At 43.3% G+C, this 144,179-nt stretch overlaps 2 protein-coding genes, 1 long non-coding RNA gene and 1 pseudogene across 7 annotated transcripts; 2 read left to right on the top strand and 2 right to left on the bottom strand.

The window, feature by feature from the left end:
• Positions 1-55,788: 55,788 nt before the first annotated feature.
• On the bottom strand, positions 55,789-88,490 carry Fcrl5 (Fc receptor like 5). 4 transcript variants are annotated; one of them, XM_071618294.1, is made up of 17 exons: positions 88,362-88,490; positions 86,044-86,064; positions 84,445-84,690; positions 82,245-82,499; positions 81,727-82,011; positions 78,565-78,843; positions 74,521-74,796; positions 71,137-71,415; positions 68,057-68,335; positions 65,519-65,797; positions 62,080-62,358; positions 61,512-61,628; positions 60,791-60,818; positions 59,770-59,852; positions 59,503-59,571; positions 57,833-57,864; positions 55,789-57,755 (listed from the first exon to the last, which is right to left on the bottom strand). In XM_071618294.1, exons 1-17 carry the CDS (start codon positions 88,438-88,440, stop codon positions 57,666-57,668), a joined length of 2,976 nt encoding a protein of 991 aa, XP_071474395.1. In that variant the 5' UTR covers positions 88,441-88,490; the 3' UTR covers positions 55,789-57,665. The 4 variants fall into 4 exon arrangements, with proteins under 4 accessions (XP_071474395.1, XP_071474396.1, XP_071474398.1 ...); XM_071618295.1 differs by having other exon boundaries at positions 59,503-59,561; XM_071618297.1 differs by lacking the exon at positions 74,521-74,796.
• Positions 88,491-89,003: 513 nt separating this feature from the next.
• Positions 89,004-90,025, top strand: LOC114079109 (hydroxyacyl-coenzyme A dehydrogenase, mitochondrial pseudogene; annotated as a pseudogene).
• Positions 90,026-104,947: 14,922 nt separating this feature from the next.
• Fcrl4 (Fc receptor like 4) lies at positions 104,948-129,606 on the bottom strand. Its single transcript, XM_027920213.2, has 12 exons — positions 129,410-129,606; positions 127,755-127,775; positions 121,341-121,592; positions 120,079-120,333; positions 119,492-119,776; positions 117,994-118,281; positions 113,439-113,552; positions 112,015-112,042; positions 111,034-111,116; positions 110,737-110,793; positions 107,089-107,120; positions 104,948-107,000 (listed from the first exon to the last, which is right to left on the bottom strand). Exons 1-12 carry the CDS (start codon positions 129,438-129,440, stop codon positions 106,884-106,886), a joined length of 1,563 nt encoding a protein of 520 aa, XP_027776014.2. The 5' UTR covers positions 129,441-129,606; the 3' UTR covers positions 104,948-106,883.
• Positions 106,937-111,697, top strand: LOC139707292 (uncharacterized). 2 transcript variants are annotated; one of them, XR_011708943.1, is made up of 3 exons: positions 106,937-107,037; positions 108,842-108,927; positions 109,005-109,615. It is a non-coding gene; the product is annotated as an uncharacterized lncRNA (long non-coding RNA). The 2 variants fall into 2 exon arrangements; XR_011708944.1 differs by lacking the exon at positions 106,937-107,037 and adding an exon at positions 110,756-111,697 and having other exon boundaries at positions 108,670-108,927; positions 109,005-109,276.
• Positions 129,607-144,179: the final 14,573 nt, after the last annotated feature.

Raw genomic sequence — 144,179 nt, 5'->3', positions numbered from 1 at the left:
TCTGAGAGAGTTTTGGGGAACTACCTATCCCTCCGAATCTCCTATTGTCGGGGTAGGAGGTCAAACCATCATCATGCACAGAACTCCTCCCCTCACTTGCTCCTTATCTGAGTTCTCCTTTTCACACCATTTTTTGGTTATGCCTCAGTGCCTGGTTCCCTTGCTGGGAAGGGATATATTATCCATCTTGAAGGCCACCATAACCTAAACATATTGTCCTACCCTACTCATATCTTCATTATGGCTTTACTCCCGGATGAAGAAGAGACTTTACCCCTTTTTGTGTTGTGTGGAGACCCCAAAGAACACATTTTTTGCCCTCCCCTGTAAAATAGTAGATCCAAATGTGTGGGACACTGAAACCCCATCCTCTGCAAATTTCTCCCCTGTGGAAGTGCATCTTAAAGACTCTAACCACTTCCCAAACCAGGCCCAATACCCACTGCCGATGGACAGTCTTAAGGGCCTAAAACCAATCATTCAGAGCTTATTGAGAAAGGGGTTCCTCCGTCCCACACACTCTCCATTCAATACCCCAATTTTAGCAGTAAAAGAGCCTCATGGAACATGCCATTTGGTGCAGGACTTAAGGTTAATAAATTCTTCAAACAGGCCCATACGTCTCCTGGTTCCAAACCCTTATACTATCCTTTCCTCCATTTCTGCAAACTCCACCTGTTTTTCAGTTATTGATCTTAAAGATGCCTTCTTTTCAATTCCACTATCCGTCTCATCCCAAGACATATTTGCCTTCACATGAACTGATCCGGAAACTAGACATTCCTGACAATTAACCTGGACTTTTCTACCCCAGGGGTTTTGAGACAGCCCACATATTTTTGGACAAGTCCTCTTTAGCCCGCGGCCAGCACAGGCTTCATAAATGAAGGTTAGCTACGTGAGAAATCCAAACGGAGTTTGAATTAAAGATACAGACTCTAATTACCTTTAAACCAGCTCCAGGACATCTTCTCCTACCTACAGCCTCAAGCTACCTATTAGAGTAGCAAGGTTTTCTGAAGAGGCCAGCGAGAGAGAGAGAACATGCCAGGGAGTGGCCTTTATTGGGGAACAAAAAATTCTGGGGAAAATCCCATCCAATGAAGATTAAGGAGGGCAGTGTCCCAAGGTCAGGGGTGACAATTGGGTCTTTGGGGTAGTGGCCAGACTTGCCTCCACACAGACAAGCCCTCGGACCTGAGAAGGGTGGGGAAAGCTCTGGACAAAAAGTTGTGTCTAAGCGCCTCTCGCTCAGCCACGGAGGTAACTCAAATCACGTACGAGGATGGCCTCCCACAGTCCTTGGTGGAGATCTCAAGGATTTTTTTCCTCTATGCCCAGACTCAACCCTCCTACAATATATTGAAGACCTCCTCTCTGTAATCCCTCATCAGAAACCTCTAAGTCTGACACAGCCACCCTCCTGAACTTTCTTGATCACTAAAGATATAGGGTTTCTCTGGAAAAAGTGCAGCTGTCTCTCTCTGAGGTTGTTTACTTAGGGTTCCACATTTCCCAAGGAAGGAAAGATATCACAACCAATAGAAAAGGCCTTATTGAAAGCCTTCCAATACCAAAAACTAAAGAGGAAATTATCTCATTCCTGGGTCTGACAGGCTTTTTTAGGGCATGGGTTCCAAATTACTCATTACTTGGAAGACCATTATATGACCTAGCAAAAGGAAACAAGCATGAGCCCTTGTTACTTTCAGCTGCACCACACTTCAGAACCCTCCAGAAGGCCCCTCTTACAAGCACCAGCTCTCCACCTGCCAGATGTGAACAGGCCTAATCACATCTGGCAGGTGGAGAGCTGGTATCCAAGAAAACAAAGGGCAAGGCTTGGGGGTGCTCGGACAAAGGTATGGGCCCACCTTCCCTCCAATGGCATACCTCTCAACACAGTTAGATCCAACTGTCTGGGGATGGGCTCCTTTTCTCCACACCATAGTGGCCTCCTATGTTTTATTAAAAGAATCACAAAAGCTTACCTTTGGAGCTCAAATCACTGTCACCTCTCTTCATCACCTCAAGGACTTGTTGTTAATGTACAAAGGATTCAATCCCTCCCTCCCTGTCGAATTCTCTCTCTCTTGGTCTCTTTCCTCTAGGACTCCTCTGTGTCCTTCCAAACCTGTGTCCCTCTCAACCCAGCAACTCTGTTACCCACTCAGGCTCAAGGTCTAACACAGTCCCCAATAAATAAATGCAGGGAAATTCTAAAAAACTTCCTCCCATGCCCAACTAATATCACTGAGGGACCTCTAGACAAATCTGATTATGCCTGGTTCACTGATAGCAGCTCCTTTATGCATGAGGGGATAAGAAAAGCTGGATATGCCATAGTATCCCTATCACAAGTAAGAGAAGCCAATCCCCTGCCTGCAAATACCACCAACCAACAGGCTGGGCTGGTAGCTGAAATGCGGAGCCTGTGAATTGGCAGTGGAGAAATATTTTACCCTTTACACTGACTCCAAATATGTGTTCCACATTCTTTTATCTCATGCAGCAATTTGGAAGGAGAGAGGTCTCCTGAACTCACAGGGCACCTCTATAACCAACTCCACATACATCACCCAGCTACAAGCCTCCCAGCTCCCCCCAAAACTTGGAGTTGTTCATTGCAGATTACACCAAAATGACTGCTCTCCCATCACACAGGGGAATTTGAAAGGAGACCAGGCATCCAGGTCAGCTGCCCTTTCAGACCCCACCGCATCTTTCATCACCATGTGCTCTCCAACATTACCCAATAACAGAGACCCACCAAAACATGCCCTCTTTACTTACCTCCACTCCATTTTCCACACCAGTCCACAGACTCTCAAAGCCTTTCTCCACTCTGTCTTTACTCTGACTCCCCAGGATACAGAAGTGATACAGCACAGCCTCATGCCAGATATGCAAGAGTGAATCCCAATACATTTTTAAAACCTGGAACCTTCCCTTCTCATTAGGCTAGGGGCCATATTCCTGGGGCAGATTGACAAATCAAATTCACCAACATGCCCAGAGTAAAAAACTTCAAATACATACTAGTTTTAATAGACACATTCTCGGGTTGGGTAGAGGCCTCTCCACCTCAAATAAGTGGGCTACCATGGTGGCCAACATCCTCCTGACAGAAGTAATCCCTTAGTTTGGGATGCCCACTTTGATCCAATCTGACAACGGGCCTGAGACATTCCAAGTAACCCAGAACATGGCAAAGACATTGTCCATCCCATGGCACTTTCAGTGTCCTTATCACTCCCAAGCCACAGGTAAGGTTGAGCAAGCCAACCACACAATGAAAGACATCATAACAAAGCTGTCTTTAGAAACTCATTTAGATTGGCTTAGACTCCTCCCTCTTTCGCGACTGTACCTGAGGGCTTTACCAAAAAAGCCATCCCTTGCCTCCCCCTTCAAGATAATGTATGGTCATCCTCTTCTCCCCCCTGGGAACCTCATCAGAGCCTTGGCCCCTCCCTGACCAATATGCTCTTCCCCTCCTCTTCCTTATGTGCTCTGAACTATGGAAGCAACAAGATTTGTTGCTTCTGGATCCAGAGAACTCAGCTGCCTCCTTTTCCCTCAAACCAGGTGAATGGGTCTACTTTTCTTTCCCAGGGGAAAGATCACCTCTAACCTCAAAATGAGAAATGCCAGTACAGGTAGTTCTGTGTACACCCAATGCTGCAAAACTCCAATAGGAAAGAAAGATTCATATTTCTAGGTTAAAACTGGCGGCACACCCTCCAGAAGACAATCCCACCACAGCTCCCAACCTTGCAGGACCCCCACAATCACCCAGATTTACCTTTGAGATATCCCCAGACACCCTCTGAAGCTCTATTTTTCACAGTCATGCACAACCCTCCCTCCCATTCCAGAGAAGAACACACATTAAGAATGGGCCTCCTGATAGGATCTAGGAACCCACAGCAACACAGTACACCCACACCCTTTTTGGACCTATGTCTACTGGCTTTATACCTGCTAACTCTCTTTCAAAGCATAGTGCAGGGAAAGCCAAACCCTGTACCACCCTGTCCCACGAACAGTAGCCAAACTCCTCCTAGGAATTCTTCAACAAATTTCTTCAATGAAAATTCTTTCTTCAATGAAAGAATTAAATTCTTCAACAAAACCCCTCCAAAGCAATGTTACCATGGTGATCCCCTGGCCTGTGAGCACAATAACAATAAATACTGAATGACCACTGGTAAAAAGCCCTGCTCCCCCCACACTATGCCCAAGTGGCTAAACACTCAACAGGAAGAATTTCTGGAAGAGGTCGATTGATAAACCCAATTGGCTGCCTGATTTGGTTGAGGCAAAACCAGTAAAAGATCCTCTTCTCTCTCTTAAACTTGCCAATACCTCTCTCAATCTGTTAAAGGCTACTAATAATACAAACTATGTACAGGGATGTTGGTTGTGATTCAAGGCTAGAACTGAATCCCGAAAACTAATAGCAAACCCAATAAATAGTTCTTGGGCTATGCTCAAGGAGAACTCTTCAATTCAAGACACCACAGCCAAACTCTCAGGGGTCCCTCTCTGCTGGCTGCTCCATTATGTTTTCAGTCATTGGAGAATGTACCAGTAGGAAAGTTATCTGAGAAGCAATGTCAACAAACAATCTATCAAAAAGTAAAAGGCCCACTGCTCTCCAGTCTCCAAGAGATAACTTTTATGTGGGACAACTGTATACCAGTGTCTGCCTCCTGACTGGACAGGCACATGTACTCTTGTCCTCTTGTTTCCCTATGTAGACATAGTTCCAGGAGATACAGAAATACAAATCCCCCTCATGACACACATAAGACCCAAATGGGTGATCCAATTTATACCTCTCCTTGCTACTTTAGGAATTAGAGCAGGCTTGGCAACGTGTACAGCGGGTTTGACTACCTTCCTCACATACTATGATCAATTGTCCAAATCGTTCATAGATGACCTCCAACAGGTGGCTGAGTCCATACTTACCCTCCAAAATCAATTAGATTCCCTGGCGACAGTAGTCCTACAAAACTGCAGAGGCTTAGATCTACTCACAGTGGAAAAAGAAGGCCTCTGCCTGTTCTTACAGGAAGAATGTTGTTTTTATGTTAATGAGTCAGGGATAGTGAAAGATAAGATTAAACAACTATAGGAACAACTAGAAAAAAGAAAGCTGCAATTGGAACAACAATCCTTTTGGGACCTCTTCACAAACCCCCTCATCCCTGGATTCTCCCGATGCTGGGACCTCTAGTTGGGGTCTTTTTTATTCTGCGCCTTCCTTCCTTGTATTTTAAAATTCCTTCAAGGACGAATTAACAAAATCTCTAACCAAACACTCCAACAGTTCCTCCTCAGGGATTACCAGCTACTTGCCAATGAGCTGGACGAAACTCACTCACATCCGCTCATCCTGAGAAGCCTCCACCAAGTGCTGAAAGATGAAGATACCAAATGACAACTCCACCAAAGGGCCATCTCTACCACCATTCCAAAGAAATAAGCCCTTGGTTTTTAGCTTTATATGTTCTAACCTGCTTTCTCCTGGGCATAGGCCTTTTTTCTACCAGCCCTACAGACTGGACGACATGCCAGAAATTAATGCTGTCCCTTTTGTTCCTTTTCATAGCTGCAGGTTTGTGGCTTGTGCTGTACCTCTGACCCTCCTCCTAGCAAAGATGATACCTGTTACCCTCTGATGCATGTAGTTCTTACAAGCCCTACAGGAGGACAGCCACCCCAATTAATGGCTCATTATACCCAACAATTTGTGGTTCCAGGGCACATTCATGGACTTCTCCCCGAGGAAATCCATGCCTTCAGCACATGAATGGGGCCTCATGGCCCTCCTTCTCCAACCAACTGACCTCCCTCCCTCTAAATGACACCCCTATTCAGCAGGAAGTAGCCAGAATTAGTAGGAGCCCCCAAACCAAAACAAAAAAGGGAGAAATGTTGATAAAGATGGTGCCCAGAGTGCTTCTCTTCCGGGGGTTCAGGTCCAGGATGCACTGAATGGCACAAACTAGGACCTAAGTGGCATGAACCATCACCTCCAATCCCTGAAATGGCACAAACTGTGACCTTCAACCCCTAGGAGGAGAGTCATACCCTGTCTTGCCCAGAGACAGACTCTCAGCCAATAAGGAAGTAACAGCCCACTCCCCCCTTCTCCCCCTCACCCTGCATTGAGCCCATAAGTATCAACACCTGCTCTTCTCTCTCTCTCTCTCTCTCTCTCCCCCCCCCCCCGCCCTTCTCTTCTATGACTGGCCACTGCAGTCGCAGTAATAAAATCTCGGACAGGTAAACAGTTGTTTGACTTGTGGAATTTACATAGCTTTTCCGCTGCTCCTTACACTCTATACTTTTACTTCTCTTCCTTCACAAATTTGACTTCATCAATGACACACTTTACATTGTTTTATGTTATACAATTACAAAAATTAACAATAGGGAGGACAGTAGCTTTCTGGTCCATCCAAAGAGTATATAAGCACAAAACCCACAACTCAGTGACTTGCTTGTCGTCATGTAAGCTAGCCAATCAAAGAAATTAAAACATTAATAAGTGGGACCTGTGAGCTCTAGGCAGGACTGGAATTTTCCAGTCAGCAAGCAAACGATAAACAGAAGCTAAAATAGTGTTAGATTTACAGTTCAGTTGACCACAATCCTGGGTTCAAGCAGGTGCTAGACAGTTGATCCTAAACCTGGGCTGGGGTCAGCAGGGCAAGAATTTACTGCAAACTTACATAGACCCACAGGGCATTCAAATGCAGGATATAGCTCCCCACAACCACCACTGCATCCTGAGTAGGGTACAATTTGTGGGGTACAAGGTACAGAGAGACAATTTTTTAAAATAAGAAAACAGTTTCATTTTAATTTCTAAGAAACAGCTCTCATAACAGTGTTTTATAGAAAGCAACAAAATGGAGTCTTAGGCCTGTCTGTGACAGTTTTTGCTTTATAATTGTCTTATCTCACTTATCAAAATCTTATGTCTATAATCTATATTTTTTACTACTCTATAACCTATAGCTTACACTCTTATTGGTTGTATTCATCAATTCACACCACAACAGTACTTAGCTTTAGCAATGAGACTTATACTTTCCTATGTTCTCATGTTGTTTGTGTCATTTTGTTTCAACTTAAGTGCCTTCCTTTATTGTCCCTTAGGGCACATACCCTGGAGGTAAGCTCCTCAGTGTTTGTGGATGCCCTTAGCGCTCCTTCATTACAGCATACACAGATGCAGCTGAGAGGGTTGGAACTGAATTGGGCTGCTTCAGAATTTGACCCTGAGTGGCTTGGCAGGCCTACCTACAGGGGACAGACAGGCATATTGCTAAACATGTTCCCATCGCGAGTGGCCAGTGCCTTGCCAGGGTAATTTTTTCTGTTCAGGAAGGGATCAGCCACCTGAGAAAATTAAAGTCTGAGATAATTAGTGGAGAAATAAAAGATAAAGTCAGAAAAAATAGTTTTAAATGTAGATCCCCTGATAGGTCCAGCCCACACAGGAACTGGAGCTGAACAGATAGAAAATGGCTCCCATGGTTTATTTAAGGAGGTACTTCAAAAGCAGGGATAAGGTTTAAGTGGGAAGTCTTTCTTCATGGTGTCTTGTAGTCAGTGGGTTGATTGGCATCTTGGCAGGTCACACGTATCTCAGAGGGGCTGTGTGGCTACAGCAGGCCACCCCATCTCTGGTGCTGTGTGGAACCTGGCAGAGCTGAGTAGGACTCACATGCATCTGGGTGATCTGACCAGTGGGATTGCCACTGGAAGTTCCTAATACCAGAGTTTCCTAGTCAATGGGCTTCCATGATGATTTGGTCCACAGATAGTCCTTGATGGCTCTCCGCATGCTCCTGTCGGAGCAGGAGCACTCTCTTAACACAGCTGGGAGGGAATGCCCTGTGTTTCAGGGCCACATCTATTCCCACGGTGGGATTAGCTTTGGCTGAGGCTAATGCTATGTTATAGGACTACCTCAGGTTCACTGTCATGAGAGCCTCTTGGCAGATGGGTCTGGTGCCAAGGCCAAGGCCAACCAGGGCTGAGTCCAGGTCTACCTCCAACTCTGTAGGTGAGCTTGTGCCTGGTGTGAACCTTTCCTTTCAACATAGCCCTTCTTGTTCTTGGGCTACATTGGGGTGTCACAACCTCTGACCTGGATATCAGAGCTTTCACAAATGCACTGTGAAAAAAAAAACAAACAAAAAAAAAAAAAACAAATGCACTGTGAGTGCCAAATTGTCACTCTAAATGTATATGAAGTGGGCACCCCTTGTCCCAAATAGTTGTTCTAAAAAATGTACATAATCAAGAAGTCAATGAACTCCACATGGTATAAACTACAAGAAATTTAAACCAAATCAAACTGTCATAAGAGAAAATCAAAAAGAGAATCTTCAAAACAGAAAGAGGTGACACAGTAGTATATACGGGGATCCCCTAATAACATTAAAATTAGACTTCACTGGTGTCAGAAGTTTTCTGGAATGATAAATTCAAAGTATTGATAAAATAAATACTTTACAACAAATCATTTCCTATTGCTGCAGTCCGGCTGCAGCAAAATAACTGGGGGGTGACGAGCAACTTGTGTAGATTGATACAGCAGGAGTGGGAGCCGTTTATTGTAGGACAACAGAGGTATTTATACATTCCACACAGCTTATCTTAATTAACATAAACTAGATACAGCAGTCAACCAATAAGAAATCTCCACACTTAATGGCTTGCGGACGTTACTTCACAAACCACTCCCTCTCGCAAAATGCCAGGTGCCATCTTGACTTGTTTACAGACTCTAACATTTCCCCCTTTTGTTTAATTTAAATAATGACCATAGTGGTTTTTACACAAACACCATAAATAATCTGCTACAAGCAGAAGGGGAGGATACAAAATGCCACAATACCAAGCCAATTGATGGCTCCATGCAAGAAGCCCTTGGAAAAATTATACCAGCAATGACACTGTTAGCAAAGATACCAAGTTACAATTTGTTGTAGATTACAGTTTGTTGTCTCAGTCCAGGTAAAGCAGTGTCTCAATAGATTAACTCACAGTCCAGGTAAATCACAGTCCAGGTCCAAAGTCTTGTCCGTTTCTCAGCCGAAGTCTCGTCCGGTTTTCAGCAACACTGGAAATTCTTCCACCTTCATCTTCACCGGCACTGGGACGAAGGCAGGAACTCTGGATGACTAAAGAAAATCCTGTAGCATTCCACTAAGGAAACAACCTTCTGAACAATTTAGTACATTATCTCAAGGTTTTTTTTACATTTGAAATAAGCCTTAATAGTGCTCATTACTCATTAGCTTCTAGGTGTGGGAGAACCATTGTAGTTACTGGCCTTGGGAAGGATCAAACTTCAGGGACGCGGGTAACGTCTTCTGCCAGCTGTAGTGTCCCGGGCAGCCCCAGATGGCCCTGGGGAGTGTCCCGGACTCAAACTGCCACTGGGCACAGGGAGCAAGAGCCTGTGAGACCGTGCCTCCAGGTCAGGTTTGGATTTGGGCTCCCAGCAGTGGCGTTCCTTTCCCGGGCGGGACCGGGGAAGAGCCAGCTGCAGCCACTTGGAAAACCCTTGCTGCACCATGACCTGCTTGCGCAAGTGGCAGCCGCCTCACCGGTTCATGCACCCTCCGGTAATGAAAAGTATTCAGTAATAGCCTTTTGCTGCAACATTTTTCCTGATAATCCTTCTTCTTCTGAACTTTCTTCTTTCTGACCTGAGTTCCTGGGCTTCCATCAACACATGCCCTAACTATTCTTGGTTCCACTCGGGTGCCTTCTTCCCTTAGTAATTTACTTAGCACCCCTTTTGTATTTTCATCACAAAGACAATACAATAAATATTTCAAGACAAAACAAGACACAAACATACTGTATCAATCTTCTCCATTTTCTCGAAATGGCCATTTTTCCTCTCGCCCTATCTGCCTAGGGACGAGCATATTTGCTCCCAGCCTATCTATGGAAGGGCAGCTTTTTCTCATCAACTTACCCCCGAGGGTCCTGGGGCTCCCTGTACGGGCCACCAAATGCCGCAGTCTGGCTGGGCACAAATCACGAGCCACTGAAGCAGGAACAAACTTTATTTTTGAACTGCAAGAAAACACTTCACAATGCTCCGGGGGAATTCTCCCAAACTCCAAGCGGCTTGTCCAGGAACCCGCAGCCGCAAGTATCTCTCCCAGAAATCCCTCCTCCTGCACTTCTCCAACCAATGGGAACTCTCGGGGAATCCCCGGGAATTCCCTTGAGAACTCCAAAGTAGCGAGAACTCAAAAGTAGTGGCTGAGGCGGATAGTAATGCCTCGCCTGTCAACCAATACTCTTGGCAAAATGCCAGGGGCTGTACAGACTCAGCTGTGGCTCTCAGCATCCTATCTTGCAAAAGTATCCTTTGAATAATGAATGAGAGACAGGTATAGTGATGAGTGCCTGTAATTTTCAGCTACTCTAGAGGCTGAGAGAGGAGAACTGCAAATCTGAGATTAACCCAGGCAACTCAGGGGCACCTTGTCTCAAAGCCAAAAAACAGGCTGGGGATTTAGCTTAGTGGTAGAAGAGATCCCCTGATGTCCATTTATGGAACTGGAAGAGAGAGGGAGGGAGGGAGGGAGGGAGGGAGGGAGAGAGAGAGAGAGAGAGAGAGAGAGAGAGAGAAGAAAAGGGAGAAATTAACAGATGTCAGGTAAACAAAAAATGAGAATTTGTCTGTAAGTCCCTTGACTATAACAAATGCTAAAGAAGTCAGTCGTGCGGACTGAAATGAAAGGTATTAGATAATCAATAATAACCATATAATTTGTATTTCTCTAATTGCTAGTGATGATGAACATTTTTTCATATATTTGTTGAGTGATTGTATATCATCTTCTGAGAAGTGTATCTTCAGGTCCTTGGCCCATTTATTGATTGTATTATCTGTTTTATTGTGTGTGTTACAATTTTTGAGTTCTTTATATATCCTAGAGATTAGTGCTCTATCAGATGTGCATGTGGTAAAAATTTGCTCCCAGTCCATAGACTCTCTGTTCACCTCACTGATTGTTTCTTTTGCTGAGAAGAAGCTTTTTAGTTTGTATCCATCCCATTTATTGATTTTTGATTTTATTTCTTACACTATAGGAGTCTTATTAAGGAAGTAGGGGCTTAATCTGACATGATGAAGATTTGGGCCTACTTTTTCTTCTATTAGGCAGAGAGTCTCTGGTTAATTTTGAGTTGAGTTTTGTGCATGGTGAGAGATAGGGGCTTAATTTCATTTTCCAGTTTTCTCAGCACCATTTGTTGAAGAGGCTATCCTTTCTTCAATATGTTTTTGGTGCCTTTGTCTAATATGAGATAACTGTATTTATGTGGGTTTGTCTCTGTGTTCCCTATTCTGAACCATTGGTCTACAAGTCTGTTTTGGTGCCAATACTATGCTGTTTTTGTTACTATTGCTCTGTAGTATAGATTAACATCTGGTATAGTGATGCCACCTGCTTCACTCTTCTTGCTAAGGATTGCTTTAGCTATTCTGGGTTTCTTATTTTTCCAGATGAATTTCATGACCACTTTTTATATTTCTATGAGGAGTGTCATTGGGATTTAAATGGAATTACATTAAATATGTATAGTTCTTTTGGTAGTATGGTCACTTTGACAATATTAATTCTGCCTATCCAAGAACAAGGGAGATCTTTACATCTTCTAAGGTCTTCTTTAATTTCTTTTTTTGGCATTCTGTACTTTTCATTGTAGAGGTTTTCACCTCTTTCATTAAGTTGATTCTCAACTATTTTATACTTTTGAGGCTATTGTAAATGGAGTAGTTTTCCTAGTTTTTCTTTCAGAGGATTCATCATTGATGTATAGGAATGCCTTTGATTTATGGGTGTTGATTTTATATCCTGCTATTTTGCTGAATTCATTTATTAGTTCTAGAAGTTTTCTGGTGGAATTTTTTGGATCTTCTAGGTATAGAAGCATATCATTGGAAAATAGTTATGATTTGAGTGCTTCTTTTCCTATCTGTATCCCTTTAATTTCTTTTGTCTGTCTAATTGCTCTGGCTAGAGTTTCAAGAACTATGTTAAATTGGGCTGGGGTTGTGGCTCAGTGGTAGAGCACTCATCTAGCACATGTGAAGCCCTGGGTTTGATCTTCAGCACTACGTAAATAAAATAAAATAAAATAAAGGTATTATGTCCAACCACATCTAAAAAATAAATATTAAAAAAAGAACTATGTTAAATAGAAGTGGTGAAATAGGGCATCCCTGTCTTGTTCCAGTTTTTAGAGGGAATGTTTTCAATTTTTCTCCGTTTTGAATGATATTGGCCTGGGACTTAGCATAGATAGCTCTTATGATGTTGAGATATGTTCCTGTTATTCCTAATTTTTCTAGTGTTTTGAACATGAAGAGGTGCTGTATTTTGTCTATTGCTTTTTCTACATATATTCAAATAATCATATGACTTTGATATTTAAGTTTATTGATGTGATGAATTACATTTATTGATTTCCATAAGTTGAACCAACCTTGCATCCCTGGGATGAACCCCACTTTAACATGGTGCACTATTTTTTAAATAGTATTGTATTGTATTTGATTTTCCAGAATTTTACTGAGAATTTTTGCATCTATGTTCACTAGAGATATTGATCTGAAGTTTTCTTTCTTTGATGTCTCTTGCCTGGTTTTGGAATCAGGCCTCATAGAATGAGTTTGGAAGTGCTCCTTCTTTTTTTACTTCATGAAATAATTTGAGGAGTATTGGTATTAGTTCTTCTTTGAAGGTCTTGTAGAACCCAGCTGTGTATCCATCTGGTCCTGGGCTCTTCTTGGTTGGTAGGCTTCTGATGGTGTCTTCTATTTAATTGCTTGAAATTGATCTGTTTAACTTGTGTACATCATCCTGATTCAGTTTTGGAAAATCATATGACTCTAGAAATTTGTCAATGGCTTTGATATTATATATTTTATTGGATTAAAAATTTTCAAAATAATTCCTAATTATCTTCTGTATTTCTGTAGTGTCATCATGATATTTCATTTTTCATCATGGATGTTAATTTGTTAGTCTATGTATTTTGATTGGTGAATTTAAGCCATTAACATTCAGGGTTATTATTGAGACATGGTTTTTATTCCTGGTCTTATTTGTTTATTTTTTGGTATTAAACTTGACTTGGTTTCTTCTTTGATTGGTATTTCCTTTAGTGTAATACCTCCCTTTGCTGATTGTGTTTTTCATTTCTTGAACAATATTTCATTGTTGTGTTTCATTTCTTCCTCATGAAATATTTTGCTGAGGATGTTCTATAGTGTAGGCTTTTTAGTTGTAAATTCTTTTAACTTTTATTTATCATGAAAGGTTTTTATTTCATCATCAAATCTAAAGCTTAATTTTGATGGATATAAGATTCTTGGTTGGCATCCATTTTCTTCAGAGCTTGGTATATGTTTTTCCAGGATCTTCTAGCTTTCAGGGTCTGGGTTGAAAAAACTGGAGAGACCCTAATTGGTTCCCCCTACATGTAATCTAATTCCTTTCTCACATGGCTTTTAAAATTCTCTCCTTATTCTGTATGTTAGGCATTTTCATTATAATGTGCTTTGGTGTGAATCTGTTGTGATTTTGTACATTTGGCATCATGTAAGACTCTTGTATTTGATTTTCCAACTCATTCTTCATCTTTGGAAAATTTTCTAATATTATTTTATTAAATAGATTGTTTATTCCTTTGGTTTATAACTCTATGCCTTCCTCTATGCCAATAATTCTTAAATTTGGCCTTTTTATATTATCCCATAATTCTTGAATGTTCTGCTCATGGTTTCTTACCATCTTCACTGTGTGGTCAACATTCTTTTCAAGATTATATATTTCGTCTTCGTTGTCTGAAGTCCTGTCTTCCAAGTGATCTCATCTGTTGGTGATGCTTTCTATTGAGCTTTTAATATTGTTTCTTTCACTTCAAGAATTTCTGTTTTTTTTTTTCAGACCCTTTATCTCCTTATTAAAGTCATCTTTTGCTTCCTGTATTTGCTTATGTAGCCCTTTATCAAAATGATCTTTTGCTGCCAGTATTTGGTCTCTTCTATTATCCTATAATTCACAGAAGATTTTAATTATGTACATCCTGAACTCTTTCTCTATCATTTCTTCTGCTGTGCTGGCCATGGATTCTAATAATGTAGTATTGGTTTGTTGGGGGCATTTTCTTCCCTTGTTTTTTTCATGTTGTTTGTGTTTCTTCCCTTCTAGCTCTGTGGATCTAAGGCTTTACAGTTTTTACCCTATAGGCTTAGAGTGTCTTTGCAGGTTTCCAATACCTCTCCTTTAATGGGGAGAACAATGTGAACAGATCCCAATACAAACAATATACAACCTTAACCCAAATAGCTGCTCATAAGATGTTTATAATTTTGTCACAGTATGCAAATAATGGTGAGTTCAATTATTATCTACAATATGAACAGTAGGTTTGTGAAAGGGTGTACAGTTTCTGATTGTGGAAAGAGAACTGGGGTGAGGAGTAGGATGAGATGTTGAGGGGGTAGGAGGTAGGGATATAGAGTTATTAGATCTTGGAAAGCATGAAAGAAGAATTTAAAGAAGTTGGTTAGTAGCAGGAAAAGAGAGAGAAAGTGATTTTTGGAAGTAAGTGGGAAAACAGTAGAATGTAACAAACAAACAGAAATCAATATTAGGAGAAATAAAACTGTAATAATAGGAGATAAAAGAATACACAACACCACTGTAATATACTATTCAGACATCCCAGTCCTCACTAGCCTAATTCATGAAAAAGTAGTTGGTTTCACTAAGGTTGGGGATGTGAGAGCAGGAAAAGAGAAAGAGAGGGAAAAAAAAATTTCAAAGGAAGATATGAGGATGGTTTTTGTTGGAGATCAGTATCTTTCCTGCTTCCCTTCTCATCTGACAGGTGGGGCTCTCTATTGTTTGCTGGTATCTCCACCCTCGGGATGGCGAACGTTATTAGGGTGTGAGGGTTGGTCTTAGGGGTGTATCTCCTGGTGGTAGGTATAGCACCTGCTGGTCCCCAATGGGAGACTGCACCCCAAGGATCTCCTTTGGGGCCTGTCCCTGTGATGTGGGTGCCTGGTCTTATCTCCTTATATCTCCTGTAGGCCTCACAACTCCTGGTCTCTAATTTAGTCTCTAAACTGTATCACACTCACCCCCTCCCTTTCTCTCCGGAGGTCTTGTGGGCTGTGCGCTGGGTGCTGCACACCTCTCATGGAGAGCTGTTTTATATTGGGCTGTTCAGGACCCGTCTTTGTGATCTGGTTTTGTGAGCCATGGACTGGGCATAGCCACAGGCAATGTGCCAGGTTAGCAGCTGCCAGGGAGGGGGCAGTTGGGGACTTTCAGTACCTTGGTATGGTATTGCTTCTAAGCCTGAGCTGGTGTTCCAAGTTGGGAGTTGCCCCCAAGTAAATATGATGATGAAAGTATCCCAAGATGGAGGTGGCTGCTTTCAGTGATGAGGTGTCCAGTCAGGTGGGGTTGGGCGGTGGCATTGATTGGCGGGTTCAGATATGCAGCTCTCTGGCCTCCAGTATTTTGGCTGGCGGCTATCTCCAGAGCCAGTGCAGTGTACCCAGGTGCAGGCTACCCTGTGTAGGAGACTGTGGCAGTGGTTGCAGTGCCCCAAGATGGAGGCAATTGGAGGAGCCCCATGTTGGTAGATAGGGGTCCACACAGGAGTGGTGGGCAGAGATCCTGCATGTGAGCTGAGCCTGGGTGTCCTGCATAAAAGCAGTGGCTGGGATTCCTGTGCGGGTGGGCGGCCAGGAGTCTTGTGCAGGTGCTAATGTTGATGGTCCTACTCAGTCACCCAGAGGACCTGTGTGGACCAATGGCTGGAAGTCCTGAGCTGACGCAGAGGCCTGGAGACTTGTGTAGCACAGCAGCCATGATTCCTGCACTGGAGCAGCTGTCGGGGGTCCTCTGATCACTGGCAGAGAAACAGTATTCCCACTACTTGAATCCCAGGTCCCAGAGCGACATGGAACGTAGCCTCCCTCTAGCCTGCCATCTTGGACCCTCTCAATTTCCTTCTTTAGTGTTCTGTAGTTTTCAGTGTAGAGATCTTTCACCTCTTTTGTTAAATTGAGTCCCAAGTGGGTTTTTTTTTTTTTTTTTTTTTTTTTTTTTTTTTTTTTTTTTTTTGAGGCTCTTGTGATGGGCTGGTTTTCCTAATTTCTCTTTCAATTGATTTGTCATTGGAGTGTGGGAACACCACTGATTTATTAATGTTACTTTTGTATCCTGCTACTTGTTGAATTCATTGATGAGGTCTAGAAGTTTTCTGGTAGAGTTTTTTTTTTGTTGTTGTTGTTTTTGTTTGTTTGTTTTTGTTTTTGTTTTGGTGGGGAAGCTTCTAAATAAAGAATCATGTCTTGGAAAACAGAGATGGTTTTACCTTTTCTTTTCCTATTTGTATCCCTTTAATTTCTTTCTTTTGCCCAATTGCTCTGGCCAGAGATTTGAGGATTTTGTTGAATAGAAATGGTAAAAGTGGGTATAACTGTCTTGTTCCTGTTTTTTGAAGAAATGCTTTCAAGTTTTCTCCCTTAGAATGATGTGGCCTTGGGTTTGATGAATATAGCTTTTACAATGTTGAAATGTGATCCTTTTATTCTTATTTCTTCTAGTGTTTTAATTATGAATGGATGCTGTATTTTGTCAATGCTTTTTCTGCATCTATTGAGATAATCATGTGATTCATGTCTTTAAGTCTATTTATGTGGTGAATTACATTTATTGTTTTCTGCCTATTGAACCAAACTTGCATTTCTGGGATGAAACCCACTTAGTCCTGGTGCATTATCTTTTGTATGTGAATTGCCAGTATTTTATTTAGAATTTTTGCATCTGTGTTCATCGGGGATGTTGGTTTGAAATTTTCTTTCCTTGATGTGTCTTTGTTTGGCTTTGGTATTGGGGTGATATTGACTTCATAGAATAAGTTTGAAAAGAGTTCCCTCCTTTTCTGTTTCATGGAATAATTTGAGGAAGATTGATATTAGTTCTTCTTTAAAGGTCTGGAAGACCTTGGCTGAGAACTCATTTATTCCTGGGCTTCTCTTTGTTGGTATGCTTTTAATGGCTTCTTCAATCACATTACTTAAAATTGATCTGTTTAAATTTTCTATGTCCTCCTGGTTCAATCTGGATAGGTCATATGACTCTAGGAATTTATCGATGTCTTCAAGATTTTCTAGCTTATTGGAGTATAGATTTTCCAAATAGTTTCTGATTATCCTCTGTACTTCAGTAGTATCTATGGTAATATTTCCATTTTCATCATGGATTTTAATAATTTGAATTTCTCTTTCTCTTGGTTAGCTTGGCTAAGAGTTTATTTTTTTTTCAAAAAAAAAACAATTTTTGATTCATTGACTTTTTTGAATTGTTTTTTAAAATCTCAATTTCTTCGATTTCAGGTGTGATTTTAATTATTTTCTGTCTACTGCTGAAAATTTTAAAAAAATTATTAGTGTTTTTTAAAAATTATTTATTTATTTTTATATAATGCTAGGATTGATCCCAGGGCCTTGTATGTGCTAGGTGAGCGCTCTACCACTGAGCCACAACTCCAGCTCCTCTACTGTCGGAGTCCAGCTCCAACAGGGGGGTCTCAGGAGACGAACGGATGGTGAGGAGTCGGCGAAAGAGAGTGGAGAAACAACACAGACACCAAAATGAAGGTGCTGAATCCCCATCTTTACTTGTGAAGTCAATCATATATACTTTTCATTTTGGCAGGCTCATAGTATTTTGTGGTTACAAAACAGGAATCATTATTCAAAGAAACAAAGTATTACGTAGCTACAATTAGAATAGAAGAATGTATCTTGGCTTATGCATAAGCAAGCATTTTCCTTTCAGTTCACGTTTTGCTTTGAGCTCTTTCTGCTTAGTTAACTTTTAATAATAGTTAGAAATGTCCCAGACTATTGGCCTATACCTTGACTATTCTTTCTTGACTTACTGACTGGAACTGGTGCCACGGTTACGACAAGCGGTTAACTTGAAAAAAGAGGCTACTAATTTTAATCAAACAAGAGTAAGAGCACAAACCATTGTGCACAGGAACAAGAACAAGTTGCCCAGTACTAAGCACTAATCTGTCTTCTTAACATTAATTCTTCTTCTCTAGATTTTAATTTAATATCTCAAAAACTTCCTTGACAGGAATACAGGGAGTTTTTCATTAAACATTAACAATTTACGCTCCACAGCTGAATCATTGCATTTAGAGCAAACAGATATATTCTTTAGAAGTAATTGCATTAATTGGGAAAGTCATGTTTTTTCCTTCATACTTAATGGTCATATGAGAAGTCGTAACTATACTTATTAAAGGAATACAAAAACAAACCAGCCTATTCCCAGAAATATACTGTGCTCCTCCAGAGGATGGACGCCTTGCACCATCCACCTCAGTAGGGCCTTGCCATTGCCTGAGTCAAGGGAGGGGCGCAGCACTCTACCACTGATTTTGATGTTGATTTGTTCTTCTTTTTCTAGGATCTTGAGAGGTAATGTTAGATTATTTATATGGTATCTTTCTGTTCTTTTAATGTATGAGCTCAATGCTATGAACTTTCCTCTTAGGACTGCCTTCATAATGTCCCAGAGATTTTGATGTTATATCATCATTCTCATTTACCTCTAAGTATTTTTTAATTTCATCTGCTATCAATTCATCATTCAGTAGTGAATTATTTACAGTCATTTCTATTTTTTGTCTTATCACTTATTTCTAATATCATTCCATTATGATCTGATAAAATGCAGGATACTATTGCCATTGTTTTTGTATTTGCTAAGAGTTTCCTTGTGTTCTACAATATGGTCTATTTTAGAAAATGTTCCATGTGCAGCTGAGAAGTAAATGTATTCCATCACTGATGGAAGATAGAGTCTATATGTGTTAAGTCTAAATTATTAATTGCATATTTTAATTCTGTGGCTTCTTTATTTAGTTTTTGTTTGGATGATCTGTCTAGTGATGGAAGGAGCATGTTGAGGTCATCCATGATTATTGGGTTGTGGTCTATTTGACTCTTCATGTGGACAAGGGTTGGTTTGATGCAGGTAGATGCTCTGTTGTTTGGGGCATAGGTATTTCCCAAGGGCCTCTCCAGTCAAAGTATCCATCAAAGATGAGAGCAGTGTCATGCTGAGGAGGAGGCCACTCCCTCCTGCTTAGGGACTGGCTGAAGAGCTGCCCTGTCTTGGCATGACTGTCACTAGAGGTCACCATCTCCATCAGGCAGGGACTGCTTCTCCACCCCCAGACTTCAGAGCCTGCAGTGGACCTTGCCACCCATTGTCAAAGCCATCCAACCCTCAAGAACAACTACAAGGAGGAAAAGTTTATTTTGGTCTCATGGTTCTAGAGATCTATTCTGTAACTGGCCACTCTGGATCTGAGAGGAGAGGAACAGCACAGCAGCGGGTGTGGTGGAGGATGGTGGCTTAGTTCATGGCAACTAGGAAAGGAGTGGGGAAGGGAGAGGAAGGGAGTCAGGGAGGGGGGAGGGAGAGAGAAAGTGCAGCAGGGACAAAATAGAGTTCAGGCCACACCCCTGCTGTCCTCCTGCCACTTCCCACTGGCCTATCGTGATCACCCAGCAGTTCATTAAAATCATTAATCCAACAAATGGATTAATCCACTGATGAGGTTACAATTCTCATCATGTAATCACTGCATAAAAGCTTCACTTCCAAACCTTGCTGCAGGGCACCAAGCCTTCACAATATGACCTTTTGTGGGAGACATTAATGCTCCCTCTCAAACATCTGTAATAACTTCTTTTCATAATTATCAACTTTTTCCTATTTCTGGGAACAAAAGACACATATTTTAGTGGTTTTCATTTTAACCACTATCACATCTAATGATGTTGATGACAATTTTCTGATCCCTTTGTGCCCTTCAGGTCCACTCATGTCCCCAAACTGAGGCCAAAGAATCAGGCCCATGGTCTTGGGCCTCACTCTCAATTCCTACCCTTGAGAAAAGAAATAAAGTAGTATTGGATCATATCCTAAAATTTAAAAAAAAAATAGTGAACTCACATTGATATAAATTAATGACTAAATAGATGAATGAGAAGTAAAAGAAAAGGTTTCCATGCATTAGAATCAAAAAATATGTATGTAGAGGTTCCATTCTTAAGTGTGTGCTGCCTGCAAGGTCCTTCCAAAGAGTACTGTGTGGGAAGAGGGAAGAAGGACGAGTATACAGTGGAGCCATTTGACAAGCACCGCCTCAATTAGGTAATAGAGATTGGGATTATTATGGACGTTGGAGAAGACCACAGAAGTAAAGTACCACCACGTTGCATCAAAGATACAAACTATCTCAGGACTTATTACTGTTGAATGCTGACCTTGATCATTACCTTGGGTTTTGCCTTTGAGTACTTTTTACTCCTGCTTTGAATGCCTACCACTACTGCTAAGAGAACTTTCTCATTTTCAGATGGTTTTTGAATTGCTGTTTAGGTGTACGAATGTTTGGTAGGAAGGGGTTCCTAGATTTTATCAGATCTCAGAAGGGGTCATGGTTCAAAATGGAGGTGTCATAACCCTAACAAGTCCACCAAGGAGGATTTTGTTCAATCCCAGCTCAGTCAATACTCAGCGAATATGGACTGATCCCTCACGGGAGTGTGTGATTCAGAATGTGGCACCCCAGCTATGGCATCTTAACATACTGATTACATTAAACACCTTTGAGGACCAGAAGATGCTGGAAGAGGCTTCTCTTTATCTACTTACAGACCATGCCACCGTGTCAGTCAGCTTTTCATTGCTGTGACCAAAATACCTGACAAGAACAACTTAGAGGAGAAAAACTTACCTGGGGCTCACAGTTGCAGGGATTTGAGTCCACGGTCATCTGAATCTGCAGCTCTGGCTCTGAGATGACGCAGAACATCGTGGTGGAAAGGTGTGGTGCAGGACAGCTGTCAGCTCATGGCAGCAGGACAGCAGGGAGGAAAAGAAAGAATCCCCAAGGACAGCATCACCCCCCAGTGAACTGCTTCCTCCAGCCATGCCACCCAGTAGTCCATTCATATCATCAATCCATGAAATGGATTAGTGAAATGGATTAATCCACTGATGAGGTCGTAGCTCTCATAATCCAATCTTTCCACCTCTGAACATTGGTACGTTACCTAACACATAAGCTCTTTGGGGGGACACTTTTAAATCAAACCATTATACCCACCAAAGGGGAACGGTGGGTGTTATGATCTTCAGCCTTCTTATTTGAATATTAACCAAGGAATGTCATTGAATTTATATCATAGAGGAAGAGATTGAAAAATGACAGCATTTCCAGATCCCAGAGAAATTGGTCCGAGATCTTTTATGTTCTTCAGGGCCCATTCATCTCCCCTAAAATTCCTTTACTTACCTTTTAGTCACCTATATCCCCCATTTCTCTCTGTACTGTGAGGAAGGGTAGCTAGGTTTCTGAATCTCGTGTGTTATTAGGGTGGAAGGTGAGTACCTTCCCTTAATGTGATGCTCTATGGAGATAAATAAATTTGTTTGTTTTTTATATTGTTTATCTATTGCCAATTTATTTCAGCAGACTCAAATATCAGGGGGTGGGGAACAAGAAACTCCCATTATCCCAGGAGTAACAAGTGAGGGAAATATGAGTTGACTGCACAGGAAGGTTACCTCCCAGCGGGGTGATAATGAGTACAGAACTCACATCAGGTGACTGGTTAAACCTAACTGTGAGATCAGGAAGGGCTCAAGGGAAGAGCCTGAGAAAACCTCACAGGCAAGTGAGCACTTGACTCACACCTTAAGCTGGGTCAGGATTCCAAAAGGCCACTCACTGCGGTAGGCAGCTATTTGTTGCTGTTACAAAATACCTGAGAGGGGCTATCTTTATAAAGTCTTGTTTAGCTCTCAGTTTGGGGAAGTTCAAGGGTGGGGCACTGGCACTGGCTCAATTCTGGTGAGACCCCTCTCAGCTGAGCACCTCGTGTCAGAGGAAATGATGGGAACACTTGTGGGAGCGAGTGATCACATGGTCACATCTCACAGGAAGCCAGAGAGAGCCACTCAGGTCAGGCATGGGACTGTATAGCACCTCTCTCTGAGGAGATCTCACTCTAGGAGGCCAGTGTTCCCTTCTGAGGGCAGCACCCCAATATCCTAAGGACCTCCCACAGTGGATACCACCTCAACACCACCTTAAGACCAAGTCTCCAATACATGGACCCTGGGGACAAACCACTATTAATTGTAAGAAATAACTGAAGACACCCTAGAGGACAGGGACTATGGGAAACAAAGAGGTAAGGAGACAATTTCTTTCTGCAAACATCTGCTTGAATTTCAGTCACATGTGTTACATGATTTTTGCCACCAGGGTTTTCTGCCAGAGAGTACATGAGCACACAGCAGCCTTTTTCTTGATGCCACTAATTTTCTAAAAGGTAAAATGATAAATGTTGGATTAGGTTTTAAATGGACACTATGTGTTGGACATTCCTGTTAGGCGCTGAGTCCTATATTATTTTATTTTATTTAGTCCTCATAGAGCTTGATGAAGTCTCTGCCATTGGCTCATGAACAGTCAGCGGTACAATGAGGTTGTGTGACTTGCCTGAGGTCACAGGGCAGGGGGAGGAACCCAGGCTTCCAATCCCAGCAGTCAGGTGCTTAGCTGTGAGTGTCAAAGGTGAGAGCCAGGCAGGAAGTGCCCTCCAGGGTCTAATCTCCTGCCCTGCAGCAGCTCAGGCTGTCTCCACACTGCCCCAGGGTGACCACCCTACTTTTCAGAACAGGAAACCAGCTCAGGAGGCTGAGTACGTGATGGGAAAGGAGACACAGACATAGCTGGGGGGAATGGGCTTGCTGTTGACTTGGGCCACTTCTCAGTCCTTTAAAGCCGGCTCCACGAAGTCGGGGACTGAAAATCCTCTCCAGGGACAGATGTTGTCTCCCGTCCCAGGAAAATGCCTGTCTCCCATCTCACCTCCCCTAGGCAATCCACCTCTGCTTCTTAGAATCTGTCTGGAGGGCAGCAGGGGAGGAGGCTCTCCCTCTCTCCTCTGAGAAACTACAGCTTCAGTTTCAGAACATGGACACTCAGTCCTCCAGTGTCCCCATGTAACCGAAAGCTCAGTCCCTGTCCCCAATGCCAATCAATGCCAATTTAATAATGAGGACACAGTTTTGAGAAAAAGGCAAAAGAAGGTTTATTGCTTTGCTAGCAAAGGAGAAACACAGGGGACTCCTGTCCCAAAGTCTGCGACTCTCTAAATCAGAAGGAACAGAAGGATTTTAAAGGAACTTCAAGGGTTACATTCCAGGTGTGCTCTGGTAGGGGGACCCCAGGGTGCTCTGATGGCTGTTAGGATTCACTTTTTAATTTGGGAGATATTCACTTCCCAGATCCTCAGCAGGCATCTCCTTCCTGTAGTGGGTGTGTTCAAGGGCATTAAACTAGGGGAAGAAAGGTAGCACTGTCTCCCCAATCTTGTTAGGGAGGGGAGAAGGGAGAAGAGAAAAAAAAAAAAAAACCCATTAAAAAAAAAAAAAGCCTTAGAGCAATGAGGAAGGTGAAGGCACATCCAGAAGGTGAAGGTACCACTGTTCCACCCAACTTCTCAGGGGGTCCAAATTTCAGACCCAAATGATTTTCTTTTTAATCAAGAACTTAGATCTCCTACACCGGTTCCCAGCCTAGGCTTCTCCTCTGGGCTCATGTTGCCCTGGGGCTTGGCTCGCAATCACAGTGGGTACATCTGACCTGCCGCCCCAGTTATCCACCTGCCATCCTTTCCCAGGTTCTCTGGCTTTACCCACTCTCATCTTCCGCTGTGGGCACACCGCCAGCCAAAGAAAGAGAATCCTGCGCTCCTGGGGTGCCACCCGCTGGCCGCTCCTGCCCACTATCGCCACCTCTGGCTGAAGACCAAACTGCCGGTAGGGATTTCCTGACTGTCCTCCATCAGGGCCACCAACTCCAAACTGTCATGAGCCCAGACTGCTTGCCGACGCCTGTGGAGCACAGTGACAGAAGCAGAAATCCCATCGGTGCCGGGTGTGAGCGCTACTCTACAGGAGGCAATTGCCTTCGGAGAGCAGCCCCCATGAAACCTAAATAAGGCAGGAGGGAGTCCTGGAGGAGGAGGCAGGGGGGCTGCAGAGGGCAGGAGCAGAACCACCAGGAGGTGAGGGGGCTGCAGGGAAGGGAAGGGAAGGGAGTAGCTGGGAGCCCTGAGGCCAGGTCTCTGCCCCTGATGGAGACTGTACCAGAGGGGGCTGGAGGAGGCTGAGCCTCCCCTGACCCTGAGTGTCCTGAGGACGTGGAAGGCTGGCCAGGACAATGACCTTGAAATTGATAAAGAGAAAAAAGGGCAAATATGAGCTCGATCTTGCTTTAAAAAAATGCCAGCCGCATACCTATCTGATGGGGAGTATAAAGAGGAAGTCACTGAGCTCGTGGCCTGCCTGGCACGTCACAGGTCCATCTTCACACAACCCCAGGGAGTCACACAAGGCTGGGTTCTCAGCACAAGGGATAGAAGCAAGCAGGGATGTTGAGAGAACAACCAGCTCCCTCCACAGCCCCGACCAGGTTTGCTTCAGCATCCTCAGGGTTGATGGGACCTGAGGGGGACCACGGGCCTCACCACCAGGTGCTGAGGGGACAGGGCTTGGCAGCAAGGCCTGATGGAAGCAGCAGTGTCCACTCAGGGCAGACCCAGCTAGGAGGGGAGTGCACAAGAGGGAGGAGAGCCCAGGCCACAGGGCACCGAGCTACAGCCAAGCAGCCCGGGGTGAAGGCCAGCGGGGGCAGGATGGGACGGAAGCCCATGTCACAGGCCAGGTCAGCACGATGAAGACAGAAGAGCCAGGACGAACCCCTTCCCCCTCCCCTCAAGGACTCAGGGTCCAGGCCAGGCTGCAGGGTCTGTGGCCTGTCCAGGGAACGAAACCCTGAGGCCAAGGCTTCCCATGGGCCCTTCAGGTGGTGGGGACCAAACACACTTATGCAGGGTGTGGGGACGATTCAGCCCCCGAAAACCTGTGGGGGGAAGATGTGGACTGAGACGAGTGTCCTCTAGAGAAGAAGCTCCCGAGAGGGGACCAGCCCTGGGCAGGCAGGGGACTCCTGCAGCAGCGCTCACTGCAGATGGAAGGCCCAGGCTCTGGTTAATGTTTTGAAGAGATTCCGGGCTGCAGTCCATGCGCAGAGCTCCGTCTGCTTAGAACATCTGCTCCTCTGTCTTCCAGCCGCTGCTCACAGAGGCCCCACCTCTGCCCAGCCTGAGCCTTACAGAGGAGGCGCCCCACCAGCCCAGCCTGACCCCCCAGCACCTGACCCCTGCCCCATCACACTAAGACCAAGACATGAGTCCAGGCTCAGGACTGGACAGGGGCCATGGGCCAGGGCCGTGGAGTCTCTCTCAAACCCAAGGTCACAGACTCACCCAAAACTCAGTGAACAGTCTCCCCCATCTCCCAGGCCTCCCGGGGAGCCAGGAGCAGAACTGGGCATAGATGGCACTGGAGCTCAGTCTGGTCCCCAGCACAGTCCAACTGGTACTGGAGTCCTTCTTCCTCCTGGGAGAGTTTGCTCCCCTGGGACCATCACCTCTATCCTCGGGGCCAGAAGACTTACAGATGCCCCAAGGCCCCAGGTGCCTGGTGCTGGGCATTTGCCTCTCCCAGAGGCCTCATAAACTGCTGGCACCCAACCTGGACACTTGAGGCCAATGATCTGCCTGTTTCCTCATCGTCCAGCCTTGTCCTACAAGAAGGAGAAAGACCTGGGCAGAGGGTCCCTTCTCTGTCCACAGCCCACGCTGTGAGTGTTCAGTGAACCATGCCAGCCCAGCCCTGCCTGTCCAGGGGGTGATGAGGGCCTGATCACAGTCCTCTTCTCTTCCTGTCAATCTCTCCTGCTAAGCTTCCCTACTGAAGCCTGTTCCTGAGCCCTTAAGAATTTTTAGGACCATTCTTGTGACTTTGGACACAATGTGACTGTTACAAGAAGACCCACTTGCAAAATGGCACAAGACACTGCAACTGAGGACTGGGGACACAAAGGTGACTTTTGAAAGGATGAGCATAGAAGAGAAGGGGGTTAAGTCACCCAGGCTGTTTCTCCAGGCCCCGCCCTGTCCACCTCTGCCCTTGTCCCAGGCCCTCCCCAACACCTCCTGTCTCCGAACATCTCACCTGGCTCCACTTTCCAAATTTCATTCTCTCACCTCAACTTCTTCGAAAAAATGCCCAGAAAAACCTGAGTGTCCCTTTTTCTCTGAAATGCTGACTGAAGACGGCTGGGTATTTTAATGCAGGTCACAGACACCCCCTGAATGCTCTTCACAGCGAGGACCTCTTGAAGGCTGGGGAGGTGGGTGGCTGGCGGAGGGGGCTCAGCCTGGGACAGCTTTTCAGTGTTCCTGAAAGAAAACCTCAGGCCCCTCCCAGGAGCAGGGCCAGCTGTGTGGACAGGAGAGGATGAAATGCCCACACTCTGTCCTCAGGGCCCAGGGCACCCATGCTGCTGGCAGGAAGCGCAGGGAGCAGGGAGGGAAGCTGGTGGGTGCTGGGACAGGAGTGGGGAGAATCCTGCTCCAGGAACGGAGCTGGGTCCACCCACAGAGGGAGGGCAAAGACAAGACCTGAGCTAGTGCCCACCTCGGCTGCGCCCAGTGCTGGCAGGGCTTATACTCAGTGTCTAGTGCAATCCTGTGACTCAGCCACTCTGCCCCACCTGCCTCAGCCACAGAGATGCACCTGCACTCGGCACCCCTAGAACAGGCTGCTGTAATGTTGAATGAAAGAAGCCAGAGACAGGGACACCAATCTGGGACCAAGGATGCCACTCAGGGGGAGAGCATTAGCCCAGCAAGCTCAAGGCCCTGGGTCCAATCCCCAGCCCCACAAAAAATAATAACACACACCAATCTGTGATCACACTTGTGTGAGTCCCAGACTCTGACAAACCCACACCTTCATGCTTGTGGATGCCACGCTGAGAGGTCAAACTGTGGGAAAAACGAGGAAGTGGTTATCTCAGTGGGGAGGGGGAGGCGCTTGTTTGCTGGGGACACAGATTCTCAGAGTGATGGTGCTGTTCCATCTTGTGTCATGTGGTACTTTGGTTGATTTTGCTTTATAATAATTCCTTTGGCCTGTACATTTACTTTAAAGTACTTTTCTGTTGTGTCATTTTCACAATTAAAAATGCTTTAAAAATACTGTTGAGGACTTTTATTTATTTATGTTTCAAGATGTGGTTTCTTTAAATTGCCCGGGTTGGCCTTGAACTTGCGATCCTCTGCCTCAGCCTCTCTTGTAGTTGGGATTACAGGTGCATACCACCACAACCAGCTGTGTTGATAACTTTTGAGCGTAAGTGTTTCTAAGATTTTTGTTTTCTTCCTCAGGACTTATCACAGATGTGGGTAACTAGGCACACAGTATGAATATTTTTACAGTTCTTGAGACACACTATACACGACATTGTATCTCACCATTTAGTTTGCATTTCAGTGACTGCTAGTAAGTTAGAACATTTTCCCAGGTGTTTGTTATTTTCTGTTTTCTACCATTCGATAGCCAGTCATGTCAGTAAGGTGCCTCCTCAGCATTTTGAAGGAGCAGAAAGATCCATGCAAAGGAAGATGTTAAAGGTATCCAGGAAGGCTGGATGTGGTGGCACACACCTGTAATCCCAGAGACCAGGGAGGCTGAGGCAGGAGGATTGCAAATTCAAGGTCAGCCCTAGCAATTCATCGAAGCCCTAAGCAACTCAGTGAGACCTTGTCTGTAAATAAAATATAAAAAGGGCTGGGATGTGTCTCAGTGGTTAAGTATCCCTGGGTTCAGTCCCCCATACCAATAAAACAAAACAAAACAAAAAAAGAATACAAAACCCAACAAACCCAAGGAGGGCCAGGGGTAAGAGAAGCAGGCAGCCAGGCCCGGCTTCTGGAACCTGGGATCTGACCAGCTGGCATCCCTTCCCCCTCTGCAGCCACAGGGCTGGGCCACTCTTTTCTGCTGGGCTCCCTTCATCCTGGGTCAGCTGGAGCAGCAGGAGGGGCAGGCTGGAGAGGCAGAGTGAGCTGACTTCACCCCTGCTGCGGGGAGCTGGTCCAGGAGGCTGCAGACACAGGGTGGGGATGGAGAGCACAGCACTCAGGCCAGCTGGGGAGGGGGCTGTCAGCTAGAGCAGGAAGGAGGTTTGGGAAGGGGGGCGAGGCGTGCAGAGGGAAGGAAGCTGAGCAGACGGGAATTGCAGGGGATGGATGAAACCCTGGGCAGGTCTGAAACTATCCTGGAGGGACTGCAAGAGACCAGAAGGCCCTTGAACAGCCAGGAGTTGAGCCTTATCTTCAAAGTCAACGTTTCCCAAATCTGTGCTGATTCAGAACACTAATTTAGCAGGACCTCCGTGGAGCTTTTGGGTAAAAAGGGAAAAGGGACATGGGACCTCATGGTCATGTGTTGTGAAACACCAGAGCAGAATTCAAGCTGGTGTCCTGCTGCATGAGGGACTCTGAGTAGCTCAGAAGGAATCTGGTCTGAAGCGTTTCCCAGATGTATCTGACCTTTCCCCTGTCCTCTTCTTCTTTTTGGCACCAGGGACTGAACCCAGGGGTGCTTAACCCCCGAGCCACATCCTCAGCCCTTTTAATGTTTTATTTTGAGACAGGGTCTCACTAAGTTGCTTAGGGCCTCCCTAAATTGGTGAGGGTGGCTTTGAACTTGCTGTCTCCCTGCTTCCGTCTCCAGAGCCCCGTCCTCCTTTTTTAAGATGTATCTCTCAGAACTGATGATCCATGGATTTTGCTGGAAGTTTCTCATGTAGGTAAACTGGACTGCAGTTTGTTGACATGGTGGGTGACAGGAGCTGAGCTATGTATTCCCTGCTCTGCCCTGAGAGCCCTTGCCTTTTCAACTCTCTTCCCCTGTGATGGATGATTAATAATGTGGTCTCATTGAAAGTGAGTCCCAAGGGCTCAGCCACATCTCCATGGGAAATATGAGCTCCTAGGGTGAAGCTCCCTGCCCCCAACCCAGACCCTGGCCAGTGGTACACACACACACACACACACACACACACACACACACACACAAAGTTAATGAACTTCTGACCGGGTGCCAGCCAGAGCCAGGATTCAGGGATGGACTGTTTTTTAAATTGAGGTCTAATTTACATGGAGGACAACTCAACATTTTGAAGTATACAAGGATTTTCTTGCACTTTTTAGAGAATTTTTAAAATTTTTCTACAGCTCTTGAAAAACCAGCCTCTACCTCAGAGCAAAGCCTGTCCAAGGAAGGGACATGGCCTTTGTCCTTGGAAAAACCCACAGAGCACTCCTAGGCACATTCCCACCCTGCTAAGTTGTTTATCTACAAATAACAGGAGAGATCTGCTATGCCAGGTGTCCCTGACTCAGTCAGGCTAGGAGGGGATCCATAGCAGCCACCAATCAGCATGAGACAGGGAAATACCTGGGATGCCAATGGTTTATGGTGGTTGATAACAAGTTGGGAAACCATGTAGTTCAGCATGAACACCCCTCTTGGCTCAAACCAATCAGTTCAAAGGAATACCCCTTTTGTACTGACCAATCACCCCTACCCAACTTGTTCCCGCCAGTGAATGTGCTAATCATGTTTTAGAGTTGTTATTTGATTTTCCTGCGTTGTGTGATGATTTGCTATGATGTATGTGACGTCCGTGCCCTCTCCAAAGAATGTATAAAACTGCAGCAAACCCTGGGCTCGGCGCCTCTCAGCATCACCAGTTGCTGTGTGTGTGCGCGGAGGACCGAGCTAGCTCGCACTAAACACCTCTTTGCTGCTTACATCGATCTTGGGTCTCTGGTGGTCTTTGGGGGTCCTGAATTCGAGCATAACACTCTGTATCAGAATCATGTTGTTTTGTTACTTCTTATGTTGGAATGGGGACAATCAATTCTGTCATTTATATTTATTTATTTATTTGTGGTGCTGGGGATCGAACCCAGGGCCTTGTGCATGTGAGGCAAGCGCTCTACCAAGTGAGCTATATTCCCGATATTATGAGTAAAACCACATTTTCCCTTTTTTGTTTGCATCTTCTGCTTAGCTACTCAGTTGCTGAGACAAGTTTAGAGACTGGACTGTGGGTAGCTACATTCTGGCAGAGTAGTCATTTGGTTTTCCTCTGAATTGTTGGAAACCTTTACGCCTCAGGCCCATGCCCTGTTTTTTCGCTCTGATCATGTTCCCCAGTGACAGCAGTGCCCCTTTTGACTTCGGGGGTGTGTGTGCATTTTTAGTTCTGCAAGGCCCAATGCATCCTGGGAACCATTATCACTGCTATTGTTATTTCTAGGAGCAAAGACTGGAGAAAACCACAGACTGGAAAATACCACTCACTTCAAACCTCCTGGGAGGAATTCCTGGGTGAGGATGAAGAGCTCTGCAGAGGTTACAAAGACCTGTTTTACTGGAACAAAAGGCAGAGCAGGGTATCCTGACTGTTGGGAGCCTGTGATTCGAGTTCACTTGGGATTAAGCAATTCTTGGCTCTTGAGACACACAACGCCGCCAACTGCTCTTGCAGAACATTGAAGGGAATATTGGGATTATGGCTGGATACTTAAAAAAAAAACAACTCAACCACATCCTCATGCTTCTTGTCACGTACAGCAGCACCACAGGAAAGGCCTGGTGGTAGCATGGGTGAGTTGACAGGACTCCTACACTTTAATTTTCAGAGGCAAAGGATGGGTGGAGCCCTGGAGTGGACATCCAAATTTCTAGTTGTATTCCCAGCATGTGTTGCGCCTTTGCTTAAGTCCCCTTCTGGTCCTACCTCCTGAGGTCCAGAGCTGAGCTGAGCTGAGCTGGGAGGGGAACCTGAATATTTGGCCTCATAGATAAGATCAAGTCTCAGCAGCTCGTGGGTCTGGGGTAAGTCTTTTCTGATGCAAGAGCTGGTGAAGGCAGCTATGTTGGGGCCTCAGGAGAGGAGGACCTCCAGGGCAGGGTTGAAGTAGCTGCACATCTTGGTGCAGTTTGTACCTGGGGGCAGGGGCAGGAAGAATGGAGCAGATCTGGTAGCCCTGGATCTGACTGGCTTTCACTGGCTGAAGAGCACAAGAGACCTATAATGTAGTTCCTGTAATGAATGACTTGTACTTGTATATGACTCATTAGGGAAATATTTCAAAGGCAATCAACATTATAATAAGCATTATAATAAATTAATAATGCAAGTGGTTTTGAAAAATGTGATAAGAGTGAATTGATGGGGTTGAATTCTTCAGTTTATTGGCTCATCAAAAGGATGGGGAGATGGTTGAAAAGTTATTGCTAAAACAGGAATTTTAAGATATGACTCAAAGGACGGTCTGTTGTATATCTAGTAAATAGATTTAAGTCCTAAACCAGTGGACCAAAAAATCTGAATGCACATTAGTCCTGCTAAATTCTAAGTCACTAATTTAGCCCCAGAATAACTGTTCACATTAATGTTTATAACAACTTTTAATGCTTTGTCTTTACTTTATGCCTTTTGATTTTATTGTTTTGAGATAAGCATAAGGCATATAGATTTTTGTGTTTGTATATCTTTGACTAATGTGATCATAAAGCAACTTAAATCATAGTTGAAATTCAAAGTGTGCGTGATCTAAAAGGGAACTCATAGCTCTTAGGCAAATACCATCTGCTACGCATAGTGTCAGCACCACCTAGTGGCGAGATGCAGAACTGCAATACCACTGCATGGTGAATTTCCATGAAAAACACGACCTTAGTAAAATTACAATTATCTTATATTAGACAAAGGAGCCAAAAACATGCATTGGAGAAAAGATAGCCTCTTCAACAAATGGTTCTGGGAAAACTGGAAATACATATGCAACAAAATGAAATTAAACCCCTATCTCTCGCCATGCATAAAACTCAACTCAAAATGGATCAAGGAATAAGACCCCAACTTCCTTAATAAGACTCACAAGAATTCAAATCAAGAATCAATAAAACTAAAAAGTTTCTTCTCCGCAAAAGAAACAATCTGTAAGGTGAATAGAGAGCCTACATCTTGGGAGTAAATTTTTACCCTTCACACATCAGATAGAACACTAATCTCTAGGGATTATAAAGAACTCAAAAAGCTAAGCACCAAAAAAACAAATACCCCAATCAATAAATGGGCCAGGGACCTGAACAGACACTTCTCAGAAGTTGATATGCAATCAATCAACAAATATATGAAAAAATGTTCATTATTGCTAGCAAATAGATAAATGCAAATCAAAACCACTCTAAGATTTCATCTCACTCCAGTCAGAATGGCAGCTATTATGAAGACAAACAACAATAAGTGTTGGTGAGGATGTGGGACTGCAAATTGGTGCAACCAATATGGAAAGCTGTATGGAGATTTCTTGGAAAACTGGGAATGGAACCACCATTTGACCTAGCTATCCCTCTTCTCGGTCTATACCCAAAGGACTTAAAAACAGCATACTACGGGGACATAGCCACATCAATGTTTATATTTATAGCAGCACAATTTACAATAGCTAAACTGTGAAACCAACCTAGATGCCCTTCAATAGATGAATGGATAAAAAAAAGTGGCATATATACACACTGGAATATTACTCAGCAATAAAAGAGAGTAAAAATCATAGCATTTGCAGGTAAATGGATGGAGTTAGAGAAGATAATGCTAAGTGAAGTTAGCCAATCCCCCCAAAACAAATGTCAAATGTTTTCTCTGATATAAGGAAGCTGATTCATAATGGTATAGAGAGGGGGAGCATGGGAGGAATAGAAGAACTCTAGATAGAGCAGAGGTGTGGGAGGGAAGGGAGGGGGTATGGGATTAGAAATGAGGGTGGAATGTGATGATCATTATTATCCAAAGTACATGTATAAAGACATGAATTGGTGTGAATATACATTTTATACAACCAGAGATAAGAAAAATTGTGCTCTATTTGTGTAATAAGAATTGTAATGCACTCTGCCATCATATATAAATTAGACATCTTTATCCAAAGTGCATGTATGAAGACATGAATTGGGTGTCAAAATACTTTAAATACAAACAGAGATATGAAAATTGTGGTGTATATGTGTAATAAGAATCGTAATGCATTCTGCTGTCATTTATTTTTTTAAATCAATAAAATATTACAAGAAAAAAAATAATTAAAAAATGGATTTGAACAGATGGGAAGACATTTCTTCTTGACAGGGCAATTCTAATACCAGAAAGACGTCATTCTCCCCACCCGCCCTCAAAATTTTTCCCAGGTCCTGGGGATTGGACCCAGGGCATTGTGCATGCTAAGCAAGTGCTCTTCACTGAGCTATATTCCCAGCCCCTCAAAACAGGATCTTAGATAAGTGTCTGTCTTCTGGTGAGGTCCTGAAATGAGGGGCCACCAAGTCCACATTCTCCATATTGACCTGTTCCACCCTGTGGCTCTTCAACTATTCTGTGGAGGAGGTAGTATTTATGTGCTGGGAACAGGATGTGGAAAAAAACTGACCACTTTTAGCTGGAGAGTTTTCAAGAAGTCATTTCTACCAATTAGAGTATGCCAACAATGTCCTTAAAGTGGCCAGAATATCCATCTTTGGTTTTGCTTTGGTTTTTTGGTTTCTCAAACATTTCTTGACCCCAGGCCCTGTGGGCAATGAACTCCCTTCCATCAAAAGTGTTTAAATAGCAGCTAATGCCCAGGGTCACAGATGCTATGGAAAGGCCTTCCGGGTGTAGAGGGAGGATGGACTAACAGACCTCCTGGTCTCACGATAGCCTGGTGACTCCATGAGCTCAGAATTCAGTACGAGTTCTGGGGTTCCATGCAGGCAGAAGGAAGAGGAGGCTTCCCCAGAGCCAGTGGCCAGTCTTCTCCACAGCAGGACATTGGACGCAGACTCATCAATTTCATCCTCTTCTTGAAAGTGTCCATTCAGTGGAGCTGGAGACTATCATGCTAAGTGAAATAAGCCAATCCCCCCAAACCCCAGGCCGAATGTTCTCTCTGGTATGCAGATGCTGACTCACAATAAGCAGGGAGGAGGGAAGAACAGAAGTCCACTGGATTAGACAAAGGGGGATGAAGGGAAGGGAGAGGGGATGGGGACAGGAGAGACAGTAGAATGAATGGGACATCCCTTTCCTATGTTCACATATGAACACATGACCAGTGCAACCACACTTCATGTTCAACCACAGAATGGGAAGTTATACTCCATGTATGTACAAAATGTGAAAATATACTCTACTGTCATGTATAGCTAAAAAGAACAACGAAAATACTTTTTAAAAAGCGTCTTCACCGTCTCTATGTCACTGTGCTCTTATTTGGATCAGCCGATTACAACATTGCTGCTGATTCATGGTGATCCCGAGATAGGAAGGAACTGGAGTCAAAGGAAATATTAGAAACAAAACAAAGAAACTGTCCTGTTTCATACAGATCTGGAAAACAGAGGAGAACAGGAGAATTCTCATTAAATGAAGGAGGTGGTCTTATAAATGAAGAATACAAGGGCCTCAAGCTTCCAGGATTTATAGAATTGGGAAGAGATCAGGGGAAAAGGTTTATATATAGCTCTTCTCAGCAATCTTCCAGGCCTTTCCTTAGAGTCAGATCTCTGGCTGCAAGTTCTCCAAGTTCCGGGTCTTGAACCTGTGCTGTGTGTGGGAGGCACTGCCCACCCTGGACTGTGCTGGGGGACCTGACCACTCTCTCCACATTTGGTGTCTTGCCTACAAACAACCAGTTGGAGACTCTACGTGACTCTATATAGACTATATGTGACTGTAGACTATATATGAGTCTCCATACGTGAACTGCTTGGGCTCCACAGGAGTTTCCTCAGAATCAAGGGACATTGGGACCTTCTCCATGGAGCCTGCAGACTTCCTCAGGGATTTTGACCTTTGGGTTCATTGGGGAGACCCTATATATAGGCAGGTCTGATGTTCTAGATGGATCGATGGGACTCTGTGCAGCCCGGGAACAGCACAGGCTGTGCTGCCTCTGGTGACTACGACCTGGAGAAGTTGTGAGAATAGAGTTTTAACACATGGCCTCTGCAGACAGCCACCCTGTTCAGTCTCCTGGGTTGCACTGGGTGAATTTGGACAAGTTACTGAAGTTCCCAGAGACTTAGTCTCTCCTTTCTTTCTTTCTTGAATTGAACCCAAGGCCGCACATGTGCTAGGTGACTGCTTTACTACTGAGTGACCTCCCAAGCCCAGCTGGACTACTTCAGAATAAAAGGAGGGGGGCAAGAAGAGAGAAGAGGGTAGGGAAAGGAGGGGGGACTGGGGACTGAAATGGAGTAAGTTAAATTTCGTGTATGCGTGATAATGTCAAAAATGAACCCAACTATTATGTGCAGCTGTCATGCACCAATTAAAGCAACAAAACAAAACAAAACAAGCCGGGAATATCAATATACTGATTTATGTACTCCTATTTATGGGTAGATAGGACAAGGCAGTGAGGTGCCCGGCTCAGGGCTGGCACATGGAGGAGCCTCACAGGTGTGAGCTACAGCAGCACCCGTGGATAAGAGATCTGGGCCAGAGCACCCCATCTGGTTGTACCAGGATTTCCTGAAAGGAGTTTATGGTAGAAAGTGCTCAATGTTTTGAATTATGAAGACTGCTTGGATTTACAGAATTTGGGAAACCAACAAAGGCCAATCATGTGGCAGCTGCCTCACTCCTCTTCCTTCCTGGTTGCAAGGAGACAACGACAAAAGGTAAATGTAGAGGTGTTTGCTGTCTCCTGATGCTTCAGACAGCTCTCTCTGTGTGGCCCGTGACTTGGGTAGGAAAAATGTGCCGTGGCCAGACATCATGGCAGAGGAGGGAGTGTCGTGAATACTGTGATGACCTTTTCAGACGAGGAAAGACTCTCAGGTGAGAACCTTGTTTTTTGCGCTGTGGTCAAAGACATAAAGGCTGTTGGCTTACAGTGTGAGGACATTCTCAGGAAACACCTGACTTAATGAAAGTGTGGTTCTGGGGCCAGGAGGAAGCCGGCCCCATGGGTTTCCTATTTGTGAGTTTGTGGGTTTTCAAAGATGTTCAGGTAGCTTTCAGCAAATATCCAGGGTATCGTGGATGGTTCTTGGCCTCTGGAATGAGTGAGGCCTTCTCTGCTTAGATTTTGAGGTGGCCGCATCATGGAGAGACAGGGGACAGGATGGGGGCCCATCCTGAAGAGTCTTTTGGAAACCAGTCCTTCAGTGAACAGGGCTTGTGGTTTATCTAGTGGCGAATGACTTCCAGGGATGACCGGTGAGACAGCTTTTTTTTTTTCACATGTATAGTTTCGATTGACCTCTCCTGTAACAAGATCTTGACTTAGGTGTGGACGTGATGGGTTGGTGGTAAAGAAACGGCTGTAAGGGAACCTTACGTGGTGTGACCACTTCCCTTCTCGGCCCGTCCAGTCAGCATGGCTGACAGAACAAGTGCGTTAATAAAGGGAAGGTCTCCCCTACTCTTCCCACTGCTTCCTTATCTGGGAGAAACTGAACACACGTCTTCTCTGAAGGGCACCCCCCCTCTCCCACAGGCCCTTCTCCCACCAGGTTGAACATCTCTCAGCTGCTGGTGGTGGGGGGAGTTCTAGATTTCCATGTGCTCACAGATCTCAGCCCCAAACCAGGGAGATAGCGAAGCTGAGAAATGCTGACCACTGGGCCTCCCCTCCTGTCTCGCCCTACCCAGCCGTTTGCTTTCTGGAAACTTCTAGGCTTTAAGACGGACACTTGTTCAATCTTCTTATACTTCTTTTCCTTTGAACACTGACATGCTTATACAGTGTGGGTGTGTTGGTCACAGCCCCGCTTGGTACAGCTAGCGCTTGGCAGGGTGCAAGCGGATGATCTCCTAGACATTGACACTGATGCTGAAGTCCTCACCCCCCGGCATCGTTCTGTGGTTTTACCAAGGGATCTTTTGCAGTCACTTGTGGCTGGCCAGGCTGGAGCGATGGCCTCCTTGTTGGGGAGGAAGGGTGTAAATTCTCTATAGAGAAGTCGCAAGCCTGTTAGTGGCTCTGTGGATGTCCTCAGTCTTGAGGTCTATTTGTCAGGCTGAGGGCCTTTCTCCCATTTGTCTTGAGTTTGTGGCATGTGTGTGTTTAGAAAGAACTCATCTCTTAGATTGAAGAAATTTTCCCCCCCAGTACTGTGGCGTAGGAGGATTGCAGGTTCAAGGCCAGCCTGGGCAACTTAGTAAAAAATTTTTTCTTTCTTTCCTTCCTTCTTTTGCTCACCTGCCCACCTCTCTCTATCTCCCCCCACTCCCCGCCGCCGCTCTTTTTCTTTTTTAAACAAAACAAGGGATAGGACACAGGTGTTACTCCAGAAAGTATATTGAAAAAACCTTTTACAGCCAAACTGGGAGTTCAAGAGGCTTCTTATATTTAGGTCCTCAATAATCAAAAAGTTGACATTTTCTTCTATAAAATAGTTATTATCTCCACAATGACAGAGTAGGTGCCCCCCACAAGGGACCTTGGAGAATTTGTGATGTGCATTTTTACCCAGCTGTACCGAGGGTTGCAGCATCACGTCCACCTGACAGTATTATCATTTTTGAAGTTTTGGGTTTTAATTCTCGGTTTGTCTTTTTTTCCAAAATAGCTTCTGATGAGAGCAGGCAGAGGGGGTTGGGGTGGGGAGGGGGCCTGGGGCAACTGAAACCTCTGAGAAGGGTCATCATCTGCTGGGGGTCAGTACCAGGCCCAGTTTTGAGATGATTGATTGTGTGTCTCTCAAGCTTTCTTTCATTCCTTTAGCAACTTCTTGACATGGAGAGTCCTCTCTGACGTGTACCATCTGTCATTTTAGAGGATGCTGGATGACGAGGCCTGCTTCCAGGGCCCTCTTGGCCCCACCTTGCTCACTGCCTCCCTGCTGCCCTAAGTCCTGTATCACTTGAGTCCAGCACGGGTTGTACCTCTGTCCCTGTCTTGGTGGCCTCTGCCACTCATACCCCACTACACAGGGCTACTAACTCGCAAGAGCCTTGGATGGGGGCTCATCCTGAGGACTCTTTTCTGCTAGGCAGGGCTAGTGACCTCATGAATCTGCTCCCAGTCCCCCTGCAGATCCTTTTATTGGCATTTGGGATTGAACACACGGAGGCTTTACCCCTGAGCTACTTTACTAGACTTTTTTAAAAAAAATTTTTAATTGTAAGACAGGGTCGTGTCTGGCCTTGCACTTGCCTCACCTCCTGGGTCACTGGGATCACAGGTCTGAGCCACTGGGCCACGCTTGCTGCGGATCCTGAGGTCCCTCCACCGTCCCACAGGGAGGAGTCCCACCCTCCCTCACTCCTTCTCTTCCCTCCCGCAGGGCCCAGCCTGCAGTTTTCTTTCTCTTTACAGCTCTCACTGTCCATGTTAACTGAGTTTTCTTTCCCCTTGATCCTGATTTCAGACTCAGTTTCCTTATGCCTACCTATTCCCGGCCCCTTTTCAGGATTTTACATGGTCTTTGCTTTGCAGATACAGACTAGGGATACCAAAATAGGTAGGTTACCCACTTGTGAGAATTCAAGGTGTAACCTGAGGTTCGATAGCTGCTAAGTTCATTTTTTGCATGTGCGAAAAGGTGTCATGGGCTGCTAGGCCAGGGTTAGCTGCCCATGTGAAGAAGCCTGTGGGGGCAGGGTGAGAGGTCTTGGCCAGGTCATAGGGGTGCCCGTCCACTCACAGTGGGCGCTGGGAAAGGGCAGGGTTTGCTTTCAATGTGGAAGACAGCAATTGTCAAAACAAGATCGCTGTCTTCAGTTTGGGTCTGAATAAAAATCAATAAATCGTTCACAAGCTTTTTATTGGAAAAGTGAAATCATTCCTTTGACACAACAATGATATTTTCAGCATGAAAGATAAGTCCTTGAATGCTATCCATGTTTTAAAAAGTTTGCTGTGAAATCACTTGCATCAGTATACATGATTTTTAAAATTACCATTAACTTTGCTCTATTCTCTTATGACTTAAGTAACTTGTCTAAACAATGTTTCAGTCCTTCATACAAATGGAGCATAAATGGTTGGATGTGTATTATTTGGAAAAAAAAATATCATGTTTCATTGGGTTAGGGGAGTTCTAACATGTTTTGTTACAACTTTAAGAAGAGTAAGTGTAGAAAAAGCAAGAATAGAAAATGATGTAAATAATGACAAAAAGCTTTTGCTTTGAAACTTTTTCTGTAAATCTCATTACAAGAACTTTACTGGTTGGAAGTCAGCTTCAGTTTTTCAAGAGAAAAGGAATTTTTTCCTGCTCTCATATTTTTTTTTCTAAAGAAGGGTGCTGCTGATTTTTCTTCCAAAGGGAACCTGAGAGATAAGATTCTCTCCTTGCTGTGCCACAGCTGGATATCTGCAGGGAGGTGTCCCAGCTGGAGGACAAGGGACCTGACCTCACTAGACTCTGGGTGTCCCCTGCCACTGCCTTCAAACGAGGGGAGCTGGGTGCCTTCTGTCTCTTCCTTGCACCCTGTAGCTGGAGGTGAGGAGGCCCGCGGAGGGGACATTCTGTTGACCATTGCTGGTTGAGGCTAGTAGCAGTGCCTTCAGCCAGAGGCAGAAATGGACACCAGCATGCTGATTAGTTCCTTCCCCATTTCCCAACGTCTGGGTGTGACAACAGGAAGCACCAGTTTGGACCAAGGAAAGTCCTGGGGAAGTGGTTCCTGGGCTGATGGGCAGCAGCATCCATGAAAGGACAGTGGTTTAGTGGGGATCCCTGGGAGGGAGCCCAGCAAACTTTCCTGTCACTTTACCCCCTCAGGTTTCCTTCTGTGAGGCTGGTTATGCAGAATTCTCTCATCCTGCTCTGGCACGGTCACCATCAAAGCCTGTTCCCTCAGGCCCACTTCTGGGAACCACCTGATCCTCGCCAGGTGACCACTGTCACCAGAGAGGGGGTGTGAATCAAATCTCAGGCAGAAGTTCTGGAACTTTGGACTTCTTCCTTCCTCTCGCTCATTGATCCTGAGTCAGATGGGCTCTTGGCTTTTGTGGCAGGTGAGGGGTCAGGCTTCCTGAGCTGCTGTTGGGACACTCAGACGCCCTGTGCATGGTGGAGTTAGTACCCACCCATGGGCGTGACCAGCGGAAACACTGGCCCAATGGAAAAAGAGACACAGTAGGTTTTTAGAGCTGTTATTGTCACCAGAGGGAGTCCAAGGAGGTCCTAAGAGAGGGGGCCTTCATCTTGGAACCGTACAGGCTCTTGACATTTGCTGCAGAAAGATTTGCGCATGCACCAGTAAGCAAGGCACAGGTAAAAATTTATTTAAATTTTTTTTTAACAGTAAAGAAATTCTCACTCAAAGGGAGTGTGAGTGCACCTCACCTCTCAGAGAAGAGAGAACAAGAGACATGTCCAGGTATTCGTCAGCTCTTTATTGCTGTGACCAAAATACCTGACCAGAACAACCGAGCATAGGAAAAGGTTATTTGGGACTTATGGTTCTGTCCGTGGTCAGTGACTCCATTGCTCTGGCCTGAGGTGAGGCAGAACATCATGGCCGAGGCCATAGGGGAGGAACTCTGCTCAACTATGCAGCCAGGAAGAGGAGAGAGAGACAAGATATAATCCCCAAAGCCACACCCCAGTGACCTGCTTCCTCCAGCCATGCCCCACCTGCCTACAGTAATCCATTTTAATTATTAGTCCATCAAAGTGAGGTTGCCACTCTCAGAATCCAGTCATTTCACCACTGAACATTTCTGCACTGGAGATCATACTTTCCAAACATGAACTTTTCCAGAGATATTTCTAGATCTGAGCCATATACCAGATATATATATATATATATATATATTATAAACATCACACACCACACACACACACACACACACACACACACACACATGCTATCTTGTATATATATGTTACAGACATGATTTTTAAGAATGGGGTGTGGGATTCTAACAGGTGAGCCGTTGTTGATAGATTTTGCTGATTTGGAAAATGTTTAAACATTTTTACAAACTCTCTCAGAGATCAAGTCTCATGGTGACCAAGTCCCATGGTGGCCACCCCATGCTTGGAGCTCAGAATATTCCTCTTTGGTCAAGCTTAGTCTAGCCATTCATTGATCACTCATGGACACATAGTGAAGGATCCTTAGGTGGGTGACATTCTAATTAATAATATTTCTCATCTCTTACAAGCATACATTGAATTTTCTGTTTAGCTTTTACAAATGGAGTAAGCTTTGTCATGTTTTGAGAGGTCTCCATTTACTAAGGATCTCTCCCCATGGACCCACTTTAGTTTACCGACTCACTATCACAAAGTACCCAACAGCCAGGTGCGGTGATGCACACTGTAATCCCAGCACCTCAGGAGGCAGAGGCAGGAGGGTGGCAAGTTCAAAGCCAACCACAGCAACTTAGCAAGGCCCTAAGTGACTCAGCGAGACCCTAAGTAACAAAACAGGGCTGGGGATGTGGCTCAATGGTTAAGTGCTGCTGAGTTCAATCTCTGGTTTAAAAAAAATAAAAATAAAAATAAAGAGGGAGGAGAGTGAAGAAGGATGGGGAGAGGACATTTTGGGCAGGGGGACTTTAAGTGAGAAAGAAAAGCTGGAGATGCTAGGAAAGGAAATACGAGAGGAAGATAGGCCAGAAGCCAGGTTGGCAAATGCAGTATTCATAATCATTATCAGTGGGTTATCTGCCCAAAAGGTGCCGGTTATCTCATTACATGAGCTTTAAGGTTCTTGTTTCACCTCAAAATATTTTGGGTAAGAGGTGGTATTTTCATTTGAGCCTCCTTAGAGTTATAACCATTTCCTTTGCATTATTTCTCAAAACATGACTTCATTTAATCAGTTGACCTTAGCATGAGCCACAGACAATAAACTAGAAGATTAAAAAAATATCCAACACCAGAGATGTTACTTGGTATGGATGCAGGCTGTTTCTACCTTTTGGGATTAGAACTCTTACCTGCCATGCATGGGTATGTGTGGGTGTGGTGTGCACGTGTGTGGGTGAGAGGTGTGTAGAAGTTGAGGATGGACAGAAAGATCTCTGGGGCTCTGAGGCTGTAGCCAGGGCAAGAGATGAAAGCAAAGAATCAGGAGATCTAATTGCCCCGTTAGGACCCTGTCCCCCCTTGGCATGGCTGAACTCCCAGTACCCAAGCAATGTCCCTCTTCATGGGAGAAGGTAGGAGTTGCCCAGGACAGCGTGATGGTTTTTATAGCAATCTCTCTTGCCCTGGCTGACTAGAAAAATATGACCCATCTTTGGCTGAGCCTTTGTGACCTGTGTGGTCCTTCAGTTGTTGAAGAAAAGTCCACTGACATCATCACCTCTGTTTTGGGAAGATCTGGTGTACAAGAACAGGCCACCAGAGGAGGATGGTGCTGACAGACCAAAGGAAATGGGGAAAATCCAGGATTGCAAAAAAGGGCAATTAGGGGCTTACTGACAGAGCATGTCTTGGGCATGTGGAGAAACAGGTATCAGTGCCCAGTACAAAAGGCTCAACTGACTATCTTATAATTTTTTAAAAAAACTGGTGTATAATAATTATACAGAATAGCAGGTTTCATTGTGGCATATTTATTTGCACATGTATATAACAGTTTGATCAGTTTTGGTCCCCAGTATCCTTCATTTCCCTCCCTTCCTCCTCCCCCTACTACCTTTCCTCTACCCTATTAATTTACCATCTGTTTTCAGAAGATCCTTTTTTACCCTCTTTTTTTTCCTCTCCCTACCTTCCACGTACGAGAGAAAGCCCAGGACCCCTGACTTTCTGAATCTTGTTTTACTTAACACGATGCTCTCCAGTCCCATTCATTTTCCTGCAAATGACATAATTTTGTTCTTTCCTGTGGCAGAGTAAAACTCTGTTGTGTTTATATACCACATTTTAAATACATTTATCTGTGGATGGATACCTTGGCTGGTTCTCTAACTTCGCTATGGTGATTGTGCTGCTATGAACATGGATATGCATGTTACTCTGCAGCATGATGACTTTAATTCTTTTGTATAAATATAAAGGAGTAGCATAGATGGCCCCATATATGGCGATTCTATTCCTAGTCTTTTGAGGAACACCCACACTGATCTCCACAGTGGATGTGCTAATTCACATTTCTACAACAGCATATAAGAGTTCCTTTTCTTCCGCAGCTTCTCGACCGTTATTAGTGTTTGCATTCTCAACAGCTGCTATTCTAACTGGGGTGAGATGAAATCTCAGTGTAGTTTTGATTTGCATTTCTCTGATTGCTAAGGATGTGGACCATTTTTTCATGTATTTATTGGCCATTTGTATGTCTCCTTATGAGAAGTGTCTTCTTACTTCATTTGAAAGGGTTATTCTTCTTATTATTTTTCGTTATTAAGTTGTTTCAAATTCTGTGTATATTCTGGCTATTAGTCACCTGTTGGAAGAGTAGCTGGCAAAGATTTCCTTCCATTCTGTAGATTCTCTCTTCGCATTCTAGTTTCCTTTGCTGTGCCGAAGAAGTTGTCCCACTTATTAGTTTTTGGTATTATTTTCTGAGCTTTGGGGAAGCTTTGAGTCCTACTGAGGAAATGGTTGCCTGCTTGACTGTTGTGACTTTATGTGTCTTAGAGGGTTTAAACGTGTGCCAGTGTCCCCTGGTGGGCACGATGGTGGACTCAGATCAACCTGGATCCCTTCAGTCCCCAGTGCCCTTTGTCATTTTAACAAAGCATGTACTGTAACTATAACTCCTACCATAGTGATACATGTATGTACTGGTGACATAGAGTGACAGCAGTAGCAGTGACTGTGGTTAAATGAGTTCCTTTCTTGTGTTGGCATTGGTCTAAGCATTTTATTCACTCACCATCTAGAAAATACTTTATGAGAACTGACTGTGTTACTCCAAGAGGGGACGGTGCAGAGAAGGAGACAGACTCAGCCCCACCTGGCGTGGGTCAACAGCAGATAAACAAGAAACAAATCTTCATGGGGTGAGGCATGCAGTGTCAGTTCCATGAGGAAACTAAAGGCACAATAAAGGGACAGTGAGTGGAGTGCTGGCCAGTGTGTGACTGTGGGGCTGTGAGGGAACATGGCCCCCTCCCTCCCTTCTCTCTCTCTCTCTCTCTCAGCCACCTCTTTCGGAAATGGCTTCTGAGCAGAAAATTGAGTATAGCCCAGAAATCAGTTTGCAAAGCTCCAGGGAAGGAATGTTGCAGCCGAGGTCACAGCAAGGGCATAGGCCCCCTGCCAGTAATAAACTTGGCTGAGAGGCAGCTCTCTCCCTATTTACAAATTTGCATTCTTTTTAGTACGGGGTCAGCGAACTCTGACAAATACACACATTCATATAACCAGCTGCCTATTCAAGATAGGACATCCCATCACCCCCAAGCATTCTTCTGTGTTCCTTGGTTGTGAATCTCTTTTCCCACCATAGTCTCTGGTGGCCTCTGATATATGGCTGTTCCTGCAGTTTTGTCTTGTAAAAAAAATCATAAAAATGGAACCACGCAAAGGGAAGGTACTAGAGAATGAGATTGATAAATTATGTTATGTACATGTAAAAATGAAACTTACTATCATGTATAATCATAATGGACCAATAAAATCCCAGAATCATGCAGTTTGTAGTATTTTGAGAATGAACTCTTTCACGTAGCATAATGCACTTGAAATTCATTCATGTTGTGTGTTTCCGAATAGGACTGTTGAATAGGATTCCATTTATAGAATTTGTCCATTTTGTTCATTCATTTCCCAGTGAAGGGATATTTGGGTTGTTCCCAGTTTGGGGTGACTAAAAACAAAAAACTGCTAAAACCATACAGATATAGGTTTTTATATAAATCCAGGTTTTCGTTTCACTTGGGTAAATAACTTGGGTGGTGTTGCTGGCTGGTATAGTAAGTGTGTGCTTAACTTTATAGGAAACTGCCAACCTAGGAAAGCTACTCTTATCATTTCACCTTCCAGGTGAGGGTACTGAGCTCTCTTGAGCTAAGCAGCTTGCCCGAGGTCACAAAGCTGCTAAATGTAGATCATTTTAAATTTTCTTTTTCCTGTAGTAATGGGAATTTGAACCTAGGGCTGCCTTACCACTGAGTAAGGCTGCTTCAGCCTCCGGGGTTGCTGGGATGACAGACGGGCGCCACCACCAGGGCGAGCAGGCACAGATCTAAAGAACTTGGGCTTCCTGAGTCTCGCTTCATGCAATGGCTTTTCTAGGACCCTCGGTTTCCGGTTGTTCCCTGCCCTTACCGACTCCATCAGGCAGTTTCTCTCCTGGTGATGCCATCTGGTGTTGCCCAGGCAGTTTTGCCACGGGTGCCAGCTGAATGTGCTTCTGCCTCCTGTACTTTCCGCTGTTTACCCCGAGCTGACCCAGGTGTGTGCAGAAAGCCAGCTCCTGCTGCCAGCAAGCCACCCAGGAGCCCCTCTTCCCGGGTTGTCAAGGCTCCAATGAGACAGCTCTGCTCTCACGCTTGGCCTCAGGACGATGAGACAGTGACACCTCGTGGCCATTACTTAGAACTTCAGCTTTAACTTGAAGGTTTTTTGTTTTTAGTTTTTGTATTCAAAATTGAACCCCAGGGCGCTTAACCACTAAGCCACATCCGCAGCCCTTTATTTTGAGACAGGATCTCACTGAATTGTTTAGATCTTGCTAAATGGCTGAGGCTGGCTTTGAACCTGCGATCCTCCTGCCTCAGGCACCGCTCTGGGCTTGGGTTTTTCGAAATGCTGTAGTTGTGTGGATTCACCTACATACTAAATCCTGTAGGCACATGTGTGTATAAAGGATACACGCTCGTGTCTAAAAATTCAAACAGCTGATAAATACATACACTAGGAGTAAAGTTTCTCCTCCATATCTCTCCCTAAAATTCCACTTTTTATCATCCAGCCGTTAGCACAGTTATAACATGATAATGTAGGTAAACTTTCAATTTATTCACTTTTGATGGTATTATTAACTACATGTGGGAAAGATAAATGACTTAGAACTTTTCTACCTTCCTGGTTTTAATCTGTAATATTACTAGGTTTTCCTAGTGGTTAGACTTATGTTTAAAAGTAATGTACTTCTGGGGGTTAAAATGGAGCAAATTCTGTTCTATGTTTTTATAAATAGCTCAAAATGCCTGCTATAATTACATGTAACTATAATGCACTATTACTAATAAAAATTTAAAAGTAATGTACTTAAATCTCCTTCTTGATTATCATTGTTAGACAAGATCTATTGATTCTCCACTACACAAAACGAGGAAATTATTATACGTAGACTTCTTTCCACTTTCTGCCTCTGGGTTTCTGTCAGTCATATTATCACTTTCATATTGAGCATGTTTATGGTAATTAAGTGTTTTGTGCTTGGGGTTGATTTGAAAAACTGAAAACCCTTAAATGGTATTTAAGACATTATGATTAAGTAAACACGATTCACTGAAGAACCAAGTACTGTGATTAGGCCCACAGAAAAGGAAATAAGATGCTGTGTAATTAAACCTTGGGCACTCGAAGGAGAATGTTCTATGAATGAAGGTCTCTTTTCTCCACTCCATCAATTATTCACAATTACCCCACACTTTAGTTTGCATCCAATCTGAACCACCTCTTTCTTACACTGTCTTGTTTCCCCCAGGGTCTGTAATTAATATTTTTCTTCTTATTAAAGTCTCTATTAAAATTCATATATCTTCATCTGCTCACTTAGAATTGATCAGCAATGGCTTAGGATCTTTACTTTGAGTGCCTGTTTGTATAGTTCCTGTAGTGGCAGTGGTTCACCTGAACACAACCTTTAGAGTCCCCTGACTTTCTGGGGACAACTTGCTGTCTAGGGCTGCTGTGTGGCTATCACCTTGGAAGGTTTTTCACTCACATTTTTAGGGATCTTGTGTATTTTCCTCTTAAGAATGTTATTTTATTTTGCTAAAGTTTAGATTTGCTAGAATGCATGCTCTGTCTGTATAACAGTGTGGCTAAGAGCCGGCCTCCTGGAGCTGGGGCTGTAGCTCAGTGGTAGAGCGCTTGCCTAGCACAGGTGAGGCACTAGGCTTGATCCTCAGCACCACATTATACATAAATAAATAAATAAAGCTATAAAAAATATTTTTAAAAAAGAAGGCTGACCTCTTGAGTTTGAAACCTAGCTTCACCCTTGATCTTTGACAAAAGTGTGAACTTAGCACTATGCCATCTGAAACATGGGCATAATGTCACTCCCTCAGGGATAATTTCAGGGATCTATTGAGATAATGCATACAGTATTGTAGGACAGAGACCAGTAAATGATCAAATAATATTGTGGTGGCTTTTGAGAGGAGTAAATTGGAGTGCTCCTTTGACCATGTTGAATTGGCAACCAACACGTTTCTGAAGTAGTCACAAAGGCTACCTCGGCCACTGTACCCACCAGGCCTCCCTTGATGATCTCATGCTGTCTTTATGCCAGTGACTGACAGACGCATCCCCAGGCCTTTCTCCTGGACCCAGACTTAGGTGATGGACTGTCTGCTTGACAGCTCCACCTGCATGTCCCCTGTGCCTCTCCAGTGGAACTTGTTGAAAATGAACTCTGATCCTCTCTCCCAGATTTGTTCCACTCAGGCTGTTTAGCATGTTAGGACAGAATTTCCATCCTTCTAGGGGCCCAGGTTAAATATTTTGGAGTCATGTTGATTCTTTTCTTTCTCATGTACTTGTCATCTCATCCACCAGGAAATTCCAGTTAAAATATGACCTATATCCCGCCATTGCTGACCACCATCACCATTTTCATCTCATCTCAACCATCATCATCTCTTGCTTGGATCTCATGGTGGTTTCCTGGCTGGTCTGTCTGCTTCCACTCTGTTGCTCTCTGCTGTCTGTCCTCAAATGCATCGGGTATGATCCTGTCTTATGGCTTGTGCCCTCTTCCCTGGGCATCCTCCCTCCGAGGCCACTGGCGTCTGCAATTATAAATAAGGTAGTCAGGGAAGTGCTCACGGGGAAGTCGGCCAAGGCAAAGGTGTGAAGGGCTCAGCTGTATACATTGAGCACACAACCAGAGAACAGGCCAGCAGTGACCGTGAGGACAGAGGAGGTTCTCCCACACTCCATTGCTCCCCTGGTCCAGTTGTTTGAAGAGGAATTTGATGAATAAGTCCAGGGAGCAGGATCTTCTTAATGCAGATAGACTTCAGGGTGCAAAGAGGGTAACAGGAAGTGTAAAGACTTCCCCCTCCAGCATGCACTAAAGCTGTGCCAGGGGTGTTCTTCAACTCTCACTTCCTGGGATTCCAGGCTTTTGGGGTGCTCCGGGGCTGAGGATTCCAGCACAGACTGAGTGATGTCTCAAGGTCTCCTCTGATCGTGAGCCATGAGAATTAAATAGCTGGCCTCTGCCTGACCATTCCGCCTCTCAAAGCCTGAGTCTCAGTCCTGGGATCCCTGACCCTGCAGGTGGGATGCAGCTGGGCTTCTCTCAGCACCTCCCCCCACCCAGTCCTTTATCCTGTTTTTGGTCAGGCGAGGTGACAGTTCCTTCACAGAGAGAGGGCACCCTGGGCACATGGAAAGAGGGAGAGGCACCTGCTCTCAGCCTTGTTCTCTCATTTCTCCCAACTCTCCCCCTCACTCGTCAATAGCCACAAAACCGACCATGCACAGAACTTTCTATGGGGTTCGCACTGTGGTCCAGAGACGTGGATGTGGTATTCAGGCTGTGGAGAAGGTGTGAATGAGAGCAGCAGGGAGACTCGGGAGGGGGGCTGGGGGTGGAGGAGACAGCCCTGAGAAGCCCAGGAGCCTGAGGTCTCTCGCTTGATCTCTTTTCATCCCTGCCCTTAACCTCTTGAACTGCCTGGTGCCGGGTAACCGAGAGCTGCAGGACACGCCAGGGACCCCACCCAAGGAACTGGCATTTATCTGAATGCTCTCAGGAGCAAACAACACGTTCTTTTGTCAACAAAACACCCAGAAGAGTGCTCTAGGGAAGTCACCCATCTTGTCTTTATTTCCCTGGACGGTGGTCAAATAACACCCAAATCACAAAAGGTAATCTCTGAAATGCCGTGTATTCCCACACTTCCCGCCTCATTATCCCATTCCCTTCATGTTAAAAAGGATACCAGATTATTTCCTCTCATTTTCTTCCGAAGCATATTTTTTTGGGGGGGGGCAATTAAGCAGCTGCTTCACTATAATGATGGGGGAGGGACAAATAAAGTCAAACGGAAGCCGAAGTGAACTTTGTGATAAGCACCAGCACCTCCCCACCTGCTTCTGTGAACATCTGCAGGTGTTTACACAAACCTCCTCTCCTTGCATATGGAGTTCAGTCAGCAGCTGTTCTTATTTTCCTTGTATTACAGGTGAGGTAATCAGAGATCAGAGAGGGTAAAGATCGAGTGGTACCAAAGCCAGACTCCAAGTTCCTGACTCCAAGTCTCAAGTTTTTCTACTTCTTCACAAATGCTTCTGCCCCAGTGGGACCCAGAAAACCCATCCAGGAACATTTGGTGAAGTAACTAAGAGCAGGTGCTGGACACTGGTGCTGGACAGTCATAGGTCCAACTTACTCAAATGTGGCCTTGGGTTAAACTAATTTCCTCAAGCCTTGGTTTCCTCATCTGTAAAATAAGGACTGTAATGAATTATTGCATTGGCTTGTTGTGGAAAACATTATCTATGATTTATGCAGAAAACTTAGCATGATGTCTGATGTTTATTAATTTTTAAAAAATACTTAGTACTATTTTTAAGAGTTAGGTCTCTATTGTATATGCTGCAGTGATCCGAAGGTATCAGAGGAGGCCAGACTGTAAGGTTGGCTAGCTAGAGTAAAGTTAAATTAGAAACATTGTGTCACAAAGCAGGCCTAATTTTGTTAGTGGTTTTTAACCACGAAAGTGAGGGAAACGGAGCTCCTTACCTTTTGAATGAGCCCCCTCCCCAATAACTGCCCTCTTCCTATCAGAGTCCTGACCTAAATGAGAAACAAGCAAGAAAGACGGCAGAGTCAACAGAACACCGTCGTGATCAGGATGGTGCATTTCATGTGTCAGCTTGATTGGGCCATGGGGCATCTACCACGGAGTCAAACATTCTGGGTGTTTCTGTGAAGACAAATCCAGATGAAATTAACATAGGGATCAATAGAGTAAATCAAGTGATTGCCCTCTGTGATGTGAGTGGGCCCCATGCAATCTGTTGAAGGTCTCAGTAGAACAAAGGACTGACCTCCTTCAAGTAAGGGGACTCCTTCTGCCCGAGTGCAGTGCAGGTCTTCCTGCCTTCAGACGCAAACTGAAAAACGGCTCCTCTTGGTTCTTCAGCTTGCTGGCATTCGAAGGGGGATCACACAACGGGCTGCCTGGGTCTCTAGTTTTCTGACTGTGGATCTTGGGGCCTGTCAATCAAAAGACCTAATCAAAAGGCCTAATTACTTCTGATAAATAGACTTTCTCTGTGGTTGTGTTTCTCTAGAGAACCCTGATGAAGGTGGTGGTTAACAAAGCTGAACTCTAAGAGCCAAATGGGCCCGCGAAGTGCCTACTCTCCAGGAATAAACTTGAGATAGCCCGCTTCAGGGAAGGTGCCACCTGGGTGAAAGTTCCATCTGAGAGAAGGTTCTCTAGGGAGCTGGGGAACAGTAAGACGATTTTAAAGGAAAACTTCTACATTCCCCACCTTTTGGTTCTTTTGACCACTGGTACATACTACCCAGTGAGCCTGTGGCCTACCAGGGCTGTGGTGGGCAGGAAGACTCTGTACTGCTTCTCTGTCATGGAGAGCCTCCTGAGACCACTGCCAGGCAGGGGACAGTTTGTCCCTTGAGAACTCTGAAATGGGTTAAAACAGAGAACCAACTCATGACAGGCCACCCAGGTCACCCCATACTCATGGCCAGAGTTTTCCCTTTGCTGTGTTATCCATTCCCAAATATTTCACCAATATTTCCTAACAGTCTGTCAGAGATTCTGCAACGAGATCCAACCATTGAGTACTCCAATCATAACTCGACAATACCAAGGTACTCTGAAATAAACCTCATTCCATCATGCAATTCCCCAGGGAAGAATTGCATTTCCAAGATTAAATTCCCAAGGACATTAAAGTAAAATATTTCAAATAAAATAAACACACAAAAAAACTCCAGTTATTGTCCTCAGTGTCTTGTTTGGTTCTGTCTTGGCCTGGAAGCCCCTAACTGCCCAGGCCAGGGGTGGGGTGTTCTTTCCACACTCTCAGTGGACAGGGAGGGTGAAGTTCTACCAGCACCTCTGAGACCCCTAATTCAAAGCCTAGTGTCTGATGTTCTCCATTCTTAGACATCTAATATTTTATTTTAGAAAATTTGAAATCTCTCCAAAATTGAAAGAATAGCTACCAGTATGCCCTCTCAGTATTTACCAATTAGTGACATTTTTATAGGGTAACATTTGCTTTTTCTTACTTTCTCTCACCCCCCTATGCACACGCATGTTCATGCACAACACACACACACACACACACAGACACACACACTTTAAAAATTTTTATGTATACCACATTTTTTATCCATTCATCTATTTAGGGATACCTAGGTAATTATGGCATTTTCCAGAAAATGGTTGGAGTTGGAGAATATCATATAAAGCGAAACAAGCCAATCCCACAAAACCAAAGTCTGAATGTTTTCTCTAATATGTGGATGCTAATTCACAATAAGGTGGAGGCACTAGGGAAGAATAGCATTACGTTAAATTAGGTAGAGGGAAGTGATGGGAGGGGAGGGAGGGGATGTGGAGATAGGAAAGACAGTAGAATGAAACAGACATTATTATTGTATGGATATATGTGACTGCATGACCAATATGATTCTGTAACATGTACACTCAGAAAAATGAGAAATTATATCCCGTCTATGTATGATATATCAAAGTGCATAAATGTATTCATGTGTAACTAATTAAAACAAATTTTAAAAATTAAAAAAAAAACATTTTTATGGGACCACTTGAAAGTATTTAAAATATTATCAAAAGTTTTTTTAAAGTAATATGGGATTATTGACTCAATAGTACCAATATTACATAGTCCATATTTAATTTTCCTTAATTGTCGCAAAAAATTTCTTCAGTGGCTTTTTCCCCCTTGGATGCAGATCCAGTGAAGCTTTGTATTTTGTTGCCAGGTCTCTTTAGGCTCCCCGAGTCTCAGTGCCTTTTTGTTTCCATCTTTCATGACATTGACAGTTTTGAGATATCTTCGAGGGGCAGGTCTTGGATTAGTTTCCTCTCAAACAATGATCCCAAGAAAATTACATCATCAGAGTCTCATACATGGCATTGCCAGAGACTTGAATCAGGAAGGGTGAATGGAAAAGATCTTTTTTAATGTTAGTCTGATTAGAAGGACATTGATCTGGAGTCTGTGCCCCATAACTTTAACCCGAGTGGTAGAAATCTTCCAACAAGTTTGTTTTGCACCTGTACACTTATCATTTTGGAGACAGGGAGTAGAAGTCCACAGAGGAGGTACCTTTCTTTCCTAATGAGGGATTTTTAAATTTCCTCTCTGGAGCCTGGTGCAAAAGTCTTCTCAGCACTGTATTGGGTGTGAGCTACTTGGTGACAAGGCCTTCAGAAGAGATGGTGAGCAGATAAGTTTTTAGTCTTGAACTGCCCTTGCTCTGTCCTCTCTGGGTTTTCATTTAGACCTAAGAACCCTGCCCTTTTGGAAAAAATTTCTCCTGCTCCACCTTTATGGCAAACTACATTTCTGCAATCAAGACAATCGTCTCTGCTTGGTGCTCTACAAGGCGCAGGCCTGTGATATGATGTGGCTTCCTTTGGAAAGGCTCAGCTTAGCTTGGGTTGGCAGACCTGGCCTTGCTGATCCAGGCCAGGCCCTTGCACCAGAAAGCTTGAACACCATGTGGCACACATGGAACTCATCTGTATTACATTGAAAGCAGGAAATACTGCTCTGAATTCCACCAGGTCAAAGACTTTAATGACAAAATTTTTTTAAATAGTTGAACCTTTGCAACAGCCTTGACTGTTTAGGGAAGCAACATCTGTTTAAGAAGTGGGCGTCTTTTCAAGACTCTTGGCTCTGCCAAGGCGTTTTCCATCTGCTCCCACTTTCTGTGGCTGCATATCTGGTTGTGACTGCTGGGCTCCATGTGACTGCCACCTGGCTGTAACTCTGTGGCTCGAAGCTGCTGTTTTAGCTCCTGATCCCTAGAAAATAGCATGAAGCAGAAGTTCATGTGTTAACCACATGATGGATGAGCCTAATCCCAGGGAGCAGGAATGAGAGAATGGGAGAGGCTAGGAAGTAAGGAAAACACACCTAAAGGTGTGTCTTCCCAACTTGGTCACAGCTATGCCACAAGTTGATTGCCTGGTCTCAAGATGTTTCCATATCAAGCTTTTCCATCTTTGAGCAGTGCATTTGGTGGTGGTAAAGGAGAGAAATCCATCCACTGGCTCTACTATCCCATTGTCAAGATCAACCTCCAGCAGGTGGCCCAGAGTGGAGGTGGGGGCACATGGTATACATGAGGGAAGTGCCATTGGGTCATGCTCCCACATGCCAAGAGAAACTGGGATTCCTTGCCTGGCAGATGCAGCAGCCTGAATACACAGTAGCAGAACTAGTGCGACCTGTGGCTACAGTGACTCCAGCCTGAGCAGTCCAGCACCCCGGCCCAGCATTGCTTAATGGTCAGTGTGTGCATTCTCAGCACCAAAGCCCTAGGACAAAGTCTTAGTGACCTGCCAAAAAACAGTGCAGCCAGAGCCTTAGAGGCCTTCAGTAGCCAAAATCAAATTCAGCTCCAGATGACAGTTCCAAATAAATTATTGCAAATAATCATGGTAAAAACCCCACGTGGTCTACGCCAGGTAAATACCACTGATGCATAAAGCATCCGCCATGGCTGTAGCAGAAACGTCTATCCTTCCTGTGCATTTGCTCTTCTGAAGTCTCCCCTGTTTCTTAAGATTTGAAGCCTTGCAGGCACCTATCTGTAGAGGTGGGTCCTTTCAACATTTTTTTTTTGGATGGGGAGGGTGTCCAGGGATCTGACCCAGGGCCTCACTTATGCTAGGCAAGCACTCTACCACTGAGATATATCTGCAGCCAAAAGTGGTCCTTTGGAACTTAGGACAGAGGAGAACACAAACTCCTGTGCGATGCCCTTGGCCATGACACAGGGGGAGACAGACTGGCCGGTCCATACATGCCCACACTCTCTTTCCAGACTCTTCAGGGAGCTAAGTAGCTGTTCCTTATCGGGGGAGTAAGGCAGAGAGGGACCAGGGGTATGGTATAATGGGATCCCTCCCCACAGCAGGGTGGGGACATCAGGAGTGGTGAGAAATGCTTCTCCCTCATACACCTAAACTCCAGGGCACTCGTGTCAAGATCTCCTAAAAGCTCAGTGGGCAGGGCTCAGGGGCACGCTAGGAGGGGCCTGTGGATTCCTGAGCTGAGTGGTGAAGGACCCTCTTCATTTCTCTAAGCAGTTATCCACGAGTCTTGTCTTCCCTGGCTGGGTCAGGAGGGCAGGTGCCCAGCACCCTCACTGGGTCACCATCTCCTTAATGAACCCTACACATCACTGATAAGGATGCCTGAGGATCTGGAAGTGCCGAGGGTGGGTGTGCCATTTGTTTGTCCCGTGGGATGTATCTAGAAGCTCCTCTTCAGAACATGGTGGGTAACTGTCAACTGCAGACCTCAGCCTTGGGGCTACGGGAGTTACTCTGAGAAAACAGGCAAAGTCCCATTCTATACATTTATCCACTAAGAGCTGAGCATCTGACTGACCAAGTCCTGTACTGTGGGTTGCCGTGATGTGAGAATCAGGGAGGGTTTCTCTCTCTCTGTGTCTCTCTGTCTCTGTCTCTGTGCCCATCCGTCTGTCTGTCTCTCTCTCCTGTAAGGATGATAAGAAACATAGATGCAAAAGTTATAGAGACCCAGAGGGAAAAAGTGAAGCTTCCCTGAGAGGGGAATTAGGTCTTGGAGGACAAGTGACTTCCACAGATAAGACAAAGAGGGAACAGTTACTGGAATAGATTTGGAAAGGTATGGCCACTTGAAATCAGGTGTGTGTGTGTGTGTGGCAGGAGCGTGGGGTGCCTGTTCCTGTGGTGGTGGGGAAGGACTGGAGATGAAGCTGGAAGTTTGGGTTGGAATTAAACTGCAAAGAGCCTTGTGCCCACAGGAAAGAGTGAGCTGTCTGGAAAACAAGGGAATCCCAGCAGAGGGATCAACAGGCTGGATCCTATTGGGAATGAATGGGGGTGGAAGAGTCTGGAGTAGGGACACCAGTCTTAGGTGACTGCAATAGTCCTCGTGGTTGTTGACAAGAGCCTGTACCAAGGCAGGGGCAGAGGGAACACGATTTATGAGACATGTAAGATAAACAGCAGAATGGATTGGACTAGGTGACCAATTCAGTGTAGAGAGCTAGAGACAGCTGTGTGTCTCCTGGCTGGGGTGACTGGGACAGAGGTGTGGCTTCAGCTAAAAAAAGGGAGATGAAAGGGGAAAAGGAAGGGAGGGGGAGGGAAGGAGTAAGGAGAGAGAGAAAAAAATTCTGTGGTTCATCTGATTAGTTTTTTTTTCTTGAGTTTCAGATGCCTGCAGGCAATGCTGGTTTTGTTAAAAACAGTTAAAAAGTCCACTCCAGACTGACAGGTTGGTCTGACAGAAATTATTTTATTGGTATCCCCAAGCATTCTGAGATCTGAGGACATGAATTGCATTCCCCTGGAATAAGAGTCAGTCAGTAAAGATATGGATAAATTTGTGGAGATGATGTGCATTCATTGGGAGACTTCCCAACATTCAATTTGACAATGATTTACTGAAAGCCATCTGTATGCCAGGCACCATGCTGGGCTCTGTGTGTACATCAGCTGGAGTCAGGCTTTGCTTTTATGGCCTCTCGCAGTTGTTGGAGAACCAGAAATGCCCCCCAGCCCCATGTTTCTGCAACAGAAGAGAGATGTGGAGGAAAGAATGTGGTCTTGGGGGTTGGGAGCCCTGGGTTTACTTTAGTTTGGGCTTTGCTACTACCTGGCTATGTGATCATCATCATCTGGTTTCCTCCCAATTCTCTAGTTCTCAATTTCTTGCTGCAAAATTAGGGTTGTCCTAACCAACTTTCAGTTCTCTCCCCACATTGACAATGGTAATTGCAAATCTGTCAAAGGGCCACAGGTGCCCAAAGGAGAGATGGTGGGGTGGACACTGGTGGGACTTAGGGAAAGGGCAGAATTACAGTAGATGGAGGTGATAGGAAAGGCCTTTCAGGAGAAGGAATTGCAGAAGGGCTGAGCTAGGAAATGGAGAAGAGCACCTCCCAACTAGGGGCAGGGTCTGGAGGGCATGTTGATGCATAGGGTGTTCATTCACTCTTCATGGGAAAGTGTGGGGAAACAAAGATGGCGGCAGCCACCTTCCCCCACCCAGGGTGGCTGATAAAACCCAATATGCTGCAGGGAATTTCTGTATGCCACAGCAGCTGGTGGTGCTCTGGCTGAAGGACAGCTTCAGGAACAGTGTGATCTGTGTGCAAGCCCCCCGAGGAGTTACATGGAGGGCAGCCAGGCCTCCTGTACCTCAGCTCTCAGTACGGTTTCTGGACCTGTGGCATCAGCGTCACCTGGAAGTTTGTTACAGAGAATCCCAGGCTCCACCCAGCCTCACGGAGCCAGGATCTGCAATTTCGTAAGATACTCAGGTATTCCGGAGGCACATTAAAGTCTGAGAAATCCTCTTTCTTGATAAGCCAAATTCCTCACCCCTCCTGCTTCTCTTTTATTTCTTGCTCAGAGGAAACAGAAGTACCTCCTGAATTTTTCTCAGGAGCATGCTAAGTTGGATCAGATGCCAGTTTGATTACCCATAGTTTCTTCTTCATTCATTCAGTCAAATGGTAATTTGCATATATTCCAATATGCATTCTAGCCGTGTCCTTGGGCATCCTGGAAGGCTGGGGAAGACCTGGGAACCGGAGTGCAAATTCCACTCACTTGGATGAACAGATGTTGGCACAGGCGCAGGAGAGAAGTTAGTCTCAAGTCAGGTGACCTTGGAGATTCAGACAGGTGGAAAAGCATAAAGTGCAGTCCCACTACAAGGATATCCATATGGTGTCCATCATCCTTGGGGCGTGTGCTTCCCATCTGGCAGGCTACTGCAGTCGTCCCAGGAGGCTGATAGCAATTGAGAAGTGTACCCACGCGGGCAGGACCTCCCTGCTGGAATTGAGGACTGTCAGGACCCACCCGAGCTGACACTCACTAAGGAAGCCTGGAGATGTAATGGGCCCCGAGTTGGGAACAACCTATCACTAGATTAAAACAGGAGCCACTAGGGCAACGCTGCAACCTAGGAAATAAGTGGGAGTCCAGCAGGGTTCTGGGCTCGGTGCAGACAGAGAGCATTTGACACAAAAGCTGCTGGATGTGGCCTGGGGTGGCTTCAATCTTCCCATTTCAATGCTCCTTCTTCCCCACGGAGAACACTGGGATTCAGAGGCTGAGACAGCAGTTGGGGAGATGCGTGGACTCATCTGTGAGGAGCTGGGGAGGCCAGCTGGTGGGGCCCGGAGGCTGGGGTGCATGCCTTCTTCACCTTGGCGTAGATGACAGAGGAGTCCTAGGAGGAAGGAACACTTAGGAGGGGGCCAGAGCTGTTGGGCCCCCGGGTGAGGCAACACAGGTCAGGAGACTCACCGTCTGATGGCTGAGGCTGTGTGCAGAGGCCGCTGTGGAAAGAAGGGGAGTGCTCAGCTGTGGAGGCCCACTCAGAGCTGTCCCTGTGCCCAGTGCTATAAGGCCAGTCCTTTCCGCCCTAGGACCTCTCCTGTCCAGCAACTGCCCATTCTGTCCTCAGCCTTGGAGCGCTGACCAGCCCCCTCCTCAGCACCACCTCACACTTTGTTCCCCACTCTGAGCTTCCAGAAGCTCTCAAAAGAAGGGCTTCACCTTTGACCTTGGTAGTCCCTTGATCTTAGAGTCATGTCACATATTATGGAGCATTGTCTGAAGCAGAGAAGAGAGATTCCGAGTCCTGTCTACCCAGGGATGGAGCCCTGGGTCTGCCTTGCCACCCCGGTGGTCTGGGGCTAGTCACTCAACCTCTCCTGCCTCAGTTGTCAAGTCTATATGATGGGAATCAGCATGTCATCTGCCTCTGGGCTTATTGTAGAGATGTATGCATCTATATGACACAGGCACATACTGTGCACCTGGTTTTAGATGGATAATTTCTATCATCTATCATGTGTTGAGCAGTTTCTGTGTGCCAGGTACACTTCTGAGTGCTATAAAGAAAATAAACTCGGGGCTGGGGTTGTGGCTCAGTGGTAGAGTGCTCTCCTAGCACGCGTCAGTCACTGGGGTCGATCCTCAGCACCACATAAAAAGGAATTAAAGATACTGTATCCACCTACAACTAAAAATAAATAAATAAATATTGAAAAAAAAAAAAGAAAACAAACTCTCTATCATATGCAAGTATACTACAGTTATGTCTTTCTATATCTATATATGCTACAGGTACAGTTCTAAGGGATATCTAAGATTTTTATACATATGATAAATATATATTTATAGATATTTATTTGTATCCTAGTTCTAAGGAAATATACAGCTGAGATCTTAGATATAAATATATATCTTAGATCATATATATGTATATCTCTCTAAGATCTCTTTCTATATATACACAATTTTTATTTACACCCCTAGATAGCCCTGTTCTAAGGGATTTATCTGTCTACTGACCAATCTATCAATCATCAATCTATATCTTAAATATATGTTAGATCATTTGTATATACACACACACATATATATATATCTTAGATGTATCTTAGATCTGCCATGATGGGATTGGCGTCCTTAGAAAATGAGACACAAGAAAGATGATCTCTCTATCATGAGAGGATATAGCAAGAAAGCTCTTGTTTGCAAACCAGGAAGAGGAAGAGGGGAACCTGACCATGTTGGGAACTGTGAGCAATAAATGCTTATTTTGTAAGCCAACCAGTCTATAGTATTCTGTATAGAAGCCCAAAATACGACAGCAGAGAATAATAGTCCTGCTCCATTTTATAAACAAACAGCTTTACAGAGGGGTTCAATGACTACCCAAGGTGATGGTTCTGTACTGAGTTAGATTGTACTGAGGCCATCAGTTGAGGACAGAGAAAGCAGTACCATATGATGGGCTTGGGTTAACCCCAAACAGTGTAGGCACAAGTTAAGAAGCCCCAGTGAACTAGGCTGGGGGGCAGCTGGCTCTGTGTCTGGCTGGCCCAGACCTTCTGAGGAGGAGGAGATGGAGCAGTAGGCTGTCAAGGTTGAAGGTTGGCCAGAACAAGTGCTTCCTCTGCTCTTACCTGAATTTCTGCTTTCCTTCTGGAGGCACGACACTTCAGAGTAAACCACGTCTTCTCCTCTAGAATTTACTTAGAGAGAAGTTGACGTGTCAGAGGAGAGGAAGGAGCTTGCCTCTTATCTGAGCCCTGTCCTCCTCCCCAGCCTGTTTATTGTCCAAAAGGACGAAACCTTCTGGGTCTGTGGGTTGTGGCTCCTCACCTCCGGTACCAGCTCTTTCCCACACCGACCCTGTGGCCCAGCCCAAACGGCGTGTCCCTGGTCCTCACCATTCATGTACACTGGCTGCAGCTCTATCCATCCTGGCACATTGTGGTAGGTGGGGTCCTGGGGGTTGGAGTCTGAAGAATGCCTGTGAGACACAGAAACACTGGTGTTTCCCAGGGGCCTGACACAGTGGCTATGGTGATCCCTCTCAGTGAGTTTTTACCACATAATGAGCAGTCAAGCCTGGAATCATATTCATGACTACGAATCATGAGGAATTCATAATATATGTTTTCCCAGACTTTATGGCCACCAGGTATGTAACAAGCACTGTACTTAGAGCAATATTAAGTTAGTTCTATTTTATCTCCATTCTACAGATAAAAAAAATAATGGAGGTTTTGCAAGGTGAAGTGATTGACCATGACCATGTGACCAGAAAGGGGAAAAACCAAAATTCAAACTAGGCTCCAGAACCTCTACTTTCACAGAGATCAGAATCAGAAAAGGTCTTAGGAACTCTGGATGGTTCGGATACTGCTACCACTGCTACCAAGGGCTTGCCCGGGGATAGTGTTGAGCCACAGTGTGGCTACTGAAGTCAGCCTTAAGGATCCAAGACAGTGGCCCTTCTTCAGCTGGCAGAGTGACTTCACTGGGTGACCAAGTTATGTGGCTCTATCTTTTTGGCTGTCATCACAACAGGTCTTGATTATGTTGGTCAAGTCCAGAGCTTTCCAGGTTAATTAAGCTAAGTCATCTCAAGACATGGATGGACTCAGGGGTCATAGTGGTCACTCAAACAAGCCAAGAGCTAGGTGTGATTGTATAAGGATGTGAGCTGAGAAATAAAAAGTAATGGATACTTGATGTGAAAAGAAGACCTATACAGTTAAAGTGGTGGATGGGAAGGTCCTGGGAATTGCCTTGAGGTATCCCAACAGAAGTGGCGACGTGAAGCGGGTACCACCCATCTCAGCATCATACAGCAGAAACTGGGCTCTTGGTGATAATTAGGTTCAATTCCATTGTACACCCCATGGGAATTTCATTAACTACATGGAAACACAGCCCAGGTCTTACCTGGAGGGGTCAGAGGCAGTCCGTCCCCCTGTGAAAGAAAGCACAGAGGTATTTGATTTAGGAAAAGAAGACCTTCTTAGGGGGCCAGCCGCAGGAGACTTACATAGAAATCACCAGGCATTGCTGTCAATAAAGTCTGAATCCTTCCCAAGGGAGGTGATATATGGGACCCAAGCTACTAAACAACTGACCCTGGCCTCCAAAGGAGTATGGTTTTAATGTGAAATAGGAGTCTACATAAACTGTAGGCCTTTAACTTGGAGTTTTTAAAGAGTGATCTTTAAAAATGACAGGCAGTTTAATAACTGCAAGGCAGGAAAATAGACTTTATCATCTACAAACATACTGTGCATTTAAAAAAAAATCAACAAGTTACCAACTCCTATTTGGCTTCTGTTTTTCACTTCTGTTTCTCAGAGTTGATGTCCTCCTCTTCCCATCCCTTAGGGGTCTTTGTAGATACCCAGGGAGGCATGTTGCAATTTGGGGGGTTGGATAAGCTGCATGTCACCCAGGCTTGCTCCACTAACACGGCTCTTTCAGCAGTTTCAGTTTTGGTAAAGAGGGCGTTGGGGGACCCAATGGGAAAGGTGAAGAGGGATTGTGGGGTGGAAGGAGAGGAGCTTTTGAAAGCCTGGGGTATGGTCACACAGTCGGCATGAGGTTGAAGGAAGACAGAGGAGGGATGGGCTCAAGCAGAGGTGAGCCAGGAGCTTCTTACCTGCTTTCCTCGAAAGCCAATGGTAGAAGAGCAGTGCGCCAGCAGCAAGGACCACCATCCCCAGCAACCCCCCAGTGACTCCTGGGGCCACAGGACCACTTCGGCTCTCCGTTAGCCCTGACAGGGAGACCCCATGCGTGAGCCCAAGACAGAGGCTTGTGGCCTTCAGCTGCTCTGACCCCTGAAGCTGGTGCCTGGCCTGGGAGACAGGACGAGCCTAGAGGCCCAGAATCCCTGAGGCCAAGCGGGTGTTGGTGTGGCACAGGACATGGCTCCTGGCTTTGTGAGGCAGTGCGTTGCCATGATTGAGACAAGGCTGAGGGTTAGGATGGACAGTGGCCAGTGAGAGAAGAGCCAGCAGATAAACCCTGAATTTGATGATACTCTTTGTCCCTGCCCCCACCACAAGTGCCATCACTGGAGAAACATTTGGAAATATATCAGTTTATAGAGCTACCAGCTTAGTGTACCTGGGAAGCACCCTCTTGGTAAAGCCCATGAGAATGACCGGAGGGTCCTTGGAGGAAATTTTTGGCTCACACCTGTGCCCTGGGCATAAGAAACTTACCTGGGATGAAAAGTGCCACCGCCTCACTGCGCTGGGCACCCTGGCCATTGTCGGCCTCGCAGGAGTAGTTTCCAGAATGTTCTGCAGTCAGGGAGAGGTTGAAGGATGCTCCTCCCCCAGAGGGCGCCGAGCTATTCCCCAGGGTGACGTCCTCATGATAAAACTGGTACAGGATCGGGGGAGAGCCCCTCAGGGCCTCGCAGTGAAACTCCACCACGTCCCCCACCTCAGCCTGGGCCCTGGGAGCCCTGAGGGTGAGCACAGGGCGGGACACTGGAACTGAGACAAAACAAAATGTCCATGGCAGTTTCTGCTTCTAACATATTTGTAAGAAAAAGAAAAGTATTACAAACAAACGGAAAAAGTTAGAGCTCAGTCTCTGAAAATGGATTAAAACAAGCCATAGTTAATGACTTTGATCCATAAATACCTTTTCATGTACAGTAATATTCAATAGAAAAATGTAGAAAGTGATGGAAACTTCAAATAGTCAGTAAATATAAAAAGACTTTTATCTTCATTATGAATACATTACATGTATGCAAGTAAAAACAACCTGAATACAATTCCTTTTCCTTCTCACCCGATTGGCACAGCCCAAATGGATGGATAATACCTACAAGGTAAACAGGCACCTTGCTACTGACTAGGTGAAAAAGCAAATTTAAGACACTTTTTTGACAATTTGGAAATATCTACCAAATTTAAAACACTTTGAAAGCTTGACCCAGCAAAACTACTTCTAGGACCATCTCCTTTAGGGATACTGACATAATGTAGGTCAAAATTGTTTGTATAAGGATTTCTATAATAGCTAAATATCAGAAATAACCTGGTAGACCAAGTAATGCAATAATGAAAGACCTAGCTAAGATGCATAGGTGTATTTTTAAGTGAAAAATGGAAGTTGGGTAACTATATATGTAATATGATCCTACTTGGGTAAACATATTCTGTGCCTCAATGTTCATAGAATATTTATGGAAAATACTCATGAAACAGTTAACAGGTAGTTATATCTAGGAGAAGAGAAGTTGGAAAGAGACCTTTGTGTTCACTTATACATTGCTGTTGGAACTACAAATTGGTACCACCACTCCGGAAAAAGTATGAAGATTCCTTAGGAAACTTGGGATGGAACCACTATTTGACCCAGTTATCCCACTCTTCGGTTTATATAAAGGACTTAAAGTCAGCATGCAATCTGTATTTGGGGTAAAATTGGGAGTTCATAACCAACTTGAATCTAATGCATGAAATATGATATGTGAAGAGCTTTGTAATGTTTTGAACAACCAATAAAAAAATAAATAAAAAATAAAAATAAAGTCAGCATACTATAGTGATGCTGCCACATCAATGTTTACAGCAGCTCAATTCACAATAGCCAGGCTATGGAACCAACCTAGGTTCCCTATAACAGATGAATGGATTAAAAAAACAAGTGGTATATATACACAATCAAATATTACTCAGTCATAAAGAAGAATGAAACTATGGCATATGGTAAATAGATGGAACTGGAGAATATTATGCTAAGTGAAATAAGCTGGTTCCCCCCCCCAAAAAAAAGACAGAATGTTTTCTCTGATATATGGATGCTAAGTCACAACAAGGAAGGGGAAGATTAGAAGTTCCTTGGACAGACAAAGGGGAATGAAGGGAAGGGAGGCGAGATGGGAATAGAAAAGACAGTAGGATGAATCAGACCTATCTGATTAAGTTATACTAATTCTATGTATGTATAATATGCCAAAATACACTCTACTGCCATGTATATCTAGAAAGAACAAATACATTTTAAAAAGAAAGAAAGAAAGAAGTAGGCCTTTACAACGTTGGTCCTTTTGTAATACTGGATTTTTTAACATTCAGATAAAATTTCATGATATGGATCTTGAAACTAGGACACACGTCATAGAGAAGAGAAACTGCCTCCCAGTCTGCTCTTCTGGGTGGTTGCTGTTCTCCATGACTTGGGTCCTAGCTCTGGAACTCAGACACAATTTATCCAGGATGTTCAGGAAACTCTTTAGCTAGGTTGATAATAGCAGCAGAATAACAGGTGTTTGTGCCAGGGAATCATAGGAACAAGGGAAGAAGGATGATCAACAGTCCCAGTTCAGAGGACTGAGGCAGGTGCTACTGGGACAGGAGAGAACATAGAGCAGAGAACAAATGAACTGGCTGAATGGGAGAAACCACACCTCAAATCAGCTCACCTCCCGGTGACTTAGAGATCACTGCACTGGCTACCTCGAGTAGAGACTGGATCCTGAGCTAGCAGTCCCAAATTATCCTGTTTATTTAACTTTGTCTCTAATCCTCAAGATACCTAGCAATTCAGCCAAGAAAGACCAAGAGTGTAAACCTATGTTTGGCTTTACCTGACTCAGGGGGTGCTCGTATACCATAGCATAGTCTCCCGTTCCTGGGACGTATCCCGGAGGTAGGGACAACCCTCTTCTCCTTTTGCATGAATCCTTCTAGGAAACTTTGTGTCTGTATGTTCTATATTCCCTGCCCAGGAAATTATGGGAAATTACGGCACAATTTCCATCTAGGACAGGGAAATTATGACACGATTTCCATCTAGCCGGATTTCCCACTTTACGGGTGAGGAAACTGAGGTCAGTATAGGAAAGATGCTTGGTAAAGGTCATATAGGAAGTTAATCTTTAAAGCCAAGTCTAGAACATTCATCTTAACAGCCCTAAGCAGACTCTTTCTTTACCCTAGGTCTCCCTAAACAAGGTTTTAAAGGTCATCGCCAAACAGATTAAAAGCTCAAAAGAAGCAGTTTTCCTTTGGTTATCACACTTAATGGTAAGGGGTGAAAGGACAGCTTAGAGAAGACAAATTTAATTGATGGGGGCTATTTTTAATCCCATGTCATCCTGCTGTCCCCTCCTCTGCCCCTGTCACCTGTGCTCTTCCTTTAAGGACCCAAAGGCTGAGAGGCTGTGCTAATGTTAGCATAGGATTTTAATATGGAATATGAATAAAATTTCTATTCCTGGGAATGAAGTGAACTCAAGAGTAGAAACTTCTTGGAAGTCATGGAGAGAAGGACCCAGGCAGGGAAGGGTCTAATATTTGGGAGAAGCAGAGAAACCTATCCTCAGAATTCTTGGGCATTTCCTTTGTATCATAATATCAGGTCAGGATGGGGTCTGTGTTGTAAAAAATGTCTTCTCAGTATTTTCAGAGAGAGCTTTAATCACACTGAAGGAGAAATGTGCTGTTGGGAAGGTCGGGCTTCCTGAAACTCTACCTCAGGAGGGACCTCAGATGTTCAAACAGGGGCTCTGCAGACAGGAAGAGGCTGGGAAGGCAACCAGACAGGAGCCCGAGGAGCGCTGCACCTTCATTTGGTGCTGTTGGAAGGGAAGGCACAGGCAGGTCTCGCTTGTGCTGCTGGTGGGCACAGCAGGCTCACCTGTGACGATGACAGTCACCAATTCGCTGTGCTGGATCTCCAGGTCATTCTCAGCCTCACAGGAGTAGTTTCCAGAATGTTTCTCCATCAGGGAGAGGTTGAAGGAGGCTCCTCCCCCAGAGGGGGACATTGTGCTCCCCAGGGTGACATCCTCATGATAAAACTTGTACAGGATCGGAGGAGAGCCGCTCAGGGACTCGCAGTGAAGCTCCATCACATCCCCCACCACAAGACGGATGCTGGGATCCCTGAGGGTGAGGACAGGGCGGGACACTGGAACTGAGAGAGGAAAAACAGCCATTAGCCTCTCTGATTGAATATATTCTTCCACACTAAAGACATTTCAAACAGGAGAGTGATTTTCTTGTTTTTTAATGACCTTGATACACGAAAGAGAGCTCACCCTTTACACATTCTGAGAACCTTCTTCAGACCTCAGGAAACACTGACATGTGTTATTACACACATGTGGTTTGGAGCACTGAGATGTACAAACCCAAGAATATTTGAGGGATCTGAAAACAGATGAAATTGAAACATGTGCATCTGATAAGGATGAAGTGGGGAAGGAGAAACGAGTCCAACAGAAAAATGAAGGAGAGGAGAGAGCTGTGGCATATATAACCAGGGATGGAATTGAGTCTGGGCTACATTAGAAACAGGACTCACAAGAGGATGGGCATTGCAGTGTATTTGCTCATTTTTATATTTAATTAATCAATCACAAATTACTGAATACAAGGTATCCATAAGTTCCAACAATGGCTGTATCTAATGGATATTCAATGGTGAGAAAGACATAGACCCTGCTCTCAGAGCTTCCAATGCAAGGGAAATGGTAGGCAGAAACTGAACAAAACAGAAATTTAGAGTCAAAGCATTGATAATTGAGACCAAAGATCAGGTGCTAAGAAAGGTTGAATACTGGGACTGGATCTAGCACAGATGAGTCAGGGGAAGCTTCTAATGGCATTAGAAATTAACCATGGGAAGAGGGAGGGAAGAGGACATGAGGCAGGTAGACAGTATGTGCAAAGGTTCTGGGTTGGGAAGAAGGTGGGCATAGGTGGGGGCAGCACTGAGGGAAGGCTGGAGAGCCATGCAGGGCTTCCCACGCCATGCTGAGGATTTTGATCCTTCTTCACTAAGCAATGGTATGAGAATTTTGACCTGGTTAGGCAAAATTGACTGTAGTGGAGGCAGAAGTGAAATTGAGAGGTAATGTCATTGAAGTAGTTGAAATGATAAGGCTCTGACTAGGGTGGTGGCAATAGAGATAGAGAGGATTCAAGGAACACCCCTCAGTTTCTGCCTTGTGGATTTGGGTGAAGCAAGTGTGATGAGCAGTGGATGCAGCAGGATCAAGCAATGGTGTTTCTAGCTGTGAGAGAAATGGAGCAAGTCAAATGCCCACGGAAGGAGCCTATGAGGAGAGATGCTGAGAGTTGTGAGTGAGAAAGGGATAATTGGTTTCATGAAGGTTCTGAGGATGCATGAGAGGATGGAATGTAGAGATCAAATGGAAATGTTCACTGACACCGGGAGAAGAATCCCCTGCTCCATACCTGGGGGAAAGAGGGCATAGTTATTGTGTGGAGAGATACACAAATACTCAATTTGATGGTAGGAGTCAGAGGTATTCTTGGCACATGGATTAGGGAGGGAGTCGGAGAGTGATTGAACTGGGAGTTCTGTTAAGGTCTGAGGACAGTAGTGACAGAAGGAGTTGCTGGAAGGGCAGGAGGTCATGGTGAGTAGTAAGTGCTTAAAATGGTCTTTTAGGGTTGGAGGCCTGTGTATATGTGGGGTGGATGATGGATGTGGAGGTAGGACAGGCCATGGTGTTGGTCAAGGACATAGACATGTGGTCATTAGAGTCATGGAATGATGGTGGCATGAATATGGTTAAGGGATCTAAATACATGGAGGTCTTTAGTGATCTTTGTGATACAGCCTGGTAGCTGAGTCTTTTCTCAAATTTAGCGATGGAGGAGCAATGGGTGGAGGTGGATCAAGTGAGATGTGCCCAGGTGGTCAGCTCCAGACAAGTGGGACTTGTGATATTACTGAATGGATTGGGGCATGTAAAACAGGAAAAGTAGGAAAATTGGGAAATTTCCTAGCAAGGGTCTTGGATGGGAGCCAGGTTACTCTGGAAGAACACAAGGAGAAGCTAGGGAGAAATTTGTGAGTTTTCATAACAAATGGCTTCAGAGCACTGCTAGTATGAAAAAGTACAGCTAGAGTAAGAAAAGTACAGCTGGAGAAAGGAAAGTACAGCGCAGAAAGGAAAGTACAGCTAGAGAAAAGAAAGTACAGCTAGAGAAAGGAAAGTACAGCTGGAGAGAGGAAGGTGCACGCTCCTCCACCTGTAGAATCCAGGCACACCTGCTCTCCATGTGGCTGTGAGGCAGCAGGCCTGCCATGACAGCCCCCAGGGGGTGCTTCTGTGGAAACTGAGCTCCAGTCTTGCCTACTGGGGCTGGTGGGGCAATGGTCTGTCCCTTCTGCTGCTGTTACTGGGAAAGGCCAACTTACTTTTGACAGTGAGTGTCATTGTGTCACTGCGTTGTGTCTGAGCACTATTGCTGGCTTCACAGAAGTAGTTTCCAGAATGTTCTGCAGTCACAGCAAGACTGAAGGATGCTCCTCCTCTAGAATGGGCCTTTATGCTCCCCAGGGTGACATCCTCATGATAAAACGTGTATGTGATTGGGAGGGAGCCGCTCAGGGACTCGCAGTGAAGCTCCATCACATCCCCCACCACAGGCTGGACCCTGGGATCCCTGAGGGTGAGGACAGGGCGGGACACTGGAACTGAGAGAGGAAAAACATCCATTAGCTCTTTCTTATTGAATATATTGTTACACACTAAAGACATTTGAAACAGGAATTTTTAATGACCTTGTGACACAAATGAGAGCTCATCCTTTACACATTCTGAAAACCGTCTTCAGATCTCAGGCAACACTGACATGTGTGTAGTTCTTACCTGTGGTTTGGAGCACTGAGATGTACAAACCTAAGCATATTTGGGGGATCTGAAAACAGATGAGATTGAAATCTGTGCATCTGATAAGTCAAAGGATGAAGGGGAGAGGAGAAACGAGTTCGACAGAAAATGAAGGAGAGGAGAGAGCTGTGGCATATATAACCAGGGATGGAATTGAGTCTGGGCTACATTAGAAACAGGACTCACAAGAGGATGGGCATTGCAGTGTATTTGCTCATTTTTATATTTAATTAATCACAAATTACTGAATACAAGGTATCCATAAGTTCTAACAATGGCTGTATCTAATGGATATTCAATGGTGAGAAAGACATAGACCCTGCTCTCAGAGCTTCCAAATGGTAGGCAGAAACTGAACAAAACAGAAATTTAGAGTCAAAGCATTGATAATTGAGACCAAAGATCAGGTGCTAAGAAAGGTTGAATACTGGGACTGGATCTAGCACAGATGAGTCAGGGGAAGCTTCTCATGGCATTAGAAATTAACCATGGGAAGAGGGAGGAAAGAGGACATGAGGCAGGTAGACAGTATGTGCAAAGGTTCTGGGTTGGGAAGAAGGTGGGCATAGGTGGAGTAGCACTGAGGGAAGGCTGGAGAGCCATGCAGGGCTTCCCATGCCATGCTGAGGATTTTGATCCTTCTTCACTAAGCAATGGTATGAGAATTCTGACCTTGTTATGCAAAATGGACTGTAGTGGGGGCAGAAGTGAAATTGAGGGGTAGTTAAAAGTTATTGAAGGAGTTGGAATGACGAAGGCTCTGACTAGGGTGGTGGCAATAGAGATAGAGAGGATTCAAGGAACACCCCTCAGTTTCTGCCTTGTGGATTTGGGTGAAGCAAGTGTGATGAGCAGTGGATGGAGCAGGATCAAGCAATGGTGTTTCTAGCTGTGAGAGAAATGGAGCAAGTCAAATGCCCACGGAAGGAGCCTATGAGGAGAGATGCTGAGAGTTGTGAGTGAGAAAGGGATAATTGGTTTCATGAAGGTTCTGAGGATGCATGAGAGGATGGAATGTAGAGATCAAATGGAAATGTTCACTGACACCGGGAGAAGAATCCCCTGCTCCATACCTGGGGGAAAGGGGGCATAGTTATTGTGTGGAGAGATAGACAAATACTGAACTTGATGGTAGGAATCGGGGGGGGGGGTTCTTCATAGATGGATTAGGGAGGGAGAAGGAGAGTGATTGAACTGGGAGTTCTGTTGAGGTCTGAGGACAGTAGTGACAGAAGAAGTTGCTGGAAGGGCTGGAGGTCATGGTGAGTAGTAAGTGCTTAAAATGGTCTTTTAGGGTTGGAGGCCTGTGTATATGTTGGGTGGATGATGGACGTGGGAAAAGGACAGGCCATGGTGTTGGTCATGGACATAGACATGTGGTCATTAGAGTCATGGAATGATGGTGGGATGTAAATGGCCAAGGGACCTAAATACATGGAGGTCTTTGGTGATCTTTGTGATACAACAGGTAGTTGTGTCTTTTCTCAAATTTAGCAATGGTGGAGCAATGCGTGGAGGTGGATCAGTGAGATGTGACCAGATGCTCAGCTCATGACAGTGGGACTTGGTGATATTGCTGAATGGAAAAGGGCATGTAAAAAAGCAAGAGTAGGAAAGTTGGAAAATTTCCTAGCAGGGGTCTTGGATGGGAGCCGAAGTTTTTCTGGCAGAAAACAGGAGAAGCTAGGGAGAAATATGTGAGGTTTTATAACAATGGCTGCAGAGCATTGCTAGTAAGAAAAGTACAGCTAGAGAAAGGAAGGTACAGCTGGAGAAAAGAAAGTATAGCTAGAGAAAGGAAAGTACAGCTAGAGAAAGGAAAGTACAGCTGGAGAAAGGAGAGTACAGCTAGAGAAAGGAAAGTACAGCTGGAGAAAGGAAATTACAGCTAGACAAAGGAAAGAACAGCTAGAGAAAGGAAATTACAGCTAGAGAAAGGAAAGTACAGCTGGAGAAAGGAAAGTACAGCTAGAGAAAGGAAATTACAGCTAGAGAAAGGAAAGTACAGCTGGAGAAAGGAAGGTACATCTAGAGAAAGGAAAGTACAGCTGGAGAAAGGAAGGTACACCTAGAGAAAGGAAAGTACAGTGAGAGAAAGGAAAGTACAGCTGGAGAAAGGAAAGTACAACTAGAGAAAGGAAAGTACACCTAGAGAAAGGAAAGTACACCTAGAGAAAGGAAAAAAATGCTAGAGAAAGAATAGTACAGCTGGAAAAAGGAAAGTGCAGCAGTTGAAACAAAGTACAACTGGAGAAAGGAAAGCACAATTAGAGAAAGGAAAGTACAGCTAGAGAAAGGAACAAACAGCTAGAGAAAGGAAGGTACAGCTAGAGAAAGGATAGTACAGGTAGAGAAAGGAAAGTACAGCTGGAGAAGGGGAAGTACAGCTAGACAAAGGAAGGTACAGCTGAGAAAGGAAGGTGCACGCTCCTCCACCTGTAGAATCCAGGCACACCTGCTCTCCATGTGGCTGTGAGGCAGCAGGCCTGCCATGACAGCCCCCAGGGGGTGCTTCTGTGGAAACTGAGCTCCAGTCTCTCCTACTGGGGCTGGTGGGGCAATGGTCTGTCCCTTCTGCTGCTGTTACTGGGAAAGGCCAACTTACTTTTGACAGTGAGTGTTATTGTGTCACTGCGTTGTGTCTGAGCACTATTGCTGGCTTCACAGAAGTAGTTTCCAGAATGTTCTGCAGTCACAGAGACACTGAGGTATGCTCCTCCTCTAGAGTGGGCCTTTCTGCTCCCCAGGGTGACATCCTCATGATAAAACGTGTATGTGATTGGGAGGGAGCCGCTCAGGGACTCGCAGTGAAGCTCCATCACATCCCCCACCACAGGCTGGACGCTGGGATCCTTGAGGGTGAGGACAGGGCGGGACAATGAAACTGGGGGAGGAAAAACAGCCATTAGCCTTTCTGATTGAATATATTCTTCCACACTAAAGACATTTCAAACAGGAAAGTTATTTTCTTGTTTTCTAATGACCTTGTGACACAAATGAGAGCTCATCCTTTACACATTCTCAGAACCTTATTCAGACCTCAGGAAACACTGACATGTGTGTAGTTCTTACCTGTGGTTTGGAGAACTGAGATGTACAAACCCAAGCATATTTGAGGAATCTAAAGGGATGAAATTGAAACCTGTGCATCTGATAAGTCAAATGATGAAAGGGAGATGGAGAAACCAGCTCAACAGAAAATGAAGAAGAGGAGAGAGCTGTTGCATATATAACCAGGGATGGAATTGAGTCTGGGCTACATTAGAAACAGGACTCACAAGAGGATGGGCATTGCAGTGTATTTGTTCATTTTTATATTTAATTATTCACAAATTACTGAATACAAGGTATCCATAAGTTCTAACAATGGCTGTATCTAATGGATATTCAATGGTGAGAAAGACATAGACCCTGCTCTCAGAGCTTCCAATGCAAGGGAAATGGTAGGCAGAAACTGAACAAAACAGAAATTTAGAGTCAAAGCATTGATAATTGAAACCAAAGATCAGGTGCTAAGAAAGGTTGAATACTGGGACTGGATCTAGCACAGATGAGTCAGGGGAAGTGTCTCATGGCTTTTGAAATTAACCATGGGAAGAGGGAGGAAAGAGGACATGAGGCAGGTAGACAGTATGTGCAAAGGTTCTGGGTTGGGAAGAATGTGGGCATAGGTGGGGGTAGCACTGAGGGAAGGCTGGAGAGCCAGGCAGGGCTTCCCACGCCATGCTGAGGATTTTGATCCTTCTTCACTAAGCAATGGTATGAGAATTTTGACCTTGTTATGCAAAAAGGACAGTAGTGGGGGCAGATGTGAAATTGAGGAGTAGTTAAATGTCATTGAAGTAGTTGAAATGATGAAGGCTCTGACTAGGATGGTGGCAATAGAGATAGAGAGGATTCAAGGAACACCCCTGAGTTTCTGCCTTGTGGATTTGGATGAAGGAGGCATCATGAGCAGTGGATGGAGCAGGATCAAGCAATGGTGTTTCTAGCTGTGAGAGAAATGGAGCAAGTCAAATGCCCATGGAAGGAGCCTATGAGGAGAGATGCAGAGAGTCATGAGTGAGAAAGGGATAGTTGGTTTCATGAAGGTTCTGAGGATGCATGAGAGGATGGAATGTAGAGATCAAATGGAAATGTTCACTGACACCGGGAGAAGAATCCCCTGCTCCATACCTGGGGGAAAGGGGGCATAGTTACTGACTGGGTGGAGAGATAGACAAATACTGAACTTGATCGTAGGAATCAAGGGGGGGGCGTTCTTGGCAGGTGGATTAGGGAGGGATTAGGAGAGTGATTGAACTGGGAGTTCTGTTGAGGTCTGAGGACAGTAGTGACAGAAGAAGTTGCTGGAAGGGCTGGAGGTCATGGTGAGTAGTAAGTGCTTAAAATGGTCTTTTAGGGTTGGAGGCCTGTGTATATGTGGAGTGGATGATGGATGTGGGAAAAGGACAGGCCATGGTGTTGGTCATGGACATAGACATGTGGTCATTAGAGTCATAAAATGATGGTGGGATGAAAATGGTTAAGGGATCTAAATACATGGAGGTCTTTGGTGATCTCTGTGGTACAGCCTGGTAGCTGAGTCTTTTCTCAAATTATCCATGGTGAAGCAATGGGTGGAGGTGGATCAGTGAGATGCGACCAGATGCTCAGCTCATGACAGTGGGACTTGGTGATATTGCTGAATGGAAAGGGACATGTAAAAAAGCAAGAGTAGGAAAGTTGGAAAATTTCCTTGCAGGGGTCCTGGATGGGACCCAGGTTGCTCTGACAGAGGTGCAGGAGAAGCTAGGGAGAAATTTGTGCGTTTTCATAACAATGGCTTCAGAGCACTCCTAGTAATAAAAAGTACAGCTAGAGTAATAAAAGTGTAGCTGGAGAAAGGAAAGAACCGCTGGAGAAAGGAAAGTACAGCTGGAGAAAGGAAAGTACAGATAGAGAAAGGAGAGTACAGCTATAGAAAAGAAAGTACAGCTGGAGAAAGGAAATACAGCTGGAGAAAGTAAAGTACAGCTATAGAAAAGAAAGTACAGCTGGAGAAAGTAAAGTACAGCTATAGAAAAGAAAGTACAGCTGGAGAAAGGCAATACAGGTGGAGAAAGGAAAGTACAGCTGGAGAAAGGAAAGTACAGCTGGAGAAAGTAAAGTACAGATAGAGAAAGGAAAATAAAGCTGGAGAAAGAAAAGTATATCTATAGAAAAGAAAGTACAGCTGGAGAAAGGAAGGTACAGCTGGAGAAAGAAAAGTACAGCTATAGAAAAGAAAGTACAGCTAGAGAAAGAAAAAAGGAAAGTACAGCTAGAGCAAGGAAAGTACAGCTAGAGAAAGGAGAGTACAGCTGGAGAAAGGATATTACAGCTGGAGAAAGAAAAGTACAGCTGGAGAAAGGAAAGTACAGCTAGAGAAAGGAGAGTAAAGATAGTGAAAGGAAAGTACAGCTAGAGAAAGTAAAGTACAGCTGGAGAAAGGAAAGTACAGCTAGAGAAAGTAAAGTACACCTGGAGAAAGAAAAGTACAGCTAGAGAAAGAAAAGTACAGCTGGAGAAAGGGAAGAACACCTATAGCAAGTATAGTACAGTTTCAGAAATAATTCTCCAACTAGAAAAAGGAAAGAACAGCTCGAGTAAGGAAAGTACAGCTAGAGAAAGGGAAGTACAGGTGGAGAATGGAAAGTACAGGTGGAAAAAGGAAAGTATAGCTAGAGATAGAAAGGTACAGCTGGAGAAATCAAAGAACAGCTGGAGAAAGGAAAGTCCAGCTGGGAAAGGAAGGTGCAGCTGGGAAAGGAAGGTACAGCTGAGAAAGGAAGGTGCACGCTCCTCCACCTGTAGAATCCAGGCACACCTGCTCTCCATGTGGCTGTGCAGGCAGCAGGCCTGCCATGACAGCCCCCAGGGGGTGCTTCTGAGCTCCAGTCTCGCCTACATGGTCTGGTGGGCTACGGTCTGCTCCTTCTGCTGCTGTTAGTGGGAAAGGTCAACTTACTGACAGTGAGTGTCATTGTGTCACTGTGTTGGGTCTGAGCACTATTGCTGGCTTTACAGAAGTAGTTTCCAGAATGTTCTGCAGTCACAGAGAGTCTGAAAGACACTCCTCCTCTAGAGTAGGCCACTCTTCTCCCCAGGGTGATATCGTCATGGTAAAATGTGTATGTGATTGGGAGTAAGCCGCTCAGGGCCTCGCAGTGAAGCTCCATCACGTCCCCCACCACAGGCTGTGACATGGGAGCTCTGCGTGTAAGGACAGGGCGGGACAATGCAACTGAGGAGAGAAAACATGTTAGCTGACATTAGTGTCTTCTTAAAAAAATTTCAAACAGTTCTCCACTAAAATAATGTTAAATTTACAGAATTATATAAAATAAATAAGAAACATTCTATCATTTATCTTATTTTTATTTTTCAGAGATTTCCTCAGTTGCGTATGTGTTAATAACTTTCTAAGCCGTTTCTATGTACAAACACACTTACTCACAACAACACATAAATACAGTGAAAACCACAGGCAGGGGATCACAATACACACTCTTCCGCAACCTGCTTTCTGCCTTAGCAACCTACCCTGAGCCTCTTTCTGTGGTATTTACGAACGATCTGCACCATTCACTTAAAAGAACCAAGTTTATATATATTGTGTGTATATATATATATATATATATATATATTAGAATTTTTTTAAAGGTGGACACAATATCTTTACTTATTTTATTTATTGATTTTTTATGTGGTGCTGAGAATCAAACCTAATACCTCACAAGTGCAAGGCAAGTACTCTACCGCTGAGCTATAACCCCAGCCTCAAAGTATATTTCTTTATATACAATAAAGTGCAACTCTTATGTATGTAAAATTCTGTACAGATATTACCTACTTTACAAACCTCGGAATATTCCATTGTGTTGATTTACTATAATATACTTAAGCAATTCTTTCTGAATGAATGTTTAGGTCATAATTTTAAAATGTTTGTGTAGTACTGCATTAAGTGATCCTGTAGATATATCATTATATATTTGTGCATGCATTAGGATAAATTCTTAGAAGTAGAATTTCTTGGAGGAGGTATATGAACAGTTTAAATAATGATAAATTATTCTTTAAAACGTTGGGGACCAATTAACACCTGCACTAGGGGCAAATAAGTATCTGTTTCCTCATACCTTTTTCAGTTAGGTTTATGTTTATTATTTATTCTCTTTTTCTAGTCACTCCACTTGAATAATTCACTCATTCTCTCCTGTGTGACTCTACAGGCTGCTAGTTAGTTTTCCATGTAACTTTACTAACCCATTAATGAATTTCTAAAAATACTCAGAAATGATTTATAAAATTGAAATTTTGAAATTTGTTATTAATTTTATAAAACGTTTTCCATTTTAACTGACATACAGTAATTGTGCGTATTTATGGGTACAGTGTGACATTTTGATATTGTATACAATGTGTAATGATCAGATCAGGGCAATTGGTGTGTTCGTCGCCTTAGATGATTATTTGTTTGGAAGCAACATTAATTTTTAAAAAATTGTCAAGTCAATTCTTTTTTGTTGCCCATTATGAAATAATAGTGATCACAAGAAAATAATTGTTATTTTACTTCTTCTCCTGCTTCTGACCAGATGATTTTTCTTCATTACACATATATTTTTTAAATTCTCAGTGTTTGTAATGGTTTTCTATTCTTTCTTTTAATAGATTTTTTAGTTGTAGATGAACACAATACCTTTATCTTATTTATTTATTTTTATGTGGTGCTGAGTTTTGCCCAGTGCCTCACACGTGCTAGGTGAGCGCTCTACCACCAAGTTACAGCCCCAACCCTGGTTTTCTATTCATAACCATAGTTTTCACAATCGAAATATGTGGTTTTCAACCTTCTTGGTACAATATTCTCACCTGAATATGTGTTAAAAAATAATGTTTCTCAAGTCTTACTTGAGAAATTCTGAATTTAATTTCTTTGGAGAGGAGCTTAATGACAGGTATTTTTGCCAAGTTCCCAGGTGATTCTCATGTGCAGCCAGGGTTGGGAAACTCTGATCTACTAGGTTCAGTCTGTATTTTCATATCACGTTTCCCTCATTATATGTCCTTTATGTTGATTCACATCTTGAGGGGCTGGATTTTCTCAAGAAGTAATTTTTTTTTCAAGAATGGTTAAAGGGCCCTAAATTCCCTGAGTTTCTGCATTTTTGACAGTGACTTTTCAGTTTGATATAAAATTCTCCGCTCTCATGCCTCTCCTCAAGGTCCAAGTCTGGACACCACACTTCTCTCTTCGGCGTCGACTATTGTGCAAAGTCAAGGACCAACTGGATATTTTTCTTTCTGAGATGACTGCTCATTTTTTCCAAAAACCCTCTCTTTCGCTCCACCCCACTTCCTTTCCCCTCTGCTTCTCTTCTCTCTCTTTCTTTCACACACACGCGTGTGCGCGCACACACACACTTTAATTCTGAAGTTCAAAAACTTAATTGAGATAATCTTATGTACATGCTAATGTTTTCTTCATTTTAGGAAATTTTCAAATTACATCTTTGAGTTTTGTTTTTCTCTTCAGTTTGGTTTTCTAATCTGTTTTTGAAATCTGTTATTTATTTTTAAAAATGTTTTTCCACTAGAAGCATTTAATTATCCAAACATGGGGTATCTATTCTCTGATTTCCATATTATATTTTTGCCTCTTTTTCTGTTTTGCATTCTGTATTGTTTTCTCATAATGATTCTTCATTCAATTAACATTTTTAGGGGTATCTCTTCTATTCTTATTGCCTCACATTTGGATTTTATTTCTAAAACATCTTTGTAATTTTCTTTGTTTCTCCCGAGTTCTGCTGAATGGTTTTCTTATCTCTTCTTATTGTTTTATCATCTTATCATCTCTTCTTTGACCTCTTTAATTTATTTTTTGAACTTTTTTTGAGTCCATATTTTCTCTAATTGTATTGAGACTATCTAGAAGAATTTGAGAGGTTTTTTTTCCTGTTTTCTGCAGCAATTCTTCTTCATAAAAGTACTATGTCATCTTCTTTTCTCCTTATAATTTTTAAAATTTTAATTGACATAGTAATCATATCTATATTTGGGGCATAGTGTGCTATTTTGATACATGTATAGGGTCAGGATAATTAGTTAATCCATTACCTCAAACATTCATTATTTCTTTGTGTTGGGAACATCAACATCTTCTCTGCTAATTATTTTGAAGTAGACAATTAGTTGTTGTCAATCATAGGTACCCTCCCAATGTGCCATAGAACATTAGAAATATCCCCCCTTTCCAAGTGCACCCCTATTAACCATCTTCTCCCCCGACCACTTCCCAGCCTCTGATAAACACTATTCTATTCTTGCACAAGAATAGAAGAGTTCCAAATGCCCAGTGTCACACACTGTTAGGCTCAGGGAGGTAGGGAAGATCTATACCATGAGGTCCTGTACTCTTAGAGCTTATATCCCATTGACATTGAGGGTGACAGACAAGGAACAGGAAGTAGAGAGGTTTTAGATATTGCTAAGTGTGAGGACATAATAAAACATTATAATGGGTTAGTGGATGCATTAAGGCTGGGGGCTCTGGTTTTGGAATCGTCATATTCTTTCCTTTCACACCCAGTCCTCTGCAGACCTACTGTGAGAGCTGTAACTGCTTGAGACTTCTTTGGAGAAATTATGGTGTTGCCCAATATTTGCCCGCATGGCGGTGCTTGCAGCTGAACTACGTGTGTTAGGGAGAAACAGGTGACGCATCTGTGCGTCAAGTGAAGAAAAATTGGCTCAGAAGACGGAGGGCACGAAGTGATGATTTGTGAAAAGAAATGTGTTGGGTAAAAGCTGGGGGAGTCTCTGAGCTGTCATGGGGTCAGGTTGAGCCAGGGATGGATAAGCTCTGAGGCCTAGGTTTGCTGAGAGTCGAGAAGGGTGTTAGGCTGATTGTGATAGGAAGCAGGAAGGTTCCCGCAGACTTGTGAAGGGGCCTGAGAGAGAGGGATCTGACTGGGGATGGGCTTAGCAGGAACTCAGGGCTTACCCAAGACGGAGAGCCTCACAGCCTCACTGCGCTGGGGGCTGAATCCATTATCAGCAGTGCAGTAGTAGAACCCAGAATGTTGTGCGGTCAGAGAGATGCCCAAGGATGCTCTTCCTGTAGAGGGGGTTGAGCTGCTCCCCAGGGAGACAGAATCATGATAAAACTTGTACAGGATCGGGGGAGAACCTCTCTGGACTTCACAGTGAAGTGTCAACCAGGTTCCTTCAAGGAGCCAGTTCTTAGCAGGGTTGAGGGTGAGGACAGGCTGAGACACAGCAGCTGAGGGAGAGAAAATGGGTCAACCGTTACTTCTGCCTCTTCCCTGTAATTCCCATCTGTGGCCAGAGCAAATGGCCAGACTCTATTCTCTCCTGGCCCTCAGGGTGGTCCAGCAACCTCCCGGGCTTCTCTCCCCATCCCTCCCCATCCTCCATCTGTGTTGAGAGCCACAGCCCAAGGGTCCCCAGCAAACTTTCAGACTGCCAGCTGATGATTGGCTCACAGCAGCCCCAGCAACATCTAGCTGATTGGCTCCTCTGCCGTGATGCTCATTGGGCTATTTCCCCGCCCTTTCAGACTACGGAGCTGCTCATTGGGGGACTTTTTTTGGCTCCGCCCATACGACCCAGCCAATCGGCCTCAAGAGCAGGAGGAGTAGGGGTGGGAGAGGCTTGTGGGAAGCCGGTGGTGGCAGTTGGGCTCTGAGGAGCTGTTTTGTTTGGCGTGTGTGGTTCTAAAAATAAAGTTAGTTTCTTTTGACAAGTGGCTCCTGAATTGTGCCCAGCCAGACTGCGGCACATCTGGTCTGCTCCAGTCTATTCCTTCTCCATCAGACCCCTGCCTCTTCCCTCCTGCCACCCTCGTCAGGTGACCTGTCCCCCTTTTGCAGAGGAGATGATGTCCTTGGGGGCACTTCATTAGGGTTGGTCTCAGGGCTTTGCCTGTGGCCATTCTCTGACCATCTCTATTTACATGTGTGCAGGGAGGGTCCCTGAAGATCCTTAAGTCAAGGGCCTTGTCAAGAGACATGGCCCTAGATCAGTCCTGACTCTAACATCCTAATTGTTCTGCTTTTCATTCTTAAGAGGCACTGAATGTTGCTTAAACTGCAAAGGGATTGGTAAATATGAAGGGTGCAGACATATTCCTCACCACTGAACGTTTTCTTTATTCTCTATGTCTGAGAGTTTCCAAAACTTCCCACGGCCTGCAGCCCTTTCTGTCCTTAGCTCTTTCCTGCTAGACTCTGACTAACTCCTGGAAGGTTTCTCAGAGCATTGGATGTCAATGTCCACTCCCACCCGGCTGCCTGTGGTCTGCACAGAGGACCCCTGTGTGCAGTTTGGTAATCCATTCCTTGGATGACACTCAGCAGCACTCGCCTTCCCGTGGCTTGATGGTTACCAGCCTGCTGGTAAAACTTTTGTGACTACTGTTGACTTTACAGTAATAGTCCCCAGCGTCACTGCCTTTCACCATGGAGATCTTGAATTCTGCTTCTGAGAATGTGTGAATCTTTGTTTCCTTCCCCAGATTGACTTTATACCAGGAGAACGTGATGAGCCCCGGGAGCCTGTCTACTGAGCAGATGAGCGTCAGCTTCTGCCCTTCAAACACTGGTCCTAAGGCTGGGACAGTGCGTATTTGGACCTTGACAGTAACTCTTAAGTAAATTAAAAATATATAGATTCGTGAGCCTCGTAGCAGTGGGGTGCTCGTGGACAAAGGAGAGTCACAGGCTGGAAATGGCAGAATCTGCTGATTCCCTATATGAGGTTAGCCTGAAGTGGAGTTACCTTGTCCTTGGGAACAGGGAGACGGTTGGAGAGGCTGTGGTCCCTGCTTGGCTAGGGAGGTCCTCTACTTCCTAATGTTCTTGTGGAGAGTCCAGCCTAGGAATAGAGTTAGCCCCGTCTATCCTGCTCTCATGTCCACCCACACCTTGATAGAACATGGTCAGTCATCCCAGAGGTGATATCTGCTGCCCAAACAGCTGAGTAAAATGACCAGGGTGTGCAGGGGGCAGGGAGACTTGGCATCAAAGGAGATTGTCCTGGGGATTCAGTGACAGCCACAGCTAATTGGAAAGGAACACTATTGACATGTTTAGAAGGCTTGCCCTTGAGCACACCCTTCTTAACCTGTCTAGCATGTGACACATGAGGTCAAAGGATTGGGGGCCAGGACAGTCCCGTCATGTAGGCTCATCTGTGATGGGCTTTTGGTAGTGATGTTGGCTGAGGGCAGTGCTTTTTGAGTTATCCTCAGGTCTTTAAGAACAAAGGAAGATCATTAAACCGAGGGGGAGAAGAACCTGAGGTTGGGGGAAAACTTTGTCAGGAATTATTGCGTTTTAACTATTGGACAATAAATCCCCTCTCCACCTTCGCTGGACTGTTTCTCCTTAAACTAGTGACCCTAGAAAATTCTGCTTCCTGGAACTGCAAGATTAATAGGATTTAGTCAGTTTAGAAGAAAGTGTCATTGGACTTTTGTTTTTCTTAGGAAAAGGGGTGAATTTATGGGAAATGCTATCACTTTCGTTCCCGGCTCACTCAGGAAATTGGGCACCACAGACCATGTGTCCCTTCCTAATGCTTAAATATATTTTCCATGAGACAGACCAAATTTCATAAAGGGAACCATTTGGCCATTGGATGAGAGTCATGCTTGAAAATGTCTACAATTTTAGAAACTTGGGAAAAAATGAAAATGGGCACACCACCATTCTTAGAGACATCAAATTGGAACCTTTTATTCCCCAACCTTTTGTCCTTGGATTTCCCTGTCCTGCAGCACTCTGCCTCCAGGCACCTAGTGTTCCAAGTCTGTCCATTTGGCTGAGCAGAGTCTAGTCAGCCCAGCCATCGCTTATGACTATAGACCTAGCAGGAAATACAGGGCATCAGGGAAGAGAGCTTTCAAAGAAGAGTTGTATCTAAAGGCAGCGAAAGAAAAATGAGCCCTGTCTCTCTTTTCCTGAGCTTTTTTTTTTCTCTAAACTCTTCTAAGATGTCCACAAGAGTTGAGGCCTCTTCTGTCACACAGCTCCCATTCTCACACGTGGAAGAAGCACATTCCACACGAACCAAACTGATGTGCGATTGCACACAACTCTTCCAGTCCCGTCCCCTGTCCATCCCAGGACCCACTGAGACTCACCCCACACAGTGATGGAGATCTTCCAACTCTCTTTCAGAAGGTGGGAATTCACTCTCTTTGCCTGGCACCAGTAGGACCCTGAGTCCTCTGTCCCCAGGGCGGGAATCCGGAGCTTTGGGGAGCTTCTCCAGCCTGACCCCAGAGCCTGACTGTCTCTGAAGAAGCAGAACTGGAGCTGGACATCTGACCTCTCTGGAGGGAGCTGAGTCTGACAGGTCAGCGTCACTGGACTTCCCTCCGTGGGCTTAGAGGAGCTGCTTCTCAGCACGGGACGTGGAAACAGCACTAGAAAGAAAGATCACAGCAGTCCCCAGAAGAGTGAGGCTTGGAAAGGCACTGGAGGGAAAAGTACCTCTGTGGCACCACCACTTCTGAGTTCTGCTGTCCATCAGCACAAAGAGCACAGTTGCACTTTCTCTCAAGGGCACCCCAGCCCACCCTCTTCTTCCTAGTCTACCTCTGCAACCTCAGGCGCCCTCCTTCTCACCAACCCACTTACAAAACAATGAAAGCCTTACCTCGGATTTGGATGCTGACTCTATTGGAAGAAGCTGCACAGCACGTGTGAATATAGCCACCACAGTGATAGTGACCATTGTGCGCCAGATCGGCATCATCAATGTGCAGATCAGAACTATTATTAGGTAACATCAGGCGTTCACCATTCTTAAAAAATACTACAGTATTCAGTTCAGTTTTTGCTTTTGTCCGACACCTTAGAAGCATGGAGTCTCCTTCGAACACATAAGGTGGACCCTGTAGGATCAGTGGAGCTGTAGGAAAAATAAGACCAGTTATTTGGTTCATCCCACTGTTTCCTCTTTCTTTTTATTATTATTCCAAGGATTCTTAAAATACTTATCATTTCCCCCCTGGATTTTAAAATGAACATATGCAATTGAGAAAAGCTGGAAAGTAGAAATGTAAGTAAAAAGTATCTACCATCTCACTGCCCGGAGATGCTTCCAATTGTTTTTCTTCCATGTTCAAATATGTGAGGGTCTCTGTGTATTTTTTTCTCCTTTATTGAATTGGAATAATATTTACATATTTGATAAATTGCCCTTTATTTACTATGTCAGAATATTTTCCCTCAGTAATATCATTACTGAGCTTGATTTTCAATGGGGGACAGTTTTCTTTTAGGGGCAGCATTGTAATTCATTTAATGAATCTTCTTCTCTTGATCATTTAGGGTCTTTCATTTTGGGGGATATTTATGATCCCTTTAATAGGTAAATGTTTAAGAGGGAAATTATTATGTTACTACACTGTTTCCTTTTTCACTAAATTAAAGGGCATTGTAACTGGGATGATATGACTTCAACTTTATAACAGGTGGTTTTAGGACAAACAGGAAATTCTTCATCGATAGCTATAAATGTGACAAATCATTATGCCACTTATTATTTCAAGTAAGTAATATGGCTTAAAACTACACACCTTAATGTATAGGAACTGTTCAAATGAATTTCAAACCAAATTTCCTTTCACCTGAGCAGCTTATAAAACATAATAATTCTTGAATTGCACTCCCATGAGTTATTTCTTTTGAAATACTGAGGAATAAACCCAGACCCCTGTACATTCTAGATAAGCACTCTACCACTGAGCAACATCCTCAGCACTTTTAAATTTTATTTTGAGACAGGATCTTGCTAAGTTTCCCAGACTGGCCTTGAATTTATGATCTTCCTGCCTCATTCTTCCAAGTAGCTGTGATTGCAGGCATGGGCCCCTGTGCCCTGCAAGTCTATACATATTGATTCAGTAAATATAAGGTAGGGCCTGAGTATGATTAAAAACCTTCCCAGACCCCAGCATGGTGGTGCATGCCTGTAATCCCAGTGGCTCTGGAGGCTGAGGCAGGAGGACTGAGAGTTCAAAGCCAGTCCTGGCAATGGTGAGGTGCTAAGCAACTCAGTGAGACACTGTCTCTAAATAAAATACAAAATAGAGCTGAGGATGTGGCTCAGTGGTCTAGTGCCCCTGAATTCAATTCTCAGTACCAAGTCCCTTCGAAAACAAAGCAAAAAAACCCCCAAAAAACCCCAAACCCAAAACCTTCCCAGGCTTTCTGACTGAGGTCAAATTTTGAAAACCACAGGGTTAGCTGGGCATGGTGGTGTATGTCTGTAATCTCAGTGAATCAAGAGACCAAGGCAGGGGGAATGCAAGTTCAAGGCCAGCCTGAGCGATTCAGCAAGACACTGTCTCAAAATTAAAAATAAAAAAAGGTATGCGGATGTGGCTCAATAGTAGAGGGCCCTGGATTCCATTCCCTCATACCCCAAACAAACAACCCCCCCCCACAAAACCATGAAACTACAACACCCCCTTTCCACATCACATCCTGCCTGGGTGCGAAGACCTTAATTCACTCTGAAGAAATGGTAGTGTTTGGGTCATCCATAACCTTTAGCTCTTATGTGGCAATGATATCCTTCTGGATACACTACTCGTAGTCTCGGCCCATTGGGCTACATGAATTTTATCTGAATAGTATCAATTTTCTTAATTTTTATGTTCAAACTTAAGAAGCTAATTCTGTTCCCTGTCTGGTTACACACAGAGCCTGTGAATGCCCTCCTTGTTTAACTATAATGTGGAACAAAAATGTCCATTCAAGAGTCGACCCAAGTGAATGGTGTCAGCAGCCTGAGAGAAAATGGTCTGAAATAATTTCTAAGGTTTTTATTTCTTTTACTTCTGTCTCACCTGTAGAGAATTCCAAGTGCACAGGGTCGCTTACAGGCAAGCCATCAGCCTGGCATTTGTAGTCTCCAGATTCACGAACCCTTAGGGTGCTTTTTGGGGTTTTTTTTAATACTTTTCCCTCAAAGTACCATTTTGTTGTCCATGGGGAGTGGGAACTAGATCGTTTGCAGGTCAGATCCATGCTGTCTCCTTGGAAGAAAACGGTCCATGGAAATTGAAGGGAAATTATGGATTTGGATGGAGTTACTGAGGAGGAGGAGAGAGAAAATGAGTCTGAGGTGGCAGTGCCCACAGTCCCAGCAGCAGAGGTTCTTGTGGGATAGACAGGAGGACCTAGCTTTGGACAGCACCCAAGAGGCTCCCTGAGAGGGTCACTGATCATTCAAAGGTGCATGTCAACCCGCCTCACTCACCTCCCCAGGGGAAGAGAGAGTAGCAAGGAACAATGTGAATTCAAGAGGATTCACTGCGATGTCTGTGGTTAGTTACCTGTGGTGGAAGTGGGTCATGGGAAAATGACCCTCACCCCTGTCATCACACACACACACACACACACACACACCCCAGGTTTAGAGACATTAATTCACTCTGAAGAAATTGTAGTGTTTGTGTCATCTGTAGCCTTTAGCTGTTATGTGACAATTACATCCTCTGGATATGCTACTTGGAGTCACTGCCCGATGGGCTGAATGAGTTTTATGTAGATAATTTCATTTGTCTTAATCTTAAATTCAAAACTCAGCTAATTCCCGTTCCCTATCTGATTACAGACAGAGCTTACACAGGCATTGTTAAAATCACAATTTTGCACTTTTCCTTAAAAGAATAGATAATTCTATCGAGGGATTTTTGCTACCGAGAAAAGCTTAAGAGATCAAGTTGCCTAACAGCTTCATTTTATAAATGATAACTCAAATGTCCAGAAAACCCCCAGCATAGCTAATTATGGAAGGACAAGAAATGGATAAATTATCTATTGGAATCCAGAGATGACCTAGGGTACAGTTGAAGCAGCTGATTTGGGATGAGGAGAGGAAATGTAGGGAGTTCTTGCTATTCATGGATTCTCGAATATCCAAGACACCCTCTGGCCCGAAGAGTGATATGAGTCACAACTAAAGTAAATGTTGATACAGGCAGTCCGTCTTCAGGCCTGGCCTGGTCCCCACACATTTCCTGGAGGACTGACTTCCAGAGCTGTGAAGGTTAGGGTATTCCTGCTGGCATCTCACAGTGGGATGTTTTCAGAGGATTTCTCCTGGCTTGCTGATTAGAGAAGATCCTATCCCCAGTCCTGCACGTTGACCATGGAGCTGAAGGAGTGCCTCATGGATAAGTGGGGTCCAGTTCTAGTAGGAATAAATTCAGGGCCCAGCCAAGGTCAGTGGCTGTGGATCTAACACTTCACTCAGGGAGGGGCAGAGGGTGACCATGAAGATATGCTAACCCTTGAGCAATGCCAAGAGACCAGGTGTCATTTTTCACATCTTTGCTGGCCTTGGCAAAGAAATGGAAAATAGGAGGGGTTTTTAGGCAAATGTTTTATGTCAGAGAGACACTCTTATCCAGACACACTGAGGAGCAAAAGAGAGAACTCACCAAGTTGTTCACTGACAGGAGCTGCAATAAATGAATAAACACATAAACACATAAGTAAGTAAGTAAGTAAATAAATAATAAAAATAAAGAGCCAGAGATGAGCACAGAGCATGGATTCTTCAGTTTTTCAAGGATAATACCTTTCCCCAATCCATTTATTATTTCTTCCATTAAAAGAAAATTATGTCTAAAATATTGTTATTTTTCAAATGTCTTCATATACAACATAGTGCTTAGACTTCTAACCATAAATTTAAAAATGGTATCTGAGACTATCACGCTAGTGACATAAGCCAATCCCCCCAAACCAAAGTCCAGATGTTCCCTCTGATATGAGGGTGCACATGAAGGGAGGAGAGTAGGGAAGAATAAAAATACTTTGGACTAGACAAGGGGGAATGAAGGGAAGGGAGAGGGTAGGAATAGGAAAGACAGGACAATGAAACAATCGGGTATCACTTTCCTATGTGCGTATATGATTTCACAACCGATGTAATTCTAAGTCATGCACAACCAGAGAATGAGAAGTTATACTCCATATATGCATAATATGTCAAAATAACATTCTACTGTCATGCATAACTAATAAGAGCAAATAAAAATGGTATCTGCTAGCAAAACGTTGAGCAGTGGGAGAAACAGAATCGTGATGCCCGGTGATATAACCCAGGGTCTAAGTACAACAACAGAATTACACGGGAGGTATTAGAGGATGGAAGGCTACCCAGCCCGGTGCGGAGAGTGTGTGTGTGTGTTGAAGAGGGTGAGTGGATCATGGAAGCGCCTGGAGGAGGAGAAAACTATGAATGAGAACGTAGGGATCAGCCAGGGGAGGGTTAGTGTTTGTGTGTGGCAACAGATGGTGGGAAGAGTAATCAAAACAGGAAGGGCACAGGAGTGAAGAGTGACACTGGTCCAGGAGTTACGGGGTAGGGAAAGGGGGGCCGGGGGGAGGGGTGGTGTCTGGAAGGCACCACAGGGAAAATAAGGTTAAAAAGGAATGCAGGGCCTGAGAAGGCAGGTCCATTTTTTATGATAGAAGCCACGGGGAGCCATGGAAAGTTTTCAAGGAGGATTGTGACAAGGTTAGAATTGGACACTTAGATGGAGCACTCTGACAGAGGGTATCCTTTGATGGGACAAGTTGTGCAGCATCTTAGAAGGCAGGGCGAGAGTGCTGATGTTTAATGTTCTCCAGATTGCTTATCCAGTGAGGGACGCTTCTCTTGATTATTCAAGTTTATAACCATTTTACAGGCCAGAAAGCTTAGCGGCTAATAGGCGACAGTATGGCGTTTTGAACCCAAAGTGCATGCCCCTGGCCATTCTCCTGTTCTATCCCTCTGTGTGGTGCCACACGAGGAAGTGCTTCTGTCTCTGGAACATTCCAGCATCTCTTGCACCTTCTAGCTGTAGCTCTTTTCCTCCATCATATCCACTCTGTCCCTCCTGCCTCCCCCTCCTCGTCCTGCTTTCCCTCTGAGTCTCATGAAGTCGTTATCAGCATTTGTTGTGTCGTTCATTATCTGCCTGCACCATCAGTTGGAAACTTTATCTCCATAATGATTTCACTGGATCCCGTTCCATAGCTATTTCTTGCACACTGGTCACTCAGAAATGGTACCTCCCACGTCCTCTCATCATTCCCCAGTACCTGGGATAGTGCTATCCATAGACAATAACTGAAATTTTGTTTTGACAAACAAATTAATAAACATTTAATTCTAACCTTTAAACCTTGGCAAAAAAAAAAACAAAAACTACCCACTTCGTAGCTATGACTGCACAGAGACTTATGCACACGCACAATGAGAATGTCATGTGCCTGAAGTTTTGCCTTGCCCACTCCTCCCTCTGTGTCTACCCCTTCCCTATTGTGTTCTTAATCTGTCAATCACTGCTGTGACTTGCTCTCTCATGCCCAGAACCACGATCTGACCTTGTCATACAAGGAACAAATGCATCTCCTTTGCAGAAAGAGGGTAGACTGTTCCCAGAATCAAACACTAAGAACAAGCAGACACAACATATCTTTCTAAGGCTTCATGAAGTGTCTGTTTAAGAGAAATGTAAGTGAAACCTTAATAGAGCGCTATGGGTTCCTTCTCTGTAAGATTGAAGGAATTTTTTTTCCATCCGTGACCACTTTCTTTGAATTCACTAGAGGAAACCCTGAGCTGTACAGTAAAACATTAAAATACAGTATCTTTATGTGGGAAAGACTGAGCAGGTGCTGGGCCCCAAGAAAGGGCCAGGGCCAGGTGGAGAGAGGAGCTTCCCAGACCCCAACCCAGGCTCATGTTGAGTCATCTACTCACCCAGAACCAGTAGAGTCACCCACAGCAGCATGAAGACCGGAACCACCAAGACCTGAGACCCAAAGACAAGTTTTCTCATAAATAGCAGGTTTGGTCTTGATCTTACAGTCAGTACACTGTTCACATCAACCTCAAGTAGCACATCTGAGAAAATGCTTTTTTGAAAAGAGCAAAATGCATTAGTAAATTAGAAACAAGGAAGTGGGAGTACCCATGGTTAACTACCAATCAGGATTTCCTGTCCTCTGATCAAATTGAGAAAATAAAGATTAGGGTTCTTAAAAAAACCGCATGCCATTGACCCCATATTTCTCTTGTTGGGAAATTACCTTAAGGAAAGTATGTGAAGATAGCTCTATAAAAAATATTTATTGTAACATCATTCATTATTATCTGCACACTGGAAGCATGGGGCTGTTTAAGAATATTCCAATCCATCTATACAATGACAAACTATTAAGAATGAGGCAAACCTAGCCGGTGTGGTGGCTCACCTCTATAATCCCAGCAGCTTGGGAGGCTGAGGCAGGAGGATCTCAAGTTCAAAGCCAGCCTCAGCAAAAGTGAGAAGCTAAGCAATAAATAAATATTCAGTGAGATCCTGTCTCTAAGTAAAATACAAAATAGAGCCGTCCCTGCATCATGGCTTTCGTAACCAGGCAGTTCCTGCGCTCCTTGTCTTCCTTGTCCTTCGGCCTCGAGGAAGAAAATTATCGTCAAGCACCTGACGGTCATCCGCGGCGGGCTGATGGGTGCCGCATAGCCCAGGTTGCTGCAGCAAGTGGCCACACAGTAGTGTTGGTGGACCAAACTGAGGACATCCTGGCAAAATCCAAAAACAGTATTGAGGAAAACCTTAGGAAAATGTCAAAGAAGAAGTTTGCAGAAAATCCTAAGGCTGGTGATGAGTTTGTGGAGAAGACCCTGAGCAGCATATCAACCTGCACAGATGCAGCATCTGTCGTCCACAGCACAGACCTGGTGGTGGAGGCCATCGTGGAGAATCTGAAGGTGAAGAACAAGCTCTTCCAAAGGCTGGACAAGTTTGCTGCTGAACATACAATTTTTGCCAGCAACACTTCCTCTTTGCAGATCACAAGCATAGCCAATGCCACCACCAGACAAGACCGATTTGCCGGCCTTCATTTCTTCAACCCAGTGCCCCTGATGAAACTCGTAGAGGTCATTAAAACACCAATGACAAGCCAGAAGACATTTGAATCTCTGGTGGACTTTAGCAAAGCCTTGGGAAAACATCCAGTTTCTTGCAAGGACACTCCTGGGTTTATTGTGCACCATCTCCTGGTGCCATACCTTGTAAAAGCGATCAGGATGCATGAAGGAGGAGATGCATCCAAAGAAGACATTGACACTGCAATTTGAAGTTGGGAGCTGGATACCCTATGGGTCCATTTGAGCTTCTTGATTATGTTGGACTGGATACTACAAAGTTCATTCTGGATGGGTGGCATGAAATGGATGCCAAGAACCCACTGTTTCAGCCCAGCACATCACCAAATAAGCTGGTAGCAGAGAAGAAGCTGAGCAAGAAGACTGGAGAAGGATATTACAAATACAAACGATGCACAGCTTCTCTGGCTTCAGGAAGAAGTTTCGTGAGTGTGCTCTAACCAGTCCCGAGAGCCATGGGGATGCGCTTTGGTCAGGCAATCCCTCTCTGTGCAGTCTGTCCAATGTGCATTTCGATTATAATCTATCTGAGGTAATTATTTCATTAGTCGCAGTAATGATAGATTCTTCCATTGATAATTAACTTCTTTTTTTAGTCTGTTCATTTTTATGTATTTTCTAAAAAAAAAAACTTTACACCTTCAGTGCCTTGGAGCAAATGTTTCTTTCGAACCTTGTCTTTTATGTAATGCATTGATTGAGTCACTCAGAAAGGAGAGGCCCTTCCTCCCAGAGTGAGCTGCTGGCTTCATGTTGCTGTGCACTCCTATGAGGAGCCAGCAATGCACAATGGGCATCTGTGAGGGACAGCAGTCCGTGATGCCTGCATCTTGCCTTTCTGAGAATATTTTGCTGCCTGCACCTTTGAGCCTTATCCTGCATCTGGGTGTGACCTAAGATGTTATGTCTTTATTCAGCTCATCATCAAGACACTGTTGCTGGATTGGTGGGAATATCTGTGTATGTTTGGTTTCCAGGAAGACGTCTTTTCATGGTCATTCATATCTGCAAATCCTAATCATCAAATCCTAATCATTACTCTCTCTCTCTCTTTTTTTTTTTAATAAGAAATCAGTGCTGCAAACTCCTGTAAATTGTCTTCTAAGAAAATGCAATCTATTAATCTGTGAAAATTTGGAAATAAACATGTAATTTAAAATTTAAAAAAAAAATACAAAATAGGGCAGGGATGTGGCTCGGTGGTTAAGTGTCCTGAGTTCAGTCCCTGGTTAACACCTCTCCCCCAAATGAGGCAAACCTACACATGCTAAGATTAGACCACTCTGATTAATGGGAGAGGACAAAACATGAGGTGCTGATTGGCATTTGCAGTATTATTTCTTTGTTATAGATGGAAAAAATTGAATACATGTGTATAAATGTATTTTTATAAGTATAAATATACCTTTTCATGGAAAGCACTAATAAATGGTTATATTTGATGTATTATTGGTGGGAAAGAGCCACTTCATTGTGTGTTTCTATCCTGTTTTACATGCATCATGTGTATGAATTGCTTATATAATTTTTTAAAAGTCAGGTTTCTGTGCTGGTGCACAGGTCAACCAAGGCCCCTAAGACATTAGCTGCCATAAGGAATGTCAGTTTCTCTCTTTGAAATACTTTTTTTCCCACCTTTTCTCTCTGGACTCACACCTTGGTCCTCCTAAAGGGACATTTAACTTTGTATCTACTAATGCACATTGCCTTTGGCATATGATATCACATTTAGAACTACTGTGCCCTGAGGAAAACATACAGGGTAAACAGAGACGAATCCATCTCAGTTCAGTAGGGGACCCTCAAGGGGAACAGAGTCTCTGCCTGCATTTGGAGCTAAAACAAATAGAACAGTTGTGAATATTCTTCTATAGATCTCAGTACATATGCATGGATTTCTATGGGATAAATACCTGGGAGTGGAATTACCAGCTCATCAGGCATGCCTAGACAGTATCCAGGTTAGAAAATGTGGCCATGCTATTTTCCAAAGTGATTGTGCCAATTCACACTCCACCAAGCAACATGAGAGTTCTCAATGATCTAGTCCTTGCTAATGCAGGTATTGCCATCTTGTGGAATTTTAGCAATTTTGTTGGATTCATCTTAATGAGATTTTAATTTTCATGTCCCTGGTGAATTATGAGAGTCATCTAATTTTCTAATTTGTGATTTAGATATCTGTTCTCTATGTGAAATGTTTGCTCAAATATCTACCTATTTTTGGTCTTTATGTTTTATAGTTCTTTTAAACTCTAGATATGGATCCTTTGTTGGATATTGCAAATGTCTTTCTTCAGTCTGGGCTTTTATTCTTGCTCATTGATAGATCCTTCTGATTAATGATCATTCTAAACTTTGATGGAGTCTAATTCATCAATCTTTTCCTTTATGGTTAGATATTTTTATAATCCCTTCTGATTTTGTCTACTCTAAGACCATGAAGATATTTTTGTAGATTATCATCTAGAAATATATATATATATATATATATATATATATATATATATATATATATATATATATATATGTAACTTTTTAGTATTAAATAATTTTTCCTCTGAATTACTACACTGGCTAGAATATTAAACATAATCCTGAATGAAGTGGTGATAACAGGTATCCTTCCAGTCACACAGGGAAAGTTCTCAATATTTCATCATTAAATTGTATATTTTCTTTAGGTGGTTTTGGTAGATAGTCTTCATTAGATTAAGTAAGTTTACTTCCATTTTTAGTTTGTTAAGAATTTTTCTTTTTTCCTATATGATGGACATTGAGTCACAGTAAATATCTATTTTGCATTTATTGAAATGATCGTGTTTTTCTTTTTTTATTGCCTGTATGGTCAATCACATTGATGATTACAAATGTAAAATCATCTCTGCATTCAACTGGGCCATGACGAGTTGTTCTTTTTTTATGAATTACTGGATTTGACTTTTAATTTGGTTTTGGATTTTAGTATCTGTGTTCATGAGAAAGGTGGACCTATACTTTTTCTTTCTTGACAAATTTTAGTATCAAAATTATATTGGTTTCATAAAACAAGTTCCTTCATTCTCTATTGTCCTAAAGAATTTGTGTTAAGATTATTGTTGTTGTTTTCCCTACGCATTTGAAGATTTTAGTGGTAAAGCTGATTGGGCATGAATTTTCTCTGGGGAATGTTTGTGTGTGTGAATGTGTGTTTAATGACAGATTTGACTTTGAAATCCAAACAGGTTTATTCAGATACTTTCTGTTTGTGCTAGTTTACATAGGTTATATATTTCCAGGAGTGTGTTCAATTACATTTCCAAACATAATGACATTATTTATAATGTCTTCATGTTATTTTTTAACAGTTCTGAGATCTGTAGTGACATTCCCTTTTTCATTCCTAATATTGATAACTGTGCTTTTTCTTTCATCTTTTTTTTTAATTATTATTCTTGATCAGTGTTTGTAGGTATTTATCAGGGGGACTAGCCTTTTCAAAGAATTGTTGGTCTTACAGACTTTTCTCTGCTGTAGGTTTATTTTTCTGTTTCAATAATTTCTGCTCTTTTCTTTTATATTTTCTCCATTCTACCATTTTGGATTTAACTTGTCTTTATAAAACATATTACAGGGATATTTAGCTATTTGATTTTTATAGTTTTTTCTTTCTTAATATATGTATTTATGCTATATATTTTTTAACCTAAATGTGGGTTTATCTACAATATGCAGGTTTTGATATGTCATATTTCTGTGATGATTTTGTTCAAAATGATTAAATATTTTAGAGGATTTCTTTTTTGACCCATGGATTATTTTGAAATGTATTGTTTCACTTCCTAACACTTAGTGATTTCTTTTTCTTTTATTATTGATCTCTAGTTCAATCTCTCTGTAGTTCAATCTGTCTTTGAAATTTGTTGAAATTTGCTTTATAGATTAGTGTCTGAAAAGTTTTACAAATATTCTACATTTTCTTTTAAAAAGAATTTGCATTATGCAAGTGTTGCTGCAGTATGTCCTTTGTCATTTTTAGTGTTCTATATTCTATACTGAATTGTTCAAATATTCTATACTCTTAATATTTCTTTATGGTTTTCCATCAATTACCAAAGGAATTATGTTAACACTTTCCATCATAATTCTGGATTTTTCTGTTTGTTTATTTTTTGTCAATTTTTTTTTGTTTTTATATTTTGAAGTTATTTTATGAGATGCATTCTCATTTAGAATTGTTACCTCTTCCTGGCAGTGTGACACACCATTATTAAAAGTCTCTGTGTTTTTGCCCAGGAGTCACCTTGGAGGAGTCTCATCTACATTTGGGCTTTATTTAGATGGTTGGATGCTCTCCTTTAAATCTGAAACTGATGCTGGATTGAATGAGTCTGGGTATCTCTAGAGGTGATAAGTCCATTGTTTTTATAGAAGAAAATGTAAACGTTTGTGGCCAGAGAATGCACTGTTTCCTAAGATGACTAGTAACAACTCCTTTCATATTGTTTCTCTCATCAAGAAGGAAGGCTGTATCCATCGCCCTTAGATCTAGCTGGGCTTATGATTCGCTTGACCAATGGGATGTGGCAGAAATGAAGCTGGGCAAATTTCAAACCTAATTCTTCAGAAGCTTGGCAGAGTGTTTGTGTTTTCTTGGAACCCCAGATTATCATGTAAGAAATCTAATTGCCACATCGGAGAGTCCCAGCCAGCCCCAGCTGGTGCAGCCAACTCAGATAAGACACTGACCATGTGACTTAAGCTATTTTGGATTCTCCTACACCCCGTTATATTCCCTGATGAACACAGCCACATTCATGACCCCCAGATAAGCCAGGTGCCTGGCTGAGCATGACCAATTATAGAACCATTGCTTTAAGTCACCTGGCTTTTGTGTGGTTTTTAGGCAGCAAGAGCTAACTGGGATGGGTTTGTTCTATCTTTCTTAAGAAGGTCCTTTTTATCATTAAGAAATAACCCAGCCAGGAGCAGTGGTACATGCCTGTAATCCCAATGGCTTGGAAGGCCAAGGTAGAAGGATCATGAGTTCAAAGCCAGCCTCAGCAATTTAGTGAGGCTGTAAGCAACTCAGCAAGACCCTGTCTCTAAATAAAATACGAAAAAGGCTGGGGATGAGGCTCAGTGGTTAAATTCCCCTGGGTTCAATCCCCAGTACCCCTACTCCCAATGAACTTATTCTCTATAATGATTTTTCTCTTAAAGTCTTTTTCTTTAGCTCAAGTTTGTTAATCATGTTCTTCAAATCTATATCCTTATGGATTCAGTTTACCTCAGCTCTCAATTTCTTGTATGCCTTTTATGGCTCCTGGTTTTTATGCATGTATGTTTTAATTTTAGTGCATTAACAATTTTTATGATGTTTTATTTCTCCTGATGATTATTCATTGGCTAGTACTATATGGCAGAGGCATTTACTGCTCGTGGAATAGCCATATTCTCAACGTTTCCCAGTTCCCTAATAATAGAGAACCACATGATTTGTGTGTCCAATAAACTGTGGGTGAAAGTGGTACATACTAATTCCAGGCTGAAATATACAAGAACAGGTAGGAAATGTTCATCAGCCCTTCCCTGGCTACTGGAACACAGCGTGTGTGTTTCAGAGAGTGGATTTATAAAAGGGTGAAGCCTCTCACTGCCTGGGTCTGTTGCTGAGGCACATTGGACATGAAACTGAGATTAAAGTCAGCTTTTATGTGTTGATTCACTCAATTTTGGGGGTCGATTATTATTACCATTACACAAACGGTCCTTTCCTCAAACATACTATCAGAACAATTCTAAACTATCCTACATTTCCCAGCCTTACTGGAAATTATTTTAGTATTCTTCATTCAAAGTGAATCTGACTTTTGGCTTGGACACATAATTATTTTCATATTAAGGAAGGATCCTTCTAGTTTTATTTTTTTTTATGTGTTCCAGGACTGCTTAAGTACCTTTGCAATTATCTTAGAATTTTAGAGCCAGAAGAATACTAGAGTTATAAAGTCAACATAGTTAATAAGTGACCACACTGAATGTGTGTTAAATTCTTCTGTCCTGAAGCTAAATAAATAATACACGGTCAACTTCATTCTTCTCTTGGTTTCGTTTGAATTTCCCTATGGTTCTTCAGAGTAAGTAGGTTGGGGATGTGGCTTTTAAAAAGTTTCATTGAAGATAAAGTTTCATTTTTCTTTTTTTGTCGTTTGTGGTTGGTTTCAGAAAAATAAAATGTGGTAGATATGCGTTTATTCTGACCTGAAAGATTCTTAGTCTAATAATAGGTACATTGATTGGATGATTACTGTAACCACATTGGATATTTTGTAAAGATTACCTTTTGAAATCTTTGCCCCCACACTAAAAAAGTTAAGCAGCGAAATAACCCAGGCACTGTTCTTTCAGGCAGATATTGCTATCCATATCTTATAAATGTAGAAAACAGAGGCTGAAGGAAATTATATATCTTAATTTCAAGTTCTTTGAAAGACAAAGACTTGTGGACTATAGTGGCAAAGCCAAGACCAGAATCCAGATCTGTCCGAGCCTTAATAAGTTCCATAAAAAGATACAACAGTCACGGGCATTTGAACAGGAACTCAGATGCAATGCAAGTCCTAAAGCCGGCTGTAGCAGGGACAGTTTCCATGGCTGAAGAGTTACCTCTCAAGAGAAATTGTTAAGGGCTATTTTGGTGACAGGAAATGGAAACTCAGTGTTCTGAAGTTTAAAAATGAACACTGAACTATTTACAAAACATTCAGATAATACTCAAAGGTGTCTGGAGGGCATATTTAAAGCAAGAGGTAGGAAATTAGCTATAGTAATCTCATAATCATTGGGTGGGGCTGGGATATCTCTTAGGGTTCTGTTCATCAATTTGGAGAAGGACCAGAACCTCTTAGGAGCTCTTTGAGTGATGAGGAGAATTTTAAATGTTGACAAAGAAGATGCTCTGGCATAGTGGCTAGGAGACAAGTGTCATATAATACAGTGAGGGAGAGAGAGTCGATACAGAAGAGAAAATCCAGGCAGCAAAACCAAATCAGAGCAAAGAAAAGGCTTTATTTCTTAAACGATGTTGCATCATTTTCTGGAGGAAAAATCTTACAGACAATGTACTATCATGACAGAGGGGCGAACGAACACAGGCTCCTTCACCAGGTTCTGCCACCAACCAGCTGGGTGACCTTGGACAAATTATTACAGTAATTTTCTTTATTTTAAAATGGGTGCCACCTACCTCCCTCTTTGGGTAGGTATGCAAATCAAAACTGGTAATGTTTTCCTTGCCTATTCAGAACCTGAATGTAGGTGACACAAAATCTGTTGCTCTTTCAAAGATCTATTTATGTTTTTCCTCTCTAACCTTTATACCAAGTTGCCTTACCTGGTGGTGATGGATTCTTTGTTAAAAGATAACTGAGTGAATGAATATATATTTAATAGCTCTATTGAGGTATAATTTTTAATGAGAAAAATCACTTGTTTGGGGATAGGAATGCAGCTCATCAGTGGAGCACTAGCCTAGCATGTGTGCATGATGCCCTGTGTTTGATGTCCAGCATTGCAAAAATAAATAAATTAATTAATTAAAATACAGCCCCTTGTTTTTATCAACACAAACCAATTTCTATTCAATTTTATTTTATTTTTCATTTTTATGTTTTTATGGTGCTGGGGATTGAACCCAAGGCCATATGCAATGCTAAGAAAATGCTATACCACGGAGTTATCCCCCGGCCTACAATAATTTAATTTTAGAACATTTTTCTCTACCCCAAAAAGAACCTAGTACCCATTTGCAATCACTTTCAATCCCCACCCACAGATCCAGGAAATTAGTTACTAATAATTTACTTTCTTTCTCTGTAGATTTGCCTATTATGAGCATAGAAACGGATTGGTACAGTATATGATTCTCTTGGGTCTGTCTTCTTTCACTTGGTGAAATGTTCCTTAGTCTGTTCACGTTGGAGCAAGCCTCGGTGCTTTGTTGATGTGTATGTCGTAGCTTGAATCTTCTTGAGCAATACAACAAGATTTATTAAAGACTAGTGGAATTGTCTTTAGGGTACTGCCCACCGCAATCGAAGGTTCATAAATAACGATAACAGAGAAAAGGAAGAAAGAAAATGTCTGATATCCACCATCAGCAGCTGCTCTCCGGGCAAGCTAACTATGCTTTTGGGTCACTTTGCATTCTGGCTACTGTTTCCCTAACGACATCCAGAGGGATATTACGTCAGATTAATCTGACCCTTGACTTTTACTCTGAATACTGGACCTGCTTTTTGTGTACTCCATCCTTGCTTAATTGCATGGGCCTCCAGGGCCCATAAGTCTCCAGCCTTCATATTCTTTGCTAGTTCTCTGATCTGTACCCATTCCCCCACCTAAGCCAACCCCTGGATATCACCCATCACTCTGTATACAATTTTCTTCCTTATTAATTTAGCTACCTGGACTGGGCATGTAGCTCAGTTGTAGAGCACTTGCCTAGCATGTGCAAGGCCCTGGGTTCGATCCCTAGCACTGAAACCAACAAACAAAAGGATAATTTGGCTACCTGGTTGTACTTAGAGAAAAAAAAATTGACACAGGCACCTATCATTAGGTTTCTCAGGCAGATTTCCCCTCCTCTTAGAATACATGCTGGATCTGCCAAGGTGGATCTCACCTAGAATCTCTAAGACCCTTCTTTTTGTAGTACTTTTGCAACTCAGCCTTTTAAAATCAGACTCTGATTCTTTGAACAAACCAGTGAGGAAGCTTGTTGTGTAGGAATAACGTGGATACTTCAATTACTCAGATATGAAACAATCTTAGCTCTGTTGCTTATCATTCAAATGACTTCGAGCAAATTTTGCAAGATTTTGAGCCCCAGTTTCCTCATTTATAAAATTGGCATTATACTTTCCTAGAGGATTAAATAATATGTGTATAAAATATACACCAAAGAGCTGCCTAAGAGGCAGTTATGAAGTTTGTTAGCCTGCCAACACTGCTTTTAGCTCTTCTCATTCACATAACTGTTTAGTCAAAAATGTTTCTAGTCTGGGTTTTTTGGGTCCAGTTAGCCTTCCAAACCCAGAACTAGCATATTTAAATATTCCAATGTAGGTTCAGTTAGTTATAGAATTTGTAGAGAGCAACTTGTTTGTTTGAGGGTAGATAATGCTGTGTAGAGCCTGTTTGATTCCAGAGCACTTCTCTGTTGGAGCAGCTTCTGACCAGCCTTTCATGACTTGATGAAAATGTCTAATTATAGCTAGTTTCATGGGATATGGCATGTCCCATAGGACCCCATGCTCAGAAGGACCCCAAGCTTGGTTTAATACTCTGCTGTTGCCATCTTGAAATTACTAATAGTTTTAACTTCGAACTTGTGTTTTGTAAATGAAATCTGCCGGGACCAGGCTGAGAATGTGCTGAGGAGGTGCCTGCAGTATGCCTGTCGGCCTCCCCTGCTGCCATTTGCAAATGGCATTAGTGACACTCTGTGGCCAACAGAATCCCAGGCGGATCCAGCTTGCGTGGGAGTTCAAGGAGCCTCAAAACTATTCTTTGTGGAATGTGGATGATTGACAGCCCAGGGAAGTCGCACTTTCCATTTGAACTAGAACTAGCTCACCACAGAGCAAGAAGGACATGGTATTCTGGAAAACAATGAAAGATCAATTTCCTGTCCCTTTTTATGTTGCCTCTCTGCATTGGTTAATTGCTTATGATGAAAATACACAGAAGGAAAACACGGCAACCTGGAGTGGCTTTGCCTTTCAGTTCTTACTCATCAGAAAACTAAAGGCGGAAAGTGCTCATAGCTGTAGCTCAGTGGCAGAGTGCTTGCCTAGCACGCGTGAGGCAGTGGGTTCGATCCTCAGCACCACCTAAAAAATTAACAAATAAAATAAAGACATTCTGTTCGACTACAACAAAGAAAATATTTTTTAAAAAGTCTGGTGGGGGGAATAGGAAATATAATTTAAAAAGAAAAATGTTTCTTAACATCTTAAAGAAATGGAATATAAACAGTTGAGTATTTTTTTTTAAATCTGCAGCATTTCTACCTTTCTGATACGAACAAAATGCATTTTGTCTGTACAAAGTATAAAATAAGAACAAATTTTGGTGATTCCACTGCTTTGGTCTCTGTGCGAGGTGCCCTCCCAAAGCTCCGGTGTTGATGCAGGAATATTCAGAGGTGACAGGACTGGATTATGAGAGCTGTAACCTAATCAGTCCCTTCTAGTTGGAGTGGACTAACTAGGTGGTTACCTGTAGGCAGTTGACTGGGGGCAGGGCTGGAGGAGGTATGTCATGGGGGCATGTCCTGGAAAGGTACATCTTCACTGTGGCTCCCCGCCCCCTGCTTCCTGGCCAGTCATGAATGGAGCAATGCCCTTCCACCATGCCCTTCCACCATAGGTCTCTAAAACCAAGAGCCAAAATAAACTTTTCTTCCTCTAAGTTGTTCTTGTCAGGTTTTGGTCAAAGCAACTAGCACATCTAACACCACTAACACAAAGCTGACTAACCCATCTACATATTAATTAAAAGCTCTTGTATTGGCAGGTAAAATTGGCATTGCAGGAACATTCGTGCTGATGACTTATAATTTTATTTTTTCTTTTCATAGGATGACATTAGATAGGAAATAAAAGGATTAGACAAGTCAAGGGAAGGTCTATGAAAGAAAAGGAAAAAGCTTCATATTTTATTACTTTTGTGAGTGTATAGTACCGGAACTAGAGCCTCGTACCCCAAGGCTGCATCCTCCACCCTTTCTATTTTTTTTTATTTTGAGATAGGGTTTCACTAAGTTGACCTCAAACTTGGGTTCAAGTAGCTGTTATTACAGGCATGTACCACCAGGCCCTGTTATATTTTAGTGCCTTCAATGGTACATTTATTTTCTTGCCTTTTAAACGAGGGAGTTTGCATTTTAATTTCACACCAGGCCCCATAAATTACATAACCAGTTTTGCATCTAATTTTGTTATCTTCTCTGTAGTCCCTGGGCAGCTTCCTGGGAGGAATTGTGGCTTCTTGAAAGGAGGACCCTGTGCAGGTGAGCCAATCTCCTTTTCTAATGAAAATCCTAATTTTTAAACCAGAAAATAATAGAAGCCCGTGGGTTTGAGGCTTTCCACCAAACCCTCCAGCTTATGTAAATGTTTGCGGTATTATTTTTCCATGCCTCTGGGAAGTCCGATGACCCAACACACGTTTGCATAAACATGAATGATATATTTATCTTGGGGTTCCTCTTTCTGTGGCTCTTGAACCGCCGTTTGGGTGGGAGCTGTTTTTATATCTTACCTCAAGTTCATACTTTAGTTTAGAGATTTTATTAAACAGGACCAGCAAGAGTTGGGATGGAGTTTCTGGGTACAGAGGAAGGTCGTGATAAAAGGGGACCATGAAACCTAGGAACTAAAAGGATCATAGAACTTATACAGGGAAACTTTCTAACTTGGCTCAAGAGTAAAAGGCAAGGAATCGTCAGAAGCATCCGAAAGTCTTTAAAAATTTCTCATGTGAAAGTTAGAGAGAGAAAAGGAATTAAATAAAAGGGGATCTCACAAAAACAGAAGTGAGATAACCGAGCAGAGAAAAGGGATCCAGAGGAAGGTTCAGGGTGGAAACGGGGAAGTACTGCGGAACAAAAGTCTACCAAGGTGTGTTACATCTGGGTACGAGTACAACGCAAGGAATCTCGCTTTTGTATGTGATTATAATGCACCCATTAAAATTACAATAATAGTTAGGGCGCAGAGTGCATTCCACTAATCCCAGTGACTCGGGAGGCTGAGGCGGGAGGATTGCAAGTTTAAAGCCAGCCTCAGCAACTTAGCGAGGCCCTAAGCAACTTAGTGAGATCCTGTCTCTAAATTTAAAAAAATAAAATAAAATATAAAGAGCTGGGGATGTGGCTCAGTGGTTAAGTACCCCTGGGTTGGTACAAAAAAAAAAAAAAAAGAAAAGAAAAGAAAAACTAATAGAAAGGGATCCGTAAAGAAAGTGAATCAAGGAAGAAAGGAGGAGAGGGAAATAGAAAGGGGGAATGAAATTGATCAAACGACAGTAGGTGCATGTACAAATACAGCATAATAAACCCCACTGTTATGTATGATATTATGTACAAAGCACCAATAAAAAAAAAAAATGAGGCCACAAAGTAACGTGCCGGGTGAAAGAAAGCTGAAGGGCATCTCAAAATTGTTGTGGGAGCCGACTGGGAAAATCTGAACCAAGCGCGAGTGCAGGGTGGGCAGTGGGTCTGGATTCTGCTTGTCTCTTTGTGTTCCCTCATTTCCCTGGTCCCTCGAGACCTAGTCCAGGGAGTCATTCTAAACCCCCTCTTTCACCTCCAATCAACCAACTGCTTTTACTGAGTTTCCCACAAAACAAGTTTTGCACCCAACCTTTCTAACAAGTCTCTGGCTCTGGTCCCCTTCAGCTAACCTGATGATAGTGATCTCTCCCTGTCACCAGCAGGTCTACCCACCCCCTTACAGTTATCTTTTACACAGCCACCAGGAGGGCCTGTCTGAAGGGCTAATCTGAATGTTGATTGACTTTAAAACTCCAGTGGCCCTGGGTAGTTAGAAGCCAAGGTCCTGAATGCAGCAGTATATTATGCAACTCTGCTACTCAACTGCACTGTCCTGAACACATTTTGCTCTTTTATGCCTTGATGCATTATCTATTTCACACATGTATTAAATACTATGTTCCAGGCACTGTTCTTAAAATTTCATGTGTTTCTGAGTTCACATCAATTAAATTTCTATAGTTCTTTCCATTTTTTCTGAGCTAGAAAGTAGGTCAGAATTTGAGTAACTTCAGCAAGGTCACATAGCCACTAACCAAGATTGTAGAGCTACTAACTGTGACCTAGCTTTGAACTCATATTTTCCTGTCTCCACACGTCAGTGATTTCTGTGTCTGCTGCCTCCCCCAGGAAAATGTCCTTGTGTATTTCCCTTGGCTTAATGTGGCAACAATTGACTAACTAGGGTGCTGATCATATCTGTACCTTCTGAGTTAGGCAGGGAGCTGTGGCTAAGTTCTGGCAGAGGGAATGTGGGAGGAAGGAATGCATACCATTTTCAGGGCTGACCTGTAAAGTCCACACACTCTTTCCTTTTACAGAGAATTTGGAACCCTGAACAGAGTGACTCTGTGAGATGCAAGGACCTGGGTTCCAAGATGACGGTATGGAGCAGAACCATCCCCTTCAGCCTGGATGCAAAGGTTGGTATTTTGTTTTAGAGAGCTCCTGAGATGTCTGAGGTCATCAGTTAGACTATTAATGTTATTTTCCCTAAATCACAGGCTAAGTACACACTAATGTTACTTCTATGTTATGTGAAAGTTTTTTTTAAAAAATGTATCTATCTCTTTCAGTACATTACTTTGGAAACTTCTTAAGAAGAGACACTTTTTCTGACCAATCTTTGTGTTTGATGCATACTAAGTGCTCAATAAATATTTGTTGAGTTACAAAATGTGAGTGCAATAATAGTAATACTATCAATTCACATGTATTGAGTACTTATATGAGAGAAGTTCACTATCAGGCACTTGCATTTATTGCTTTATATAATCCTCATAATTCACAAATGTTACCTAAGTGCTTGCTATGTGTTGGCTTCTGAGAAGATGCGCTTGGAATACGTTAGGGAACAAAACAGATCAAAGTCCCTTTCCTTTTAGAGCACCAATTGTTGGTGGAGAAATCAGATAAAGAAGAAAAAAATAGAATATCAGAAGTTGAAATGTACTTGGAGAAATATGAATATGGATGAGAGGTATTTAGTTGAGCAGGTTGCTAACTAAACAGGAGGTCACAGAAGACCTCATAGAAAAGGAACAGTAAGTGTGAAAGCCTGAATGGGGCACGTTTCCCCCAAGAACTCCAGGAGGCAGACGTGACCTTCATTTTGCAGAGAAGGAAATGAAACCCAGAAAATTAACCTGTAACTTGTCTAAGAGCGTAAAGCGAACAAGCAACACGTTACGGACTTGGAATATCTTGACTTGAAAAACTCCTGCTCATTGAGAGGTTCATGTTAAATGAAATAAGCAAGACTCTGAAAAGTGAAGCGTTATATGTTTTCTCTCATATGTAGGAGTCAGAAAAAGGGAACAAAGGGAATCTCATAAAAATCTAAGGGAGATCAGAAGGCAGAGGAAAGTCATCGCAGGAGGCAGGAGGGGATAACTACGGGAGATCCTGGGGAGTGAAATTAATCAGATTATATTATGTGGAGGAGGAGTGCATATGTTACAATGAATCTCACTGTCATGGACCAATAAAGACTGTAAAAACCAGTACTAGCATTCAGAATCTTTTCCAAGTATATTGATTTATTTAACCTCAGAGTTCTATTCTTCCATCCTTGGTATTTTATTCTTAGCAAAATATCCAGATTTTTGCTGCTATAAGTTAGCAAATTATTTTTTATTTCTATGTTGATTTAACCCCTTTTCTCTTAGGTTTTACTATGTAGTTGGCTCTCTACAGCAGGTTGGAAAAGTGCTTTCAAAGAAAATTAAGTTGTTGTTGCCATTTTATCAAGAAAGAAACCCTACATTTGAAAGGCCTCTGGGTGACATTTGGTTGCCCTGTTCAGTCTCAACAATTGAATAAAACTACTGTCTCTGAGTGGGCTCTTGAGCAAACAAGGGGTCTTTAGCTTGTCTAGGCTACTGTGCAGCCGGCTCTGTTCTCGGCTTTTATAATCTAGCATATTGAAAAGACCCAGGAGTGCAGTGGCTATTCAGGATGTTGTGCAAAGTCTGCAGCAAGCTTTGAGAGGAGACCCTATAGTTTTGAAGCAAAACCGTGCCTCTTAAAATAACTGTCTTTATTTTGTTAAAAAAAAAAAAAAGAAAGCTATTGGCTAGAATTGGGTTGTCATGATCACTGAATACTTCTCCATGATTCACCAGAGATCTGACTAGCTCATTTCAAACTGGAAGTTTCTTATCTAAAAACCAAAAAGTCACACATGCTCAAGATCATTCCTTCCTTACGTGGACACAATGGGCAGGGTTCTGACATGACCTGAAAGCAACAGTAAATTGAATAAACAATGACTGGCTCATATTGTGCTGCTCTCTAACCCCACAACCATGGCTTGGTGGTAAATTTCCCATGACCAGTTGACAGAGGGAAAAATGTCTATCCTGGTTAGATGTGCCAGGATCAGCTGGAGGTCACCGTGCAGCTCTGTGGCCTCATGCAAGGAGTCCCTGGAGGACTGTGGGGATGAGGGATGAGTCAATAAACCCTGGGGGAGGAAAGGAACAAAGAGAGGAGACCCCCACTCTTGCAGCAGAAGTGAGAGTTGCCTCAGGGGTCGAATCAGGGAGTGACAAAGGAGGTGGCATTCTGGGCATAGGGATTTTAACTTTTTATTGTGGAAAATTAAAAACACAAAAAGAATCGAAGAGTCTAAGCAGGAATAATAATAGTATAAACCCCACTTCCTCCCCCACACAAGGAACCCATCACTCAGCTTCAGAGATGGGGCACGCATGAGGGGTCCTGTATCCCTGCCCTCTTCTCCCCACCCTCCCCCATCGATTCCTTCAAGTCAAATCTATCATTTAATCCTCTTCTTTAGTGTGCCTTGAACTTATGCTAACACCTTTCATTCAGTACTTCAACATAAGCTCTAAAAACGAGTGCCTTTTTGTTTTTATAAGAATATAACCATACTATCACTTCTATCCAAAACACATGAATTTCTTTGTATTAGCATCCAATTTTTTCTTAATATTTCATAAGTGGTTTTTTTTTTTTCCCTTTCTTCCCTGGATTCGTTTGAATCAGGTTCCAAACAGGGCCTGCTCATTCTTTCTGGTTGATAGGTCTCGAGTACTATTTAATTTATGTCTTTCTCCCTTTTCTCTTTATCTTGCTCTTCTTTTTCTCCTGTTCTCTCTTTTCTTCCTCCCTCCCTCCCTTCCCATTTATTAGTGAGGAAACCAGGTCATTGGTCCTGTAGAATTTTCCCACAGTTTGCATTGTGTTGGTTGCAATCCCCTGATGCTATTCTAACCCGTTCCTTTGTTTCATGTATTTCCTATAAACTAGTAATTAGGTCTAAAGACTTGATGGGATTCAGTTTTCTTTTTTTTTTTTTTGGTGCTGGGGATTGAACCCAGGTCCTTGTGCATGAGACATGAGAGGCCAGCCCTCTACCAACTGAGCTACATCCCCAACCCTGGGATTCAGTTTTGATATTTGGGGCATCAGTACTCCATAGGTGGTACCGTACTGTATTTTTCCACCAGAAGCCACTTGTTGTTTGGCTGTGGTTTTTCTCTTTCATGTTAACCAGTAGGGGCAGCATGAAACATCATGAGAGACAGTGATTTCCTATTTCTTTCATCGTTTTCTTATTTTTTGGAAGAATTATTCTCTCAGTAACTATTTGATAACTCAAAGACAATACTCTTACAAGAAAGACAGCCCTATTTTCACTTGAGGAGGACAGGGTGTTTAGAGACTATAACCTTTGCAAGGAGTGCTTATCGCTGTTTAACTGATGATTATGTCTTTTCAGTGGATGAACCTAGAAGTGCACATTTTTTTAAAATGTGGAGTTTATCATGAATTTATACTGATATTTCAAATTCAAATTTAGGTTTGCAAAATTGCTTTTTAATTTTCTATTATATCTCTTTTTCTCTAATGTTATAAGGTTGTGTTCCAAGTGATAGTAACATAAATCCCTTTTGCTTTGGGAAGTTTAGCCTAAAGCCTGCTTCTCTAGCTCTCCTGAAGATTTTGTAAGTGTTTAAAATCTTGGGGAAAAAAATCCTTTCTCCATAAACCATTTGAAGTGGATCTTTTCATCTTCACCTGAATCCTGACAGAGCAAACTGCAGGCAGGTGGAGAGGGGCTGTTCAGGTCTCTGTAGTACAACTGCTCACAGCTACACCAAAGAATGTCAAGGGTTCTCCGCTGAAGGAATCACAAAGGTATTAAAAGGAGAACCACATTGCTCAGTCTTTTCTATCTTTGTACAAGTCCTAATTCACTAAAATGTATGTTTCTATTTTTCAAAAGCATTCTTTCTCTCTCTCTCTCCTTATTCTCCTGCCCTAAATCAGATTCTGGAGAACACATTAGATCGGGCCCAGAACAAATGAACAGAGTCTTCTTCTAGCTCTGGACAAGAACCCAGTCATTTTAGCAAAGGCTGCCAGAGGTCATCCCATCACTGTTTCAGGGTGGATAATGAGGCGTCTTGGGGGTGAGTGCATACGGTGTAAGTGTCAGAAAGCTGCATCTGTTGCTTGCTCCGAGGGCCTGGAGGGTCAAGTCACATGAGTACGATATTTTCATAATATTCTTCTGCATCTTCATCATTGGAGCCGACTTTTCCATCTGAGTCAACTGGCAGCTGTGTCTTCACCTCAGAGTAGACAATCAAGGCATGCTGGGACGGAAAGAAGACAGCGGAGGAACTTGAAAGGGTGAGAAGGAAAGGGCTGGAGGTGGTGGTGACAGAGGGAAATGAGGCTCACCTTGTCCTCTGGAGGCATCCAGGAGGTGTTACCTGTGGAGGACAAGGGAACCATAAGAATTCACTTAGAGCCCAGTCTGCCAACGTATTTCCTAGATCGGGGGCGGGGGGGGGGGTCACTGGGCCCTCTCCATCAATGTCGTGTTTTCCCCACCCCAACATATCTTTTGATTTTCTATTTTACCTTTCTTTTTCTTTCTTTCTTTTCTTATTGGCTCATATCCTATTAGTTATGCATAGCATTAGGTGTTTTACCATTTCTTTTTTTAATTTACCATTTCTCAACTAAGCCCTCTGCAAGTTCTTCTCAAGCTTCATTGATCTGTAAAACTCTCCCTCATCACATGAAGAAACTTCACTTCTTCTTCTACCAGATGTTGAGAGAATATTTTTCTCCTTGTTTAATTCATTGTACTTTTAATTTAGAGTACATCCACCACACTGTCCTGGATGGTTTGGCAAGTTCTCATAAAACTCTCTATATGTGTTGCCCGGTGAGGAAAACTCTCACGTTATCATGTTCTAGTTCTTGATTTTATTGCTATATTTTTTTTTAGAGGTGGAGTCACAGAGAAAGAAAGTTTAGCAGATGTGATTTCTTGGTTCACGAATATTGGAATTTAAGAGTCTCAGGGGAAAAAAAGTAGAATCGTTAAAGCACCATAATAATTTTATGGAGAACTAGAACATGAAAAGGAGATATATCTTGGGGCACCTGAAGTTTCTGTTTCACCATGTTCTTACCCATACATTTTTGGAATTACAGACATTGTTAGTGAAGTGATAAAAAGTGTCCATTCCTCCTGCAAATGGACAGAGCTTTGCTTATGATCTCAGGGCCTTTATGAAAACCTGAAGGAACAAGTGAAAAGGGTTTTCTACAGCTCATTAATACATCAAGTGCCTGAAATATAACCAATCCATTAACAAAAATGGTGTTTGGGCCAATGTGTTAAGGATAGAGTGGAAAGATGATCGATCGAGGAAAAACTGTATAAGATAGATGCACTCAACCAACCCAAACAAATGATTAGTGGTTCTGATTCTACTATTCAGAGGGTCCTGGCCAATGGCTGGCTCAGGGAGCAAAGAGACAAAGCAGATGATCAGGTGATACATTATTGGTCAAGCAGGAATCGGTTGTACAAGCAGCAAATATTAAATAAAGACAGAAGACTTTGTCTTAGCTTTGTGTTTTACAGGCTTTGTGACCTTGGGAAAGGACTTAACTACTACTTCATTTGCAAAACAGGCTCAGTGTTAGATTATGAATGAAATTCCCACAAGGCACAAAGATACTAGAGGTTTACATTCTCAGATGAGATGCCATATTTAGATTTATTAAAAAATAATAGTTTGTTTCTTTGACTCTAAGAGTCTGGGTTAATCAACCAAATTAAGGAAATATGGAGAGAGATTTAAAAAAAAAAAAAAAAAGATTTGTTGAACAGATTTCTTTAGAAGGAGAGATCGGTTTCTGTGCAATGAGTTTCTACCCAGAAGTTTTATTGGGAGTGTGTGCGTGCGTGTGTGCATGTGTGTGTGTGTGTGTGTGTGTGTGTGTGTTTAGGGAATGGGGAAATGATACTTTATAAGCCCCCAGCGTGGTGAAGGAGCATTCAGAGATTCATCTTAGAAACTGAAAAGTGATTTCCCTGATTTGGAAAATAAATAGTGTATACCAAAAAAAAAAAAAAAACAAAAAAACCCAAAGTGAACTACAGGTTACAACTGACCACAGTAATGTCTAACAGCAGGTCTTCACTCATTTGAGGGCCTTGAAATGGGATCTGAATGAGATTCAAGGAAATGAAGAAGGACTGCTCATTCTGGCCAAAAGGTACTAAAAGGACTGGATTTACCTTTCCATTTTCAACCACCAGAAAACAAACAAACAGATAATGCAATGTTTTTCAGGCATTTGACAACAGGCAGTCCAGGACCGACCGGGAGCCCTAAAAGCAAGCCAGTAGACAGTGGAGCCTTGCAGTTGCACAGTCTTGCCACCTGGGGGCAACTTCTACACCGCAGCACAGGTTGGAGAGCCCTAATAGAGGCTGGTCTGCTCTCTCTGATTTCAAGTGACAGAGACCAACAGTCCTGTTAAACTTAGTAGCTAGAATTTCTAGGACAGAGTACTAGAGAGACAACAGCAAGGCAGATCAAAAGCTCCAGAGATCTCCAGACAGGTATGTAGCCTCAAGTCTTTGGCTGAATATTAATACTACATAAGAGAGAGGAAACTATCTTGGGTTGGGTAAGAACCATGGGAAAGGAACGGGCAAAATAACCCCAGATGCTCGTGCAGATCTCGTGATAGATGGGGCAACTGGTGTAGAATCCTCAGAAATGTTGCTTTAGTATTAGGGATAGATTAGCCTTCCTCTAAAGGTTGCTTGGGACCTGCCATAATGAAGCTTAAAAGCAAGCCTTGAGACCGCATGACCAATGTGATTCTGCAACCTGTGCACTCAGAAAAATGAGAAATTATACCCCATCTGAGTCAAATGTATGATATGTCAAGATCATTGTACTGTCATGTGTAACTAATTAAAACAATTAAAAAAAAAAAAAGCAAGCCTTGAAAGGATCCAGTTGGTACCAAGTAACTTAACTTCATCCAGAACAAAATTCCAAGTTCAATAGTAAATTAAGGAATATTAAATGGTAAAATTCACATTTTCAGCATCCTATAAAAAATTGCCTTCTATCTATCATCATCTATGGAGGGGGGAGGGAGGGAAGAAGGGAGGGAGGGAGGGAGAGAGGAAGAGAGAGGGAGAGAGGGGGGGAGAGAGAGAGAGAGAGAGAGAGAGAGAGAGAGACTGACTCCTACTTACAATCATTTGACCTTACAATTGTGCAAAAACTGTAGGAGAAACCATACTTCAGATTTAAAATTTTTACCTTTTCCTGGGCTAGTGCTGGTTGGTATGATACTCTCTTGTCAGCACTGGGAATTGAACCTAGAGCCTTATGCATGCTAGGCAAACACTCTTACACTGAGCCAAGACAGTATCACAGGATGGTAAACAATGGGTACTTTATGGTGCACCATAGAATGATTGCTAAACTTGAGGTTTGGTAGGGTAATATTAAATAGACTTTCAACTTAAAATATTCACTATTTATGACAGGCTTACTGGGACATAACTCCATTGTAAATTTGTATCCAATATTTTATATATAAATGTTCTCAACGCAATGCCTATCATAGTAGTACATATGTTGCAAATATTCATTCATTCAGACCTATAGGCAACCTTAGTACACAAACCATCAAGATCACAATATTTATCAGAAAGATGCTTAATTTTTGTTCTGATTATCAGCAAAGATATAGTATTATTTTTTAAAATATTTTTTTCAGTTGTCAATGGACCTTTTTTTAATTTATCCATTTTTATGTGGTGCTGAGAATTGAACCCAGTGCCTCACAGATGCTAGGCAAGTGCTCTGCCCCTGAGCCACAACCTCAGCTATAGTATGTATTTTTTCATGTCTATCTTCCCCCTTTAGAATCTAAGCTCCACACTGTGGGGAGTTGACTCTCCACACTTATAATAGCACCTAGCACATGGGAGATACTCCATAAATATTTGCTGAATGAATGAGTATAATTTTTAGCTATAATCATTCAAAAACATACCTTCTCCTTCTTCTCCCAGGTCAATAGTCTGGATCTCAGCATATACCAAATCTCCTTCTTTGGGGTGCATTGGAAAGAAAAGATGACATTACCAGGCTGTCTCTGTCTGTTATGTTCTGCAGATGCCTCTTCCCAAGCATTCCCTCCACTCTTTAGACACACATGAAGTGATTATTCTTTGGGAATATCTGACTCCAGAGTACTGTAGGGAGATGAGCGGCATTTCCCAGGGGGCTCAAAGCAATTTATCTTTCCCTGGTGGAGTCTAGGAGCAGCTTCTTATAGGGGAAACCTCACCATTGTCACAGGAGATGTGTGGTTCCACCTGGGCAGAGCAGATGTAATGAAAGGACTGTCCCAGGCCGGGGGTGAGAGGACTCCTATGAGACAGAAATACATGATAATCCTTGGAGCATTCCAACATGCCTGAGGGTGAGATGTTTAGGCAGAGGTGGTGGGAAAAGTGGGATGGAGGGAAATCAGCAGTCCGTAGGGAACTGGGAACCCTGAAGAGTTTAATTGAAACTTCAGTGGGTCCATATTAAGTTGGATTGTTGTTTTGAAAGAAACTGGTGAGCTTTGGTATGGGAAGGCTACCTTGGGACAAGACCAAAGTCTTTGACATCACAGTAACAATCATTGTCTCATAGACAGGGTGGATAAAAACTGGTCTTCTCCTCAGGAAGTAGTGGCCAAATGTCTTCACATTGTTATGTTGGGAAATTTAAGAAGGAATTAGACATGATCCTCGCTCCAGTTCCTGGGTGCAACCTAAGACTGAGATACTGACAGAAGAGGACCATATTTCCCAAACTGAAATTAAGAACACCGTCTAATTAATATATTTGTATGTCTGGGAGAAAAATAAGATTAATAAAAGCATATACCTCCAGAAAATCTAGAACATTTATAAAAAATCTAGAATCTAACCCTTGGACATATATTTAATAACGTATGGTCTAACTCTGGAGCTATTGGTACAGAAGTATTTTGTACCCACCCAAGAAAATCTATAACCTTTGGTATCATCCTTTTAAATGAATGTGTCAATTTCAAATAAGAAACCAATCCAAATATACATAAAATCTAAAATAATAACTTTTAGTTGACAGAATGGCTTTAGGAAGCTCATTTTTGACTGATTCAAGGAACATGAAAATGGAAGCATTTAGCCACAAGGTCTAAGAAAGATAACTTGACCTAATTTTGCAACCTCACAGTTTTGCATATTGTGTACTTGGGAAGCAAAAGAGGCACTTGCAGAAGCTGAGGTCTCACCTGGTTTCAGCTGTCCAGAAACCACCTCCTGCAAAATAAAGCAAAGGCACATTCATGTCAGCAGAGGGAGCTCTTTCTCAAAGACTTCACATACAGGAGCTACTGCAGGGCGGCGGGTGGGGGGAGGTGTGGGGGGAGGGGGGAGGTGTGGGGGGAGGGGGGAGGTGTGTGGGGAGGGGGGTGTGGGGAGGGGGAGGTGGAGGGGGAGGGGGGGAGGGGGAGGTGTGTAGTGGGGACCATTTAAACACCAGCCAAGTCCTGATTCTCATCAATATACTTTGAAAAAGGATGGGAACACAGCATCAAAGGATGGAACTTGCTGGGGCCAGTGCTACACATTCCTGGGTTACATTATATGAGACTTTATTAGGGTTCAAGGCTGTGTTACTGTAACTCAAGAAATATTAAATGTAACCAAATCATCACCCTCGTAGAGAAGTGGCTGAGGGTAGACTTCAAGGAACATCTGTGGCTAATGTCCAGAGGAACCTCAGGCTCTGCCTCAAGCATATTAAGGAGACTCATCAGAGGTCCAAAGTTCCCCACCTCCAGCTCAATACATGGTATGTGGAAGTGCTCCCAAGGATCTGGAGGGCTCAATTGAATTAAATGAAGTAAGAGAAAGAGTTGTAGGGTGTGGGTAATTTTCTAGAACTGAAAGCCTCTCTATTCTTTTTTTTTTTTTTTTTTGTACTGGGGATTGAACCCCAGGAGGCTTTACCACTGAACTACATCCCCAGCTCTTTTTTATTTTTTATTTTAGGACAGGTTTTCACTAAGTGCTAGGACCTTGCTAAGTTGCTGAGGCTGGCCTTGAATATGTAATCCTCCTGCCTCAGCCTCCTGGGTCACTTGGACTACAGGTGTCCGCCACGGTGCCCAGCTCTGTACCTATCTTTTACACCATGTTTTCTGTCATCTGAAACTAGTTTGACCTGGTCTTGAGCAAGAAGGCTTTGGAAGCACATGGTCGACAGTGCCTGGGAGAGACCTTCTCCCAAGGTAGGGGAGGCTGACCGATGGAGAGCAAGGCCAGGGCAGGTTCAAGCCAATAAGGCCCAGGAAGCCTTCACAATCATTTCTCCAGAGCCTTTCAGTTTAGTTCGAAGATCCATTTATAGATTTGGGTCGGGCTGAATGATCTAGTTGGTCCACCTGTATGAACCAAAGAAACTGTCCCCCCAGAGCTGTTAAGGTCATTTTTGAAACTTTATTCATTAAAGATTCTCTCTTTTTCCTTCCTTCCACTTGAGACTTAGTGAACTAGGTCTAAGCAGCCCTCACACACTGGTCTGTTTGGGGAACTGCGCTGTAAGGAGGAGACCTGCAGAGCGGCTTGGTGGTTACTGAGGCTGACCGAAGCTGGGGTGTCTGATGCAAGAACAGGGCAGGGACCCTGGCAAAGGCAAGAGAAGGACACTAACCTGATTTCGTCCTGTGCCAGTGGAAAAACAGCAGGGCCCCAAGCAGGAAGAGAAAGCTGAGCAGTCCCCCAGCGGCTCCTCCGGCGATGAGGGCACTTCTGTTGCTGGGAATCACTAAGGGGAGAGAGGCTGTGTGAGCAGCCGGCAGGAGAGGCTTAGGGTTTGGAATCACCACGCATTCCAATCCTGGAAACTCTCTTTAGCTTGTCTGGGAGGGGCAGAGGGACGAGAAATTATGGGTCTAAAAAGTGGGGTGGGGGAGAGAAATTTTGGGCCAAGATAAGGCCAGAAAAATTCACCCTGTGTGGTCCAGGGAGGAGTAACCCAGAAAAATATGGAATTTTTCCATATTTCCATATGCAACAAAGTGAGTTGTTGGACGTTTCTGATTTTTCCTTAGGGTCCACTCTCCTACCCTGTCATCCACAGCGAGAGAGATTTCACTCAATTCTTCCACTCACCCAACGAACATGCCCTGCACACGCCAGGCACTGATCTAAACCTTGAAGATACAGCAGTGAAAAATGATAGAAAAGGTCCCGCCTTCTTGGAGCTGTGGTCTAGTGAGGGAGACAGACAATGAACAAATATATAAAGGCCACAGAACTAATGTAGGATGGAAGGACAGGAGTGGGCGGGGCTTTTCACACAGATTCTAGGTCCCCGGGGAAGTCAGCTTCAGACATGACAAGTGTCTCAGATTCAAACAGAGGACACCCTGATGTCAGAACAATAGCAATGCTAATGGTAATTTCCAATTATTTCATTTATGATTCTTGGAACAAAATAAATGGCTGGCGGCCAGTGAGGGAAATTTCTGTCTCTATTTTTCCATCCTGACAAATATAACAAACCTGCCATTGGACCCATGAGTGGTTCCGTCTACAAGCAGGGTTCAGCGGGCAGCCAGCCCAGCCTCCTCATCCTGACCGCTAAAGATGGTTGGAGAGTGGAAGAAAGAATCTTTCCTCATTTGCCTTCCAGGGCATCTTCTTGAGCAAAACCAGAATCAACCATACCCAGGCCTGGGATTTCAGATTTAATGGGTAGAAAGCAAATTATCCCTCCTTTCTGGTAACCCAGTTTCCTAGAAGAAATGGCTACTCTTGAGGATGTAGTTGAAATTTGTCTTAGAAAGGCACAGGATTCTAAAACCAGATTATTGGGTTAGGATTCCAGCTTTTCCATTTACCAACTGTGTGGCCAGGGAATATAATTTAATCTTTCTGGACTTCTGTTTTCTCCTTTGAAAAATGGGGACCATAACATCTATTTACTGTTGTTGGCGGATTAAGTGAGTTAATATTGTTGAGTGATTTGAACAAACAGTGCCTACCATGTAAGTGCTATGTCTACCTCAGTATTAGCTCTTAACCCCACAGGTTAAGCTTGCTCCCCTGTAGCACCACAGCAGCCAACCTCAATCCTTGCAGTATGTCCCCTCAAAGTTCATAGGTTGAAGCTCTAACCCCAAGGTGGTCATATTTGAACATGGGCCTTTGGAAGGTAGTTAACTTCAATGAAGTCATGTGGGTGGGGAGCCTCATGATGAATTAAAACCTTTCTAAGAAGAGGCATTAGAAAACTTGCTCTTGTCTCTCTCCCTCCCTCCCTCCCTCCCTCTTTCTTTGCCACGTGAGGACACAGCAAGAAGGCAGCCATCTGCAAATCAGCAATAGAATCCTCACCAGAACCCAACCCTATCGATGCCCTCATTTCAAACTTCCAGCCTCTAAACCAGTGAGAAAATAACTTTCTGTGGTTTAAGTCACTTATGACGAGATGTTGAGTAGTAAGATCTGAACCCAGGGCCTCATGCATGTTGGCTACTTACCACACAGCCAGTAGAAAAGCTACACTGAGCTACAACACCAGCCTCAGTGGATGGAATTTTATTATGGTGACCTGAGCTGCCCCCAGACAGCCTACCTTAAGCCTACTGCAGAATTAATGTCTTGTTATAAATTTGCCCATTTCTGAGCACAGAGATATTTGCATTAAGTCCACAAAGTTAGAAGGAAACCTCACTCCATCGAACATCAACTGCATCCTTGCCGTCTGTCTAACTCTCTGAGATGATGTTTCCCTAGTATATGAAAAAGTAGCCAAGCCCACATATGCAGGGAAGCTGAGAGAGGAAAATGAAATTACACGTGTGAAGTGACCAGCTCACTCCCTGGAGCAGAGAAGCCTAATCCATCCCATTACCTTAACCCCCCAAGCAAGAAGAGTAATTTTACACTCAAGTGTCAGTCTCCAATAGATTGACTTCAACCCTCCACAGGGATCATAACCTCAGCTCCCTGGGCAAACTTTTCAGGACAGGTGGCTTCCTGGAGAAGAAGTGGCACCTCCTGCCTTCAGAGCCACTCTGGATTTCAGGGTACCTAGGAGTCTTTCGAGTGTGATCTGGTGGCTTTCTGTTTTCCTAACCTCTCTTCCCTTCTCCCAAGCTGATTCTTGAAAAGCCACCTACTCCATCTCAGTCCTTTTCTGCCAGGAATTGCACCCGGTGTTTCACGTCCCGAAGCTGTTCTAAGACGGAGATGCAGCTCCTTCTGTTCTGGGAAGACATCAGTCCCCTACGTGGGAGGACCCCTGCTTTATCTCAGGACTTGCCTCAAGGGAGTTGCAGAGAAAATTGAGCAGCAGCTGGGCCATTAGCATAGCCACCCTTTCCCGCAGCCTCTGTCTAAACTGTTCAGGTTCATGGCTCTGACTGTCAGAGCTGACTGCTTATGGAGCATGGTTGACAGTGTAGGAACTTGACAGCATGGCCTCAGGATAACGTTGATGTTGCTGTCGTCTCTCTGACAGCAGAGGTTCAAATCTGGGCTGCCATGTATAAACCCTGTGACTATGCACACGACAAGACCTCTCTGAGCTCCACCTTCCCTGTCGGTAGAATGCAGATGGTCATGTCTTTATTTTCTAGGACTCTTAGTACAATCGACAGAGAGGATGGATGAGAAATTCATTCATTCAGCAAGCATTTATGGAATGGCTGAGTTACGCCGGCACTGTTTCCGGCATCGGGGATACTATAGTGGTCGGAACATGGATCTGCTGTCCTGAGGCTAAGGCAAGAGGAGGGGAGAGGACAGCAAAGAAGCGCATGATAGTTGGTGATGAGCATGTCGGGGGAGACTCAAGAGGGACTGGAGGAGGGAGTGCTGCGGTGAAGGGCTCCATGTTCTAAAGGATGGTGGGGGAAGGACTCCTTGAGAAGAACAGAGCCCTGGAACAAATGAGGGAGCGAGCGGAGGATATCAAGGAAGAGCATTGCGCAAGGCCTGGGGGGTGGTGTTCCTGTAAAATCTGAGGAAGAAACAGAGGGTCAGACTGTTTTAGCTAGAAGGTCTAGCTACAGGCTGAGTTTGGGAGTCCTCAATACCTGGAAGTCATAAGTGCATTTAAAGCCATGAGACTGGGTGAGATGATGGAGAGTCTGGGCACAGAGTGTCTGAGAACAGAGCCCCAGGAGGAGTCTCCAAAATGGACAAGTTGGAAATATGATGAGGCTCTGAAAAGAAACCTAAAAGGAGTGTCCGATAAAAAGCCAAGAGTTGTGCCCCAGAAGTTAAGGACAGTATTTCAAGAAGGTGGGATCATTTGAGACAAGAGCTGGAGGAAGATCAAGTAAAATGGAAGCCGAGCATTGCCCGGCCTCAGCATTATGGAGGTCATTGGAGGTCATTGGTGACCTTTACAAGAGTAACTCAGTGGAGTGAGCCAAGCCTGAGAGAAGGATTTGAGAGAAATGGAAGAAGTGAGGAGAGCCAGTAGAGAGAACTCCTTTTGAGGAGTTTTACTGGAAAGGAAAGCAAGGACATCTAGTTTTCCAGTAGCTTCTCGATGGATGGACGATTTAGTGAATGCCTTGGGAGGCACTGAACCCGGGGTGGGAGAGGAGCTGAAGCCCAGGAGAAACCACATCCTCAGTGCCGAGTGTTGACTGAGAACATGGCTTGGCCCATTGTGGCTTCTTGGGCACACAAGAGGGCATGAACTAGACCTGGAGGATCCCAAAGCCAGGCTTGTCTGCCTAGGGGACAAAGCTGGGCTCTGGATCTGCTCACCGTACTTAGGCGTTTCCTGCATGTAACTGTGAAGCTGGGAATCCCTCAGGCCTGCAGTACGAAGCAGAGGGCTGCCTTATGCCTTTGGTTCTGTCCACCTCGAGGACACGGATCGGATGTGCAATGAATCATTTACTGAAAGGAGAGGTATAGGTGACACTTAGGTGACAGAGCTACAACGCTGCTAATGAGGTAAGGCTACTCTTTGAGATCAGCGCACAGAGGATCAGAGAACAGACACACAAAATCAGCTCCAAGAGGCAAAGATGGCTTCCGGCCAGCTTTACCTCACTGTATTACTTTCCACTGACCGGACTGGTTTGTTAACATTCTGATGGAAAGAGATTGTCTGTCATGGGGAAGATGGAAAAAGAAGTCGGGTAAAGATGAGTCAGAAAGTTAATGTTGGGTAGGCCCACTCCTAGTTTGAGGAAATACGCGCAGAATAAAGAGGGTCAGTGGTGATGAAGACTCACCCCTCACAGTGACATTCACCACCTGGCTCTGCACCGGGCCGTAGCTGTTGTCGGCTGTGCAGTAGAATCCCCCGCCGTGGCTCCCCCGGACGACTGGGATCTCCAGCTCTGCTCTCTGGGAACGCTGAGTCTTCCTCCCCAGACTCTCCGTCGTGTTCTCTCTGTGCCAGGAGAATGTGGTGACCCCTGTGCCTTCAGCCACGGAGCAGACAAGGACCAGCATCTCCCCCTCGATTGCCTGGCCTCCTGGGGGCTGGGTCTCCAAGGAGACCTGAGACACAGGGACCCCTGCGGGAACAGGAGCAGAAGCTGAGGGCCCGGTGTGGGGAAGGCAGGACTGGTTTCAGACAGAGTCACTTTTCACGTGACTTTAGGTGTCCTCCTTAGAGGATACTAGTGCTGTGATCAATGGACTATGGATTTTGAATCGAGGACATCACTAAATGTGCTAACCTTTCCGGCCTAACACACAAAGCCCCACGAGAGAAAAATCGACCATTCCTCGAGAAGCATTTGAGCTCTGTCTGACCTAGCTGGTGGTCTGAATTGTTTCGAGAGATAGGTAATAGAAATAGTGGTTGTTATGGGACTAAGCTGGACCACACCTGATTCCTGAAGCCCTACATTGGTACCTAAGACAAGATGATATTTTTCTTTTTGGGCTGATTGACAATTTTTATTTAATATCAGGGGAAAAAAATCGGCCACCATGTAAGGGACATACAAGTTTTTGGTCCCTTAAGAAGAAAATTTCTTTGAGAAGGCCATGTTTAATGAAACTGGCCCTCTCATTTCTGGGTACAGTGGTGCATGCCTGTAATCCCAGAAACTTAGGAGGCTGATGCAGGAGGGTTGCAAGTTCTAGGCCAGACTGGGAAACTTAGCAAGACACTGCCTTAGAAACAAACAAAAGAACAACTATAACAACAACAACAACAACAACAAAAAAAACCTAGCCGTTTTTTCATTCTGGCTTTACTAACTCTTCTAATGAAATATGAGTCCAATTCCAATCACCTGTAAACATAGACAAGATGGTATTTAGTGTATTTACCTTTATATGTCTCCCTCACCTCTGCGGCACACCTCACAGACAGTATATTGTTTTTGCTATTGATTAGGAAGAGGTGGGTATTTGTCTTCTAAATAGTTTGCCCTGGGTTCTGGCATGCTGGATCTGCCAACTCAATAACAGGGAACCTCGTTTTCTTGTTTTTTAACCCCAGTTCTTGAATCTAACTCCAGGCATCAGCTCTATCACTCCAACATAAAAGAGTTTGAAAGGAAGACTAAGTTTTTTGGGAAATGAAGGTAGAAATGAAATCCCCTATTTCTTTTATTATATAGTTCCTTGCTTCTGAGTTTAAGCCTGGTGCCCCTATCAGAATGACAAAACAAATCTCTTTTGGATAGTCCCTATACCCACGGGCCAGAAGGAGCCCAGAGACCTGGGAAAGATGCCTCAGTCCCACCCAGCCCCCTGGCTCTGCCTACTTACTCTGTACGAGGATCTCCCAGGAGGAGCTGAGCTTCTGGATGCTGCTTGTCACAGTTGCAGCCCCACATCTATACCGTCCCGAGTCTTCTCTCCAGATGGTGGGGATCTGGAGCCCTGAGAAGTTGCTCCAACTTGACAGGACGATTCTGTCATCTCTGAAGAAGATGAAGTGAAGAGGGGTGTCCAGTCTCTCTGGAGGAAGATGCGTTTCACAGCTCAGGTTTACAGAGTTCCCTTCTGTAGGCTGAAGGGCTGTGACTTTCAGGTTCGGACGTGGAAATAATTCTGGAGAGAAAAGGAAGATCAAGTTCTGAGCATGAGGGTATTTAGCACTCTGGGAGGAACAGGCTTGGATTCTCTGTCCCCGGAAACTTCAGGCATACAAGATTAAATATATCAAGCTCTCGATTATATTTTTCTTTCCTAGGACAATTCAAGTCCAATCACTCCACTTTCTCTGCCTCCTGGAGGGACTCATAAGTCTCCAGTGTTCAGGGTTCCAATATTCACCTATAAATCCCTCCTGACCGGCCCAGTTTCTCCACCCTGACATTACTAAATGAATCTATATGAAATGAAGGATTTACCTTTAATTCCAATATATTCGGTAGCTGACTTATCTGCCAATTTTTGGTTCCTAAATCCAATGCATTGATAAAAGCCACTGTTATTTAAACCTGCTCTTGGGATAAAAAGATCCAAGCTTTTGTTAGAAACGAGAAGGACTTTTCCATTCCAAGTGTATTTCACGGAGGTCAGTTTCTCTTTTCCCCTTTGCTGGCATCTCAGAACCAATATGTCTCCTTCAAACACAGAATAAGGAGCCTGTAGGATTAAGGCGCCTGGAAACAACACAGAGATAAGATACCATCACTCATGACACTACCTCCTTTCGCCCTGCCCCTTCAATTACAAAGGCTTTATTGTTTTTTTCTGTCCACATCAGAATTTAATCTCCTGACCAAAGTCTATTCATTTCCTCCCAACTCAGTGAGTCATTCTTCAGATACAACTCCTAAACACATTCTAACACACATGTATTCAATCATTTAAGGACAGATTCAAAATGTAAGGACTTTAATATGGAGAAGAAAAGCCAAAGAAGGTGTGATCAAAATCTCTGACATCATATAATAGAGCAAAAATCAACACCAGTCTGCTCACTGAATCTCTGAGCAGGTGCTATCAAAGAGGAAGCCTTTGGAGAAATATGCAAGGAATCATGGCAGTGCATTGGGGGATGCTAGAGAGAAGAATTATTTTCAGAGACACAAGTTTAGGTTCAATTGAATGTGAATGTGGTCCTCTCTGGAAATTTTCCTGCTGTGCAGGCTGTGACTTGAGGTTAGCTTATCAATTCCGTCTTAGATCCTGAATACCTCCTCCTAGAGAGCCACATCTGTGAAGGGGATCCAGAACATTATGTCTAAGTGGGCATTTTGCAAATTGGAGATGAAAAATAGAAAGGAAGAAGGGACAGATACCAGGACAGGCAGGGATGAAAGGCCAGAGGTTTGAAGTTTCTGACTTTCTCCTCCATGCTCAGCATGTTCGTGTGTGTGATTTCTCCCCTGTGAGGCTGTGAAGTTCCACAGTGTAGCATCTCAGACAGCTTCCTCTTTCTAGTGACTAAAACAAACGAATTTCCTGGACTATGTAAATGTGTGAGAATGTATGCTGATTAATATTAAGCATTTCAACTCGAATTTAAGTGAAAAACATTTGCAGACAACGAGGAAGAGTATAAAACTGAAAGCAGCTGAGGCTGAGGGAGAGAGAGGAAGGAAGGACCCCAGAGCTTAAAAACTGCAGAGAGCTACAATCTTAACCAATTCACCTTCTCTCTCACCTGTAGAAAAGGTCAAGGATACAGGGTTACTTAGAAGTGAGCCCTGGACCTTGCATCTGTAAGTTCCCGAATCACGGACTTGCAGGGTATCTCCTGGGGTTTCTCTTCCTGTTATGTATCCATATTTCCCATACCATTCTGTTTTCTCTGGTGCATGGAAATGAAATCTATTGCAAGTCAGATTCACTGTCTCTCCTTTAAAAACTGTGGTCCATGGAGGATGGAGGGAAATCACAGGTCTAGGTGCAGCTGCTGAGAAGAAGAGAAATGAGTCTGAGGTGGTGGTCCCTGCAATCCCTGCCACGGAGGTTCCTGTGGGGACGACAGGAGGACCTGGATTTGAAGAATCCCCTGGGTCCTGAGGAGGGCTTCTGCTTCCCCAAATTGCAGTTTCTCCAGTTAGGCTCACCTTAGTGCCAGGTGCCGTGGCTGCTCCGGGGTTTCCAGGAGCAGACTGACCTTTCAGAGGGCAACCCCAGCGGGATCCATTCATGATTGATCAATGATGGGAGGTTTACAAATCCTCTTACCTTCTCAGGTGAAGCAGATCCTCAGGGACATAACTGAGCATTGCATTTCTCCCGAATGTATTCCTTCCTCCAGGGAACTGCATGTTACAGTTCCTCTCTAAGATGAGTGTGTGTGTGTGTGTGTGTGTGTGTGTGTGTGTGTGTGAAGGGTACCAGCACATGCCATCCCCAAATATGTTTCTTTCGTATATGAATTATTTTGAACCAAAAGACCATTGGGAACTACCAGAAAAAAAGGAAAACTCTAAAAATAGGGCATATATTTTCTTTTCCTAAAGAAAATTTGCTTTGATAAAGGCATCTCCTTCTGTCGGACCTTCTCAGTAGAGAAGATATTGGCTTAGATCTGCACAACAAATCATACTAAACAACCTTTGTTACCAGGCTTTTCTTGTCACCGCCCCATATCCTGCTTCTCCCTCTCCAGAATCCCCAAACCCCTCAACGTTGTTTAGGCTAAGATGATATGTAAACCTATTATCTGCCTGCCTCCTTGAGCCACATTTGACTTTGTGATCTCCCACGTGTACATGTGTAATTAAAGCTTACTTTTTCTCCTGTTAATCTTTTACCAGTTTGATTCATCAGCCCCAGCTAGTGAGCCTAAGATGAGATGAAGCAAAAATCATTGTTTTTCCCTCCCTTACATGTGGCATGAGCCTATATTGGGACTGGACTTAAAGATGAAAGAAATACAGAAATTTGGAGATTAATTATGCTGGTATTTAAAAAGTCCAAATCGTATTTTTACTCATATTCTAACAAGGACTTAACTCTTCACTTCTGCCTGCAAATGTTTGATGGGTGGCTAAGAGCAAAATTAAAGACTTGGCATTCCCACCTCCATTTTACATCTATTCCCTTTGCTCCAAGTCACCTTTGATTCCAGGAATGGGATCTGATCCAGTAAATATCTTGTGATGAGTTGAAACTACCTGCCAGGCAACAGTAATTTTTTTTTTTAAACCTGACATGGTCAGACCTGACCAATCTTGAAATAATGAGATAATATGGAGACAGACCTCTCCTGATCAGGATCACCTGCTTTGGTATCTTTGCAAACTTTCTAGTTATGCAAACCCCCACCCGTGCCTTTGTTCTCTTCTTTCTTCTCCTCCTCCTCCTCCTCCTCCTTCTTCTTCTTCTTCTAACTAGGTGCCTTTACTTTATGTGGTGCTGAGGATCAAACCCAGTGCCTCACAGGTACTAGGTAAATGCTCTGCCACTGAGCTACAGCCCCAGCCTCTCATTCTCTTCTTAAAAAAAACCTCAAAGTCATTGTCAGTCTCTTGAAGATGGGGCTAAAGGGATGGACCACTTCTCTTCCCAGCACAGCTACACTGATTAAAATTCCTTTCATGCTTTCTATCATTTCCTTTTCTATTTGTTTTTAGGGTGAGTGGTTGGACCTCATTTTGGGGGTCTCCCGAGTCAGGCCTCTGGCCTAGGACTCAAGTAATAATATCAATGAGAAGCAGGTGTGGGAGAGGGGAGCAGGCTGCTGTCTGAGGTGTGAAGTATGTCTAGGCAGCTACAAAGGGTAAGACTGCAGGGAGACAGGTGCTCCCAACACTCTAAACCTCAAAGACACTCTCAGGGCGAGAAAATATTGACCTTGCATGAAACTGGACCCTGAGATCTTTGAAACATGGGTGGACAGAGTTGGAGAATCCAGGGCAAAAACAAGTTAAAAAAAAAAAAAAAAAAAGCATTAGCATTAGCTCCCTGTGGAAAATAAGGGAAGAGATTTCTGTTTTCTTTCAGAATTTCTTTTTCTGTCCCTTTTAAAAGTTTATAAATTTTATAATGGCTAAACAAGAGTCTGGCCAGTCTCCAAACCCAGGAAAGTCCTGGGTGCCATGTGTTATCCTTAAAAAAAAAAAAAAGGTGGGGGACAGTAAAACATCATCCCCAGATGCCCCCTTCTTTTTCCAAAAGCTCAGCCAAGTCAAGGGAGCACTAACACCCTTGGGCTGCAAAGTGCAGATACCTACGATCTTAGAGGACCTGGCTTTCTCTTAAGCACACTGGAAACCAGGGAAATTTAGTGCCATCTGTCAAAAGCTCCTTTCTTCCGTATATGCTGGGAAAGTTGCTCCTTGATATGCTGCTCATACAAGCAAACTAAAGCCGCTGATGTCACTGCTGCTGCAACCTGATGTATAAAACCTCCCTCTGAGTAGGGACAGTTGTGGAACCGAGAGCCCCGTGGAAAGAATACAGATCACTCCCGAGCCAGGCACCACTGGACAAAACAGCAAGAGGGAGGGATGAAGGAGGCGCTTGCTTGAGGGAGGGGCTGCCTGTTCAGCCTATCACCACTGAACTCTTCTTGGAGCAGTCACTTATCCCTGCCCCCCAACCCCTGATACTGGTAATTAAACCCAGGGTGCTTTACCACTGAATTAATCCACAGCCCTTTTTATTTTTTACTTTGAGATGGGATCTCACTACTTGCGGAGGCCGGCCTCAAACTTGCAAGGCTGCTGCCTCAGCCTCCTGAACTGTCACTGATCATATGTCTCACATGCCATCTCTGGACATCTTCTTTGGCCTTTTCACAACCTGCCCTGCTGCCCTGACACAACGGGGTCATGGACTTGACATGCTATCTTTTTGGTTTGGGGAAGATGGGCATATGGAAAGATGATCCTCTGTCTCCTGGTTTCTGTAGGAGGCTGAGTCTAACTTTGCTGGGCTCCCCCGACGCCAACATGCAAAACTACCTGTTGCTATAAAAATATGAGAAGTTTGTTTCTCCTATGATAAAAAGCAATCCACTAACACAGGTGGTCCTCCCATTTATCATAGTTAAGATAAACTACGTGTCAGGTTATTTTATTGGAAGACCAATTATTATTTATGTTGAAAACACATATGTTTGGATTATCTGCTTGACTAAACAGAGGAACAGAATTCCTTTCTGTCTTTGCTCTTTTAGTGGTTTTCCTATGAGGTGCATTCCATTCTGGCTTAACACTTATTCAATAATAAAGTGTTTTCCTTTATCTATTACCACTTATAGAGAAGATTTCTTGGTTGGGAGGAGATTTTATTTTTAATGCTAATTCTCTGACAAGAAATTATTATTGAGGCTTCCTGTTTTTTTTTTTTTTTTTGAAACTGAATGTTTATTTTCTGAGTCCTGTAGTTTTGAGGTGGTGAAGCTAACAACAAAATTATCCATTAATAGAAACATCCTTCCAGATGTAGTGCTATTCTCTGGCTTGCTTAAAGCTGAGTGGCTTGGTAAGCTAATCTTTCAATGGGTAGAAAGTGAAAATGGATCGCTATTGCAGATTGTGCCTAAGATGCAGTATTTCATGAAGTTGGAAAAGTTATGTGGAACCGCTTGTTCTGATGGCTGGCAACACAGAGGTGAAAAGCAGATCTGTTAACAATGAAAAAGGAGAAATGCATCACAAGGAAAGCAGTGGTCTGCTTCCTGGGGGTGGGTCCCGATGCCCCCTCTAGACTGCTACCCACCCGTGGGCTTGGAAAAGTGAAGCAGCTAGCTTTCCTCGCTACTCCATCCAGGTCTGGGGGGAAAGCTGTCAGAGGAATAAAACTAAGGGACACCAGGGACTGTGGGTTCCGGGGAAAGTCTGCCTTTATGCTGAAGGAAGGGAGGCACGTGGGAATCCTCTGACAGCTTCAGTCCCTCTGCTGCCTCTCACCCCTTCCTGTCTCCAACACAGCCACAATGCCACATTTGAAAACCCAATACTAGGTCCATGCTTCACTCTACATAGGACCTGTCATAGTCTAACTTCTGTGAAGTAGAAAATAAAACAAATTATAGTTGGATTATTTTGTTTTTCAAAAATAAAAATAAAAAAATCTCAATTTTGGGGTGCCGTTAATTACTGTTCAATTTGCAGTGGAATCGCTTTACATGGATTTTCGTCTTGTTACCTTTTCATGCTCAGATAAGGGGGAAGTGTCTAGAGTTAAGGGCTTATAAGCAATTGCTTTTTTAAAGCTTGAGATATTAAGTATTATTAACTTTTTTTTTTTCCTAGAAGAACATCCCAAATAGGTCTTTTAATGATATCCAAATGTAACGAAAAGGACTTTCTTCTGTTTAGGGGGGAAATAACCTGTAAGGTCACTTGAATGCATGTTTTAGATGAAGAGGCTAAATGTTTCTGTTTGGTAATGTGAAACATTTGAGAGTTTTTGCAGACTTTGAAAAAAAATATTTCTAAGCCAGACATAGTGGCACACTCCTGTAATCCCAGGAGGCTGAGGCAGGAAGAGATAGAGTTCAAAACCAGCCTCAGCAACTTAGTGAGGCCCTAAGCAACTCAGTGAGGCCCTATTTCAAAATCATAAAATAAAATAAAAGGGCTGGGATTGTAGCTCAGTGGTTAAGTTCCCCAAGGTTCATGCCCTGGTGCAAAAAAGAAAAAATTCTCTAAAGGTAAGGTACCACGCATTGAAGTTGATCAAATTATGTAAAATACATACAAATGCGCCATACTGAATTCCACTATGATGCACTGATAAAAAAATGATAAAATGTTTTCTCTTAAATATTTGGACAGAGTGCCCTGTGTGCTCAATGGGAATGTGTTGTGTTTCTCCTGAAGGGAATAGAAATGTTCTATTTCTATGGGACACTGGTCATGTTCCTAGGAAGCTTGGGGCAAGGGAATGGGGACTTGGGCAGCAGGTCCTTTCCTGGAAGGAAGGACGACCTTCCCTCCTTTGATGGGTTCAAATAGATTCTTCTTTGGTTGAGGTAAACTGCCCGTCTGGTGTGCCGTGGCCCGGTGACCAGGAGGAGATCCCTCGTCAGGGCCTTTGTGAGGTTTGGCACTGGGTCCTGAGATTAACCACACTCAGGGGCTGACGTAAGACCCTCTGGTTTATTTCCTCATCCTAGATCCATTAGCAAGGTCTTGCTGAGTTATAATCCTGTCTCACTTTGACAGGGAAATGGTTTGTGTCCATGACATCGTGAGGGAGAGCGACAGAGACAGTGTATACCTGGGGGGCTGTGGCTCCTGCTGGCTCAAGCAGGACAACCACCAGCGATTCCCAGGATGTGCTTGGAACACTTGAAGGAATCCCACGGTGGTTGCCAAACAATTGTGAGACAGTTCCCCATAAAAACTGGATTTTCTATCAGGGTGCGGTGGTGCACACCTGTAACCCCAGTGACTTAGGAGGCTGAGGCAGGAGGATTGCCAGTTCAAAGCCAGCCTCAGCAACTTAGACCCTGTCTCAAAAAAAAAAAAAAAAAAGAAAAGAAAAGAAAAATATATATATATATATATTAAGGACTAAATTGTAGTTCAGTGGTACAGCATTTGTCTAGCATTCATAAACCTCTGGATTCAATCCCCAGCATAAAAGAAAGAAAAGAGAGAGAGAGAAAGGAAAGAAAGACAGACAGTCTTGGCTTTCTGCTGAATAGCAGATGGATGGGAGCTCAGAGTTATCATGATTTGAGCTATTACTAGAAAAATGTGTCTACAGAAAGTTGGTTACACATGGGTAGGGACAGAGTTGGAGCTCCAGCCTCCCACTTTGTAATAATGGCTTTTAAAAATCTTTCCCTCTCAAAATTCTATGCATTCCAACATCAGCCCTGGCCAGAATCCCACATCAGGTGAGGTGATGCCTCCTCCTCCTGTGAACTCCGGTGACACGTGTCCCAGCCCTCCATATTCATCCAACAGGTGGCAGGTTTGGTTTGAGAAAGGTACTTCCAAATAGTCTAATGCTTAGCCTCAGAATCACCAGAACAACTAGTATTTTTATGTCCCTGCAGTGCTCAGAGAAGAAAGGAAGGAGACAATGTGGTCTTCTACAAGAGTTAGAGGCTAGTTATTAGAATATCTGGAGATAGGAAAGAGAAAAGAAACCGGGGACTTACCAAATTGTCCATGGACTGGAGCTGCAAGAGAGTAAAAAGCCAGGTATCAACACAGGCAGGGTGTTCCCAATCATGTCTCCCTGAGGACCTGCATGCCACATTCTATTACAAAACAAGAGGAAGAGAAACACGTGCAGTTCCACGTAACATGGTGGCCAAAATCTCACGTTATGGACTCAGACAACCTGGTTTCCATTTTAGCCATGTAAACCCTGGGCAAACCACATAAACTTCCAAATCTCAGTTTCCTCTTTTGAAAAATGAGGACCATAAAAGTGACTTCGTGGTGTTATTATAATGAATTGAATTAGTAAGTCCTCAATTAATGGTTGCTGTCAATTTTTTTTTTTTTTTTAAGTATGGGCCTACTGCTGATCTTGACTCCTGGAGTATTCTTCTCCTTCAGTACCAAGTTAAGTCAAGTCGCATCCACGCATTAGGGTCCAAAGGAAACCTTCCCTCCTCCATGAAGCCTTATCAGGTGTCTCGAGGCTGAAGCAAGCTCTCTCTTCTCTTGACTCAGGACGCTGACAATCAATAGGCTTATTGAAGCTCAGAACTGAACATACAGTATGGGGTGACGGTTAAATGCATAGTCTCCGAAGTCAGATGATGGGTTTGAATCCTGACACCACCACTAATTCTAGCTTCATGAATCTTAGTATTGAGACCACAGTTTCTGTGCCTTAGTTTCCTCATTTGTAAATGTGAGTTATAATAGTTCCAAGCTATGGATCGTTAAAGAATTGGATAAATTAATAACATGGGGGTATTCCTAGAAGGGTGTCTGAGACATAGGGGTTAGCAAGAAGCATCATCACCCATCATCCCGTGACCCAGTATGTAATATTTCTCTGATATTGGCAGGTCAAAGGTTCTTGCATTGGAACTTTGATGTTCTAATCAGTGTCAGTTCTTGAGGGCAGAGGCTGTGATCTCCAGGCCTCTCTACTCTCTGAGGTGCTCCACTCTGTGCTGTGCTGACACCACCCATCATTTCTTTATTTGCTGATCCCATGAGGTGCATATCACACTAATAATAAATCTTCCCCAAGTTAGAGTCGGGGGATCCAAGTTGGAGCAAGACAAACACACTTAACAAATACACAAGACTGACTTTTTAAATTCCCTAGTGTGAATTACTAGGAATTCAGTGTCTCATGTGGACAAATATTGTCAAATAACACAGAAGCAGGGGCAGGGGTCAGGGCAGTCCAAGGGAAACCATTTTATTTTTTTTCTCTTCTCATGATTTGATTGCAGGATACAGAGAAGGAAATAGCTATTCTCAGCAAAGCATCAATTGCCTCAGCTCACAATTAGGATATATATGGTCCTTAGAATCTCAGATTGTATTTTTCTCTGAGTTTTCATGAGCTGCATGGGGCGGCGGGGGGTGGGGGGTAACCAAATCTAGATATTTTGTTTGTTTGTTTGTTTTCATTTGAAAACAAAAATGGGGAGGAATTTCCCACAGGCAACTAAAAGCCAAAGTGGATGAAGATCACATCTCTGGATATCAATTTCTGTTTATTTCCCTCATAGCATTAAATCAATACCTTCCTTTTTGTTCATTTTCTGCAGTTTTCACTAGCCAGGAGAGGGGGCCCTTTGCTTGGGAGGAGGCTCAGGCCAGGCTCCTGTTCATTACTCACCAAGGACCAGCAGGGACACCCACAGCAGCATGGAGTCCTGCCCCAGCAGCTGGACGAGGAGCAGATCTCAGGAGACACGCCAGGTCAGCCCAGACTGTCAAAGCAGCGTGTATCCACACTGTGCGCTCCCAGAAGCGAGTTCAGGAGTTCAGCGTGTATCCACACTGTGCGCTCACAGAAGCGAGTTCAGGAGTGGTTCTCTGAGTAGAGCTAGTTGCATAATGAAGTGAAAACCAGAAGTGGAGCGATCTTTCTTAAAATACCATGTTGCCCAGTGCAAGAGAACCCAGAAAGTGAAAGTCAGTATTTGACAGGAGGATTGAAGCTTTGCTCCGACATCTTGGTGTGAGGAGTTTGCTGTCACTCACATCCTGGTAGGGGGAGTTTCTCCAGCTGCAGCTGTCACATTTCCAAAACTTTTTGGCTCTGTCTTTCCAGGAGATAGATCACAGGTGGATCCTCTCTGATACCAGAAACCAGGCAAGACCGAAGTCCTCCTGAGGTTCACATAATCCAAGGATGTACCTGAAACATGGAGAACATTCCATTTGATCAGAAATGCACTCCCCTGACCCTTACTGCCTCTGCTGCCCCACCCCCTTCAGCTGGCTGTCTAGACACATAATGAATTTCTTAGTCACAAGACAACTCAGACCTCTAACATATATGAAAATATCCTGACTCATCTCTCCCAGGGGAAGCCACAACCTGTGATCTGAGTAAGAGATGAACTGAAAAGGAAATTCACCCCCATCTTGCTCTTCTTAGATAACGAGACTGTCAATTTCCACTTAAGGTCCTAGAATCTGAGATTTGCTACAGGAATATCTTGACCGATACGTTGTTTATTTAAGTGTATTCTAGCTATAGTGCCAGGTGCCAGGAGCATAGTAGAAATCTGGACTCAACAAGCTTTTTATTCTAGTGGGGGAGACAGACTGTCAATAGGGAATGAGACACAGAGTGAAAGTGCTCTGATGGGAGGGAAATTGACTTGGGATGGGGAATCAGGAGAGCCTTCCTAGTGGAAGTGGCATTCAACTTGAAGGCATGTCATTCTCGAACTGGGAGTTAGCATGGGTGAAGGAGGAAGGCAGTCATCATCACCATTACCATCATCCTACATGTCTCCAAATAAATGACCCTTGGCCTTCTTGTAAGGAAGGATAATGGACCTAGAAGCAAATGAGGAACACTCTGTATTTTTCTAATAGAACTATGAAATTATAGCCATATATACTGTCACACACATACGTATACACATACATTTTTACTCTTGCCCTGGCCCCTTTCAAAAGTTAGGGAGGCACATAACACTTACAGGAAATCAAAGAGGTGATACTGATTTTCCATGAACTTCATTTAATGGGGCAACTGACTTTCTTACTACTTCACTTCCGTTGGCTAAAAGATAAGTTTTGAAAAAGGATCACCAAAATAAAACATTTAAAACTATAACCTTCATTAGATTTTATGATTTACCAAATCAGGTAATTTATTGGAAAACTGAATATAAAAGAACTTAAAATTTTAGAGACTAAAGTAAAATCACCAATTCACCAGGACACAACATTAAACTGTGCATTAAATGACTTCTGAATGCTGTCTGTGACAACCCATTTTTAGCTTGAACTGCACACCACAAAAAATATTTAACAAAAAGCCCATTTTAGAAAGGCCTATTTTAAAAAATTACACTGGAGGGTCCTCTTTACTTTATGGGAGTGGAGTGAGTTCACATTTTACTGATTTATTCTGGTTTGATTGCTTTTCATAGATTGGTGCCCCTGGCATTTGTTTTAATCTGACTTAGTCTATTTCAAATAGGCTTTGCAAATTCAAAGCCTGTGGGAGCCGGATCAGCAATGTAGAGAGAAGGGAATGACATGTTAGAATAATCAACTTCCAGAATGCAATGAAATTCAATTATTTTTTACTGAACTATTGGATATGCTTGTAACAATATAAGAATGTATTAGAGACTATATTTTCAATCCAAACTTGAAAAGTCCAAATTGTCATGCAGACATAAAGTTTTTCCTTCGGTAGTCATTATTTTTCAGTCAGGAACTGGAAACCTGACATCGCTTCTTCTGCACCAAGAAATTAGTGTGAGAACTTACATTTCATATTGTATATGCAACGTAGGATTCAGCTTTGTGTTCTTTAAACGGTTGCCATATTTAGTTTTATTGTTTTATAAAGGCAAACAATTATTTGCAAATGTCGGCACTTCTGACCATGGGAAGGAACTGCGCACAATCGTTTTTATATTTAGGAGGACTTCTTCTTTGTAGAATCCTGGCAGTCCTCCATTGCTATATTGTTTCTCAGTGTTGCCTTACTCCTCAATTATTTCTATTTGTGACTCTTCAGGCTCACTATCAATATTAATTGAAAAAAAAAAGTAAATTCAACCATACTGGTTTATTTTCAGATCTTTCCTTTCTGAACTCATTTTTCGATTCCACAATTTGGGATATGTAGTTCAATCCTTTCCTTTTATTTCTGGAAACTGATTTCAATGAAGAGGAGCATAATTTGGGGTAATTGCAAATGCTTATCTCAGAAGTAGTCAGCGTGCTGAAAGGGGAGGCACTGTCCGCTAAAAGTCCAACTATTTGGTCTTTGGTAAGAAGATTGCTCAGTGGATGACATAAACAATTTATTTCCTTTTAATTCACCGTGCTGCAAGTAAGCCACCTGTACTACAAAGAAATACATGAGGCAACTAACTTGTAAAGGAAAGATTTGTTTATCTCACAGTTTTAGAGGTTCAAAGGCACAGCACCTCACTGGCTTGCTTGTGGTCAGGGCAGCAGAGGACAACAGCAGGGACAGTTGTGTCAGAACGAAAGGTTACACCTTAAGCCCGGAACTGAGAGAGGAAGGGCAGAGCCAAACTTGGGCTTTTATATCAGTCCTCTCATGAGAACTACCAATGTGTCCCATGAAAACTGTCTTCCAAGGGTACTCCCTTAGTGACCTAAGGACCTCCCACTTTGGGAGATACCTGCCTCCCAGTACAGCACTTGCCAATATCTCCACCCTGGAGACCAAGCCCATATATATACCTTTGTGATTGATTGATTGATTGATACTGCAGATCGAATCCAGAGCCTCTCCCATGCTGAGCAAGTGCTGAGCTATATCCCCAGTCCTCCAAACCTGGACCTGTGGAAGACACTTCTTGTGGCTTGGATCTGGAATGTCTCATGTGCTCCAAGGGGGGGGGGCTTTTGGGTAGTGACTGGATCATAAGGGCTTTGGGCTCCTCAGTGGATTCATTTATTGATGGTTGAATGGACTCCTGGCAGGTAGAAACTAGTTGAGAGAAAAACTCACTGGGGGTGGGCCCTAGAAGGGTTTGTCGTCTTTCTGGCCCTTCCCCGCTCTCTCTTTGCTTTCTGGCTGCTGCGAGCTGAAAGCATATTTCTGCTGTGCCCTTTGATCATGATGCTCTGCCTCACCTCAGAGTCCCACAGCAATGCATCATGGGCTGACACCCATTAACCAGGAGCCAAAATAAATCTTTCCTCCTCTAAGTTGTTTTGTGCAAGTATCACAGCCATAAAAAGCTGACTAACCTCAAATTATAGCCATAGTGACATAGTACCTCCTAAACTCCCTGTGTGGCTGATCTCCATATTCTACGTCTTATTCATCACATAAAGTGTTAATCTCTCTGTTACCGTAACATCGAGAACTTATCTAGCCCATGCCCCCCTTTTTATTACTGAGTTTGAGATATATTTATTCTATATCTAAAGTGTTAGCACAGAGTGATGGCTTTGGATGATGTGACGATGGATTTAAATCCTCTGTCATGGCAAAACATTGCCATCTTGAATTTAAACTTTCTAACACGTTCAATGTTAATACAGATCATGGTAGGGGTACATCTAGATTCTGTTAACTAATGTGTTCAAGCTATATTTGACTTTTTAAGACTTGTGGTAAGTGGCAAAAATGGCCATAAGTTATTTCCCTCCCCGTATCCATAGGCTTACAGTGTAATTTTGCAGCTTCTCCCAAAAAGTTGAATCTATTTTTATAGTTCTTAAACATGGTTTGACCTTGTGTTTTTGTGACATGATAAATATACTTTGGTTTCTGATACACAGCTTATGAAACTCATAATTTCCTGAATGATACGGGAGCTAGGAATATCTTTTATTCTAATATTTATTCTTTAACTACAGCTCACAACACCAAACTCTTAAATCTTTTGAAATTTCCTAGACACTAGGACCACCTTTTGTTCTAGGAAGGTGGCTCTTGATGGGTTCTTGGATGGTATCTGGAAAGGATCTAGTTAGAAGCCTTGAGAGACCAAGTCATGAATCGAAGTCTAAAATTTTCAGTTCTACCTTCCCAAGCATACACAACTGTTGGGGTTTAAGTGTGCAGAGTTTAGCTCCCTCAGGCCTGACTTTTTGCAAGAGCTGTGGCTGTGATTTAGGTCAGCTGAGGCAAACCTCAGCTAGGAGGAGGAAACGTTCTCTTCCCCTTATCGCAAGGCACAAGTTCTGCATGGTTTGGCCAAGAGGAAGAAGCTTCCTGCATACTTATCCTGGGAACAGTACATTCTGAAGAAACAAATGCATCCTCAGAGGAGTAGATAATGTCTACAAAGAACTTTAGGAGGGTACTTATCAAACAAACAGGAACAATCTGAATCTAGCTCTGTGTATCCGCTGAGGCATGATATTTGGACAATGTGGGTAAAGTGTTATTGAAGAATAGCTTGCTTTGTTAGAAGAAGTGTATAAAAGGAACTTGCAAATAAACTTCAGCATGCAGTTGCAATTGCTGCCTTGGCTCTGCATCCCCTGTGTCCTGGTTATCTCGCGACCCTTACCCAGGGACCCGAACACTCTAGACGTTCACACACAACCTAATAGTCCAGGAAAGGAAGAGGGAGTGGAAATTAAGTTAATAATAGATCACGTGATGTGGTGAGGCCTCCACAAACCCCCTTGGTACAGGGTTCAGAGAGCCTCTACCTTGGTGATGGGAGGGTGGCCCATCTCCACTCCATGGGGACAGAAGCTCCTGTGCTCTGACTTCTTCCAGACCCCACCCTAGGTGCCTCTTCATCTGGCTGTCCATCTGTATTCTTTATCATATGCTTTATAATAAGCTGGTGAAGGTAAATTAAGTGCTTCCCTGACTGAGTTCTATGAGCCATTTTAGCAAATTATCAAATCTTATGAGGGGCTTGTGGAAATCTGACATGGTTTGAATATGCAGGATTCCCCAAAAGCTCATGCGTGAGATAATGCAAGAGTGTTCAGATACGAAGAGATTAGATTATGAGAGTTGTAACCTAATCAGTGGATTGACGCACTGACAAGGATCAACTGGATGGTGACTGTAGCCAAGTGGGGAGTGGCCGGAGGAGGTGGGTCACAGGGAGGTATGCCATTGGTTGGCGAGCAGAGCTCTTTCTTGGCTTCCTTGTTACCACATCCTGAACTATTTCCCTCCACCATCTTCTGCCAAGATGTCTGCCCACCTTAGGCCCAGAGCTATAAAGTCAGCTGACCAGGAACTGAACTTCTGAAACTATGACCCAACATATGCTTTCCCTCCTCTATGTTGTTCCTGTAAGATCTGTTGGTCACAGCGATGAAAAACTGATTTGTAGCCATGTTGGACAGAAGTGTGGGTACTCTGGACAACTAATATAGGTGAATAGCATCGGATGTGCAGAGCATTCTTGCTGGACACTTAACCTGGGGGCTCTACATTAACTCTAGGTAGATTAAATTGTAGGGACACCCAGTTTGTGTCTGTGGAGAACTAGAAGCTTGCTTGGTGTAGAAACCCACACAATTGGGATCATAAGTGCATGAACGAACAGTTTTCCTCCAGTCTTGCTTTTGCCATTAGAAGTGGCAGAAGCAATGTGGTGAAAGTTCTGAATGTGGTGCTCAGGAGGGCTCGCATGCCTCACTTTCACTATTCGGAAGACACTAACTACTGTGTGAATAAACCTGGGTTAGCATGCTGAAGGAGGAAAGATCTTGGAGAGAGGACCCAGTCACCTTAGCCAATCCAAAGGAAGCCATCACAAGCAAGATGGCCCGAACCTGTGAGCTGACAACATAAATGCATGAGTGAGTCCAGGAGAGTCCAGTTAACTGTCCAGCTGAGCCCCACCCACATTGCCAAATGGCTGAATCATGAGATAGACAAATGGCTGTTGTTGAAAGCCACTAAGTTTTGGTGTGGTTACACACAGTTATTAATGGGAAAGACTTACCTTAATATGCTATGGTCACCATGAGCAAAGTATTCGGTCCCATCTTGAGTGTTAATGATATTGAGATAAACATAGTTAACCTAAGCATTATTTATATTTATATTCTAATAAATTGCAATAGAAAAATGAAATGAGTTACTTTAAAATTTTCACACACTTAGCCTTTCAGTTCTATAGTCATATTTTCAATTTCCTGAATATCAGCCAATGGTTGATTCTCTCCTGGAATCATAATTCTGCTGATAGACATTCTTTAGTACAGTCATGGTAGAAAGACAATGTGCAGATTTTTGGAAAAATTTAAAATAGAACTACCCTATGACCCAGCAGTCTGACTCCTGGGTGTGTGGCCAAGGGACGTGAAATAATCAGGTTGAAGGGAGATCTGCACTCTCATGTTCATTTCAGCATTGTTTGCAACAGCCAAGATGTGGAATCAATCTGTCCGTCTGTCCATGGAGAGACAGGTAAAGAAAATGTAATATAAACACACGATGGAGAACTATTTGGCTTTTTATTGAAAAAAATAATGAAATCCTGTCATTTTTGTGACAACCTGGATAAACCTGGAGGACATTATGTTAAGTGAAACAAGCCAGGCACAGAAAGACAGATCCTTCATGGTGGACTCTAAAAATTCAAGCTCATTGGAGAAGAGAGTGGAAGATGGTACCAGTCTGGGCTGGACAGGGTGGGAGATGTTGCTCAAAGGCTTCACAATTTCTGTTAGGAGAAATAAATTCTGGAGATTTACTGTATATCATGGTGACTACTGTTAGTAATGATACATTATATACTTGAAAATTTGTTTTTAATTTATCTGTTCGTTTTAGTCATATATAACAACAGAGTCCATTCTGATATATTTCTACAAGCATGGAATATATCTTTTTCTAGTTAGGACCCCATTCTTATGGATGTACACAATAGCGGGATTTACTGTGTTGTTTTCATTAGGAGAGTAGATTTTGAGGGTTCTCACCATAAAAAAAGTTAAATATATGGGGTAATGCCCATGTTAACTGGCTTGTTTTGGGCCACTTCAAAATGCATACATATATTAAAGCATAATCTTATGTGTCATAAATAAACACTAAAAATAAAAAACAGACGTAGATTACAGATTTATCTTCTGTGGAATTTTTTTTACTTAATACATAAATCCACTTTATCATAGCTATATTTAATTTACAAACACTTTATAGAAACCCAGTTCAAAGTTCAATTCTTTATTTTTTAGTTCATGAAGCTCTTCAACAGTCATTTTCTCTAGTCATAATTCTTTAACAATAATCGCTTCATATATATATATATATATATATATATATATATATATATATATATGAAGATTTTTTTCTGCTTTCACAAAGAAACAATCTCTCCCTTCTTTTCATAAAACCACAAGTTCTTCTGTTTTGTTTTATTCTCTCACAGGTACAGATAAAAGCTCATTGTCTTCTTCAATCTATTGAAAGTCAAACACTTGGACATTTGTGAGAATAAGCGGTAATTGTCACTTGTCTTCAGTGTTGGGAGACAATAGGGAGTGGCAGAGACTATGGCCAATTGGAGGACGTGTGCTCCACTTAAAGGTGGCAGCTGTGATTCAGCTTCCGAGTATTGCTATCAATAGCTGATAATAGCACATGTTCTGAAGATCAGCTATTACTTGATTTTTCCAATTTTTAAAGAGAAGTTCAAAGTATGTATTTTTATGTTAAACCTCCTCACTTTTAACTTGTAAATAATTTATGCATTATTATATGAGCCAACAATATGGTCATTTGTGAAAATGTGCATAGTAGGAATTTAATATTTTCTCCAGAGTCAATACAGAGTAATAAGCAAAGTGGCCCAAATGCAGATAAGTTGAGTGAATGCTTGAAAAAATGATAGAATAGAATTCTTAATAGGGGCACAGGTAGGGAAGGACAAGACCCTTCCATGTCTTGCCTTTGGCCCAGCTTCAGGATTTGTGGAATACGTCAGGGAAGAAAAGGAGAAGACAAGATGGCAGAAAGGCCAGAGGCAGAGGTGTTCTGAAGGAGATTTTTAAAAGAGCGCTCTCTCCCAAAGCTTCCTCAGCCTAGCATGATGAGCTATTCTCCCTCTTGAATAGAGAAGCTCTTTGCCACCGGACCCTAAAGTTTTGGACCCTCTCCCCTTTTTTGGTACTGAAGACTTGGGCACGTCACCACTGAGCTATATCCCCAGCCCTTTCTGCATTCTACTTATTTATTTATTTTATTCTATTTTTTAGAATAGTGGTGGCAGCAACATGGTTAAAGTCATTAGCAATCTCCTGCTGATTATACATGGCAGCAGAATGCATTTTGATACATTTTGCACAAATGAAGCAACTTCTCATTCCTCTGGCTGTACACCAGGCAGAGTCACACGGATCTTGCAATCGTATATGTAAATAGGGTAATAATGTCCATCTCATCTCATCATCCTTCCCACCCCCTCACCCCCTCCCCTTCCCTTACTTCCCTCCACCCAATCCAAAGTTCTTACATTCTTCCCTAGCCACCCCCATTATGGATCAGCATCTGCTTATCAGGGAAAACATTCAGCCTTTTGTTTGGGGGGGTTGACTTATTTTGCTTAGCATGATATTCTCCAGCTCCATCCATTTACCTGCAAATGCCATAATTTCATTCTTCATTAAGGCTGAATAATATTCCATTGTGTATATGTACCACGTTTTCCTTATCCATTCATCTGTTGAAGGGCATCTAGGTTGATTACATTGTGTACCAATTGTGAATTGAGCTGCTATAAACATTGATATGACTGTGTCACTATAGCATGCTGATTTTGAGTCCTTTGGGTATAAACCGAGGCATGGAATACTGGGTTAAAGGGTGCTTCCATTCCAAGTTTTCTGAGGAATCTCCAGACTGTTTTCCAGTGTGGTTGCACCAATTTGCAGTCCCACCAGCAATGTATGAGTGAACCTTCCCCCCCACATCCTCGTTGACACTTACTGCTCTTGTCTTCTTGATAATTGCCATTCTGACTGAAGTGAGATGAAATCTGAGAGTAGTTTTTGATTTGCATTTTTCTAATCACTAGAGATGTTGAACATTTTTTCATATATTTGTCGATCACTTGTATTTCTTCTTCTGTGAAGCCTCTGTTCAGTTCTTTAGCCCATTATTGTTTTGTTGTTGTTGTTGTTAAGTTTTTTTGAGTTCTTTATATATCCTGGAGATTAGTGCTCTGAGGTGTGTGTGGTAAAGATTTTCTCCCATTCTGTAGTCTCTCTCTTCATGTTATTGATTGTGTTTTATTTTGATATAGAATCTTGCTAAGTTGCTGAGGGCCTCACTAAATTCCCAAGGCTGGCCTTGAATTTGGGATCCTCCTGCCTCAGACTCCCAAGCTGCTTTTTGTATTAACCTCTCTTGCAGCATCATCTCCACATCATGAAATGGGTGGGTTATTGTGGATTAAAAAAAAAAAAAAAAAAAGACTGGGAACTAAAACTAGCCATAGCTTAGCACTTTCATTAAGATGCCCAGGGATAGAAGAAGAATATAATTAAAACTAATGATTTACTTAGGGTCTTAGATGCCCAGGTCACTGTCTTTAGCAGATTCTTGTCATTTACTTACTCCATGTCTTGGGAACAAAACTGCCCTCCAATTAGCACTTCTATTTGTTTTCAGGCGGTATCACCTTGCTCGTGGACTCGGTGGAAAATAGCGTAGCATGTGAGATTCTTCCACTCCCTACCCAAATGCCGTCAAAACCTGGGCATGGAACCTTGGCTCAGCCAGTTAGATTTTTATCCCAGGACTTTGCAGCTTGAGCTGGTGACATCAGGGTGTGGAGCCTCTGTGGTGCATGGATCTGCACGTTGTGGAGACCAACTTTCTGCAGCATGACATTTGCAGGGTTCCTGTGGCCTGGGCTGTCAACTCCTTCTGGGTTCTATTTATTTTTAAAGCCTATTCTTCTTCCAATTTTCTGAGTCCTTGACGTCCTTCCAGTAAATTATCCCCCTTTAAAAAAGACAGCCAGAATTGGTTTCTGTTGCTAGACCCAAGAAACCCAACTAAAATATTCTGAATATTTGAAGATCTGAAGAGTCTGCTCCCCCGATTAGGACTATGAGTGCATATGAGGACTCCACCTGTGTTTCTGTGTTTGGAGATTCAGACTGGGAAAATGTAGTGGCAGCAATATGGTTAAAGTCATTAGCAATCTCTAAATTCTTATAGAATTTAGAAATTCTATAAGAACAGTGCTTTCCATAATAATGATTATAATAATTGGATATTACAGGTACCATTTATCATTCGCTGTTTTGCAACAGGCATGTTTTAGAGGGTCTCATGCAATCTTTCAACAACCTGATGAGAGAGGAGCAATTACTCCCAATTTACAGATAAGACAACTGAGGTTCAGAGAGAACAATTAGCTTCCAAGATCAAACAACTAGTAAGCAACAGTTGGCATTTTGCTGGTCCAAATCCTGTTTTCTTTTTGTTCTGCCACATCTTGACTCTTCTGAAAACAGAGAGGGAAAAAGTACACACCACAGACCTCATGGTATCTTCAAGACTCTGTGGTGTCTTTCCTAACCGCTGTACCTGTAACTTGCTGTTCTCAGCCCCTCATCTTATTTTCATGTCTTATTGGTTTGGAGCTGACCAATGAGAGTATGTCAGGATCGCTAAGTTCAAAGCACAGAGACAAACTCTGCTGGAGGCAAAGAAAGAAAACTATTCAGGCCCACATTGCCGAAGAAAGTCAAATGTGTTAGAGTCTGTAAACAAGTCTGGATGGCGCCTGGCAAAATGCCAGAGGGAGTGGTTTGTGAAGTAACACCAGCGAGCCGTTAAGTGTGGAGATTCCTTATTGGTTGACTGATGTATCTAGTTTATGCTAATTAGATAAGCTGTGTGGAATGTATAAATACTGCTCCTGTCCTACAATAAACGGCTCCCTCTCCTGCTGTATCAACGTACACAAGTTGTTCGTCACCCCCCGGTTATTTTGCTGCAGCCGGACTGCGGCACAAATGCTCATTTTTTTTTTCTTTTAAGTTGATGTCAAGTTGAAAGTTAATCTAGAAGCTGTATTAAGAATTAATTTATCCCGCTTGGTGCAATGGCCCACACCTGTGATCCCAGTGACTCGGGAGGCTGAAGCAGGAGGAAGAACTCAAGTTCAGAGCTAGAGTAGGCAACTTAGCAAGACCCTGTCTCACAATGAGAAATAAAAAGGACTGGAGACATAAAGTGCCCTTGGGTTTGATCCCTAGTAAAAACAAGCAAACAACAATAACGACAAAAGAATTTTCTTTTTCCAGGAATGGGAAGCAGAGGATGCAGAATGAGGAAGGGAACCCCTTTAACCAGGAACCTAATGGCTTTGAGTAATCCTTCATGTAATCAAGCTATGTTAATGTAGTACAGCACATGCCATTCCATGATTATAGCATAAGTAGATGGATATAAAAGGGCACTGTTGACGTGGAGTGTGGCCTCAACTGTTTGCTCTTCACAACTAGTTTTCCGATTCCAGTTAGAAACTACTTACACCACATTATTATGTTTAGTGTATTTATTTACATGGGACTCATGAGGGTGTGAGAGTTGTCAAAATAAAAATGGAGTTGCTTATGCCAAATGCTAACTAACTAAAGCTGGGAGGTTATAAAGGAGAAGATCTTATTTATACACCTATGAGGTAACAGTGATCACAGAAGACTCTCCTAGAACCCTAGCCCTGCACAAAGGCCACTTCAATCTCACACAGAAATTATTTCTGCAAGGACATCTGACTATCAAAGTCCTGTTCAACCTTACATGCACATTACCCTTGTTATTGATCCTTATAGCCAAGGATTATCATCTCAAAACAATTTATGTAACAGTCCCCATTTTACCTTTAAAAGTTCCCCCCATTTCAACTTTCTTGAATGTGCTCATAGTAAACTACATTGTGTGTATTCCCATTGCAATGTGTATTCCTAAAAATAAACAAAGATGTTTATTCCCAATTAAACTTAGTAATCTTTGGAATAAACCTCTGTTCCCACCTTCCAGGCAAAGAAAGAACTAACATCCAAGTGATAGCCCTGCTCTATTCTTCTCTTTCTTGTCTCAATGTCTTTTCATATCAAACTCCTTCTACACAAGAATTCAGGATCTCTGGTATGTTTCCAGACATGGAAGTTGCTCAGCCTCATACCCTGGGGACCCTGAGTCTTCACCCGATTTAGTGATGACCTGGAGCACCAGGGAGTTATTTCAGCTTGATCCCAGGGCTCAGGCCTCGCCGAAGAAGTGGGATTGGAGCTGGATATCTTGATCTACAGAGAAAACCAAATCTCATGTTCAGGGTCACGTTGGGCTCCCTGTGGTGGACCTGAGTGCTGGCATCAGGACTGGAGGTGGAAACAGCTCAAGAGAGAAGAAAGAAGAGACAATCCCTAGACACTGAGGCTCAGAATTCCTTGAAGGAAGCCTAGTGCAGTCAGCATCAGCAAGAAGGTCACTTAAAAACAAAGCAATGTGCCATTGATGTGGCCCAATTGGACAGAGACCTTGATGGGCATACTGTCGTCCAACCCTCTATAGGCGTTGTTTGCATCTAATGCGGTCACCTAGCGGGTAGCCATTGCCTTGAACTTGGATCTGTGTAGATCTGAAGTTCTGCTCCATACATAAACCTGCCCAAGAAGCAGGGCACACACACAGGTCACTGTTGGAGGCCACTATGTTGCTTGAGGATGCTATTGGTAGGTTGAAACTTGAGTTTCTTATAGAAAACATCATTTCTCCCTTTCTTGAAATAATAGTTCATTCATTTTCTCATTCTCTCTTGCCTGGCATCTCAGAATCCCTCTGTCTCCTTCAGAGTTAGGAAGGGGAACTTCGAGAACCAGCAGGTGTGTAACGGAGGACACTTAATTCTCTCCTTGATCTTCCCCTGCTTGATGAAACCTTGCATAGATATCGCGCTTGATATCCTCTCCACAGTGGATGATATCTTAAACCCATTTTCCCCACAAAACTCACAGGCTCATGGCTTCCCCAGTGACCATTGCATCTTTCTCCTTTCTAGGTTTATCCTTCACCCAGAAGCATGGGACAGCTGATGGATACTTCCCCAGTCCATCAGCAGGACTGCTAGGCTCCTCAGATTTCCCTCTCTTGGTCCCCAGCACTGATGTGGAATAGCACAGAAACAGGAAGACAATGGAGAATGAAGTCTAGTCCTTCGCCTTTCTTGGCAGGTGATCTTCCCTCACTGCTGGTTGGCTTTACTGTCCAAAGGAGGGTTTGACAGATGTCCGGTCTCACCAAAATCTTACCTGGGGTACAGCAACTTTGCAAGAACACTTGGTGGAGACAATTTTCATGTTTTTTCATTCTTTAACAGATAGATCCATGAATACTTACTGTGCCATTCTGTGTGTGAATATCGTAGTTACCAAGAAGACTGAACCACTGTCCCTACCCTCAAGAAGCTTACAGTCTAACAAAGGAAATTCAAAGTAAGAAAGCAGTTATAATCCAGTGTGATAGAATGACGGCAGTAGGAAACAGGGGGGAGGGGGGTTCAAGAACATTGAAGAGAATACGCAACTGCTCTTTGACTGTTTAAGAAGAGACCATTTATGCAACCTGGATATTACAGGCATAGAGTCCAAATGTTAAACCTAATATGATGAAGTTTGAGACCAATTTTTTTGTACATTAAATATTAGTTACATTTAAAAAGTAAAACAGTCTCAATTTTGTAGCTCATCTTGTTTCATGAACTGTTTTGCTATTTGTATATGTATAATTTTTAACCTAGATTATTTTTATTTTTTGCAGTGCTGGGGATTGAACCCAAGTCCTCACACACATTAGGCGAGTACCCTGCCACTCAACCATATCTCCCCCTATAACCTAGTTTTCCTTAAAAATTTTTATTTGTCCTAATCTCGTTTTTAATGAGTGTTAAGATACAGGATTCTGCTTTTATTTCCTCGGTATTATCATAATAACTATAATGAACATCCTTATGTATATCTTTTTCTCCACACTTATTTTAGATTCTTGGTACAGTGATTACTGTGTCAAAATACATGCCAGTTTTGCCCACTGGCTTTCCAAATGAGCTTTACCGTTTGCTCTGCCAGCAGCAATGTCGCAATCTGCCAGTCTCAGCCAATCTCCCTACACTGGTTAAATAGCACTTAGCCTTTTGGAGTGGTTGCTGATGCTGTAAATTTAATGACTGTAGATTGCACCTCCATTCCTATTTCTTGAATGGATTCTTTCATTCATATAAGAAATATTTATTGACCGTAAGGTATGTGCTAGATGCTTTGATAGGTTTTGGGGATAAAAAATGGTTCGTGTGAAGCTCATTGTCAGCTCAGCAGCAGCTGGTGGGAGTGTTTTTGTATTATATAATCGTGCTCTTTATCCATTTACTCAGTAACACTTTCAAGTTGTTCTTACCAGTTTATATGAATTATTTATATTCTAT

This window comes from Marmota flaviventris, chromosome 10 (genome assembly GCF_047511675.1).
Source record: "Marmota flaviventris isolate mMarFla1 chromosome 10, mMarFla1.hap1, whole genome shotgun sequence".
NCBI lineage: Eukaryota > Metazoa > Chordata > Mammalia > Rodentia > Sciuridae > Marmota > Marmota flaviventris.
Note: the sequence above shows the minus strand (reverse complement) of the source record. Positions and strands in the feature narration are given on the sequence as shown.

What these genes read in the sequence shown, in the direction of transcription:
- Fcrl5 (XM_071618294.1), bottom strand. Translation starts at nt 88,440, where the DNA reads ATGAGAAAACTTGTCTTTGGGTCTCAGGTCTTGGTGGTTCCGGTCTTC. An exon ending in GGTGACTCTACTGGTTCTGG is followed by an intron (nt 86,065 to 88,361) that starts GTGAGTAGATGA and finishes CATTTATTGCAG; the next exon opens with CTCCTGTCAGTGAACAACTT. An exon ending in GATCTCCATCACTGTGTGGG is followed by an intron (nt 78,844 to 81,726) that starts GTGAGTCTCAGT and finishes TCTCTCCCTCAG; the next exon opens with CTGCTGTGTCTCAGCCTGTC.
- Fcrl4 (XM_027920213.2), bottom strand. Translation starts at nt 129,440, where the DNA reads ATGCTGCTGTGGGTGTCCCTGCTGGTCCTTG. An exon ending in TTCTGGACAGCTGAAACCAG is followed by an intron (nt 111,117 to 112,014) that starts GTGAGACCTCAG and finishes TCTGTCTCATAG; the next exon opens with GAGTCCTCTCACCCCCGGCC. An exon ending in CCTGGGAGAAGAAGGAGAAG is followed by an intron (nt 107,121 to 110,736) that starts GTATGTTTTTGA and finishes TGTCCTCCACAG; the next exon opens with GTAACACCTCCTGGATGCCT.